This window comes from Eptesicus fuscus, chromosome 12 (assembly GCF_027574615.1).
Source record: "Eptesicus fuscus isolate TK198812 chromosome 12, DD_ASM_mEF_20220401, whole genome shotgun sequence".
In the NCBI taxonomy this organism is placed as follows: domain Eukaryota; kingdom Metazoa; phylum Chordata; class Mammalia; order Chiroptera; family Vespertilionidae; genus Eptesicus; species Eptesicus fuscus.
The window spans coordinates 16978012-17122190 of record NC_072484.1 but is presented as its reverse complement, the minus strand read 5'-3'; the positions used below and the strand labels follow the sequence as shown (position 1 = coordinate 17122190).

Here is a 144179-nt window from a genome sequence, read left to right as displayed (position 1 = left end):
AGCAGCCCTTATAGCCGACCCAAATGAACTCACCTCCATTCATATGTGACCAGAATATAACTGGGCCATCTCGGGGCCAGCCTGAACACAGTTAAATTCAAATGAAACACGGTCCTCTCCCAAAGCCTTAGTTGCTGTTGTTGTTTTTTCCTCTAGAGCCTCTTAAAGATGCAAATGTAAGAAGAGAGGAAGGAATGAAGCTTGGGGGACCTAGTCCAAACCCACGGCCTACTATAAACTCTCTAAAAATCCTTTTACACATCTTTCCCAAGTTCCACACTTCAGGGCAGGTGCCCACCCAAACTTACTTCTCTCACCCACAAACTCTGCAGCCCCTGCTAACTTTCTGTCTCACTCACTTCCCTCTTCCTTCATCCCGCTCTCTTACATGCCCTCTCCAAGAGAGTTTCCTTCTGAGAGTAGCCCTAAGTGTTCTCTTTCAAAAATCAATTTGGCCTCTCTAGCCTCTAGCACCTTCTGGTTGCCTTACTACCCCTTACTTCAATTAACACAGCAAAGGGCTGGGTTAGGAAAGCATGCAAAGTCCCAGGGAAAAGGCTGTGAATAAAAACATATTTGTGACTGTCACTTAGTCTACCAGGTGCAATGGGAAAGATTCTGAGCTACACTAGGGGTACCCAGATACCATCTTAGCTCTGTCATTAAGTGTGAGACCTTGAGTAGGTTATTCAACTCTTGGACCTTGACATAAGAATAAAAACTGGGTTTAATGGCTCCTCCCTGTGCAATGACAGATGCTGTGAACTTTGTACCTACTAGGTCTGAAGATGGAGAGTGATTGGCAAGACCATATTCTTAAATGAAGGCACAATCTGAATATCATCATGAGGAAATGGACAGACCCAAACTTAAGAGCAGTTCCCAAAGCAATTGGTCTGTAGTTCTCAAAAATGACAATATCATAAAGGACTGTTAAAAAAAAAAATAGCAGGTCCAAAATGGAGTCAGTTGTTCTAAGCCCCATGTCATAAACCAAGACTTAATTGCAGTTTCAACCTCTCCTGGGATGTGACAGTCAATCTGAAATTTCCTTATCAACACTAATCTACACTAATAAAAGAGAAAGATGCAAATTGACTGTACCTTCATGACGCCCACCAGCCAATCAGGAGTGAGTGTGTAAATAGTGGGACTAAGATGGCGGCCACAGAGCCAGCCAGAACGAATGGGAGGCTTGGGTCGCCTCTGGCAATGGAGGAAGCCAAGCTTCCGAAGGAGGGGCCTGTGAGCGGAAGACATGGAGCCGGTCTGGGTGCTCGGGAGGCTCAGGTCGCCGTCACCAAGGCCAGCCACCTAGGGAGGGGCCTGCAAAAGGCCCTCAGCCCCTTACCCAGGCTGGCCAGGCACCCCAGCAGGGACCCCCACCACATGGGGGCGTGGCTGGCCTGCAAACTGCCCCAGCCCCTTGCCCAGGCCAGCACTGTCCCCAGTGGGGACCCCCACCCCAATGGGGGCGTGGCCAGCCTGCAAACCACCACAGGCCCCTTGTCAAGGTCGCCCCTCCCTCCAAGGGGACCCCCACCCTGATCCGGGACACCCTTCCAGGTAAACCAGCCAGCCCCCAACCATGCACCAGGCCTCTATCTATACTAATAAAAGGGTAATATGCTAATTAGACTGGGAGACCTTCCAGACGTTCTTCTGGACAAAGTCATGGGGGCGGGGCCGAGGTAGAGGTAGTTAGGGGCCAAGAGGAGTGGGCAGTTGTGAGTGATCAGGACAGGATGGGACGGCAGTTGTGGGTGATCAGGCTGGCTGGGTGGGGGGCGGAGCAGTTGGGAGCGAGCAGGCCAGCAGGCAGAGTGGTTAGGGGCAATCAGGCAGGCAGGCAGGTGAGTGGTTAGGAGCCAGCAGTCCCAGCTTGCCAGAGGGATGTCCCAGATTGGAGAGGGTGCAGACCAGGCTGAGGGACACCCCACACACACACTCATGCATGAATTTCGTGCACCGGGCCACTAGTGAGATAATATGCCTGATAGATCTCCCATTCTTCCCTCAAAGGAAGGCAACCTTGCCTGAACCAAAACTTTTCTTTTTTTTTGCTACTAACTTTCTTGTCCCACCCTCTTCCTGATTATAAAAATCTTCTGTTTTGTACAGCTCCTCAGATCTCCTCTCCATTTGCTAGATGGTATGCTGCCCAATTCATGAATCATTGGATAAAGCCAATTTGACCTTTAAATTTATTCAGTCAAATTGGTGCTATTTAATAGGACAAAGATAGGAGACTGTGGAGGTAAGCCATATAAGAGGCAAGATATAGTTATCATTGTAAGTTTTTCTGATAAAGCTGAGTTGTTGCCATATATATATATATATATATATATATATATATATATAACTTTGATAAGTATAAATATAACTTTGATAAGTATATATATAACTTTGTGTAATAAATATATATATATAACTTTGATAAATATATATATAACTTTGATAAGTATAAATATTTTTAAACCCTTGCTTTATTGAAATCTGCCCTTATCTCAATCCTCCAAGGTCCCAGAAACAGTTCAACCCATGTATCCTTCCAGTAGATTGGCCCACTCCCACCTACAGAGCAGAAATGACCCTGCTATAGCCACCTATTTCTGTGTCACAAAAAACCTTAAATATTGATGACTCAAAATAACAACAATGCATTATTTCTCACAAATCTGTGGGTTGACCAGATGGTTCTTCTGTCTCATGTGGTGTATATCTGGAACCCTGGAATAGCTAGAAAGTACAGAATGGTGTCCACTAGTGTGGATCAGCTGGACTGGTTGCAAGCTCTGTGTGGCTTCTCCGCTTACCTACTTGAGCTTCCTCACAAAATGGCAGTAAGGTTCCAAAAGGCAGCAAGTCAAGAGGCAAAGGCATATACTACAAATCTCTGAAGCCTCAATACTTATATAGCATCACTTGTGCTGCATTCTATTCATTAAAAGAAGTCAAAAACCAACCCAGATTCAAGAGCAGGGAATTAAATCCCATCTCTACAGGAAAGGGAATGGTAAAGAACTGTGGTCATCCCAACAAGCAGGGACAAAAAAGCTTCATGGCAAAGGCTAAAGACCCCGAGTTGCCCAAACAGTGCTCATGCCTGACACATCTTAATTAACTGTCTGTGGGTGACTTCCAACCTGCATTTTTGCTTCTGCATAGATTCCAGCCCTTTCAGGCCTATCCTTTTAGTTCTCTGTGTGCAGTGCAACCCATGGTTCCAGACTGACATAATCACCTGAGCTCTTGATTTTTATTGGTATCTTGGTGTTCAGATTTTAAACTCCCAGATGACACAGCCCAAGTCTTCCAAAATGCTCCACACATTTTAGTGAAAGTCACTTTGCTACCCACCCACCTCCACTGGAGGGTTTCAATTAATAAATGCAATCAATGTTTAAATTACATATCCATGAATATGTAAATTAGCTATCCATATTTGCAATTGGACAATATCCATATTTCCACTTTACACAATTCCAGGGAGGCATCCTTCACACTACACACTGTGTAAATGGTGTCCCCTGGAGTTATGCAGTACACAGCTCATACAACTAAACATGGCCTTCCTGGACATGGATCAATAACAGTATATCTTTCATTCAACCTCTCTAGTACATAACCCTTTTAGGGCACTGGCTCTCAACCTAGCTGTACATTATCATCACCTAGGCAGTCCACAACTCCAATCAATTAAATTAGAATTGCTTTTGGGTTACACCCAGGCATCAGTATTTTTAAAACTCCTATGTGATTCCAATATGCAGTCAAGATTTAGAACCAGTATTCTCAGGGAATGTGTACAGAACCTTTGAAAAGATTTTATTTTTTGTCATTAAAGTATAAAATAGTTGGCATTCATTATAAAAAATTTTGAAAGTGGCAGAAAGAAACCTAAAAAACAACCCAAACCTGCCTTCATGCACTATTACTCTTTTGGAGTTTTTCAGTGAATGTATTTCCCCATGGAGTCATCCAGGGCATTAAAGTATGTTAGCCTCCATCCTGCCTTTCTCTTCAAAAGTGGGAGGGAGAAGGGGGTGCTGTCTGTTAACTTTATTTTTCCCTTTGGTCTCAGGCTGAAAGTGGGAAAGCTCTTTGTCTGCAGAGACTGTTCAGCTCCTCCTTAAAACACACACACACACACACACACACACACACACACACACACACACACACAATAACAAAAAAAAAATTTTATTATTTAGAGTATTACAGATGTCCCCCTTTGCCCTCCCCATTATCCCCCTTCATCAACCCAGGCTTTCACCACCCTATTGTCTGTGTCCATAGGTAATGGATATATGCATATACATTCTTTGGTTCATCTCTTCTGCCCCCCTCCCTTCCCTCTGAGATTCGTCAGTCTATTCTATGTTTCCATGCCTCTGGTTCTATTTTATCCATCAATTTATTTTGTTCACTCAATTCCTTGTTCATTTATTTTGATTTTTAGATTCAATTGTTAGTAGATATGTATTTATTGCCATATTATTGTTCATATTTTCTTCTTCTCCTTGTTCTTCTCCTCCTTCTTCTCCTTCTCCTTCTCCTTCTCCTCCTCCTCCTCCTCCTCCTCCTCCTCCTCCTCTTAAAGAATACCCTTCAGCATTACATGTAATACTGATTTGGTGGTGATGAACTCTTTTAAGTTTTTCTTATCTGTGAAGCTCTTTATCTAACCTTCAAATCTAAATGATAGCTTTGCTGGGTAGAGTAATCTTGGTTGTAGGTACTTGCTATTCATCACTGAATATTTCTTGCCATTCCCTTCTGGCCTGCAAAGTTTCTGTTGAGTATGGGCACTCCTCTTGCTGTTTTTAAGATTCTCTTTTTCTTTAACCCTTGGCATTTTAATAATGATGTGTCTTGGTGTGAGCCTTTTTGAGTTCCTCTTGTTTAAAACTCTCTGCTCTTCCTGGACTTGTAAATCTATTTCCTAAAACTCACCAGGTAGGGGGAGTTTTCTGTCATTATTTTTTCAAATAGGTTTTCAATTTCTTGCTCCCTCTCTTTTCCTTCTGGCACTCCCATGATGTGAATGACGGTACTCTTGAAGTTGTCCCAGAGGCTCCTTACACTATCTTCTCATTTTTGTATTCTTTTTTTCTTTTTGCTCTTCTGATTTGGTGTTTTTTTTTCTTCTTCCAAACTGGTTATTTGACTCTTGGTGTCCTTTACTCTACACACTGTAAATTATTCTTCATTTTAGTTAGTGTATCCTCCATTTCTGACTGGTCCTTTTTTTATGTCATTGATGTTCTTACTAAGTTCCTTGAAGTTATCATTAAGTCCCCTGAGCATCCTTATAACCATTTATTTTGAACTCTGTATTTGGTAGTTTGCTTGCTTCTATTTTATTTAGTTATTTTTCTGGAGATTTATTCTGTTCTTACATTTGTAACATGTTTCTTTGTCTCCACATTTTGGTTGCTTCCCTGTATTTGTTTCAGAGCTGCTATGTCTCCTGGAATTGGTAGAGTGGCCTTTTGTAGTAGGTGTCCTGTAGTGCCCAGTGGCTAAGCCTCCCCACTCACTTGAGTTGGGCACTCTAATTGCACCCCTGTGTGGGCTGTGTGCACTGTCCTGTTGTAGTTGAGCCTTGATTGCTATTGGCCTCACTGGGAGAGATTGACCCCGAGCCCAATTGGCTGTGAGGACCAGCTGCAGCTACAATGGAAGAGCTGCTGTGCAGGAAATGCCCCTATGGAGCAAGACTTGCTTTAGTAGGGCTTTGGTGCTCACCAAGTCCACCCCTTGAGTGTGTTGCTTGTGCATGTGATAGGATTGTAATCTGATGTGGTCTGAAGCTGACCACTGGGTGCACTAGCTCTGGGGCTTCCTGGGAGGTGCAAATTTAGCTATTGCTTGTGCCCTGCCTGCAGCCATCTGGTACAAGCTACTGAGTGATCTGCAGATGGCTGCTACTTGTGTTGGGCTTGAAGTGCTCAGAAGAGGCTGGCCTGTGAATTTTGGCAGGCTGCTGCTAGTGCTAGGCCTGGGGCCACTTATTGAGAGGTATGCAGCAAGCACAGACCAGCTGCTGCTTGCTTGAGAGATTTTAGGAAAGTCTGAAGCCTGAGCCAGGACAAACCATTCATATGAAAAAGCCACTGCAAACAACTTGGGTGAGGTCTCAGGGAATCACCAAGGTGGAGTGAACAGTGTGGGCCAGGAGACTCAGATAAGGCACCTGCATGTTGGCTCTGTGGCAGGGAGGTCTCAACAAAGAAACAATGACCTCTGCCAGCACTTTTGTCTGAGAGAAAGCTGCTCTGCCTGCCCCGCCCCCCACCCACCACACACACACACACACACACACACACACACAGTTCTTACCCTGATGCCAGACAATTTAGTTCCTCTCCATATGTCCCTGGATCCTTTCAAGCTGCTGCCCCAAAGGGAGTGAGTCTGGGTAAGTTTCATTGTTGAGATATACATCTTCTTTATTTTGACCCTGGGTTGCTCCTGGATCAACATGGAGAATCTGAATGCTGGAGCTCAGAGGGAGTGAGTCTGGGTAAGTGTGTGCACTTGCCTTTTATGAGAAACTGCTTGGGAATCTTAGCAGCCCTCCATCTCCCTCAGCCTCAATCCCCGCTGGTTTTTACAGCCCGAAGTTATGAGGATTTCTCTTCTCAGCACTGGAATCCTGGGCAGAGGGGTTTGGTGTGGGGCTCGGACCCCTTGCTCCTCATGGGGGACCTCCACAGCCAAGATATTCCTCTGAATTAAAAAACACCACATGTGGGTGTCGGACCAGCCTGTTCTTGCCTCCACCCCTCCTAACAGTCTCAATATAGCTTTTTCTTTAATTCTCTAGTTGTAGGGCTTCCATTTAGCCACACTTCGGGTGGTTCTGAATGATGGTTGTTCTGTAGTTTAGTTTTAATTTTGATGTGGTTGTGGGAAGAGGTGAATACCACATTTACCTATGCCTCCATCTTGACCCTCCTCCTGATCAGCTCCTCCTTTAACCTTACCTAGCTTAGGGGCCACTGTAGAACTCAGGGGTCAATGGTCACACCCAATGCCTTTCTACTTCAGACATTGGAGGAAGACTTATTACCCTTCATGTTTCCTAAACCTTTACAATCTACTTAATAATCCCTCCAGAACACTCAGCCATTCTCAAGCTCCAGGCTCTCTGGCAGCCTCAGGCCCTCAGGTCTGCCTCCCTATTTTTTGGGTCCCTGGTTGGTTCTCCTAGGAACTTGCTTGTTCCTCTTGGAAACTCTGAGCCTCATTCCTAGTGGAATGGAGCCAGTTACCTGCTTGCACACATCTATTGCTGTTTACTATCCATTGTTGAGATATACATCTTCTTTATCTTGACCCTGGGTTGCTCCTGGATCAACATGGAGAATCTTCTCCAGCCATGGGGGGTAAAGGGGTTCCCTCCACTTCCACCCTCAACCCTAGCTCTGGAGCCTCCTGACTTAGTAATGAAGGATTCTCAGGTACATACAGTCTCAACCCTGTCTTCTAATTCACTGATTCAATCCTCAGCTTCCCCTAATCTGCTGTGTATTACTTCCAATGTGTTCTTTATTTGTGTTATGTCATTCTTTATTTCTGACTGTTCTTTTTTCATAGTTACTTTATAATTTTTTTCATGCTGTTGAGCATCTTTACCATCATTATTCTGAACTCTGTTTCAGATAAATTTCTTTTTTTAATATATTTTATTGATTTTTTTATAGAGAAGAAAGGAGAGGGATAGAGAGTTAGAAACATCGATGAGAGAGAAACATCAATCAGCTGCCTCCTGCACACACCCTACTGGGGATGTGCCCCCACCAAGGTACATGCCTTTGACCGGAAAGGAACCCAGGACCCTTCAGTCTGCAGGTCGACGCTCTATCCACTGAGCCAAACCAGTCAGAGCCAGATAAATTTCTTATCTCTGCTTCATTTATCTCTTCTTCTGGAGAATTCTCTTGTTCTTTCATTTGGGGGTTGTTTCTTTGTCTCCTCATTTTAGCTGTCTGTTTAGGTTTGTGACTGTGTATTAGGTAGATCCTCTACGCCTCTCAATCTCTAGTGCAGGACAGTGTCAAACCCTGTTTCTGACTAATTAAATCAGGCAAAGACTCAAAGCTTCCAGAAATCGCCTCTGCCTACAGACTGATAGGATTCTGACTTGAATGGCCCCAGGCAATCATCCCCAGGAGTGAAGAGAGTTTTATTCAACAGGGTGGGGCAGTTGCTTCTGCCTAGAGCAGTGATGGCGAATCTATGACACGTGTGTCAGCACTGACACGCGTAGCCATTTCTGATGACACAGGGCCGCATGCCGAGGATGAAACATTTGCTGCTCCTGAGGATGAAACATTTGTGACTAGAGTCTTGGAGTTAGTTTTTTCCTCAAAGTGACACACTACCCGAGTTATGCTCAGTTTTTTGGCGAAGTTTGACACACCAAGCTCAAAAGGTTGCCCATCACTGGCCTAGAGGCTAATTGTTATTTTTAGTCTCTTAAGTGGATTCAAAGCAAGTGTTTTCCAATAGGGTGGGTCAACTGTCTTCCTCCCAGGCAAGGCAAATGTCTGTGTGGGAAAGATGTCCTCTGCTGCATGAGGAAATGACTCAGCACAGGAGCTCTAACCCCTAAGTTCCCAATCCTGGCTTCTGCTCACACAGCTCCAGTCCACTCTGCCCTCCCTCTGCTGGAGCACAGCGTGGGTGGCTCCACAGGGAATTTTGTGCTTTGGCCCTTTTAAGAGGGTGCCTGAATTTCCAGCTTTTGCTCCCTGGCAGACAGCAACCCTGCTACTTTTCATAGCCAAATGTTATGTGGGTACTCTTCTAAGTTCTGGTGCTCTCTGCTGGGGGCGGAGGGGGGGGGGGCAGCTTGGGCATTAGATTCCAGAGTTCTCAGTGGTAACCTCCCACAGCTGAGATATCTCTCCAGAACTTCAGTTGCTGTCTGTGGGCACCTGGCCAGCCCTTTCACGCCTCTGCCCCTCCTACCAGTCTCTATGTGGTCTCCACTTTTGGTCCTCAGGTATCAGGGTTCTCTCCTGCAAGTCTTCAGTTGATTATTCCGGAAGTTTTTCTTATTTTAGTTGTAATTCCAGTCTGTTCCTGGGAGTGTGTCTATGCAGCATTCACTTACTCTGCCGCCATTTTTAATCCAACCTCAGGTACGTACAGTCTCCACAAATATTTACTGAAAGCCTATCATTTACCAGGCAGTTCCTTAAAACCAGTTCCTTCCTCCTGGAGCAAGAAGAAGGAGCACGTTGTCCTGAGAGGGCCTGACAAGATATAACTTTGTAATTTTCTTCCTACCATTCTAAGTTCTTGCTGGACTAATAATCAAATTAACATGAGACAGATTAACAGGAGAGAATTTATTATGTATGTACATGCAGGCATTCCATAAGAATATGGGGCCCAAGGACAGATGAGGAAGTTAGGACTTATATGCCATCATGAGCTAAGGAGAAGGGGGTGTGGTTTTTGGACTTCAAAAAGCAGTAAGGTAATTCACTTGGAGAGAGAAAGGCAAATGTTTGGTAAGCAAATGTTTGCTGTGTCATCTTTAACAATGGGACACAGAGAGGACTTTAAACAAAGGTGCCTTGCTAGGTTCCTCCCTGTCAATCAACTAGTTCATATTAAACTATAGTTATCTGTAATGATAGCTTCCTTCCTGGAGAAGGTTCTATCTAAATTCTTTTAGGCAGTTAGGGGGAAGGTCAAAGGTTTTGGCTGAGTCTTTTGTTTCTTAAAAATAAACAGCTGAAAATAATCAATATCCCAAAAGACATATTTTGGGGTGACAAACTCTGCCTCCTCTCATAACCCTGCCTAAGATTTGGGAATGGTTTCCTGAAGGGAGTGGCTCGTAGGTGCTACATGCAGGGAGACAAGAAGCTAGTTAGGTGAAAGGGGAACAGCATGTGGGAGTGTCTGTGGCAGAAAGAAGGCTAGAAGGGAGGCCATTGTGATGGGTCTTCTCCAGGGGACGAGTGGAGTGATTTGGTAAGCTGAGAGGGGGTCAGGCCAGAACACCAGATTCTGTGGCCTTCTAAGGTTTCTAAGCAAGTGAGGAACACAATCAGACAGACTTGTACCCACACAATGAACTACCCAGTTAGAGGCGGCGGGGGGTGGGAGTGGGGGGGACATTATTAGACATTCCCCTTGTGTTATATCTGAAAGAAAGATAATAGTTTGCCTCCCAGTAAGGAAACTGCGTTGCTGTGGACAGGAAGGAGACTGCAGGATGGATGGATAGATAGATAGATTTTATTTCATGTGAGTACGACAGCTATTCAAAAATTAAAATAAATCCTGCTGTCCCCCCCTCCCCTCACGCAAAATATATACTTAAATCTGAATCTCTTCTTGAGAGCAACCAGTCAAATCTAAATTGAGAGACATTTTACCCAACAAATGGCCTGAACACTATCAGTGTTGAAAAAATAGACAGGGACAGAGAGATGGAACCAAGATGGCGGCATAGTTAAACAACTAATCTGCTGCCTCACACAACAATTTCAAAAACACAACTAAAAGACAAAAATGTCTACCACCCAGAACCACGGGAAAGCTGGATGAGTGGAAGATTTACAGCTGAGAAGAGAAAGGAGCACAATCGCTGAAAAGCTGAGGTACGGAGGCACGCGAATCGGGCCGGCGGGCGGCTGGGTGCGCTGCTTTTCTTCAACCCGCAGGGAGACAAGCTCCCGATCACTCTGAAATCCAGTTTCTGGGGACACTCGGGGGACCCAGACACCTACGGGGAGAGGCTGGACTCTCGGCCATCGGGTCAGAAAGTGAGAGTGACTTTTTTGCAGTGGTGCGCCCAGCAATCATTGTTTACTGCGCTGGAGCGTGGGGCGCAGGGACTTGGAAACGTGGAAAGGCAGAGACGGCTGAGGGCAGCCATCGCCGTTGGCCACGCCCCAGCCTAGTGACGCCCTGAGACCCCGCCCCGCCCTGAGGCCCCGCCCCGCACATTCTACAAACCTGCCCAGGCTCCACACAGCGGCTTTTGCATATAAATGGCCTGTTCTGTGGCAGCTTAACCAACTACAGCTCCAGACTGCTCCAAAACCGCCCAAGCAAAGGAGGAGAAAACTAGCCCTTGCTGTAGCTCCTGCTGGGGAACACACAGTACACAAGGGTACACCAAGAGTGTCCACCTCAAGTAACTGGGAGGCTGACCCGGTGAACCAATAGGACACCTAGTACACAAAACTACCCTACCAACTTAGGGAAGCAGAGAATATGAGAAGGCAAGGAAACACATCACAAACCAAAGAAATGGTGGAGAACAAGCGACTGGACATAGAGTTCAAAACCACGGTTATAAGGTTTTTCAAGAATTTCATGGAAAAGGCCGATAAATTCAATGAGACCCTTGAGGATATGAAAAAGGACCAACTAGAAATTAAACATACACTGACTGAGATAAAAAATATTATACAGAGACCCAAAAGCAGACTAGAGGATTGCAAGAATCAACTCAAAGATTTGGAATACAAAGAGGCCAAGGACACTCCTCCAGAGAAGCATGAAGTGAAGAGAATTCAGAAAGTTGAAGATAGTGTAAGAAGCCTCTGGGACAACTTCAAGCGAACCAACATCAGAATTATGGGGGTACCAGAAGAAGAGAGAGAGCAAGATGCTGAAAACCTATTTGAAGAAATAATGAACGAAAACTTCCCCCACCTGATGAAAGAAATAGACTTACGAGTCCAGGAAGCACACAGAACCCCAAACAAAAGGGATCCAAAGAGGACCACACCAAGACACATCATAATTAAAATGCCAAGAGCAAAAGACAAAGAGAGAATCTTACAAGCAGCAAGAGAAAAACAGTTAGTTACCTACAAGGGAGCTCCCATACGATTATCAGCTAATTTCTCAACAGAAACCATGCAGGCCAGACGGGAGTGGCAAGAAATATTCAAAGTGATGAATAGCAGGAACCTACAACCAAGACTACTCTACCCAGCAAAGTTATCATTCAGAATTGAAGGGCAGATAAAGAGCTTCACAGATAAGAAAAAGCTAAAGGAGTTCATCACCACCAAACCAGCATTATATGAAATGCTGAAAGGTATTCTTTAAAAAGAGGAAAAAGAAGAAGAAAGATAAAAATTATGAACAACAATTACATATATATCAACAAGTGAATCTAAAAGTCAAGTGAATTAAAAATCTGAGGAACAGAATAAATTGGTGAACTTAATAGAATCAGAGGCATAGACTGGGAGTGGATTGATAATTCTCAGGGGGAAAGGGGTGTCTGTGTGGGGAGTATGGGAAGAGACTGGACAAAAATCATACACCTTTGGATAAGGACAGCGGTGGGGGGAGGTAAGGGAAGAGGGGGGGTAGGAACTGGGTGGTGGGGAGATATGTGGGGAAAAAGGAGGAACAATTGTAATCTGAACAATAAAGATTCATTAAATAAAAAAAAAAAAAAGAAAAAAGAAAAAATAGACAGGCTGGGTGAAGGTTCCAGGTGAGAGGAACTTGAGGAGACCCAGCAGCAGAAGGTGGTGGGCCATGGTTGGGTCCTGGATGGAAGGGGGAAAGGACATAACTGGGATAATTAGCAAAATTTGAATATGGGTCAGCCACATAAAAAGACAAGATTTGTATCTGCGTTAAATTCATTGGGTGATAGTGGTTTTGTTCTTATGAAGGAGAAGATTCACCATCTTAAAAAATATATGCAGAAATATCTGGGTAAAATATCAGGATGTCTGTAACAAATGTCTCAAATATTTCAGAAAAAAAGGATAAAAGGGGAAGGAAAAAAGGAAGGAGGGGGGAGGAAATATTATTGATATTTTGGATCAATGTATATGTTTCTATGTTGAGAAAGAGTTCAAGTAAATGCTGCAAAATGCTAACTGTTGGTGAACTTAATAGCTATTCTTCCTGTTTTCCTATGCTTTAAAATTTTTCAAATGAAGAGTCAGGGGAAATTAAGCTTAAACTACAATAAAAAATACCTTTTAAAAGTTGCTTGTGAACGGAAAAGAGAATGAGTACTGGCAAATTCCAGAATGCATGTTGTAATATTCAGATTTTAAGCAAAAATGAATCCCTCCCAGTTAGTGTGGGGCCCCTGACCTACCACCATTCCTCTGAATGACACAAACAGAATGCTCCTGCTTCCAGACGCCCTTTAAAAACCCTTAGGTTTGATGCTACAAAATGGGTGAAACACCTTGCTGTGAAGGGCCTAGGGAAGCTACATATTCAGAAAAATCGCAGGTCTTTTCAAGCATGTAAACATTGCCAACCATGTAATGTCCTGACCTTTTCACATGCCAAGCCAAAGTCAGTTTTCTTTGAATAAACTCAGATTTAGAAAAAGAAAACAATTATCCAGGTGGCCTTTAAAGAGTGACTGTTATAATGGGAATTCCCAGCACAGTGCCAGCAGGAGGAGGCAGGGAGACAGCTGGTGACCTGGGTCAAATAGACCCCAGAGATGCCCCTCCCCTCACTGGTCAGTTTCACCAGTGAATCCAGAGCTTGGACTGGCCACTATGTTGCCTGTACTATAAAAACCCATTACCGCCATAGCTGCCCCGCAGTGAATGGGCCCTGATGGCATGGGTCTCTAGAGAAGACAGTTCTTGCTGGCTGGGCCAGGCCTGTAGTGGGGAACCCGAGATGCAACATGGTGTGGAGAACTGGGGATGCTAAAGACAATGCTCTTGAGCTTGACCCCGCTCTCTCAGGGCCACTGGCCCTCCTCTCCCTTGGTGCAGCCGGAGCATCTCTGGGGCCTGCAGGTCGCAGCTTTCTGATGAAGCATCCTAGGTAGTGAAGAGTTGAGGCTCTGGAGTCAGCTGGGTTCAAATCCTGCACTTGCTACCCACAGTGGCTTAATCTCTCCAGGTCTCGTTTTCTTCGACCCTAAAACAGGGTAGGTGGGAATCCACGGCAAAGTGTGTTCTGACGATGACATGAGATGAAACCTCTTAGGCCCCCAGGATAGATGAACACAAAGTGGGCGCCCACAGAGCTCATGTCAGAATGGGGCAACCTGGAGCTTTGGAGAGACAGAGAGAAGCACATTCCCAGGGCCCTTCCAGCGGCTGTGGAGGGAGAGAAGCGTGGGCGACATGGGAAAGGGGCACTGGGTGACACTGTGGAGCAGTGATGGGCATCATGAAGCCGCATGACATGCAGAGAGGCCTCACGAACCGCAGGGCTGCTGCTTCCCTGAGTGGAATTTGCAGGCTTGGATCCTGAACTGAACTATTTGGGAAACCGAGCTGAGATTAAGGCAGCGTCAGCAGCCCACCTCCCCTTAGCCTCCCTGCTAAATTGATGCCAATAGAGTTTTGTAATTTATAGCCGAGGAAGAAAAATGAATTATTCAAAAGATCCCAGTTCCCTGAGATGACGGAGGTCCCTGTCAGGCTGGACTGAGTTAAGGAATTCCAGGGAACAGACACCTCCTCCACCACACCCACCAAACGGACCTTCCACCAGACGTGTGGTCAAGTTGGGCTCAGAAATCGGCACTCGGTAAACTCACCCGTTTCTCTGCGCCCAGGTTTTCTCTTCTGTGTCTCAGTTGTGGTCCTTTTGGAAATTTTCAGTTCTTTTTGGCACAGAAAGGAATTTTTCCAGGACTTAGTCAAAGATGTTGGTCATCTGGGTTGAGAGGGGAATGTGATTTCGAGGAGAAGCACTAAGAGGCTGCTGTGTCTGGGGTGCTGGGGAGGAGGTCAGACCCCAGGAAGTGGGGCTGGGCTCCTCCTGACCTGAGCCATCCTTCGCAGGCCCTGAGTCTGGTTTGCCTGCTGACCAGCTCTCTAGTCTTCACTCCTAACCATCTCACTACCTCTCAAGCCCCCTTTCCCGCCAGTCACATACACATTAAGTGCTCAAATGCCCCTGCAGAACTGAGTGGACAGGTGTTAGGTTCATCTGCTGTGGGCCCTGCTGTCTCCCCTCCATTTCCCCCACCTCGTCTCCACTTCTCTCCAGCTGTACCAGAAAGAAAAAGCATTGGGAAAATAAACTTTGAGGTCCACCCCAGCTAACGTTGTTGAGGGAGACTCTGAGAAGACCCAGAAAATTTCACAGAGGCGATGCCCTGCCCGGACTCTGGGTGTTGCTTGCCTCTTGGGGTCTTCAAAGCCTGGGTTCAGTCTTTGTTCGGAGCCCTCATCACAGACCTCTGCGCAGAATCTGCTTTCTCCACGCTGTCTTTTCCACCCGCTGCCTGTTGGTTTCCTGCCAAACCATTTCCCTCCTGGCTCCAAACTTTTGTCGGGAAAGAAATGAAATCAGCACTTGGAGAACTGGAAGGGGAAAAACAGCTGCTTTTAACAAAATGAGACTGGGGGAGGGGTAGAAGAGCAGCTGGATCTCGGTGGAAAAGCAAGGCTGGCGGGGCACGCACTTCATAGCAGGAGGGGCAAACTCATGCCCAGGGGCCCAGCAGGTACCACGAAGGAGGCTTCCTCATGGTGTCTTGGACTGTATTCTTCTTGTACCCACACTAACCCTCCTTGGACTGTGGATTTTCCTCCACTTTAGAGACATGGGCACAAAAACCATTTCTCTTTCCTCTTAGCTCTCCTACAAGAATAATAGCACAATAGAGAATGATGGGGACTGTGGCATTAGGGCCACCAGATGAAATTGCTTAGATTGGACAGACTCTGTGGCATCCACCAACTGTGGCCCTGTGGAGATGCGGGCCTGTGATAACTAATCTGACCTAGAGATCTGGAATTCTGTGTAAAAATCGTCTGAGATTTTGATGTTGGCAATTAATTCAGATGCTTTAAGGTGCTGGCGAGTCAGAACAATGAGGGCTAAGCAAAATGCATCTGTGGCTGGAGCTGGACCTGCAGGCCAGAATTTGAGGCGTCTGGTTTATGGGTGAGAGACCATGTGGGGGGCCCCCGCTGAATGGGCCCCAGCTGAATGGGCCACGGCAGCGTGGGGTGGGCAATGTCAGTGCTGCACCCCGTCCTCAGATCACTTTTTACCATCTTGTGTCCCTGACCTCTCCTGGCTCTGAAGTGCTTTTGCTTCCCCAAGGGTGCACCTGGTGCTCTTCTTTGGAGAGCTTCCCTCCGGCTATGGAGCCTCCTTGCCTAGAGGCAGAGGTGCCTAAAATTTTGTATTCTTCTGCCATGCCTGCCATGCTTGGTAAATGACTAATGGAAGCAGGACGGTGGAAGTCCAGCCCTCTTGAGTTGGGTCAAAATAACTCTGAGTATCCCTCACACTCAGAGCTCCCCAGAGCGTCAGGCTGAAGCCACCCTCTGTGGAACTTGGCCTGATATTGCCCCTGGCTTGGCCTCCTCCCTACCTTGGCCTGCTTCCTTCATTCTCTTTGAAGTTTCTCCTGGGAGAACTTCCTTAATAAATTGCAGGCACATGAACCCTTGTCCCAGGATCTGTCTTATAGGACCTCCCCTTAGACACAGCCAAGGCCTCCTGCAGTAGAGAAATAATTCCTTTGCCAGGGGTTAGTACAATAGTTGGAGAGCCTCAGGAAACTCAGCTATAAAGGACATTGCTTGTCTAAGAATCAACTGAGGGTGCTTAGGCCTCTCCCTATAGCCTCTCTGCTCTCCCTTCCTTTAGACTTGGGATTGCTCTAAATTATCCTTCCTTCCCCTTCCCCCACCCTACCACCACATGGCAACCATGCAGGTTGTGTGTCTGACTCTGTCCCAAGCCCAGGGTGGGACTTGACTGTTTAGGAAGGCATATAAGAGTTTTAGTAGGTCTTACCCACTTGCATAGTGATTGATACCAAAACCCAGACTGAAGTCATTTAGCAAAAGGAATCCCCATGGAATGCCACAGGGAGTGGTGCAGAGGTCCTCCAGTTACCTTGAAGTTGCAATTTCTGGAACAGAGATATAATCTAGAGAGTGTGCAGGCTTGGAATATGAGGGAAGCCAGCTCAGAGAATAAAGATGATCTACAAAGGAGGGCAGCTGAGAGAACTGAAGGGAAAGGAAGCTAACCCAAACCTGGTTTCTATTGCTTGCAACCAAAGCATCCTGGCACTTCCTGGAAAGTGAAGGAAGCCAATACAGGGGGGTTATGGAGCCAGTTACTGCTGTGGGCAACTGGGCAACCAAGGATAGAGATGGCCAACATGTCTCAAAGTTATCCCAACCAAGGGGAAGAAGCTGGAGTATTTACCCATCAGCTCACATCAGCCATTCACTGCTCTGGTTCCTTGGGTCTCAAACTAGAATCATCTGAGGAGCTGTTTTTTAAATCATAATGCCTGGGCCACACCTCCAGAAATCCTGAGTCAGTGAGCCTGGGCACAGGGTCTGGTACAGCCCCCTAGGGGATGCATGCACACAGCACCATTTGGGAAGCCCTGTTCTAGCTGATTTCTCAGATCCCTTTGAGTTTAGGGCCTCCCTGAACAAGTTCAGCTGAGGATGGAAACCCTGAGAAAGTCGCCAGTGCAGCTGGAGATAAATCACTCACTGACTGGGGCTGCAGTTTGGGGGCGCCTGAGAAATGACTGTTTTGGCCTCAACTACACTGTTTGTGCTCCCATGACCATAAAGGAGCCTTACCCGCAGACTTTCCTTTTAGAAAGAAAAAAGGAATGTCAAGCATGTTTTCCGAGGTTTAATTTCCTTCCAGTGTCCTGAAGAAACCTTCCTAAAAACTCATGCTGCATCAACCCCAGTCTCTGCTAATAACATCAAAGACTTTGAAATTGAGACCCAGTGTGACTTTGCTAAGTAAATAAAACCCAGGGGAGGAGGGATATTAAAAGGAGCACGAATCTAGAAGCCAAACCTCCACCAAGAAGGGGAAAGAAGGAAGCTGATTGGGGGTGGGGTGCAGAATTCTGAGAGTTTAAAATTCAGGAAAATACACTAGGGTTGCCAGATTTAACAAATTAAAACCCAGATTCCTAGTTCAATTTGAATTTCAGATGAACTATGAATATTTTTTTAGTGTATAAACGTGTCCCATGCAATATTCAGGGCATACTTATATTAAATATTGCATGGGCCATGCTTATAAAAAATAGTATTCATTGCCTATCTGAAATTCAAATTGAACTGGGCATCCTGGATTTTATGTAGCAACCCTAAAACATCAGACAAATAGATTGATCTTAACTGGTTAGGACACCTTTATCTAGGTGTTTCTGATCTTACCCGAGCGTCCTTGGCCTCCTATTTGTTCGTGGGGTGAAAATACCAGTGGAAGTAGATGAAAAGGGGAGGAGAGAGCGAAGGAAGGGGGTCCCCGCCTGGAGGGTGATGGGCCCAGCATACCCCACCTGTTTTCCCCCTTCCCCCAACCTTCACCCCCAGAAGCGTTCCATCCTCAGTGCAGGCGAGAAGGTCTTCAGAAATCAGGGGAGCTGCTGAGCTCAACCATTCAGCGATGAGAAAGGGGGCTGAAAGCTGAACCACTCCCAACACCCCGCCCCACCCAGGGCCACCTCTTCCCCCTCTCCCCGCTTCCCTGTGCCCTACATCTTTCTCCCAGTACTGCCGCCATCCACCCTCCTCCCTCCCCACCTCCTGTCCCTCCAAATAAGGAAGCCAGAGGCAGTGGAGTGCTCAGACCAGGAAGCCTGTGGGGCTGCCCCCCTCCCCCAGGCTGAAACCAGCTGCCAGCGAGGCCGCGGGGCGGAGCGGAACGCAGCTGGAAGCAGCCGGCGGAGCGCAGCGGTGCAGGGCGCGCCCCGCGAGCGTCCGCTCAGCTCCTCGGGCTCCGCCTGCACCCGTGCGGGCCAAGGTCAGAGCCGGAGGCCAGCGGCGGGGGCGGTAGAGCGCCACGTCAAGGTGAGAAGAGGCCTGCGGAGCTGCCCAGAGCTGGGTCCACTCCTCCGCGGCCGGCCGCGCTGGGAGGGGGGAGATGACGTGGCAGCCCGAAGAAGCGCCACATCCCGGGGTTCAGACTTTCGGCTCCCAGGAACTGACCCAAAGAAAATAATCCAGACCAAGAAAGAGAGAAGTGTCCGGATATATTCACAGCAGCACAAGGGAAATGATTTCATCAACCTTGGTACATCAGCACAATAGAATGGTGTTTTGGGTTGATGTTTTTTTTGGGTGTTTTATGTTTTTTATTGTTTCTTCTGGCGTTCAGCAAGTGCCCACTTGCTGACGGGCACCCTGAAAGCTACTAGGTAGACAGAGGTGGGTATAAGCCAGTTTCCTTGACTCGGGGAAGGGGAGGTGGGAGTGGGGATCACAAGCAAAAATGATGGCAGTTAAAGCACAGACTGCAGAGCCAGGTAGCCGTCTGTCTCATCTGTGAGATGGAGGCACCTCGGAGGGAAGGGGTGAGGACTCCGCGAGGTAATGCACCTGAGGCACTTGGCAGTGTCTGGCATGTAGGTGAGGCTCCCAACAGTTCCCAGCTGTCATTGTTGCCATTACTATTACTGTAGGGATGTGATAGGGCCATCATAGAAGGATGTACAGATATAACGCAAGCACAGAGGAGGATGTGCAAAGTGCCACGACAGGGGAGTGTACCCGCTCTTGAGGGCGCAGAGAATGATGTGTTCAGTTCTGCCTGGGGATGTCACCAAAGGCCCAAAGGTCATAGCTTAGCTGGGTCTTGAAGGGTGTGTAGAAGCTTCCTGGATAGGAAATGAAATGAAAAGGCATTTCAGGTAGAAGCAAGTATGTTGCCAAGAAAGGAGAAGGGAGGGGCAGGGTGAATTCCAAGAACAACTTCTAAGTGTCTAGTGGAGAAGCAGCACATTAGCCTCCAGCGTTGTCACTTCTGTGCATCTGTCCTCAGTCACACGTGTACCACGCTGGCCCTCCTGCTGTGACCACCTAGACCAGTGGTTCCCAAATTTTTTTTGGCCATGCCCCACCTAAGCATCTCTAAAATCCTGATGCCCCCCTGTGACATACAATTCTTATTATTCAAAAAGTGAATGCCTAGTCACATGGAGAAAGCCTAAAAGGCCATTAACTTGGTCTAAACAAGCTTCTAAAGAACATGGCATCCACGAAAGAGAAAAATAAAAGAACAAAAGGACAATTGAAGTACTGAGGAAGAAATCACTAAGAAATTGTTAAAAAAATAATAATAATATGAAGTAATGAAAAAATAGCAAATAAAGTTTCAAAACAGATAATAGAGAACCGAAATGTATAAATATGTCACAATATATATTTATATACTGTACTTGTGGCCTTGTGCAAGGATTCATGCACATTGAAAGGAAATTAATTAGAAGAAATATTTTAATATCACTATTCGCCCTTTCTCTATAATAGAAATGTCAACCAAATTCACAATCAACAATGAGAGATCAGAACACATGCGTGCGATTAGCACCAGCAAGAGCTTTATATGTATCGTGCATGCATGAGTCAATGTTTATTTTTAAATTGCCAGTGTGTGTCATATGTACTGGCTGGTCGGTTGGACAGACGATGGACGGTTGGTCACTTAGCCTTTTATATATAGAGACTAGTGGCTCGATGCATGGATTTGTGCACATTGAAAGGAAATTAATTAGAAGAAATATTTTAATATCGCTATTCACCCTTTCTCTATAATAGAAGTGTCAGAGATGAAAGAAAATTAGTAAAATGTATATGAAAATAATATATAAATTTATTAGTAAATAAACTAACAACATGATGTAACAACAAAGACATGATATAAAAACAACATTGATTAAAAACAATGACTGATAAATTTATTAAACTTATTCTAATATCTCCCTGTACACCACATTAAGAGTAAAAACACTTTAAGAGTGCTTGACTAATTTCCCTTGTGATGAAGTATTTACAGCTTTAACTTTAATGTCACGTGCTCTTCGAACTTGAGAGAAAGCAACATATAACTTACTATGTCTGAAAACAGGTTCAGGTAGGAATATTCCTACTCTGTTTAGAGTTTGTCCTTGTGATTTATTAAGTCATTGCAAATGCTGGCATCATGGGAAACTGTCTTCGAATTAATTTAAATGGGAGGCCAGTGTCAGACGGGGACAAATCAATTCTTGGAATCAGAACAACCTCTCCTTCCGCGGATCCTATTAATACTTCAGCTTCGATTATGTTAGGTCGCAATCTTGATAATAAATCTAGTACCATTACAAAGACCCCATTTACTATTAAGATTTCTCAGTAGCATGATGATTGCACCCACTTTCAATTTTAATTTATAACATGGTGTTCCCAAAAGAGTAATACTATTAAGAAATTCGATGGGAAAATTTCCCTTTCCATCATCATCCGTTGAATCGATGGAATCATCACTCAAATAGATGTGAAAAATCTCCATTGAGTATATCCATTTAATTTATGAACATGCTCATTTTTTGGACAAAGAATCACATGTTTAGATATATTTTTAATATTATGTATGGATATACTATTTCCAAAGGTAGCTTCAATAATAGATCCATTACAAATCACTTCACGGGGGATTTCAATAATATTCATTCCTACATGAAAACTGCTATCAAGTTTGCCATCTCCAAGTTTTACTAGCCATTCACTATAAGCAGAATCCTCTGATCTCATATTTGTTTTAAGAGACAACTGTCTGAAACATCCCCAAACACTACAGTACTTTAAACTTGTTTGTACTATGGCCAATCGCATAGCATGCGGCACAACACTGTGACATTGTTGAAAATCCCCTCTGAGAAGAACTTTCCCACCAAATGCAAATTCAAATTGGCTTCAGCAAGAGCTTTATATGTATCATGCATGTGCGAATCAACATTTATTTTTAAATTGCCAGTGTGCGTCATATGTACAGGCCAGCCGGCCAGCTGGTCGGACAGTCAGTCAGTTGGATGGACAGACGGTCACTTAGCCTTTTATATATGTAGATGTGAGGCCCCTAGAACCATAAGAAATGCAAAAAATTCACTGTTAATAACTCATTCTCAAATTGCCCCCCTGTGGGAACCACTGGTCTAGACCTTGGCTCTGCACACTCAGACCCCACCAGCACAGCCCTCCATCATGGCAAGGTCCTCCTTCTTGTGATAACCATCTCAACCCATTCAAGATGCTTTGAGACAAACATCAAAAGGGAAGGTTGTGCATCTTTATCCTCTCTTCCCAAAATGATTCTTGGCCCCTGTGCATATTTTCCCATCCCTTTTCCAGCAACCTTTATTTTTTCACATCAAGAAATAGTGGGGGAACAGGGATGAGTCATGTTTAGGTTCATTGACCCAAATCCAAGTGAAAATATCCCAAGTTCTTGAAAGAAAGGACTGTGGTGAAAATAATAGTCATAATAGTTAAACATGATAACTTCCTCTCCATCAAGCATTTTGTTTCAATCAAGCGTTTTACATACACTATCGCCATGAATCACTGTTCGTATCCTCTGGTTGTAGAAAACACATCTGAGTTTAAGTGATGTGCTCAAGGTCACCCAACAAGTGATGGTGAATCTGAGATTCAAACCCAGGGCTGTCTTACTCCAGAGCCCATTCTCTTACCACTGGGCCATCCTATTAAAAACTAAGTGGCCTAGTTAGGGCTTTGATCAAGAGTAGGGTAGAAGTACGGTTCCTGACCTCTTCACTTGAGGGAGGGGTAAACCAGTGAGGTTGTCACAAGCCCATAAGGGGCCACAGTCACAGACCTGAGTGCCACACATTGAGCATTTTCTATACACCGGACACTGCCCTGCATGTCCTGTCTGTATCAGGTGTGTTCCCAGCACGAAACCAAAACCACACAACGTCTTTCATCTGAGGGAATTTAACACAAGGGATTGGTTTTGCAGCTTTCTGAGGAGCCAAAGGGGATAGTGAGGTGACCCGGAGTTTAGTAACAACAGGAAGTCATTGCTGCCATGACTAAGGCCAGGACAAAAAGGGACAAAGGGAGAAGGTGGGGTTACCAGCACCCATGGTTTGGGGCCACCCAACCAGAGCTGGAAGCACAGTAGGGATGCAGCCACTGCCAGGGACACCCCCAGAAGCAGGCGGGAGGGGCAGAGGAGAGATTTCTAACCCTGACAAGTACCGTTCCAGGTAGTTATTTTTATCCCATTTTAGAGATGAGGAAACAGACCTGGATATGTTAAGTGACTGACCCAACCACAAGGAAACAACTTTTAGGCCAAGAAGCTTTGACTTAAACCCAGGACAGCGGGTCTGTCTTCAGGGACTATGTACCATGAAGAATTCAGTAACAACTAAAGAAGGCAATTGGGAAGCCTTGTAGTTCCAAAGATTTGCCCAGTGTGGGGTAACGATGATGCTTGTGTTTTCTTCTTCTTTTTGTCCCCCCAAGTCCCAGTTGTAGCCCAGAATGGAAAATTATAGGCTACAGCCAGGACTCTGGGTGTTGGAACTATTTTGTGCTTTTCTGTCTTTTTCAAATTTTCCTCAAGAAAAATGCACATTGTTATTAATGGGAAAGACAGATAATCTGTCAGCAACACTAAACCAGTAGTAGGCTCCAGGTGAAGCCTTTAGCAGGAAAATTTGTTGGGGCAGAAAGGAGGATTGGCCAGTACAGATGGCTTGTCACCATCCAACAGCCTCCTCCCTGGGAGGGGACAAAACCGGAAGTCAGTAATATACACACACACACACACACACACTTCATATATGCAGCATACATACACTTACACATGCCACACATGAATGCACAAACGCACACGTTATTATTCACATACCCACCCAGAACACACGTGTATGTGTGTACATATATTTGTTCACACATGCACACATGAAATACTAGTACATATGCACGTATTCTTATGCACATACACATGCACATGCGCACACACATAAAAATGTACATGTACACATGCCAAACAGAAGTCTCTCATATCACACACATGTATACACACATCACACCCATATACACATGTATACACACCACACCGGCACATTCTGTTCCACTTTTAAAATGAAAATTGGCAAGTGTTTCTTGGCATAACCATCCTTACAAATGTGTCTCTGGCCTCCTCCAGGCAGCCCCCAGCAATACCTCCAAAGAACGGGAGGATGCCTTCATGTTTCGGCCCCAGAATATGTGCCACAAGTGCCATTATGGGTGAGCTCCAGAGAGCACTTCCCTCTGCGCCCGCAGCTGGAGGTTCAGCCAGTCCCCTTGAGTGCCCAGCAGCCCAGCAGCACCCAGGAGCTCACATTCAGAAGGGCTGTTCAGGAGCTCCCGCAGGGTCCACACCCTCCTAAGCCACCCCACACTCTAAGGAGTGCCTGCAGTTTGCTGAATCCACATTGGCCTGAAGGAAGCCTGTGAGGCCAGACCACCTAGGCCCACAGAAAGGTCCTTGGAGCCAGAACACTTGGGCAAACCACCCCTCCTCCTCTGTGGGAGGGGCCTCTCAGCTCTAAAGACCCAGCACAGCATGTCCCTTGGTTGCTGCATGAAGGGCTTGTAGCTTGTGCTGCAGTCTGAGCCTCCTGACCTGACAGGCAGCTGGAGAGGAATTGAATTCAGAGGAAGAAATGCACCCAAAATCCTCAACCACCATTATTTATCCCTGGTCTCCCACAGCCACTGCCACTCTAAATATATATGTCACTCACTCCAGCAGAGAGCCCTGGTGGCCCAGGGGTGAGGCAAGGCAGGAGAAACCCCAAGCGGTGCATTCAATGCCTTCCTCCCCCAACAGGTTAACCACAGCCCTGTGGTTTACCAAAAACATCTTCCCACATTTCCTGGCTGACCCATTGAGCAGCAAAGGGTGTTGGTTGGGAGGGAACAGGTGGGAGCTGAGGGCCTCTAGGGAGTCTAGAACAGGAAGGGTGTGGCAGGCACAGTACCTGCAGGTGTGAGGACAGGGCCACATGGACAATTCACAGGCCTGTGGCTTTTGAGCACTAAGGCGGGGGATTCACTCAGGGCGGGCTAAGATTCCTCTCTGTGGGAGGTAACCTTCCAAAGGGGATGCCCCAGCAGAGACTGAGTTTAGGGGTTTTGCTTCTTTCAAGAAAGATCTTGTGCATCACATCACAGGATGGGTGAGGACAGGAAATCAGCTTGAAATGACTTGAACTTGGCAGAGGGAAATGGGAGAGGGGAATGAGTTCCCAAAGGTCTAAGGAGTAAGAAGTGTCCCACTGAGAAGGGGGTAACACCCAGAGTGCCCAGCAGTAATGCTGCCCTTTGACCCTGGGTATCAGGCCCTGCAGAGCCCCATTCTGGCTCTTCTGGGCCCTGTTCCTCCCTACTGGACCAGGAGTTGGTTGGACCAAGGGTACACATCTAGCTGAATATAGGTCCAGAGGTGTGGCCCAGGGGCCGAGGCCCCGCCTTCTGCAAGATGTCTACTGCAGCAGTCAGGGTCCCACTAGAAAAACAAAGCCCAGGCCAAGTGTCTCAACAGTGAATTAATATAAGGAGTTACAAAAGTGAGAGAAGAGCTGAAAACCTAATCAGGGGAGGGTGAAGCAAACCAGAGATCAGAAGCAGCAAGAAACTGCTACTTCCCTAGGGCTGGAGGGACAAAGCAATAGAGGGTATTACCAGGAGGTGGAACGATGGAGGAGAAAGAGTCATTGCTGGAAACACCACTTGAAGCAGAGAGGGAGGGATGGAGCATCACCAACTTCTCACTTCTTCCCAGTAGACAATCTCCCACCAGGGCCTCCCATTGGATGAACCTACAGAAAACCAGAGTGCAAGGGAGCCTGGGAAATGTAGTCCACAGGGCCAGGCCCTGGAGCCCAGAGCAGAGTTGGGGAAGGGGGATGGATTGATGAAAAATAGGGAAAGGACAGGCTCCACTGCCTTAGCTGTAGGATGGGGTGAAAAGGTTTCTGAGGGCAGAATGGCCTCAGCTGACATCTTTGAGTCTCTTCTGACCCATATAGCAACAGAGGGGGTGAGCAGTTACTCTGGGGGGGATAGTTTCTCTGTCCCCATCAGGAGGGAGAGTAGAATGGCCTTAGGTGGCACCTCAAGTCACTTAACCTGCAGTCTAGAGAGGCGACATGAATCGATTCTCAGCACTTCACTTGCCCTGCACAGTGGTTCTTGAGGGGCCCTGCCAGCCGGAGCTGGAATCTAACTCCTAGTTAGCAGGAGCAGGTGGCCAGCATTCTGGAGAAATAACAATAAGAGCACCAATGGTTGATGAAGTGCCTACTAGTCTAGGCACTAAACTTCATGCTTGTGATGGACTATTTTATTTCATCTTTTTAGCAAACCTCTAAGATAAGCACTAAAGGTGTCCTGGCCAGGGGGGGGGGGGGGGGGGGGGTAGGAGACACAGAAAAAAATTATTACAGTGAAAAATAAAGTGTGTCCCAGGTGTCCACAAATAACTAAGCAAAGTCAAAGTCATGAAACTGAAAATGAGAACAGCTCAGAAGGTCTGAGTATATAGTGCTTGAGGTGAAATTAGACCTTCGAGTCAGCATAATTTTCTACTAAGTGAATAGGAAAAAAATAACTTCTGTTATGTCCTAAGTAATAAAACATGTATCATCACCACAGATGTTTTCATTCAATATTTATTGACTCCATGTTGTAAAAGTTTCACATGACATTATTTTTCATAGGAAGAAATGGAAGGTTAGAGAGGAGGGATAATCTGCCGAGGGTCGCACAGCTGGTCAATGAGAAGACACTGTGCCACTCAGGATGGAGTGACTGCTAATTACCCTCACACACTATTGACACTTCCCCACCTTCAGTCAGGTTCAAGGCTTCTGGTCCCTGAACCAAAGTGGGCAGGGAATGGGGGTGATGTTGAATGTGTATGTTCCGATAGCATCCCAGGGCCAAATACAAACTGGGGGAGACACCAGAGCGCAGGGCAGCCTCTGCATCATGTCAGCACAATGAGTACAGTGTGTATGCCCCCTCCCCCCCTAGAGTGGACAGTCAACATTCAGTGGTCTCTCTGGCTCCCTCTGGCTTTTCCCTTTGACCAATGAAAAGACCGCATCATAAAGGGACTGTGGAGCTTTCTAGTCTCCTTTTTCGTTTGCAGCCCCAGAGGGGTTGGATGACTTGCCCGAGGTCACACAGCTGTGAGAGGAGAACCACACACAGCCCCACCTGCAGCTGCACATCTGTTTCATGGCCTACTTCCTCTCACATTCTCTAGAATGCCCCTTTGCTACTACAGAGTTTCGACATTTCAAATCTAGAGGGCAGAATGGCCTGGGTTGGGTTTTTCACACACTTCTTCACACAGTAAGGCAAGATTTACTCTTGAACTAAAAGTAGAAATTTATTACGTTTGCTTTAAAACATAGCTCTCTCCCTCTTCCCCACCCTAAATTTGGGACCCTCTATTCCCACATTCACACAAAATTATTCTACAGGGCAGTCAAGAGGAATTTGTGAGTTTTCCCATTCCTAAAGGCTATTAAGTCTTTATTGATCAGTCCCAGGCTTGTGGTTCATGGGACAGTCAAAGTCAAAGGAGGGGAGAGGTCATTTTAGCTCAGGTCTGTGTCCACACAATCCAGGCCTCTTTTCCAACTCTTCTATCAGGGAGACAGTGTGTCCACATCTTCTAGTTCCTATAGACTGGGTTTAGGGGAGAATTCATACTCTGTCACGACTGGTGTGCTGCACGGGTCAGCAGTACTGATTCCTGGAGCTCCTGCTCATGGCTGAGTAGCTGCAAGGAGCAGGAGTCTGTTTCTACCTCCCTCAGAGATTAACAATCCAGTCAAAAGCTAAGCTACCTCTGAATGCAAGGATGTTCTTTTATCAGTCAGCTTTTGCTGCATAACAAACCATCCCAAAACTTAATGGTTTAAAACAACCACCATTTATTTAGCTCATAATTACACAAGTGAGCAGTATGGGCTGGGCGAGTCTTTTGGTCCAAGCTGGGCCCACTCCCACATCTTTGACAAGCTGCTGAGTATGCTGGACCTGGCTGATCAGGGATGGCTCAGCTGAGGTAGTGTGCCTCTGCTCCACGTGACCTCTCATTTTCAGCAGGGTATCCTGGGCTTTACACACCTGGCAGGCCCCCAAGACAAGAGCAGAAATCCTCGAGGCTTCTGGAGGCTCAGGCTTTGAATGGTCATAAAGTCACCTCCACCATAACCCAACAGCTAAGTCAAGTCACAAGGCCAGGCCTGATTCAAGGACTTGGAAATTGGGCCTAGAACTTGATGGGAAAAGCTGCAAAGTCACATTGAAAAAGGGAATGGAGAAAGGGAGGAAAGAAGGACTGTCACCATGTTCACAAATGCTCTTCCCCAGATGACCATTCCAAATTCTTCCGGAAACAAAGTAGGGGCTCCAGAAGAAAAAAGTTGAATTGAATAATCCGTTCAAACAAGGAGTCAGAGTCACCAGCCAAGTGCAAACCTTAAGCACAACCTTAAGCAAACCTTAAGCTTACAGTGGTCAGACCTGTAAGTTGTGGTGAATACTGGTTCACAAGAGGCAACTGTTAAATATTTAAGAAGTTTTTGAGCCTGTTGTTAAGCCACCATAGCTTGAAATTGGTCATAGTGAGTATTTATACCATGGGAATTGGCAAGCGATACATATCAGAGCACTTTGTCTTCCAGAGAGCTGGTTTACAGCATGCCACTGCCCTTAGGACAAAACAAACACATTTTCTTTCCATCTGAAGAGGCGAACAGCCCTAGCCAATGTTTCTCAGTGGTCAGAGCATCGGCCCACATACCAAAGGGTCTCAGGTTCTATTCCAATCAAAGGCATGTATCTGGGTTGCAGATTCGATCCCTAGCCCCGGTTGGGCCATGTGTTTGGGAGGCAACAGTGTGTCTCTCTCACATTGATGTTTCTCTCTCTCTCTCCCTCGCTCTTCCTCCCTTCCATTGTCTCTAAAAATCAATGGAAAAAAATACCCTTGGGTGAGGAATAACAAAACACAAACAAAACCAAAAAAAGAGTAAGGTAAACAGATACAGAGGGAAAGCTATAACCCACCAATGAGAACATGATGAGCACAGTAAAAGATGTACACTGAGACTGGAGACTTAGAAAGAAAGGAACTGATAGTTCCTATGGAGGTGGAGATTGGGTAAGACATCATGGAGAAGGTGGCCTTCTAGCTGGGCCTTGAAGGATAAATAAAGACTGCAATGGCCAGAGGTAAGGCTGCAGCCTGAGCACAGAGGACAGACAAACGCAGAGTGGGGCTGAGGACACAAGTGCATTGTTTGGTATCAGGCTTCCAGAGACCAAAGGAAAAAAAAAACAAACAGCAGAAGTTTAATTCTCTCCTCATCATGATCTTGGGAAGGCACAGGTACCCAGCTCTGCCCTCTCCCTAGCCCTTCACCTCACTCCACAGTCTAAAATCTCAGAGAACAGCTGCAGGACCTTCACCCTCTCTCTCCCCTTCTTGGGAGCAGCAGGTCATCCAATGCTCATTGATTTGACACCCACTCGCTGGCTGTGTGAGCTTGGACAAGTTGCTTAATCTTTCTGAATCCTGGTTTTCAATGCAGTAAAATGGAGCAGGAGTAAATCACAGGGTCACAAGCATTCGGGCGGGGGCAAAGCCTGTACAGAATTTAGCATGATGGAGAAGTGGAGTGTGTGTGTGTATAACAGAGAGAGGCAGAGTTAGTTCTTTCCTTCTTCCCAGGCCTGCCCCAACCCCCCTCTTGGCCGCCTCTCCTTCCTGGGCTCGGTGGGTGGACAGCTGTTAGAGGAGAAGGCCTTGGAGGCCTGGCCTTGTGGAGTTTGGTTTTACGTGGGCAGCTGTGCTGAACCTTGACCACATCAGACTAGTTCCGCTGAGGTAGCCACTTCAAACAAAGAGTCTATGGGAATGCCAGGCCTATCTCCCAGCCTATCCACCTTCACCTGTGGCCCACATCCCCAGCCACACCTGCCTAGAGAGGCCTCTTTGGGAAAGGGTACTGACCTCTTCAGGATCAAGGGTCCGGCTGCCCAGTTGTCGCAGGCCTGGGTACAAGCGTGGAGGGGTGAAGGCAGGAAGTCCGCTGAGTCAGTGATCCAAGCAAATATTTGGCAGATCAGTGTTCAAGGTTGACCTTGACAGTTCATCACCTGGGTCATCATGAAGTGGCTTCCGGTGGCTCTGCCCTGTACCTCCCCACACTGCATCCTTCAGGGATGGTCGTTTCTGGCTGCAGTCAGGAACCCACTCAGCCCCCCAAGCCCCTGTCCTAGAGCTCCTTGCCCTGCCCTCCTAATCCCAGGTGGTCCCAGGACCAATCATTTTCTCCCTCAGAGTGAGTGACTAGAGGAGGCAAGCATCGGCACTGTGCAGTGTCCCTCCTGCTGAAAGGCCAGCTTTATTGCTCTCCCCAAACCTCCCAGGCACACATCCCAGTCCCCTCCAGCTGGCAAGGATGCTCCTCTCCCCAGCCCCTGTGGGAGGGAGCCTCAGAGAGAGGAGAGGCTGGACAAACATCTTGGCTGCTGCTGAAGAGGGAGTCCTGCACTTTCTCAGAAAGCTGCTGAGCATCGCCCTGAGCCAAGAGCCAAGAGCACAGCGCTGCCTCTCAGAGGGCTTTGTTCCACTTACTGAAGGCCTAAAAATACACTGGCACTGCCAAAGGCAGTCTTCGAGAGCCCAGGGGAGCCAGTGGTGGGGAACAGTTATCCTAGCACCTGGCACAATTAAAAGGAGAAACGCAGAATTAGCCAACCTCCACGGCCCCCTACCCCCTTTGTCTCCAGGACGCTCCCTCTGTTTCTTTTTCTTGAATGTGTGGGCTTCTTTGAACCCCTGCTCTGTCCTTGTCTCCTTTCTCTCTCCCCAGCCGGGACCACCTTCATCTCTGGGTGGAGCCTGGGGCTGCCTACATAACTGTGCTTTTACACATGTCCAAATAGCAGCTCTCTTGTAAAATGCCCAGGAAGCCTCAAATCCCTCTAGCAAAGCCACAATTAGCAACAAAGCTTAAAGTGAAAATCCCCTTAGTGGGCAATAACCCAGTAGCTTAAACTCAAAAAACATGTATTGATACCCTGCCTCAATCAATCTTAATCTTTTTAGGATCTCAAGCCTCTTTGAGAATCTGATGAAGGCTAAGGACCCAGAAAAAATTGCTCATAAGCAGTATTCCCTGAATAATTTTGGGGGATTTATGAATAGTATGAGCTGCATCCATGACCCCCAGGCACCCCCTCAATTGAGGAACCCTTGATGCACTGGAAGTTAGGCACTGAGCTAGATCCTGAGACAGACAGATGAATCAGACAGATGAATCAGACAGAGGACCGGCATGCAGGCAAATACCAGCCAGCATATGAGTGTGGAGCTGAGGAGTAGGAGAGGAGCCAACATTTAACCATTGTGGAGGAGAAGAGGATTTGAATGGGGGTTTTGCAGACAAACACCATTTTACCAGAGAGAAAATGTAGGGTTAGAGAACTTATGTACAGAATTTGTGTTCATAGCGGGGCATGAAAAACAAAACTGGTTTGGAGCAGGGACAGCCTGAGGACTTGTACAGCATATGAAGGGTAGGTGTGTTGGTTTTCTATTGCTGTGTGACAAACGACCACCAGCCCGAAGGCTTGAACCAGCAGCACACACTAATTATCTCACAGTTTCTGTGGGTCAGGACTGCACACAGCTCTGCTTGGTTCTCAGCCCACTAGGTGCAAACAGTATTGACTGGGGCTGACATCCTATCTGAGGCTTAACGAGGGGAAACTGTTTCCCAGTTCATTCAGGTGGTTGTTCCTTGTGACTCCAGGACTAAGCCCCAAATTCCTACAGGTGGAAGTTGGAGGCAACCTTGGGCTTCTAGAGGTCCCCGCAGTCCCCCAGGCTGCCTGCCTCGTGGCCCCTCAGCAGGCAGTTCACAGCATGGCTGTTGGCTTTTTTGAGGCCAGCAGGAGAATCTCTCTCAATAAAGTCAGCTAAGACAGATTCTTATGGAATAGAACATTTGCCATATCCCATTGGCTAGTAACCAGTAACCACACTTAAAGGGAGGGATTACACAGGGGGTGGCAATAAAGGGTGAAGACCATGGGTCATCTGCACATTCTGCCCACCATAGTAAGACTTAGCTGGAAGGAGCAATTGTGAAGGCCCTTGTAGGCCATAGTTAGGACTTTTTTCTCTGGGAGACAGGAAGTCACTGAAAGAGGATGGAGAGGGAAGGATGAGAGTGGAAGCAAAGAGGTCATTGCCATTTTGAAGGTGATTGCCATGATTTGGGGGGGGGGGTTGGGGGGGGGATGAGAGGCTTTCCATGGAGATGGAGAAGAAAGACCTGATATCCACACAGTTGACCCCTTCTTGTATCTACTGTCACCAAATCAGTAAGGCTCTCCCAGTTTACCTGACAAAAAACAATCACCTGTCTCCGCTCCCAAACCCTCACCCAGCCTTATTGTCTCACAGCACTTACCACCATTTGTTGTACTCTGTGTTTGCCTAGTTATCTGCTCGTTGTCTTTCTCCCCCTCATAGAGTGTAAAAACTCTGGTTTACTGCTGTGTTTTCAGTGCCTGTGGTATATACCCAATAATATTTGCTAACTAAAAGAGTGAAAAGTGAATGAATGAAGGAGTGAAGGGTTAAAAAGATATTCTGGCAATAGACTTGCTAGAACTGCATACAATTAAAATGTGGCAGTGGGATAAGGATGCACCAGTGATGCTCTAAGGTTTCTGTCTTGGTAGATTGCATGGTGATGCTCAGTGCCATGGGACGGAATAGAGCAAAATGGGAGGTAGAGACTAAGTTTAATTTTACTCTAGTAGAACCAAGATGGTCAGAAATCAGCCATTTTGAGAAATCTAGTGGAAATTTGGAAATGTGAGATTCAGAGCTCATGAAATAAGTAGGAAACAGGGATTAGATTCTGTAGTCAGGGGACAGATGAATTCATGGGGCTCAATGAGAGGAGAGAACCCAGGATGCGTCCTGGAAGAAGAAGGAGCTAGTCTGAGAGGTAGAAGAAGATGTGAGGTGCTAAGGAAAGAGTTCCAGAAGGCAGGCAGATCATAATCAAGGCCACAGAGAGGCCAAGCAAACAAGATGAGAACTGAGAGGGTTTGGTGATAAAGGGTTCCTAGTCACCATGTGAGAGCAATCTCAGAGGAGTGGAGGTTTCCAGGTCAATGAAAAATTAAAAGTCACTCCTTGAAGAAGGAACATGGGATAATGCTGAGAAGAGATTTGATAGTGAGGAAAGAAGGAGGGGAAAAGGGATGAATCCAAGAATAGGTGAAAGGGATTTGGGAATGGACAAAAGTTGCTGGCCTAAAAGCACAGACTTAGCAAATTCACCTGAATATTCCTTCCCTGCTTTGCCCCAACCCTCCCATCAGGGAAACATAATGCAGGCTCAAGAGGACCTGAAGAAAGAAGAGACTTGGGCAGAGAACACATCTGGGTCCCTGGGATCTGTTCCTGATCTTGGCTTACCCTAGCTGTTGAGAGAAGCTTAACAGGGAATAGTCAGTGGAAGCTAGTGGAGCTCTGAGGCTCCTGGATTTTACATGGAGAAACCTGGATCTCACCTTTTTCTCCAGAATTGGATTCCATTACAAGCCTGTGACAGATGGCATTTTCCAAAAATGACCACAACAGTATCTCCTATCCCATGTGCCATGTGCTCTTCTACAATGTGACCTTGACACTCCCATCAAGAGGTCCCTTCACCTTGAACCTACTGGGTCTTTGTGACTACCTCAACTAGTAGTGTGGCATAAACCATTTTGGGTGACCTCATCTTCATAGTTGGACCTCATGGTTGGACAGGACTATGAAACTTCTCCAGGTCCTCTCTCTTGGGACATGTATCTTTGAAGCCCTGAGCCACTGTGTAGTAAGTTTTCCTAAAGTCACCACAAAGAGAGACCCGGAGCCCAGCCTCAGCTGAGTCTTAGCCAATACATCCGGCCACACTGCTCGCCACGATCGGTGACTATAATCTACCTTATTCCCTGGGAGGCTTCATGAGGCCCTGCCCCCCTCGCCCTCACTGTGCACTCCCTATACATTCCTATATACACCCCACCCGGACTCCAGAGTAAGTGATAAGCAAGCTGGCCCTGGTGAAGTGTCTATTCTGAGCAGGTCCTGATGGCCGTGGGCACAGGTCACCTGCCCAGCTCCCAGATCCCCACCCACTCCACTCCCGGAAACATGGAAAATCCACAGACCATCCCAGGCCCAGCTGCAGTCCAGGAAGAAACTGGGCAGGCTTCCCAGAATTACACGAAATGGACTTTGAGTTGATTGCCCAAGCTGGACTAATACCCCCACCTTCTTAGGAAGGGTGCTTTTTTCAGAATCAAGGCCACAGCTTATCACGAAAGCCAGATGTTGGCAGAGCAGGACAGCTGGGATGGGAGAGGCCCCTGGGGGAAGAGGAGGCCCATCCCTGATGCCTCTCCCAGCCTGACAAGAGAGGGGAAGGAGACCCTCTCGTGCAGGGGGGACTGTCATCCTCCTTATTGCAGCCCAGCTGCTTCTGAGGATGGACCCCTGAGACATCTGGAACATGTCCCCTCATCCGAGTCTTTAGCAGTGAGATGAACAGAGCTGGGGAAGCATAAAGAGATGGTATTCCTTAAAGCAAAACTGATAAAGTAAAAATTAGAAAAAAAAATTGTTTCATATCCTGTATTTGCATTAAGATAGATGTAACTTGTACTCCTGGAGCCTTTAAGATAAAATTGTATTGATTGTTTAAATTACTTAATTCTCAGTTATTCATTCTTTCAATATATGTTCATTGAGCATCTACCATGTGCCAAGCACCATAAGAAAAAGACATATTTTCATAAATACAGATATGTGAGCATATACAAAGGATGTCTCTAGAACAGTGGTTCTCAACCAGAGCCCCCAGGGACATTTATCAATGTCTGGAGACATTTTTGGAATCTAGTGTGTGGAGGCCAGGGATGCTGCTAAATACCCTAAAATGCACAGGACAGCCCCATGACATCGAATTATTTGATCTAAAGTGTCATTAGTGCTGAAATTGAGAAATCCTGGTCTAGAAGGATATACAAGAAATGGGTGAATGGTGGTTATCTGTAGGGAAGAGGGAGGAAGACCAGGATACACATATGTGCAAGATGATCAATATGCATTGTGTGCCCTTTTGAACCATTTTGTATTAAACTTCTTAATGAATGCATGTATTACTTTTTTTTTTTTTTTTTTAAAGAATAACTGTGTCACCCAGCCAGCCTGGCTCAGTGGTTGAGCATCAACCTATGAATCAGGAGGTCACAGTTCGATTCCAATTTGATTCCTGGTCAGGGCACATGCCTGGATTGTGGGCTTGATTCTCAGTGGGGAGCATGCAGAAGGCAGCTAATAAATGATTCTCCCTCATCAGTAATGTTTCTATTTCTCTCTTTCTCCCTTCCTCTCTGAAATCAACAAAAATAATAATAAATAATAATAAAGAAAAGAATAATTGTGTCAACATGGCCTGTGTTGCTCAGTTGATTGAGCGAGCATGATCCCATGCACCAGGAGGTCACCAGTTTGATTCCTGGTCAGGGCAAATGCCTGGGTTTCGGGCTCTATCCCCAGTAGGGGACATGCAGGAGGCAACCACTTGATTGATGATGTTTCTCTCTCATTGATGTTTCCTCTCCCTTCCTATCTTTCTAAAAATCAATAAGAACATATATATTTTAAAAAATAACTGTGTCTTGAGCTAGCCATAATTATTTTTTGGTGGTCTGATTGTTGGGAGAAAGGAGTTTGAAGAGGAGGGAAAATCAGGGACTGCACAGTACCTGGTGTCTACTGTGAATCCATCTAGCGTCCTTTAGGCCGGGGTTTCTCAATCATGGCACCACTGACATTGTAGACCAGATCATTTCTTTTGGAGCTGTCCTGTCCGTTGCAGGTGTTTAGCAGCATCCCTAGCTTCTATTCACTTGATTCCAGTAGCACCCTTCCCTGAATCATAAAATATTTCCAGATATTTCAAATGTCCTAAGGGGGCAAGATCGTCCCTGGTTGGGAACCACTGTGCTAGACCTACTCCGTGCAAATCCAAACACAAAGAAGTTCTCATTCACTGGCCTCTCATACTTACAGTCCAGCTGAATCCTCAACTAGACACGTAACCATGCAAATGAGCCCAAGTACGTGGAAAGAGAAGACAGCGCATGGAGCAAGGGGTGGAGGTATCTAAGTCGCCTGCGGGAAGTGTTGTTCATGGATCCCTGAGTGTACAGAGGGACCTTGGGGCTCCTCTGAACAATCCACCCATTTCACAGAGGAGGAAATAGAGCAGAGGGGTGGTGTGGCCAAAGTCACACAGTGAATGATGGCTGGATAGACCTGGGATGACCGTATTCCCTGTATCATCCCTAGATGTCCCTTGGAGATCTTCCTTGTTCTCCATCCACTTCCTGGCTCCCTGGGCACCCCAGAGTCCCCTGGTCTTCCCAGTAGTGCCCTTCGCCCGGAAGTGGATCACCAACGGTGGCACATGACTAGAATCATATGTTTTTCTGCATCACTCTGTCTTCCTAGATAAGCAATCACTGTTCCCTAACACAGCAGTGGGCTCCAGTGAAAACTGGCTTGTGTGTGGACACAGAGGTGTCTCGTGCAAGCTGGAGGACCATGCCAGCAGCTGGGCACAGCACACCCAGAAAATGTCCAAATCACTGTGGCTATGGCCCCTTCTGCAGCTGCAATAACCCAGTTTACAAAACTCTCTGACGCCTCCACAAAAGAGAGCAACAAGGAGAAATGGCATGAAAATCAAACCCACCTTGTTCCCGCTCCTTGGGGAAGGCAAGTCAGGGTGAGCCCAGCCTTAACCAATAAAATCAACCAAGCCAGTCTGTCCCTTCTTTCCTTCTGATGTGAAAAGCAGGTTGCTCTTCCCATGGTTAAAACCCCATGCTTTGAAGCCACATTATCTGGGTTTGTAACCCCATTCTGCTACTTTCTGGTTGTAGGATCTCAGACAAGTTATTTAATCTCTCTGAGCCTGAATCACTGCACCCATAAAATAGAGATAATAACAGTGACCTCTTCATAGTATCATTAGATCAGCTGAGATAAAACATGTGCTGTCCTTAGCACATGGTAACTACAAGTTTCATGATTTGTGTTGTCATTATTTTATTACTAATCATAAATATAACAGCAAATACCTTATGACAAATTTCACAAATGAATTCCAGTTTGGGGACAAAAGGCCTAGAAAATGAATGAGAAATTTCTGGTCATCTGTATAACAGCCCCCTCTAATTCCATATTGGAAAATGAAAGAAGCTTCTAAAAACACATTCGAATGGTGTTTTAGCTCATCTGAACAGCTAAGACACGATTGCCCTGTTCTTGGTTTCGGCTGTTTTCCAGCTGTGGTGTTTTTCTCATTGATCGGAGAGAAATCCCCAAGGCCTGGAAAAGGAAGCTTTTCATTGCTTTGGATGGACCGATTTTTGGCTTAGCTGCTCAAGCATATAATTGAGTGAGAGAGAGAGAGAATGAATCACTTTGAGATTGCTTTGAGATAAATATATAGTCAGACCTCCCGCTTCCTGAGCAGGCCTAAAAGATCTCTGGCTGGGCTCCCACAAGCCCTGGGGAAGGAGAGCACAAAGGTGGAACTGCCTTTTCCTGATCTTTATCAAAATAATAGGAGTGATCATCACAACCGCTATCCTTTATCAGATGTGCTTACTATATAGGTCGGATTTCCCAAAATGCAGACACTGAGACAGACATTCTAGTCAATCTACTTTATGTACAGGGGACCCTTGAGGCACCAAAGTCCAGTGGGAAATTGATACAGAGAACTGAAGTCAGCCAATAAAGGGTGTGCTATTGAGCAGGTTAACCCTGGGGCACCTGGAGCTTAACCCCCCTGGGAACTGTGGAATCCAGTGCAAAACACACTTCAGCATCATCTCCTTTAAGGGATGAGGGATGAGGGAGCCAGAGAATTTATACTCCAAACCCATCAGTCACTGGGTGAGGGTTGTTGCTGAGCTATTAATGCCCTGGCATTTGCAGCCACTCCTCATGCAGGCAGCCAGAGGAAGCCCGGGGTCAGAGTCACAAGAGGTAGCTGTCAGGAGTGGGGCCTTCTGGAAATGGGAAAGGGGGGCACCAACAGCACCCAAATAAAAAAAATCCAAAAATATGAGTCTCCATTACCCCATGCGAAAGATACAAGGATGTGTGACCTAATTGAATATACAGTTTTTGCTAAAGTCGATGACATATTTAAACATCGATTTCTAACGATTAACTTATTACCTACCCTGCATGCTTACAAGCACATATTAGATGGGCTGATGTATCAATGTAGAAAAGTTGCTTTCTTCACCCTCATTCCAGAACTCAATTTCATGCAGCTGCTTCCAACTCATCTTTGCACTCAGGGTCTTTGCCATCATCGAAGCCATCTTTCGAGTCATCAGAGGTTTCTGAGCTCAGCTTCTTCCCTCCCCTACCCCCCCCCCTCACCCCCCAATCTGGGTTCCTGGTGATACAGCACTTTTGGAATCTGAAGGATGCTTTCGGTGGAATTTTTATCCCAAGCCTGGAGCACCTATTTGCATAACATTAGGGCAGCTGGTTGTTCATTCATCCCGGAGGTGTCGATGTGAAGAAGCGTGGTATCCATAATGTAACCACTGACTAGGGTTTTCTTAAGTGTCCTTAAAAGACTTGCTCACACTCACTTTGCAAAGTTATGACACCACACCCTCGGGAATCAGCTCCAAATCTGGCTACACTTCCTAGCCTCCTTTTAGCAATTCCTGCGGATGACCTTAGTGAATGGCCAAAGGACCACCAACGGAGGTCGTTTCAGGTAGCACATCTCATTCACACAAGCACCTGGTCCTTCAAGATAAAGTAACTGAGAGCACCCCAGGACATGAATGACTGTGTGAGGTCTTTCTTGAAAATAAAGAGCCTCTATCCCAGGCATCATCTGGGGAGTGGGAAACATCACCGTGTATTAAAACGTAGCAGTTTTGGTGGTTGCATGCATCTCATCTAATCCTCACAACAACCCCCACGACGTGAGTTCTCTTATCATTCTGTTAATGTAAGAAACCATTGAAACCTGTAAAGAATTTTTTGGGAGTTTATTTGAGCTAAACTGTCGACATGCCGGGAAGCAGAACCTCAATGAATGGAAATAATGCTCCGGAGAATGGAGGGTTACATCTGTATTTATACATTGCAATCAAAACAAAGGGATGTAGGTGGGTTACCTGTAATCCATTGGTGATAGACTAGAGAGGTGGAAGAAAGCAAAGCGGAGAAACCCCTGGGATTGGATAAAAAGTAAAATGATAGACACATACTTAGGTGGGTGCAGGAATAATTAACATGATAATGAAGGAATTTGTGGTATCTGTCCTGGTGCCCAGCACATTAGGTTGTACCCCAAGGGGTCCAGAAAAAGGGAAGTTACAAGTTACCCAGACATTTCAAAGGGTATGTTATCATAGATGCAAAAAGACAGATAGGCTCAGTTAAGGTAAAGGTTGACCTTGTCAGTGAAGATCCCGGCCTAGGGTGTAACCACCCACCATAACTGCTTTTAATTAAAGTTTAATTTCAGACCATCCTTTGTGGTTACTTTAGGTCTCTGAGTTTGCAAAACCGCCATGCAGGCCTTCCCTGAGCTTGTCAGGTTAGCATGTGGCCGCTTTCATCCACAATTCTCATTTTACAGATGGAGAACTGAGACTCAGAGCAGCTCAAGAAGCAGTAAAGGGACAGGAGTGGATGTGACTCCCGGATGTTCACACCCTCCCCCTCACCACACTGCCACCCCTGACTGGCCAGGGCTGTGACGTGGGCATAGCTGGTAAGCTCCCTCACCAATTAGGAGACTCTGGGGGCAGAAAAGCTTCAGGTGACCCAGAAGCGTGGTGGGGTCCTCCTCTCCTCCCCGGCTTTCCTGAGCGAGGGAAGCAAGGCTCAACCTCCACTTTTTTAGCTGAAAACTTTTATGAGGAAATACAAAGAAGGAGTTTTTTGCATGCAAGGATCTGGGGCTCTTTCCAAACAGGAAACCTAAGACTATTTCAGATGGGCAGGCAAATGGCTACAAGGGGTTTAAAAACAAGACAAAACAGGAAAACCTTGATTCACCGTTCTTTTCTCTCCTGCTGCTTTGTCAATCACACTCGGGCTGTTTGCTGACTGATAGAGCAGAAGAACTGGAGAGGACAGTAGGAAGAGGTGGAATTAAACCTGGTATCATAGGAAGACTGTGGGCTTTGGAGCCCAGCGAGGCTGAGTTCACCACCTCCTTGTCCTCTCAGCCTCAGTTTCACCATCTGTAAGATGGGTACTGCTCCCTACCTCTCAGAACCAGATAAACATTAAGTAGATGCAGCAGCAGATACCACTCGGAGCTCTGCAATGTTAACCCCCTTCCCCAGTGTCTCAACCAACAACTCTTTGGACACCTACTGGGTGCCATACATAGTAGGAAATTAAAAGATGAGAGAAAAAGAAAGATATTCATCACCTAATCCAACTGGAGAGAAAGACTGAAACAACAATAAAATAATAGGTCTATGTGCACTTTATATGTACGCACTGTCTTTGGGACAGGTCTTATTGTCATCACCATCCTATACAATAAAAGCCTAATATGCAAATTGTCCCCTCTGTGGTAATTCAACCCGGAGTTCGACCGCTCTCTATGACGTGCGCTGACCACCAGGGGGCAGCGCAGAACATGGCGGGCATAGGCGACACAGCGCTAGCAGCAGTGGAGGCAGGGCAGTGGTGGGATGGTGGAGCAGGTGAGTGGGCAGCGCTAGGTGAAGGCAGGTGCGAGCAGGGGGCCCAATCACCCCGTGGATCACCCACAGATGGGGTCCAGCAGTGGAGGCAGGGGACCCAGCCCTGACCCCTCACCCCACAGGCGGGATGGTAGAGCAGGTGAGGGGGCGGCACCAGGCCAAGGCGGGGTGCCAGGCGAGGCTGCGGGGCTGCGGGGCTGTGAGGCTGGGGGCACAAGCTGGGGCCCAATCTCCGCAGGCCACCCCGAGGGACCCCACCCATGCACGAATTCGTGCACCGGGCCTCTAGTTTTACATATAAGGAAACCAAGTCTCTGAGATGCGAAGGAAACTGCCCAAGGTCTCACAGTAAGAGGCAGTGGGGTGATTTGAACCAGATCAGACTGGAAACAGAGGAGAGAAGGGCTGCCAAGGGGCCACAATGAGCAGACTGGGTCTCTTTGGAACTGGGCAGGGTGCCTGGGTGGAGATAAGAAAGCCACCCCACAGAGATAGAGAGCTGGGCACATAGCTTCCTGCCCTCACCTGGCAGGGCACCTCCGTTAAACCCCAAGGGCCTCCCTCCGGGGGACAGATGACATGCCTGTCTGCCAGAACCCCTTACTCTACTGGGGACTCCCCAGTCCAGGCCTAATGCCCCAGCCGTATGCGGGAACACCCTTGTCTTCCAAGCTCGGTTGTTGAGCAAGCCCAGTGGTCACGCTTGCACCCCTGGGTCTAAGGTGGAGTGTCCTGCCTTCTGGAAATTGGGGTGTGAATGAGAGGAGAGAAGAGGAAGAAGCAGGAGAGGGAGGACAGAGCCTCAGCAAAGAGAAGAAAGCACTAAAGAAGACCACTTTCCCCCAAAGGGCCTGGGAGAGGGGCACGATAAGCCATGGCTGCTGAGTTCCCAGGGTCGGGGGACCCGGGGGCCTGGCTGGAAGGCTGCCCTTGGCCTTTAGCTCACATCTCTTCACAGCTGCGATGTGCAGAGGGTTTCAAGAGCAGGGTTTTATTTTGCAAGCGGATCATCGGAAAAATGTGCCTCCAGCCACGTCAGCAAAACATACCGCGAGGAGAGGTCTGCTGCCAACGAAGCTGGGCAGCGGCCCAGGAGCCAAACGCTCCTCAGGATGCTGGTTTAAATCAGCTGGCGGCTGTTCCCTCCCACTGGTGACAATCACCAGATTTGGGGGTGAGCCGACGTGCCCCATGTCCTGAACATCTGACGGACAATCTCCAAAGCATTCCGTGAGACGGGGCCCATCTTACAGGCCACACAGAACCACAGAGCATGCAGCCCAGTGACCTCAAGAGGAAAATGAGAGGACTTGCTGGAGCTGGCCTCCGGGACCCGCCCAGCGTAGACATTCTCTAATTCCATATTTAACATATTTAACTCATAATGTCTCCACAAGGCCTTGTGGACTGAGCCCTCACAGTCTAAACAAGGAACATGTGTACTTTGTGGTGACAGTACTTACAGAGGCACAAATTGACTCTCAAAAAAGACTGGTAGACAGTTGTCACTTTGGGGCAGCCCTTGCCCTATTTGGGGGAGTGTGCTCCCAGAAGGCCAGGATAAGGGCGTCGGCCTTGGCCCAGACAGTTGGATCACTCTGCCCAGGACTTCAAATATTGAGTGAGAGATGAAAACACTCGGGGACCCGTTAGCATTCAGCGGGCAGTGGCTAGGGCAGTGGCTAGAGGTCACCAGCAGCGATGTCCAGCGGTCGCAGTGTCCAAGGTGGTTTCCAAGTCAGTCCATCCTGTGTCTGTGCCTATAGTCTTGCCACCAGACCACCCACGGCTCTAGTCCATTTTCTGAGCCCTCAACTTCGGGCTCTCTGTAATTCTACAAGCCATGATCTTCCCTTTTTTGCTTAAAATTAGCTACAGTTAATTTCTATTGCTTGCTCCCCAAAACATTGTGCCAAACCATTCTTTTTTTTTTTTTTTCATTCAAAAGTTAAATAATGTCTTTTGGGGGGAAACAGTAAATTTGTGACTCATCAAAATATATAGATTTTATTTAACTCATTCATTAATGAGGGAACCAGTTGAGGTATTCTAAGTGGTTCAAAAGAGAATTCCAAGAACCAAATACATACAGGTGGTCAGAATACTGAAGTGACTTTACACCTGGGTGGGAAGAAGTCTATCTGAAAGTCAATAATCAATTGAATTCAATTGGACACAATCAATTTGTATTTCTATGAACATAAATCATTGGCATTATTATCAGTTTTTTATGACTTACAGAGATGTGAAATAGCTCAAAGACAATGAGAGGCAGAGGTAATGGGGAACGGTACCCTCAACAGGACACTCAGTGATCTTTTTATTTTTCTTGTCCATTTGTGGGTCTTTCACTAATTTTTCCCTGACAATAATATAGGCGATGACCAAATGAAACAATAAAGGCTACACTCAGAGGATCTTGACCACTGCAGGCTGGAATCAAGTAGAAGATTCATGGAGGAGACAGAAATTGAGCTGGATTTTTTAAAAAAACAAAAATCTTATTGATTTTAGAGAGAGGAAAGGAGAGATTGATTGGCTATCTCCTGCATGCCCCTTACTGGGGACTGAGCCGACAACCTGGGCATGTGCCCTGACCAGGAATGGAACCGTGACCTCTTGGTGCATGGGACAATGCACAACCAACTGAGCCACACAGGCCAGGCAAAATTGAGTTGGATTTTAAGGACTGAGTTGGAGAGAAGGACATTCTGGATGACGCAGAAAGTGTGAGCAGAGTTAAGGGGCAGTAAGGAGCCTGGCATGTTCCATTGGCAGAGTGGATCCGTCTGCCTAGAAGAGCAGGCTTGTGAAGGAAATTGGCAGGTGACAAGGTTGGAAATATAAATCGGGACATCCTTGTGGCTTATTACTGTGGCTCTCAGAGCTTATTAACAGTCTTGGGGAAAGAAAGGTAAGATGATAAAATAAAAATAGTGTAGAAATAGACATCTGAAAGGGTGCCTTCTTACTGCCTCTATATTTTCTGGACGTGTCTCCCCTCCTTGCTCAGGATAAAGCAGCAGACAACCAGGTTTGAAATAGATTACCCCATCCTGGTGGGGGTTAGAATTTGAACTCAGAAAGACCCAACCACAGTCAGGTGATGCTGACCCTGAAATAAGATTGGGGTTGTTACATAGTAACCCAGACTCTGTCACACACTGAGTTTGGGGGAGGAGAAGCCCAAAGCCTCAGGGACATAGTCAGTCTGCAGGGAGAGGGGATCAGGCTGGCAGAGAAGTGACCACAGCTCCAGGTTGCCTGGCAACCACTGGTCAATGAAGCTTTGAGGCTCCTCCTACAAGCCAGGTTCCTACAGGGAATCCCTCCTTCCTTGAGTTCACTTAAATGACTCTCTGTTCCTTGCTCCCATACGGGCTTTACGGAATATGACAAACCCAGAGCCATTTTTTCCCTGACACCCACTCTCCCTGCCATTTTGGACAAAGTTTGCAGGAAAATTGTTGAAGATTGAATGACTGACTGAACTATGAATGGTACAAAATTCCACCATTTAAATTCTTTCAGGGAAACCCAGGGCATTCCACTTTACCTCTCAATTGTTTGCTAATTAACCATCAATGGCTACCTCCCGTGCATACTTACCATGTGCCAGGCACCGTACTAAACTCTGCACTTTTTAGAGTGGTGATTAGTTCAGAGCTGAGCCCTGAGCCAACTGCCTGGGCTTAATGCCTGGTTCTGAGTCTTATCAGCTGTGTAACCTTGAGAAAATTACTTAGCCTCTCTGCGTGGCAGTTTCCTCACTCAAAAAATGGGAACAATAACTTATCTGCCTCAGGTTGTTGTGGGGATTCAATAAGTGAGAACAGCCGAAACCAGTTTGGCTCGGTGGATAGAGTGTTGGTCTGCGAACTGAGGGGTCCCAGGTTTGATTCCGGTCAAGGGCATGTACATTGGTTTCGGGCGGGGTGTGCAGGAGGCAGCTGGTCGATGTTTCTCTCTCTCATTGATGTTTCTAGCTCTCTATTCCCTCTCCCTTCCTCTCTGTAAAAAATCAATAAAATATATTTTAAAAAAAATTTTAAGTGAGAACAGGCAAACACTTAAAATGATGCCTGACACAAAGTGCTCAATAAATACTAAATCTAATCTTCAAAACACCCTTCGTAAGGTAAATACTCTTACTATCTCCAGTTCAGAGATAGAAAAACTAACGCTTAGAGAAGTTAAGCACTCTTCCAGACTAGTAAGTAGTCATGGGGCTGAGGTTCAAACCATGGCTGATTTCAGAACCTGTTTGCAGAGGTATTATCTTAGGTAGGTTAAATGTTTGTTATGCATCTACTGGGTACACAGGGCAGGGTGCTGGGGATCCAGCTGTCACCAAGACACGCCCAGACCCCAAGCTAATGGAGCCTGCCAGCCCTGTCCCTAGGCCCTCTCTGGAGGCCAGCCCAGGTGGCCCTACAGCGCAGCCCTTGCTGAAGCCCTCTGCATCCTTGCTCCCTGGGGGGATGCCTCAGTGGACTCGGGCCTATGAGCTGGACATTTCACACGTCCAGGAAGGAAAGGGAGACCCATCACGAAAGGGACGTTCTCTTGAGAGTGGCCAGTGCCTCCATCAGCACCCTCTGCATTAGTCACTGAAGCTGGCAGTGTTCAAATCCATCTTTTAATAAAATACGGTCCGAGCTGAAATAAAACCAGAGGGAGACTGCGGTCCAGCTGTGAAGCCCTGCCCTGCTCTCAGAGGGTTGACAGCAAGCTCAGGGCGAGCTGCAGAACGCCACGTAGCAGAGAGTCAGCCTTCCGGCTTCGGTCTCTAGCCTGTCCCAGTCCTCAATCTGCTTCTCATTAGCGGCACAAGTGAAACCCGGCGGGGTGCCAGACTGGGAGGGAGGGCTTGGCAGGGCACGTTCACCAAGCCCCACCTCCCTAGCCTGGGTCCTGTCGGCTCAGCTCTGTCCATCAGCTCCTCTCTCCACCTCCTCAGGTCCTCCCTCTCCTGTGCAGCAACCTCTTCCCTGCACTTACACACACACACACACACACACACAACACACATAATGCACACGCACCTCTCACTCCACTCATCACCCAGCCCCTCCAAACTTTCTTCCTTATCTCTTTAGAGCCCTCATAACCCTCAGACAGTGTAATTCAGAGGTTCAAGGGCATACACTCTAGCATTAGAGCAGCTTGGGTTCAAATTCCTTATGTACTGCTTGCTAGCTATGTGACTTTCGCAAGTTATTTAATTTCTTTGGGCCTTAGCTTCTCCAGCTGTAAAGTGGAGATGATAGGGTTACTGTGAGAATTAAATAAAATAACACAAATAAAAGGCCTGACTTAAAATCAGTGCAGGTCTCCCATAGGCATAAAAAGGGCCACTCAGAATTCAGAGCGTTCATCTTCCCAAGGAGACTTACAAATGGCCAAAGGAGGGTCCTGTTTTCAGGGACAGAAACTGACTGTTATTTTGGACTAGGCACTGGGGAGTAGGAAGCTGAAGGGGCCTCTCTCTGTGTTCTAGATACCTCAAAGGCAGTCACATGTCACAGTCTATATTTGTTCATTGAGCACTTACTACGCACCATCCGTGTGCCAGGCATTGTGCAGGGAACCACAGCCTCCTGCAGACCAAGGAGCTCAGATGCAGTGGCAAAAAGAAACGTAAAAATAAGTAGTCACCAAGCACAAATTAGTGAAGACAATAATAGTGGTACAGAAACAGGAGAGGAACCAGCTTCAAGTCCATAGGGCCATTAGGAAACCTTCTTGGGTGACTGGGATCTGGTCTCAAAGGGAGACCACACACATGAACAGAAGGCGCTTCCCTGCCTGGAGGCATGGAGACAGATCTTGACCCTTCTAGCTCTCAACTGTGTAGGGGTCTCATTTGCTCTGCAAAGGAAGTAGGCAGAATTCCTTAGCCCCATTTGACTGATGATAACGTGGAGGCACTGAGAGTGAGTAGCATCTCCCTCATTAGCAGACTTTTAGTAAAAGGATGTCCTCCTGGATCCCAAATGGCCAGTTCTTTCTGCTTCCATGCTTGGCAGGAGTTTTCCAGGAAGAAAAGATGAGGGGGAGGAGCAAGGCTGGAAAGATAAGCCAGGGCTGGCTGGCCTCGGGCCTGGTGTAGGGCCTGGACTTTGTCCCTTGTGGGCTCTCGGAGTCTACACAGGAGTGTCCACACCCCCACGTTGCTCCACCAGTTGCAAGGCCAGACTTTGTCCTTGCGATTCCCAGAACTGCCCTTAAACATGACTCCTCACTGCATGGTTTAAGCACAACAATTTCACAAGAAGCCTGCTCAAGGAGAGGGGCATTTCCCTTTGGAGAATCATCTCCTCCCCTTTAAGGCCCCTTGCTGTGTCTACGCAGGGAGCAGGCATGAGGAGGGCCGAAGGAAAACTACCGTTTGTTGGCCACTGAGTGAACCAGGCCCTCCTCTGGGACCCTCATAAATATCAGTCCCCTCCGCCCTAAAATCAGAATCGAGGCAGCTTCACCGGCACCGCGTGCAATGGAAACATCTGTGTCTCAGCGGCCTGGAATGAGAGGACAGAAGCCCAGTTGTGGCTGAGCTGCGCCCACATCTCAGGGGCTTGTGGAGGATCCACATCTCAGGGGCTTGTGGAGGATCCACATCTCAGGGGCTTGTGGAGGATCCACGTCTCAGGGGCTTGCAGGAAGGGAATGCTGGAGGGCAGCCTGGGGAGGCTGGGGCTCTCCTGGTTTACTCTGAGTCTACACGGGCCAGGCAGCCAGGACAGACACCTCCCTGGCAGGGGTGAGGTCAGACTGAGTGGGGACAGACTTACCAAATAAACATACAAGATGCCCATTTACATTTGATTTTAGATAACCCAGAAAAAAATATTTAGTATATATTCCACAGACTAGAGCCATGAATAGCATTTAAAATTTTTTTTTTTACTTTATATTTATTGTTGAAAGTATTACAGGTGTCCCCATTTTTTTCCCCATTGGCCCCCTTCACCCCCCACCCACCATTTTAAGATTTTTTTATTGCTTTTTAGAGAGAGAGGAAGGAAGAGGGAGAGAGAAACAACGACGTCAGAGCATGACATTGATTGGCTGCCTCCTGCATGCCCTCTACTGGGGATTGAGTCCGAAAACCCAAGCATGTGCCCTGATCAGGAATCGAACCAGTGACCTTTTGGTGCATGGGAAGATGCTCAACCAACTGAACCACACTGGCCAGGGCGAAGGGGACAGATTTAAGATTTGATTTGGAGATAGACTCTATGGGGATTGGTGATGAGTTAGATGTAGGAGATGAAGATGTGGGAGAAATCAAGTATGCCCCAGGCTCCAGGCTTGGGGAACTGTGTGATTAGAAAGGGAGATGAAGCAGGATCAGATTAGAGAGGGGAATCATGGGTTCTTTTTCTGCTAATGTTAAACTGGAGTTCTGGGCACAGTCACCTGGGAGTGAGAGCATAGAGAGCAGAGATAACACTCCAGAACCAGGCCTTGAAAACCATCAACACTTGCAAGTCACTCAGAGGAGGCGGGCAGCCAAGGAAATTGAGTCAGAGCAGCTGGGGAGGCAGCAGGAAAATTCACAGGGGTGGGCAAGAGGAGCGAATGTCCAGAAGGCAGGGGGCTGACCATGTTGGAGGCTTCAAGGAGGTCTCATAAGAAACCAAAGCCACCCTGCAGTGGACTGAAGGGAGAATTAGGAAAGGAGATAGCAAAAGTACCACATCCATCAAGAAATCCTGAAGTTTGGGAGGGGCTGAGGGCAGGGGGAGCAGAGGCAGTTTAAGGGCGGTGGAGTAAGGGCAGGAATCCATGGGGCACTTCCCTGCCGGGAGACAAACCTTGACGCTCCTCCAACTGGCAGTGGGGCCTTCGAGAACTCCAGTCAAGTAGAAATTGTAAACGGCCTTTCAAAGTGCATTAAGAGCTATAGAAGAATGTGAGGGTTGAACACACCGTGGTACACACATAATGGAACTGATGATACATGTGGATGGATTTCAAAACCATTATAGGGAGTGAAAGAAGCCAGACTCAAAAGAGCGCCTCCAGTATGAGTCCATTTATTCAAGTTTTCTATATGTTTGAAATTGTTTATAATAAATGTTGAGGAGAAATAAAAAGGATGCGAGAATCTTTTTTCATCCAGTCCTAAAATATATGTCAAGCATGTGCTGTATGTCAGGTGTTGCAAGAAGTTCTAGCACAGGCAAAACTAACCAATGATGAAACAAAAATCAGAACAGTGGCTGTCTCAGGGGTCGGGGTGGTGGTGGATTGACTGAGCAGGGGCATGAGGTGACGGTGATGGGTTTAATTCACACAAGTGTACGCATTTGCCAAAACTCAGCAAATGGTACACTTGAGATGTGAACATTTCATTGCATGCAAATTTTACCTTAAAAATCAATTATAATTATTCAACTCTACTTAATGATATACATGGTGAAGTACTCAGGGGGTGAAGTATGCTGAAATTTGCAACTTCCTTGAAATAATAAAAGCCTAATATGCAAATTGTCCCCTTGGGCGGTCCTTTGACAGGGAGTTTGACCGGGAGACCAGGAGTTCAATCGCTCACTATGATGTGTGCTGACCACTGGGGGCGGCATGGAACATGGCAGGCTGGCAGCGGGTGGCAGTGGAGGCACTGCCAGCCCCGATGGGCCCCAACATGATCAGGACCATGGCAGGATGGTGGAGCAAGTGAGCAGGTAGTGCCAGGCCAAGGTAGGTACAAGCGGGGGCCTGATTGCCCCACTGATCACCCCGCAGATGACAACCAGCAAAGGCGGTGGGTGGTGAGACCGCTGCCCTGCTCCCAGGCACTGAGAGAGCCGGGCGGGGGGGCAGATGGGATTGTGGAGCAAGTGAGGGGGTGGCACCAGGCCAAGGCAGGGTGCCAGGCGGGGCTGCGAGGCTGGGGGCGTGAGCTGGGGCCTGATCTCCACAGGCCACCCCGAGGGATCCCACCCATGCACAAATTTGTGCACTGGGCCTCTAGTAAAAAATAAGATGGATTGATGGGTAGATGGAGAGATGGATAGATATATGATGAAGCAAATAGAGCAAAATGTTATCATCTATGTGGTGGGTATATGGGTATTCATTCAATAATTTATTCAAGTTTTCTATATATTTGAAATTATTTATAATAAATGTTGAGGAGAAATAAAAAGGATGAGAATACTTTCATTCCAATCCTAAAATATATGTCAAACATATGATGCTGTATGTCAGATGTTGCAAGACAGAAAGTGGTGCTGATGGAGATGTTCAATGCTGTGGCATGAGGCACCTTGAGAGAGGACCAACCAACTGGCCCTTAGACAGGGAACTATCACTGTTCCTTCTCACGGAGAACACCCAGGGCCAGAGGTCAAGCGGAAAAAGAAAAGCACACCTGGATCTCTGCCAGGAACTGATTTAAAGAAACAAGTTTCAAGCTGATGGGGAAGGTCAGGACCCAAGAATTGGGATTGAAATAGTCAACACATTCCTGAAGAGTTAAATACCCCAGTGGTTCAAATATGCCCCCATATAACTTGCTCGCTGGGTCTTAAATAATGTTCTAGCTCCTCTCTCTATACAACAGACCTCCCTCTCTCCTCACCCCAGTGTAGCTTTAGGGATTTTCATCACAGTGCTGTTTTAAGAGTGAAAGCTTAGCAACAACTGAAGTGTATGCTGAGAGGGGTGCTGGTTAAGTCATTCATGATGGCTTAAAAATGCAATGAGATTCTATGCAGCTGTTAAAAATGACTGAGGTAAATCTACATGTCCTGGACTTTGAACAGCCCAAAATTTAATGTAAAGTAATATATAATATATATTAAAATATCTATATCTATATATATAATAGGCTAAGTGACCAACTGACCAGCCAACCGGCCAACCAGCCAGTAGCTATGACACACACTGATCACCAGGTGGCAGACGCTCAACACAGGAGCTGCGGAGCAACAGCAACTTTGCAGAGTGCCCTCTCGGGGGATGTCGGACTGCCTGTTTGGGCCCGATCCCCGCAGGCCAGGCCAAGGGACCCCACCAGTGCATGAACTTGGGGCCATGGGAACCTTCTCCGGGTCCTCCCTTACCCAGCCTGCCATCTTCCCACCCTGTCTCTGTGCGGCCCTCACCCCACACACCACAGTGGAGCTGCTCCATGGAAAACGTGTTCCCTTACCTCCAGCAACTGTCCCGCCCCCAGCCAGGGCCTGGGCCCCACAAAGAGAGCCTGTGTTGGGCCCAGCACCGAGCAAGCAGACAGCCCACACAGCCCCTGTGCCCCTCAGCACAAAGGCTGGTCTGTGTGCCCTGCCAGAAGGCCACCACCTCCCTTCCTCTGCCAGGCACTACAACCTAGTCATCGGAATCTCCCCTGAGGCTGCCACTTGGAGTCTGCAGCCCAGGTGGCAGGGGCACCCTCCACTGAAGCACCTCAGATGACTCCAGCACGTCCAGCAAGCAGTGGCCGGTTCCAAGCTCGCTGGCTCAATGTGGGCAGCATCAGTCTCTCTGAGGCCCCTTGTCCCCTCGAGGGTTGGTCCGGCTCCGTGGTCGGCAAACTGCGGCTCGCGAGCCACATGCGGCTCTTTGGCCCCTTGAGTGTGGCTCTTCCACAAAATAGGAGCCACCCTCCACCCACGAGGGTCAGTTGGGGGATAAATGCTGCAGCTTCCCCTTCCTGTGGGCACAATTCAGAGGTGCATCCTACCTGGTTCCTTAGATTGATCCCAGTTAAATGGGTCCCAGGTGCCCACACTGGTAACCACCCACACATGGCCTGGGCGAGTCTATTTTGAAGAAGTGACATTAGAAGAAGTTTAAGTTTTAGTATATGTGCTGCCGAAGCGAGCACAGAAGAAGTTTAAGTTTTAAAAAATTGGCTCTCAAAAGAAATTTCAATCGTTGCACTGTTGATATTTGGCTCTGTTGACTAATGAGTTTGCCGACCACTGGTCCAGCTGATGGCTGAAGAACTCCATCCAGCTCTCCCCTAATCAGGTCCCTGCTTTTGGCCCTCCTACACCCTTCAACTCACCTTGAAAAAGACACAAGAACCCAGCTGGTGTGGGTCAGTGGTTGAGCATCGACCTATGAACCAGGAGGTCACGGTTTGATTCCCAGTCAGGGCACATGTCTGGGATGCAGGCTCAATCCCCAGTGTGGGACATGTAGGAGGCAACCGATCGATGATTCTCTCTCATCATTGATGTTTCTATCTCTTTCTCCCTCTTCCTTCCTCTCTGAAATAAATTTAAAAAATTTTTTTAAAAAAAAGACACCAGTAATGGGCACAAAGACCTGTGGTGGACCACTGTCCACCGCTGTCCACCAGGCCCACTTTCCTGCCCAGGCTCTTCTTGCCTCATCATCTGCCCCTGGGGCACCAGTCCCTTTGCCTTCACGCCCTTGGATGCCTATCCTCCAGCTGAACCAGAGCGCCCTCCCTGGGTCCTCTCCTCCATTCAAACCCATCTCCTTCAGTCTCCTCCATTCCCCTCACTGCAAGGAACATCCCCCCCACAGACCTTTACTGTGAGCCAGGCATGGTCTGTGCATCTCTACTTCAGCACCTCCAGGCCCTGACTAGCTCAGTGACTATCACTGGTGTTGGGGCTCATGCCCCTTGTCCTGTTGGCCTTGGTGCACACAGCAGGTGCTCTGGGCCACATGTGAAGAGACTGTTTCTCCTTCATGGGTCCTCCTCTGAGCTCCTTAGGTGGACAGTTTTCGAGAATGAACACAGCTCCCACCTCAAGCACCCACCTGGCTTTGCTTCTCCAGCTGAATTGAAGGCTTTCTCACTGCTCAGCCTGTGCTCAGAACAGCCCGGAAGTGGTGGGGACTTAATGCCACCAGGAGCCACCCTCCACCCACGAGGGTCAGTTGGGGGATAAATGCTGCAGCTTCCCCTTCCTGTGGGCACAATTCAGAGGTGCATCCTACCTGGTTTCTTAGGTTGATCCCAGTTAAATGGGTCCCAGGTGCCCACACTGGTAACCACCCACACACTACCGGCCTCCCCTTCCTGTCTCCCTCTCCCTACTCCCTCCCTGGTGCTCAACCCCTGCCTCACATCCACAACAAGCATTTGTCACGTGCCTGTCATGTATCAGCCTGTGGGGATATGGGGCAAGGAGAAACTTCCTGTGTGCTCCCTGCCCCCTGCTCCCTGCTTCCTGTGGGCCTTGAGGTGGGGAATGACTCTTTAGAGGAAAACTGGGGGAATTCTTCCCTTGGGTCAGCCCCCACTCTGGCCACTCTCGTGGCTTTTCCAGAAAATCCCTCTGTCCACACTTGGCCCACTGTGGTCCTTCAGGCCCAGGCGATTCAGGACTCAGCTGGACTCTGCATTGCAGATCATCCCTGCCCTGCCTGCACCCTGAAGAGCTGAGTCCAGGGACTGTGTTGCCTGGGCCCCTAGTCCTCCACTTCCATTGGAGTCAGCCAACAGGAGACACTGGCAGGAGAAGAGGGGCCTGGGAGAGAGAGGACAGAGTGTCCTCCCCTCCACTCCTCTCCCCTCAATGTGGTTGGGGGCAGGGCCTCCTGTCATGTGGCCCTCCTCTCACCAGTGACTGGAAACCCTCTTTCTCCCTGTCCCTTCCCCACTACTGCCAGTGGTGCCTCAACCACTTAATGATGGTTCCCTCCACTCTGTCCACCATTAAAAAAATGTCCATAGGCCCAACCGGCATGACTCAGTGGTTGAACATCGACCTATGAACCAGGAGGTCATGGTTCAATTCCCGGTCAGGGCACATGCCTGGGTTTCAGGCTCGATCCTCAGTGTGGGACATGCAGGAAGCAGCCAATTCTCATCATTGATGTTTTTATCTCTCTCTTCCTCTCCCTTCTTCTCTAAAATCAATAAAAATATATATTTTAAAGAAAATGCCCTTAGTAACCCCTGCTGAGTTGCTGCTTGGCTCCTGTTGCCCTGACCCACAGATCTGGACAGCACCCAGCTCCAGCACAGCAGCAAATCTTCAGCATTGGACTCAGATGACCGAGGTTCAAATCTCAATGCCACCATTTACCTTCAAGTTGCTTGGCCTTTCTCAGCCTTCGTTTCCACATCTAGAAAATGGATATGATAACAGCAATGCTAACCATCTTGATATTCCCAACACAGCAAATATTCCCCCTCTTAAGACCAGCTCAGGAGAAGAAAGGGGAATTATGGAAGGACACTGGGAGTCCTGATGAAAATGAGGAACTAGACTTAGGTTTTCATTCCCTTTGTCTCTTCATGTCTGTTTCTCTCCTTCTTCCCCTCTCTCTGCTACACCTCACATGTAGCCAAAATCGTTCTCCTCCAGCTCATTGTATACTCTGAATAAATATAGAATTTATTCCACAGAAATAGGCTCACAGTTGCATTCTGGGCTGCAACCTGCTTTTGCCCACTTATCACCAGGAACTTCCCCTGCATCACTGACTATTCTTCTACACCATAGATGGACAGCACCACGTTCAGCAGTCACCTAACCTTCCACTGGATGTTCTACCAATATTTTATTTCATTGACTTGTCCCTTAGCCTAGGATGTTTTCGTAGAAACTATCACTGGTGTTTGGGACACATGCCCCTTCCTCAGAGCCAGCTCCCAGGACTCCTTTTGAAGCAGGCAACCTACTCACTCTGTCTTGCTTTCTTTCCTCCACCCCAAGCCCTTGATCTGGCTCTCACTGAGGCTCACCACATCGGTGTGGTGGTAGACACAGCATCCTCTCTCTCCAGTCCTGCTTTGATTTGCTCTCAGCTTTCTGGAGATACCCCCTTGGGGATGAAACCATCTTCTGTTTGGTCCGTGCTCCCCAGCAGCCGTGACTTTTAAAAAATAGTTCACTCTTATGCTGAAGAGCACAGAGCAGCTGTTCTCTTTCTCCAAAGGCCTTACTGCTTTTTAAGTTTAAACAATAGCGATTTGGTTGAACACACACATCACATCTCTCCAGAGGCTTTCAAAAGAAGAAGAGGACACTACAGAGCTTTTAAAAATATTGTACAGAATAAAATTGTGAATATCATGTCAGTCACAGTAGCTGGGATACAATGGCACACTCAACTGGACAATTTGAGGTAAGTTTGATAAAAAGACTATTTACAAAGGTGAAGGGAGACTTTAGGAAACCAGTGTAGGGTGATTCAAGATCCTAGGGCCAGCAACATCAGGGGACCGTTCCCAAAGGTGAAGGAGCAAGTACTAGAATCCCGAGACAATGAGAGTGTAGAGAGGGCTCTGGACAAGAGCTGGGGCCTTTAGGAGAATAGATACATCCAACCCGTGGGGATCCAGAAAGGAAGAAGCTGGGGGACAAATACCCAGGCCTCACTTTCCTCCTGCCCTCCAACTATCATCTCATCTAACGACCCCAACTGGAAAACTTGATGTCATGGCTGCCCACTGAAGCAGGCTGAAGGGCCCAACATCCCAAGACACAGGTCAGAGGAGGCAGGGACCAAGGAGGGCTCAGAGAGGAGCAGGGAGGAGGAGCAAAAGGTATACTTTCACCAATGTTCTGAAAATACACAACCCAATTCGAAATTATGAATTTAGTGAACAGAAACTAGGTAGTAATTATTGTAAAATTGATTTACTTATTTGCACAAATGATCTATTGGTTTTACAAACATTTTCAACTAGTTACCTTTAAATAACAAACTTACCCCTGTAATTAAAATGTGGTTTTATTTATGGAAAATTCAGCTTGCTCAGAGCTGTTCAGGACCCCAGACATTCAGGTCAATGCAGGTATGGAGCAAACTTGGGTTGGCTTTGAGTTGAGCACATTTCCTGCAAAGGTCCCCTCTGGGGACCTCCTTGATTATATCCAAAGGGGAGGAAGGCAGATAGTTCCCCAGAAGGAAATCAGAGGGCTGCTAAAAGGGGAAGCAGCTGCTGGAAGGCCACGGCATGTCAGCCATTCATTCCACGAAGGAGCAAATTAACTTGCAAAAGGTCACCCCGTTGGTAAGTGGCTAAACCCCGATCGAAATACCAGCCTGTTCTCCCCAGCAGCTCTGGAAAATAATCCAGGCAGCCTTTCACATTAAACTATGATCTTTAAGCACCTGATCAGCAGGGTCTTTCCCAAAGATGTTCTCTCTTGGTGCTCCCATCAGGAATACGGAGATCTACTACGGGGCCCCCTGCCTTGGGTGACCTGGCAGACGACAAGCATTTTCCAAGGAAAGTCCTCATAAGGGGACCTTTCTGTGCTCTCAGAGTCCCAGGTAGGAGACATCATTGCAAAGTTATGCTTCACCGATAAGTAACGTGACACCAATAAAGATAGACCTTGCATCTAACTGGGGGCTCTGCTCAACTCCAAGCTGCCCACAGACCCCCTGCCAGCAGACATGTGGCTTCGTCCACAGGCCCAGCTCCTGGGACATGTCAGCCAGCGCCCTGCTGGACACGTGATCTCAAAGACAGACGCCGTGGAAACAGAATCTCAGCGTGCCTGCAGGACTGTTTTAAGAAAGCATGCTCAAACCCTTTCCTTCTAGTTCCTAATCTCTTCTCACCTTATGCTAACGGGTAATGGTGACTTTATAAACTGGGAAAACGGATCAGGAAAGCTCCACTTTGAACCAAGTGAGGACAAACTGCACCGAGGTTAGAAGACACTGTGTGTTTAAAAAGCTGTTTCAAACAACTGACCTTTTCAGACAAATCCCAGCAAAATTCCTCCCTTGGCACCTCCTCTGAGACCGCAGAATGGGGAGGGTGTGAAGGGCATGGTGCCGCGTTGCTGGCCCGCTCAGCAACACCTCCTGTGCCCTCTTGAAACGCCTATTGTTTCCTGCCGTGGCGGCCGTGGACTGGCTGGTGTGTTATGTCATATTTCCTCAATGGAGGCCATTGTCTCCTGCCAGCAGCTCCACAGCTCTTGTCTTCACAATGTATCGCCCTCCCACCCAAGCCCTGCCCTGTGGATTCAGTAATGTGATCCTGGCAGGGCTCAAAGGAGGCCTTCACCCCCTCCCCACATGTGCAAAGTCCCACTGACAGGACCGAGGAGTGGAGATCTCCATCCCAAACCAGAGAAGGAACTTGGCCAACCTGAGTTGGAGCAGATTTCATCGCTCCCAACAGCTCCAGTCTGTTTTAGCCACATCACTCCTCCCACCACCACCACCACCCCCCCTCACAGTTCCTGTGGTAGCTGGGCTTCAAGACAGACCCCACCTCCTGGCACTCCGTCCCTGGTGCAGTCCCCTCCCATAATACATACACTGTGTAATGCAGGGGTCCTCAAACTTTTTAAACAGGGGGCCAGTTCACTGTCCCTCAGACCGTTGGAGAGCCGGACTATAGTTTTAAAAAAAACTATGAACAAATTCCTATGCACACTGCACATATCTTATTTTGAAGTAAAAAAACAAAACGGCAAAAACACCCGCATGTGGCCCGCGGGCCGTAGTTTGAGGACGCCTGGTGTAATGGGTCCTGGAAATGGCAGAATGTAACTAGGTCAAAGCAGACATTGTGGCTTCCACCTTCCTCTCTCTGGGATCCCTTCTTCTGGGGAGAGCCAGCTGCTATGTTGTGAGGACACTCAAGCAGCCCTGTGGAGAAATCCAGAGGACAAAGATGGAGGCCTCCTGCCAATGGCCAGCATGAACTGATCATCCATGGGAGTGAGCCCTCTTGGAAACCAGTCCTCCAGCCCCAGTTCAGCCTTCGGATGATGGGCTCAGCTGCTCCTGGATTCTGGACCCACAGAAATTTTGAGACATTACATGGTTATTGTGGCTTTAGACCACTATGTTTTGTTACATAAGGTGATTTAGTTCCATATTCTGGGCACTCAGGTCCAAGAAGGTTAGCCTCCAGGGGATCAGAGCAGAGGGGAAAAAGGCAGAAAATGGACATGGATGGGCAAAAGGTCATTTATTCAGCATACTTGGATTCCTCGTATTTTACCATCCTGCCTCTCTAGAAAGAAAGAAAGAAAGAAAGAAAGAAAGAAAGAAAGAAAGAAAGAAAGAAAGAAAGAAAGAAAGAAAGAAAGGAAGGAAGGAAGGAAGGAAGGAAGGAAGGAAGAAAGAAAGAAAGAAAGAAAGAAAGAAAGAAAGAAAGAAAGAAAGAAAGAAAGAAAGAAGTATTAAAAATAAACAAAGTCCTGGCTGGGTAGCTCAGTTTTTGTTAGAGCATCATCCCAATACACCAAGGTTTTGGGTTCAATTCCCAGTCAGAGCATATACAAGAACCAACCAATGAATGCTTAAATAAGTGGAACAACAAATCTTCTCTCTCTCTCTCTCTCTCTCTCTCTCTCTCTCTCTCTCTCTCTCTCCCTCTTTCTCTCTTTCTCTCTCAAAAGTCAAATAAATAAAATCAATAAATAAAAATGAAAATAAATAAATAAAAATGTAACCAAGTTGTCCAATGCACTCCAACCAGTAGAACCTAGGACTCTCCCCCCTCCATAAGCTGGTACTACCCTCCCACAAAGTGCCCCAAATTATGTTTCTCTATAAAACTACACCACACTATTGACTACTAAAACTCTCTATCAAAATAACTTTCATCTCAATTTGGCTATCTCTTTCCTGCCTCCCTCCAACACTGTGTCACCTGAGCATCTGATGCTGTAGGTTCTTGCCATCCGCATCCGGAAAGTTGATTGAAATTATGACCTGTTCAAAGCTGACCTTAGAACCCTCGGCACTCTTCTAGGGACTTCACCACCACCTGGGTAATGGAATCCCCTTAACCACAAACACTTTGCAGAGAGCTGGGCAACCTGCCATAAATACCCTGGAGCGTTCTCATCATCAGTGAGTTTGCCAAGCTTTTATTAACATGCTAGCTGGACACAAGTTTATTTAATTCATTCATAGCACTGTCTACAGAGAAAGTTATCTTAGCTTGAGTATTAGTTTCCTGCAGCTGCTATAACAAATTACCACAAACTTAGTGGTTTAAAACAATGAAAGGTTACTCTCTCACAGTTCTGGAGGTCAGAAGTCTGAAGTCAATATCACTGGACCATAATCAAAGTGCCTGTAGCACTGTGCTCCCTCTGGAAGCTCCAGGGCAGAATCCACTCCTGCCTCTTCATCTTCTGGGGCTGCTGGCATTCCTAGGTCTACGACCCCATCTTGCCAATTTTCAGGCCTCAAGTCCAGCATCTTTATTTTTTTTTTTATGTATGTATTTTTTATTTTTTTTAGAGAGAGAGGAAGGGAGAGGGATAGATAGATACATCAATGAGAAAGAAACATCATCCATCAGCTGCCTCTTGCACGCCCCCTACTGGGGATCGACCCAGGCATATGCCCTAAAGGGAATCGAACCTATGACCTCTTGGTTCCTAGGTTGATGCTCAACCACTGAGCCACACCGGCTGGGCAAGTCCAGCATCTTTAAATCTTTCTCTGCTCTGTCTTCACATCACTTTCTCATCACTTCACAGAGGGAGGCAGGGGTGTCAGGTCTCCCTCTGCCTCTCTTATTAAGGACACTTGTGATAGTGCTTAGGGTCCACCCACATAATTCAGGGTGATCTGTCTCAAAATCCTTAATCACATTTGCAAAGACCCTTTTTCCTTGTAACATTTACACTGACAGGGATTAGGACCTGATATCTCGGGCTGGGGGCTGGGGGGCGCATTATTCAGCCCACCACAGTTTGGCACAGCTCACACACAACACCCCAAAGCTTTTCTGCCTCGTGGTCATTGCATTCTCTTCTAACGGTTACAAATAAGCCATGTCAGGCTCTATCTTTTTCCAAAAGTCAACATCAAAGTTACTCTTTCTACTTTTTGGAATTCACTTGAGACCTATACTTCCCCAGGCCACATCAGTCTGGACATAAAAATTGGGTCATAATAAACAAAAACAGCATTCCTCACTTGCTATTATTGCCGGTTCTCCAGCCCCCTCCCTAGAAATGTTGGGAATCCCTAAAATGTATCTCTTAAGTGGAGGCAGCCCAGCAGTTGAGACCATGGTTTCTCAACTCAGACTGCCTGGGTTTGAATCTTCAGCCCTTCACTGTGGTCAACTGTGTTTTCCAAAGATACTCACAAAAATATCTCCCATCCCATAGGCTCTTCTGTAATGTGGACCTGACCCCACCCCTATCAAGAGCAGGAGCCCTTGAACCTGGGTGAGCCTGTAAGTGCTTTCTCTCATAGCATACGGTGGAAGTGTCCCTGTGCCACTTCCAGGCCACGCCTTTACCTGGGCTAGCAGCTCCCTATTCCTGCCTGTTGGAATGTTTGTTCTTGGGATGCTCCTCTCTGGAGCCAGCCACATGCTGTGAGGAAGCCCAGGCACACGGAGAGGCCACCTGGGCTGCCAGCCCCAGCTAAGCTGCCAGCCACCGACTGCCAGCACAGTTGAGCCTTCGGGTGCCTCCAGCCCCACCCACATCTGACTGCAATCAGGTTACACCCCACGTGAAAAGCACTCAGTCGAGCTCAGTCACAACACAGAACCATGAGTGATTTGTTGTCTTAAACCATCAAGTTTTAGGTGGTTTATTATCTATAAGAATTAAAGTGTAATATGCTAATTAGACCGGATGTCCTTCTGGACATCCTTCCAGACGACCTTCCAGACAAAGCCAGGGCTGTGAGGGAAGCCTGGGTCCCGGGGGCCAGAGGGAAGCCAGTGCTGGCAGCTGGGGGAAGGAAGGCCTACTCTCACAAATTTCGTGCATCAGGCCTCTAGTACAGCAATAAATGTTCAGACAAACCACTTATTAACTGTGTAACCTGAAGCATGTGACGGGCCTTAGTTGAGGTTCTGGCCAGAAGCAGACCCTGTGACAAAGACATGGTACATGTCAGTTATTTGGAGGGTTATTCCAGGAAACACAGGTAGGAGAGCAGGGAGGTGAGAAAGGGAAGAGAAGGTAGCCAATAGAAAGAAAGCATTTGTGACTATTTTACCATAATAACCAGTCCCCAGAGGGGACTGAAAGAATGAGTAAAATTCAAAATTGTCTCGTCAATAAAATGGTGTGGCCACTGTGGAAAACAGTATGAATATTCCTCAAAAATTTTAAAATAGAATTACCATATGATCCAGCAATCCCATTTCTAGGTATAGATCCAAAATAATTAAAAATTGGATCTCAAAGAGGTATCTGCACACCCATGTTCATAGCATTTTTCACAATAGCCAAAAGGTGGAGGCAACCTTTGCTGGATAAAGATGTAGTATATATGTACAGTGGAAAATATTTTTCAGCCTAAGAAATAAGGAAATTTTGTCATATGCTGCAACCTAGATGCACCTTGAGGACATTATGTTAAGTGAAATAAGCCAGGCATAAGAAGACAAATACTGCATGATTCCACTTAAAGCTGTCAGATTCATAGAAACAGAAAGCAGAATGGTGGTTGCCAGGGCTGGCGGGGGCGGGGGGGGGGGGGGGGGGGGGGGAGTGGTTCAATGGGTATAGGAGTTCAGTTTTTTAAGATGAAAAGGTTCTAGATATCTGTTGTATAACACGGCACATGTAGTTAATACTATATTAACTACAAATTAGAAAACGATTAAGATGGTAAAATCATATGTAATGTATTTTTTAACACAATAAAAATATTTGCCCAGCCGGTATTGCTCAGTGGTTGAGCATCAACCCATGCACCAAGAGGTCTTCCATTGGATTCCCAGTCAGGGCATATGCTGGATTTGTTGCTTGATCCCCCATGAGGGCTGTGCAGGAGGCAGCCAACCAATGTTTTTCTCTCATCGGTGTTTCTATCTCTCTCCCTTCATATCGCTCTAAAAATCAATAAAAACATTTTTTAAAATAATTTGTACCATTAAAGAGCAAACTGAGGGTATTCACCATCAGTTCCCTGGTTGAAAGTGACTCTCTTGGGGTGTTAATTCCCCACATTCCAAAGCCAGAGGTCACCCTTCGGGGAGATGCAGGAAGCCATCAGCGCATACTGGGACTCTGGGGGCGACGGAGGGCACTGGGGAAGGCACTGATGGCACCTGCCGCATCATTTCCCTTTGAGTCTCGGTTTTCTTGTCTGTAAAACAGGAATGAGAAACACCCACCTGGACAGACCGTTGTGAAGGCTATTTTGGGTACCATATGCTCCCTGCCCTGTGGGCCTCCCCAGTCTGAATCAGGAGTGCACACAGCCTAGTCTCAAGGTAGGAGTCCCCCATCACCACACAATCTCCCTCCCACCCCACCCCCCTTTCATTTTTACAAATCAGTGAAATATTTGCCCAGCTCCAGTCTTCCGGAACCAGCCTGAGGGTTGGAAGACCAGGGCAGCGCTCTGGGCTCTGGAATACACGCTCTGCCTCCTCCGGGCTTAGCGGTCCCCTGCCCGGGTTACAGATGCCATCCTCACTGAGTGAGTGGGCACACAGGCCACCCTCTCTCGCCAGCCTCCACCGGCGTGACATCACCTTCCCCTGCAGAGAAGACTTAGTTCTTCCTGCATATGTTTCATGCTCCAGCACCGCTTTCAACGCCCTTTCTGGAAGCTGGGAGGGATTGTGCCAAAATATTAGCCGTGGCTGCTGGTTGTGGGACTTAGGGCGTAGCTATTTTCTTCTTTATCCTTTTTGTATTTTCTACCATAGGCACATTCTATTTTTAATTGACAGAATAACAAATTAGTGTTTTTTAAGTAAGCAATTTAAAAGCACGTGTGGTTGCCTTCAGCATTTTTCATAGCCTCAGCTCACCCTGAGCGTCAGTTCTCAGCTATTCTCCTCTGTTCTCTCCTCTGCCTTCGAATCTTTGCTGCTGTCCTTCAGGGCTCTGAGCTCATTGCCGGTGTTGGTGCAGACCTCGCCAGTCTCCCGAAGGCTTCTTGATGCTCCTTCACACTGGAAGTATTGATCATGCAAATTTATTTTAAAGTCTCCCAAACCAAGAAGTTGGCCTCATGATCTCATGATATGATGCACTGAGTTGAACACAACACGCCTTTCGTAGTCTTCTTGCCAAAAATGCACAACCTGAGTCTAATCATGAAGAAACATCAGACAGACCTGATCTGAGACATTCTACAAAATTCCATGGCCTGTGCTCTTCAAAAATGCCAGTCCTAAAAGACAAAGGAAGCCCAAGGACCAGTTTCAGCCTGGAGGAGCGTAGAGACAGGATCACTAAGTGTAACATATGATCTGAGATGCTGTTTTGCTATAAAGAACATGATGGGGACAGTTGGTGAAAACTGAATCTGAATAAGGTCTGGGGATTAGCTAATTGTATTGAACTGATACAAGTTTCTGGAGTTGCGTAATCGCACTGTGGTTATATAAGAGAACGTCCTTTATATTTTTAGGAATTGTACAACTGAATCTTTGGGGGGTAAAGGGCATCATATCTGCAACTTATTCTCGCTTTATTCAGAAAAAAATACACACACACACACACACACACACACACACACACACACACACAGAGAAATCTGGCAAAGAGTAAAAAAAAAAAAATGTGTTCTATTCTTGCAAACATAAGCCTGAAATTATGTTAAATTAAAAAGTTAAAAGGAACAAATATCCCATAAACCTCAGGCTCCACAGGCATCTCAGCCCTCAGGGGTGCCCTTTCCTCACAGGCACGTTTCACTGTGTGACAAGACATCTTCCTCCCACAACTCCAATTCCTGCTGACCCTTCCAATTCCCATCTGGGGTGATCTAAGAACCCCTTTCTCTAATAAAGACAAAAACACCTCCCAAATCCAGCTCGAAAGCAGGAATTCCCCCACATTTCACACCCCCCCCCCCCCGATCCCCATCATTTAGGCAGTGGTTCTCAACCTCAGGGGACCTTGAAAGCTCCAAAACTTGGAAAACTCCCTAGATCAGAATCCCTGGGGGTGGGACCCAGGCACCAGGGCTTTTTAAAGCTTTCCAGATAATTCTACTCAGTTGCCATGACTAAAAAGTTGATGCGTGGCTCAGTGATTGAGCGTCAACCTATGAACCAGGAGGTCACAGTTTAATTCCAGATCAGCGCACATGCCTGAGTTGTGGGCTTGAACCCCAGTGTGGGGCGTGCAAGAAGCAGCCAATCAACGATTTGCTCTCATTATTGATGTTTCTATCTCTCTCTCTCTCCCTTCCTCTCCCTTCCTCTCTGAAATCAATAATAATATACATATATATACTAGAGGTCCGGTGCATGAAATTCGTACACGAGGGGGTCTCTTTCAGCCCAGCATGCAGCCTCTCCAATCTAGGACCCCTCGAGGGATGTCCGACTGCCCATTTCAGCCCGATCCCAGTCAGACATCCCTCTCACAATCTAGGACTGCTGGCTCCCAACCGCTTGCCTGCCTGCCAGCCTGATCACCCCCTAACCACTCCCCTGCCAGCCTGATCGATGCCTAACTGCTCCCTTGCTGGCCCGATTGCCCCTAACTGCCCTCCCCTGTTGGCCTGGTCACCCCTAACTGCCCTCCCCTGCCAGCCTGGTAGCCCCTAACTGTCCTCCCCTACAGGCCTGGTCGCTCCCAACTGCCCTCTCCTGTAGGCCTGGTTCCCCCCAACTGCCCTCCCCTGGAGGCCTGGTTGCCCCAACTGCCCTCCCTTGCAGCCCTGGTCCCTCCCACTGCCCTCCGCTGCTGGCCATCTTGTAGTGGCTATCTTGTGTCCACATGGGGGTGGCCATCTTGTGTGTTGGATTGATGGTCAATTAGCATATTACCTCTTTATTATATAGGATATATACATATATATATAGTCTCCCATCCAGGGAGACTTAAAAGTATTGATGCCCCAGCTACCTTCCCACCCCATCAAATCTGAAGCTTGGGTTAGAACCCAAGCAACTGAATTTTTTAACTCCCCAGGAAATTACACCTCCATGATTTTGATTTTTAAATATAAAAATAAAAGGAACAATCAAAACCATATTTTAAAAATAAGGAAAAATGATCACCTGGAAACAGATGATTCCAAGGACCAGCCCAAGTCTGAGAACCAGGAACTTAGAACAATTCTCAAGCTTTAGCTGGCATCCGGGTGACAGGTGAGGTTGATAACACACAGGCTGCTGGGTCCCACCGAGTCTCTGACTCAGGAGGTCTGGGATGGGGCCTGAGAGTGTGCACTTCGAACAAGTAGCAGTTAGGGGATGCTGACGCTGCTGGTCTCAGGACCATACTTTGAGAACCGCTGATTGAGACAATCTTGCTACTTAATGTGGTGCTGGGACAGCAACACCAGCGTCACTTGAGAAAATGCAGACTCTCAGCACCGAACCTCCAGGCCTCCTGAGTCAGAATCTGCAGATAACAAGATTTCCAGGTGGTCTGTGCCCACAGGAGTGTTTGGCAGACACTGCTTCAAGGGAAATCTGAATGATCCCACACACATTCACATGCTATGGCCTCAAGTGTTTAGGACTGTGGATGGTGGGATGGGTGCAGGTGAGGAGAACTCCCATTAATATAACGGGGAAAAAAAACTCTAATAAAAGATGGTTAACATAACCCAGACAGGTGGAGGCAGCCAGTCTGCTGGACCCAGAATGGGAGTTCCAGCGGGTCCGTGTTTTACCAGTACCCATCGTGGTCAGAACCTGGAGAGGGAGGCAGAAGCCATGTAGGGGTTAACCATCCAAAGAACACCAGTGGGGGTGAAGACCCCACCTTCCTGGGGCACAGTTCAGTCCCTGGTAAGCCCTTTTGGTTTTGACCTCTGGGTGAATGAAGTTGAAACAGTAGCATGACTCCCAGGTGACTCCTGGCTAATCCATTTGCTTGATGTTCTTGACCTTGGACTGTGTCCTCACCCTGTCTTAGCCCCAGTAGAGACACTGAGCAGGAGACCAGCTCGGCTCTGGGTGTTCTGTGCCTGCAGTGTCATCACCAACAGGGGCAGGGGCGCTGTTTGTTGAGCACTGACTGTGTGCTGGCGCTGCCCCAAGGGCTGTATCTCACTCACTCCTCACCACAGTCTTGAGATGGGTGTTATTGTCCCCAATTTACAGATGAAAAAAAATGAGGCTTAGGGAAGTGAACTCACATGCCCAAGACCACAGCAGCTATTAAGTGGCAAGGCCACAATTGACTCCCAAATCTTCTGGCTCCACAGCCTTACATAAACCAACCTGAAGTGGAATCATCAACCGTACATTGGTGAGGAGGGACTTCCTGGCTGCTGCTGTGTCCTTACATTGCTTTTTTGGTTTTTCCTTTTCTGAAATAATAGAAACAAAAATGATTCTAAAGCTGTGCTGCCTGATACAATGACCACTGGGCACATATGGCTATTTAAATTTAAGTTAATTAAAATTAAATTTAGTTTCTCACTTGCACTAGCCACATATCAAGTGCTCATTGGTGAAACGTGGTTCTTGGTTACTGGCATTGGACAACTCAGATTGTCAAAAGTTCTATTAGATGGCAGTATTGCAAAAAATTTACATATCCTGACTACCCAAGGTCACTCTTCATTCAAACTTAACTTTAAAAAAAAATAATGCCCTAGCCAGTTTGGCTCAGTGGATGATAGAGCATCAGTCTGAGGACCAAAGGGTCCCCGGTTTGAGTCCAGTCAAGGGCACTTACCTTGGTTGTGGGCTCCTCCCTGGCCCAGGGCCTCGTCAGGGCTCATGCAGGAGGCAACAAATTGATGTGTTTCTCTCACATCAATGTTTCCCTCTCTCTTCCCTCTCTCTTCCATTCTCCCTTTAAAAAAAAAATCAATGGAAAAAGGAGGTCCTATGTAATACTTTCAATAGAGATTTTAAAATAAATAAATAAATAAAACGTCAAATTCACAAAATTTACTTTTACACTGTTATTTGTCACATGTAAAACAAAATTTTCAGCCATGGGAGTATCAGGTGTTAAATGGGAGACACCTACTGGCAGCACATGGAATTACAACCTAGCACAATCAGACACTGGAAACTGGCCAGAGACTGGGATCCAACAGAGCCATCAGTAGGATGTCGGAGGATCCACAAGTACAGGAGAAATCACATACCAGGAGAGGATCAGGAATGAAGTGTCAGGAAGAGAAACTAAGTCAGAAAAGTCTTTCACCCCAGACTAAAATCTCCAGTATCATACGCCTCACCCAATGCCTGGCACCAAAGAGATACATAATAAATGTTAGCTACTTAAATGATTGATTGATTCTAGGGATTCCAGAACTGCATAACTGAGCATTTTATTCTCTTAACATGTTTTTACTAATTGAACACATCTTTTATTATGATGTCAATGCAGAAATGGGATTTACTGTTTCAAACAATTTAGTGGCCACAACAATGTTCAATAATCAAGGGATGTTAGGACTTGATAAAGTCATCAAGAACAGGAAGAATCTACATTTCTGAGTCTCTGGAAAAACATGAAAAGGCAGTTTGTTTTTTCCTTTGGCCCAAGGTAGCAGGAATGAAAGATGGCTTGTCTGATTGGGAGCTGAGTCAGACGCTAAATCATTCATTTCTCCATTCAGTTCACAAACACTGATTGCTCTGCTTGGGAGCCAGGTGGCAAAGGAGATGAGGTGGAGGGTGCTTATCAGAGTCCTGCATACAAAATAACACAATGCATCCCACATTAATCCCCAATTTGGAAATCATCGTGGGCAGAGCAAATAGTCAACAAAGACCTGGCTGTGGTCTCAGAGGAACTCTTCTGGGAATCTGGGGTCTAGATGCTAGAAAACCTGTGCCATTGATGCATCTTGACTTTAAAGAAATTGAAGCATAGCCCTGGCCAGTTTGGTTCAGTGGATAGCACGTCGGCCTTCGGACCAAAGGGTCCCAGGGTCGATTCCGGTCAAGGGCACGTACCTCAGTTGCAGGTTCCTCTGCAGCCCCAGGAGGCAACCAATCCATGTTTTTCTCTCACATCGCTGTCTTTCCCTCTCTTTTCAACTCTCTCTAAAAATCAATGGAAAAAATTCCACTCTCTCTAAAAATCAATGAAAAAAATATCCTCGAGTGAGGATTTAAAAAAAAAAAAATTAATCGAAGTATAAACAGTGATGCAATCCCAGGGGATTGTGGAGAACCCCAGTTTCTGGAGAGGGTATTCATGGGACCCAAGCAGGCTAATCAACAAGTCTGAATCAGGGCTGTATTAACTATCTGGGAGTCTAAGGCTGCTTATGAGCCCATGTCCTGCACTGGGAGGGACCCAAGGTCTGGCATAGCTTCAGAGGAATGGAAGAATGCCGAGGTGTTATCCTGCATCTAGAAGGGTTCAGGAATCTGGAGAAGGACTGTGAGTAAATTAATAAAGAAACTAGACATGAAATATAAATTTGGAATACATGGGAGAGCCAGATGGAGCTTAGCTTTAGTAACTAAGTTCTCCTAAATCTCCAGACCTGGGGCTTTTTATTCACACATTTTTGCCCTAAAGCAAAGCAAACACACATATTAAAGGTAAAGTTTGGTAAGCAGTAAAGTATCAGGTTAGGGGAACTGCCTTTGGCTGTTCAGCTGTTTGGCCAGCAGCTGATAATAACATGTAGATTTTCAGGTTTGGGGAAATGCTTTCAGCTATTCCAGCAGGCAATAATATGTATCTTCAGCTCTGCTGAAGCCTCAGGGTCCACCAACCTTTTGATGAACTTTTTGCATTTATGACCTGCTGGAATTAGCCCCAGCAGAAGAGTAAAGAGTGACAGATGTCATTGATTGCAAGGTCCACCACAGCCCACCACCCCTCCCACTAAAAAAATGAAGGATGGTCCCCATATTTGATGAGCTTTTACTGGGTTCCAGTCTTGTGCATGACCCTCTTCTAGGTACTGGGGAGACAGAGATCAGTAAGTTTCAGAGGAACAGGCTCAGTAAGAAGGGCCCTTATCTCGTTCATTCTCCTTTTCACAAACCCACTTGAGACCCTCTCAATCCCTCTCAATAAGTAAGCCACTATTTCATAACACTTTTAATTAGAAGGTCTCAGATACCCACTAGAAAATATGGACAAATAACTCGGACAGGCACTTCACATAAAGGAATGTCCAAATGACCAGGAATCATGAGAAGATGCTGAGTATCAATGGTTACAGAAAAATTAAAATTAAAACTACAATGTACGGTGGCTACATACTCTCTAGAATAGCTAAAGTCAAACTTCTGAAAATAGCAATGTTGAGTGAGGCTGTAGAGCAACCAGAACCCTTATATACTATTAATGGGTGTGCACACTTGTACAAGTACTTCAGAGAACTGTTTGGCAATTTCTTCTAAAGTTAAATGTAAACATATGACTGAGCATTTCCACTCCCAGTATAAGCTCAAAAGAAATGAGTGTTGCCCTGACGGTGTGGTACAGTTCATTGAGCATTGTTCCATGCACCAAGAGATCACCAGTTCAATTCCTAGTGAGGGCACATGCCCAGGTTTCAGGCTTGATCCTCAGTAGGGGACCTGCAGGAGGCAGCCGATTGATGCTTCTCTCTCATTGATGTTTCTCTCTCTTTCTCCTTCTCCCTTACTCTCTCTCTCTTAAAAAAAATCATTAAAAACATTTTTAAAAAGAAATGAATTTTTACACAGCAAAGGGCATATACAAAAATGTACACTGCAACTGAATTAATAATAGCCAAAATCTAAATACAACTCAAATGTCCATCAATAGAAGAATGGGTAAATATACACTGAGTGGCCAGATTACTATGATCTCTGAACGCATAATAACCTGGCCACTCAGTGTATAGCCTATATAATAAAAGGCTAATATGCAAATTGTCCCCTCGATCAGGAGTTCGACCAGCAGGCAGGCCAGCCAATCGCCCATGTCCCCTCCCCCTGGCCAGGCTGGCCAGACCCCACCTATGCACGAATTCATTCACCAGGCCTCTAATATATATATATATGCACTGAGTGGCCAAATTATTATGTGTTCAGAGATCATAATAATATGGCCATTCAGTGTATTGTGTACAGCACAGAAGGAAAATGAATGAACTGCTCTTATACACAATAATATGGATAAATCTCAAAAACAATGCTAAGAAAAAGAAACCAAACACACACACACACACAAAAAAATGCATTCTATGTGACGATATTCATATGAAGTTCAAGAAGAGGCAAAACTCATCTGTGTCAATACAGATCTACAGTGGGAGGTGAGAATTGACTAAAATAGAACTCCAAGGAACTTACTGGATCATGGAAATGTCCTCTATGCTGATCTGAGTGGTGGTGACATGGTGCATACATAGGTAAAAATTCACTGAACTGTCTGCTTAGGATGTGTGCATTTTACTGTATGTAGATTATGCCTCAGTAAAAGAGTACAAAAGTCTGGGTGACCACACTTGATAGAAGCATGGCTGAATAGCAAAGGCTTGCATGTAATACAATGAACACAGTCATCATAGAACAGCCTCAAATACAGTCCCAGTCCTGAGGCCCTTGGCAATAGTTTTGATACTTACTACCCACCAGCAGTAAGTATTAAAAAGGACATGGCTAAATAAATAAATAAATAAAATAAAAAGGACATGGCCCGTTCCAGCCAAGTGAGCTATGGCCCTGCCCAGAGCTCTCAAAGGACTAGCTCCCCTGAGTGGCCCTCTTACTCCTGCAGCAGCACCTGGGGCCAAGTGCCAATAGCCAGGCCAGCACAGTCCTGCTTGGAGGCACGTTCAAGGCTTTGCAGGTCCTTAGTGGAAACCTGTGGGGCCCTGAGCACACTGGAGGTGCAGGGTTGACATGTAAGGACAACTAGACAAGGGAAACAGCCCTTTAGGAAGGTTTTGTATTTAAAACGCTGTTTACTCCCCTGGAATTGTGTAGCTCTAGCCGTGTTGTACCCCAGCCCATGCACCAGGAGCTCTCAAGTCTGGCTGCACATCAGAACCATGAGGAGTTTCTAAAATAATAGGCTGTCCAGGCCTCCCTGACCCCAGACCAACAGAATCAGAACCACTAGTACAGTGGTTCTCAAAGTGTGTCCCTGGAGTAGGAACTGGAAATGCAAATTCTCAGGCCCATCTCAGACCACTGGGTTTTGGTGCTGCCCCAGCAATCTCTGCTCTAATTGTTCTCACAAACCCTCCCAGTGATTTGGATGCACACTCAAGTGTGAGACCCACTGCTGTAGTTAGAAATTTGCATTTCTAACAGCTGCCCAGGTGATACAGACCACACTTTGAGAACCACTACTGTCTATCTAATGGATAGAGCCAAACTCTGGTGCAGGAGGGAAAGAGGCGATAATAAAAGCTACCCAGGCCCAGCCGGCGTGGCTCAGTGGTTGAACGTTGACCTATGAACCTGGAGGTCACAAGTTCGATTCCCGGTCAGGGCATATGCCCGGGTTGTGGGCTCGATCCCCAGTGTGGGGCATGCAGAAGGCAGCCGATCAATGATTCTCTCTCATCGTTGATGTTTCTATCTCTCTCTTCCTATCTAAAAAAATAAAAAGGACATGGCCCTTTCCAGCCAAGTGAGCTACGGCCCTGCCCAGAGCTCTCAAAGGACTAGCTCCCCTGAGTGGCCCTCTTACCCTCCCACTCAGGGGAGCTAGTCCTTTGAGAGCTCTGGGCAGGGCCATAGCTCACTTAGCAACATGGATAAACAAAATTTAGTATAGCCATAGAAAGGGATTATAATAAAGGGATTTTTATAAACTCAATAAAAAATTTAAAAAAATACAGTGGTGAAACTTAGAGTAATTAAATATTTTTTTTTAAAAAGCTACCCAGGTGAGTGACTCTGATGCAGATGAGGAGGGTTAATAAGGGATCTAATCTGGCAGGAGGCGCACACAGGTGAGAATGTTCCAGGAGAAGAAATACAATTTGCTCCTCACATAACCTGTATAAGCCTCTTTTCATCCAATCAAGCTGCAATTTGAGTTGTCACAGGCTTTACTTCGTAGGTGCCCATCCCTGAGAGTTTTTTCTGGCACTATTGGATCTGGAGAAGTTTCAGGTAGAACACTTTGTATGAAAGCCTCAATTTGGGAAAAGGCCTGATTTTACTCTCATTGGTCCAAGATAAGTGAGAAACAGAGCAAATTAAGGAGGAGTACGGGGATGAAAAAGGAAGAAATTATGTGCAGGGCATGGAAGAGGAAGAGAGAGAGCTATGAGAGAGAAGGGTAGAAAGATATTTTTTCCAAGGATGGTTGTCATTCTCTCTCTCTCTCTCTCTCTCTCTCTCTCTCTCTTAATTGAGCACTGAGAAGGATTTTGTAAACAATTGGAGAGAGGAGCTGGACAAGCTGATCTGCAAAGCAAGAAAGAAAGAGATTGAAGTGAGTCAAGGGGGACCTCAGAGGAGTGTGGGGCCTGGAGGTCAGCACGCCATGGGAAAAAGTCAGACTTGGTCAGGATTAAAACTTCCTGCTCTGAAAAGTCAAACCGCAGCCTGAGAGAAACTATTGACAACACATGTATCTGAAAGAGGACTTGCATTCCAAATATATAAAGAGCTTGGATAACTCATTAATAGAAAGGCAAACAACTCAATGGGGGAAAAAAAATGGGCAAAAGACATGAGTAAACACCTCACAACACTGTAGAAATGGCCGACAAGCACATGAAAAGATGATCTGCATTATTAGTCATCAGAGAAATGCAAAATAAAACCACAGCAAGATACCTGCTAGAATGGCTAAAATTAAGAAGATTTCCAATACCAAGTGTCGGCTAGGATGGAGAGAAACTGGAATTCTTATATCTTGCTGGCAGGAATTGAAAATAGTACAACCACTTGGGGTCCTAAAGAATATACCTACCATATGACCCACTAATTCTACTCTTAGGTGTTAATCAAAAAGCGATTTTTTTAAATGCCCACAAAAGGACTTGTACACAAATATCAATGGCCACAGGTGAAAGTAGCTAATGATCACCAACTGTATGTAATCTGGTTGCTCAAATGTTTGTGAATGTCTACATTAAGATGCATAAGTTATCAAAAATGCATGTTACCTGGCTGGTTTAGCTCAGTAGTTGGAGCATCGACCTGCGGACTCAAGGGTCCCGGGTTCAATTCCAGTCAGGGGCACATGCCTGGGTTGCCGGTTCAATCCCCAGTGAGGGGCCTGCAGGAGGTAGCCAATCAATGATTCTCTTTCATCATTGATGTTTCTATCTCTCTCTCCCTCTCCCTTCCTCTCTGAAATCAATAAAAATATATTTTTTAAAAATGCATGTTACCTTAAGAAAAAAAAGATTTGTACACAAATGTGCATAGCACCTTCATTCATAATTTTTTAAAACTGAAAACAATTCAAATATCCATCAACTAGGGCATGGATAAACAAAATTTAGTATAGCCATAGAAAGGGGTTATAATAAAAATGATGAAATTACTGTAAGATGACAGCATGGATGACTCTCAAAGGTTAGAGCATTGCCCAGCTGGCGTGGCTCAATGGTTGAGCGATGACCTATAAACCAGAAGATCATGGTTCGATTCCTGGTCAGGGCACATGCCCAGGTTTCGGGCTCTACCCCCAGTGTGGGGCCTGGAGGAGGCAGCCGATCAATGATGCCCATTATTGATGTTTCTATCTCTCTCTCCCTCTCCCTTCCTCTCTGAAATCAATTTTTTTTAAAAATTAAAGATTAGAGCATCTCGGGACTGCTCCCCGGCCACGTGAAGGCTAGAATGTGCGTCCTCCTCTTTTAGGTGTGGGGAAGTCATGTCTCCTCCTGCAGTTTATAGACAAGCGGTTCCAGCCAGTCCACAACCTCCCCATAGGTGTGGAGTTTGGGGCCTATATGGTCAACATAGATGGGAAACAAATCAAACTGCAAATCTGGGATATGGCTGGGCAAGAATCCTTCCGTTCTATCACCCGTTCCTACTACAGAGGAGCAGCTGGAACACTGCTGGTGTAAGACATTACAAGGCGTGAAACCTTCAACCACCTGACCTCATGGTTAGAGGATGCCCGGCAGCACTCTAGTCCCAACATGGTTATCATGCTGGATGGGAATAAGAGTGGCTGAGAGTCCCACAGGGATGTGAAGAAAGAAGAAGGAGAGGCCTTTGCTCGGGAGCGTGGACTTACATTCATGGAAACTTCAGCCAAAACAGCCTGCAATGTTGAAGGGGCCTTCATTAACAAAGCCAAAGAAAGCCCTAACCGATCTGGTTCAGTGGATAGAGCGTTGGCCTGCAGACTGAAGGGTCCCAGGTTCCATTCCAGCAAGGGCATGTACCTTGGTTGCGGCACATACCCAGTAGGGAGTGTGCCGGAGGCAGCTGATCGGTGTTTCTCTCTCATCGATGTTTCTGACTCTCTATCCCTCTCCCTTCCTCTCTGTAAAAAATCAATAAAATGTTTTGTTTTTTTAAAAGCCAAAGAAATATATAGGCAGATTCAGCAGGGTTTATTTCATGTCCACAATGAGGTAAATGGCATCAAGATCAGTTCTCAACAGTGTATTTCAACATCAGTGGCACCCATCGCCTCCCAGCAGAACTCAGGTGACATGGAGTACAACTCTGGCTGCTGTTGAATATCTGGCCTGGACTCTTTTTTCCTTCCTGGACCAGCTTCAGATCAATAGGCTTAAAGAGGTCTTATTAACTTTGGCTGAGAAAAGCCTCTTTTCAAGGTGTGATGTTTTGCCTTTCCACTTAAAGACCGGGGAAAATTTGGGCCCTTACTGACCTGTCCCTTCTTCAAGGATGTGAGCATTCCTTATAGATTAGGACTCTTCTTATACTCCTATTTTAATTTATAAAATGTTAATATTAAAGTTGATTGTCATGGCAATTAAAAAAAAATTGTTTTAGAAGTATACATAATCTGCTCCCCACCAGGGATCAGTAACAGGGGTCTGGAACATTCTGCTTGAGCACTTGAGATTCCTGGGATCTGGCTAGCCTTTGGATGATAGATTCTTAGTCTTTGAATTTCATTGAGTTTTTCCACCTGTCTCTTCATAAGAATTCTTGCAGAAGGCTGCAAGAGTTCTTGAACTGCTGAAGAATGCTGAATACTTCTCTACCATCTTATTACTAGTCTTAGAAGAACTACAAAACTTTTGAGAGCAGTGGAATTGCTCCTGGACCTCTGGCCACTTGTTACCTAAAGAAAACATCTTCCTTTGTTTGTTTGTTTGTTTGTTTGTTTGTTTCAGGGACCAGACCCAACATTGCAGTATCTCTCACCAAATAGACCCCTACTATTTCATCATACTTCTTAACAAGACCCATTGAGACTTCTTACTCTAATCAAGCTATTCTGCTTACTTACTGGACAAGACATATTTGCTTCCACTTCTATGCCTTGGCATATTCCCTACTCTCCACTAACATTATACTCAAAGTCCAAAACTTTTTCCTTCAGAAAGTCTTCTTTGACTGACCTAGGGACTTGTAAGCAATTATTGACACAGTACCCCTTAGCTTTCATATGCTATTTATTCTATGTATACTTATTTGTATTTCTGTTGCTTTGTAAATATGTTTCATAGTTGTTTTGTGCGTGGAATCTCTCCCCACATAGGGTGTAAGCTCCTTGAGAGCAGGGACCACTTCATCCCTGTACTTTGTGAAGCTCTCCCTCCACCACTCCTTCACAGTGCCTAGTGCTATTTCTGTGATCGTTGAATTTAACTGACATACTTGAAGACTCCGAACAGGTCTATTTTAGAGTTCAGAGGAAACAAAAGGCCTTGGAGTCATCTCTTTGTAACTCTGTCTCAATCTCTTCCATCTGCTTACCCTGGATTCCACATTGCTCTTCTCCCTCTCCTCTCTTTCCCTTCTTAGCTCTTTGCTTCCCTTCCATGCAGCGTACAGTAAGGCTGCCTGCTTCTAAGCAGTCAAATAAGTGGGTATTTCCGCAGCCATTCTCCTTTTCAAGAGCATATAATACTATCCTAGCCAAATTTGCCTTTGCTTCCCTCTTCATTCAGCTTTCTGGGTCAGTTGCTGTATCTTTTTGCCTTGATGTCCCATACTATTCCACAGCACTGAGGTCTCATGAATTTTTCTAATTTTTTTGTTGGTGGTGGTGAATTATTTCATTATTAAATATATGCATGTATCAAAAAAAAAAAAAAGATTAGAGCATCATCCTGATACCCTAAGGATTTGGGATTTGATCCCCAGTCAGGGCACATACAAGAATCAACCAGTGAATGCATAAATAGGTGGAACAACAAATCAACATTTCTCTCTCTGTCTCTCTATCTCCCTTCCTCTCTGTCTAAAATCATTTTTTTTAAATCACTGTAGGGAGTAAAACAAGCTAGATACAAAAGAGTGTCTATCACATGATTCCATTTATATAACATTTTTAAACAAGAGAAGCAAATTTACAGTGACAGAAGGCAGTACAGTGGTTGCCTGAAACTGAGGGGACTGCAAAGAAGGACTAAGGAACTTCCTCCGGTAATGGATGGGTGCTAGCTCTTGTTTAGGTGTATACATTCGTCAAAAGTCATCAAACTGATGCTTAAAATGTATAAATGAAGTTTACTGTATGTAAATTATACCTCAATAAAGTTAATTTTTAAAATAGCCAAAAAAAAATGTTTAAGTATTAAAAAAAGAAAAATAATAACAAACAACAAAAAAGAATAAGAATTTTTTAAAATACAAAGAAGTCCAGCCGGTATGGCTCAGTGGTTGAGTATCAACCCATGAACCAGAAGGAACAGTTCGATTCCCGGTCAGGGTACATGCCTGGGATTTGGGCTTGATCCCCTGTAGGCATGCAGGAGGCAGCTGATCAATGATTCTCTCTCATCATTGATGTTTCTATCTCTCTCCCCCTCTCCCTTCCTCTCTTCTGAAATCTATAAAAACACATTTAAAAAAAAAACAATAATGAGGATGCTCTCTTATGTACAGATATTGGAAGGTTTTCAAGATATATTTTCAAGTGAAAAAAAAAAGCAGGGGTGGGGGCATGCATGGGGAGGGGTGTGGGATGGGAATGGGGGGATGAGGACAAATATGTAATGCCTTAATAAAGAAATTTAAAAAAAATAATAATAAAATAATAATAAATAATAATACAAGAAAAAAAACAAGATGCATAACAATTTTATAGAGTGAAATCATATGTGTTTAAATAAATAAATAAATAAGTGCTGTATGTATAAGTAGGGTGAGAAGAATATATTTGCTTGCATAGTCATATATATATACAAAAAAAAAGTCTTTGCAAGTGTCAGGGAGGAAAAACTTTCCTCTATTCTCTTAGGTTCGGAAGGTGGAGGCTTGCAGACTAAACAAAAGACAGATCAGCAAGAGGGAAGTCAGAACCTATTTAAGCATACACGTGGGAGTGCTCAGTGATGACTAAATTAAAGCAGTCTTTGGAATTTGGGCCTTTTATATTTATACTAGAGGCCCGATGCACAAAATTCGTGCAAGGGGCTCAGCCCTCACAGTGGCATGGCTTGCCTCAGCCCTCACAGCCCTGGCTTCGTCCAGAAGGTTGTCTGAAAGGATGTCCAGAAGGTCGTTTGGCTGTCCGGTCTAATTAGCATATTACACTTTTATTATTATAGATAGTTAGTAGGAGAAAGGGAAAGGAAAAGGGAGGAACAAGGGCTTCTACAAAGATTTCTTTGTAGAAGAACAAAAAGATTTCTTTAGGAAAGACAAATGGGTTTTTAGAAGAACAAACCAGAGATAAGAAAGTTTGTAATAATGTTTGTTCATGCAGGTGCTCTCTCTCTGTCCTGGTAGTAGAAGCTGTCCTGAAGAGGGAATTCATAGCAGTCCTCATTTCTCTGAGGTTTCTGATTTGAGTTGGATAAGGGAAACTCCAAGAAGGCTTCTTTCTGTAACTGTTGAATCTCAAACATCTTTAGCTTAAAATAATCTTTGTTCCAATTCTGAGGTTCCAAGTGGGTCCTCATACAAGATACATAAGAAACTGATGATAGTAGTTATCCATTTGCAGGGCAGGGGATAGAGGAGGACAGGAAATGGGAGGTTAGGGACAGGGGTGAGGGGAAACAATTTTTGCTACACTTTTTTAATGTTCTAAATTTTAGGAAGATATGAATGCATTGCTCACTCAAAAAAAATAAGTTCTAAGTATGTTTCAAATTTATTTAAGGAGTGGTTTCACACACACACACACACACACACACACATGCACACACGCACACACACACACACACACACCTCATTTAGGAAAAGATGGATTTTTGCCTCATTAGCAAAGGCCTAATGGGATCTAGCCCTGAGGGAGGTGGGCTTTTATTATCATTGGCTACAAATCCTACCCAGGAAAGATTATAAAACAGAGTCAAGTCACCTTTTCCACTTTGCTGGGAAAGACACTTACAGCAATGTGTCAACTGTTAGTACCAGGACCCTCTCTCATGGCTCCCCTCCCGTCTCCAGGAATACAGTGGCAGCTACAGAGCGTAAGGGTGGGCTGGGAGGGAGCCATGGAGGATGGAAACCTTCCCCCTTCAAGAAGATTTCAGGATTACTATTTGGGCTTTGCACATGGTGGAGGGTGAAAGGACTGGTGAAACTCTGACCTAACATGCTGACCCTTTGCCAATATAAGAATCAAAGTGCTTTCCATCCCAGACAGAGAGCAGTTCCTAATCTGAAGAAGATTCTAAAATAGGAATTCAAGGTCAAGTGAAGGTATTTCATATAGAGTTAATCAGCATGTGTTAAATTGGTTGCCCTGGAATTCAAAAATATGAATCAGAGAGAGAGGGGATCAAGGTTCTGAGTTCTGGGGATACACCTCAGGTCTGGAGCATGCCAAGCACATTCCCACCTGTGGGCAGCTAAACTAGCCGCCCCCTCTACCACCCCCTCTACCTAGACTCCCTATCTCTAAATCTTCTCTTGTTGGCCCCCACTTCTCATCCTGAGCTCCATTTCATTGTAGAAAAGAGGTCTTCTCTGGTCACCCAAAGAATAGGTATAGATCCACCCAAGCAGTCTCTAACATATCCCCTTTTCAAAAAATGTATTCTCTTTATAGCCTGTATGATCATCAAATTCTTTTATATTTGCTGTCTTTTGCAACTGGAATGGCACAGCCATAACGGGCTTGTTCTCCACGTCCCCAGTGTTTAGGACAGTTGCCTAGTGCATAGTGGACACTCCATATTTGCTCAATTAATGAACAAATAATTAAAAGTTAAACTTGAAATATATGTGAAATATTTAAGGACAGATGTGAAGTCATCAAATGTGGAAAACATCCAGGCTGGAGGTGTACATTTGGACATCATTAGAACAAATTCAGCTTTTAACTCCACAGGAATAGATAAACTCACCTGAGGAGAGCTTTAAAGAAGAAAGGCTGGGACCTGAGGAACCCAAAATTTAGAGGTTGGAGAGAGCAAAGGAGCAAGCAAAGAAGATAAAAAAGAAGAGGCCATTGAGGTAAGGGCAACCAGAAGGTGTCTCTGAGGCTGAGACAGGAGTATCTGGAGAACAGGGAGTGACCAGCTGCGTGGAATGCTGGTCTGGGAGTTGCCAGCATGGAGGCCATCAGGACCCCAACAGGAGCAGTTTCAGGGCCAGAAGCCTGCAGGAATGGATCGAGTGATGAAGGGAAGTGAGGGCGGAAGCATTGTGTGTGAATGGCTCAATCATTGAGCTGAGAATGGCCCATAAACTGGGAATAGCTACAGGCAGATATGAATCAAGGGAAGATTCTTTTTCTTTTCTGATCAACTTTTTCTTTTGAAAAGTTTCAAACCTGCAGAAAGTTGAAAGAGGAATACAATGCACTCCTCTTCACCCTTTACCTTTCTTTAGTCATCCTTTGTTAACACGGCCACACTTACTTCCCCCATTCACACCTATATATATTCATTGTGGGGTGAATCACTGAAAAATAAGTTGTAGATATTCCTAAATACTCATGATGCTTTCCCTAAGAACAAGGCCATTCCCCTACATAACCTCAATGCCATATCCCACCTGAAGAAATGTAATATCAAAGCAATAACATTACCTCATAAACAGACCATATTCACATTTCCCCAACAGTCCAGAAACATCCTCTCTAGCTGCTTTCTTTTTTCCTGGTGCTGGATCCAATTGAGATTCATACATTCCATTTGGTTGTCACGTCTCTGTACTCTCCTTAATCTAAAACAGCCTCTGTATTTTTATTTTTATTTATTTTTGTCTTTCATGGCACTGACAGCTAAAAGAGTTCGGGCCAGTTGTCACGTAGCATGTCCCACATCCTGGATGTGTCTGATTGTTTCCTCATGATTGGATTCAGGTTAAACATTTTTGGCAAGAATACCACATAGATGATGTGAACTTCTTAAAGGAGAGTGTTTTTTGGGGGTTGGTTTTTTACATATATAATTGATGAGCGAGAGAGACTAGTTGTTCCACTTATTTATACATTCACTGGTAGATTCTTGTATGTGCCCTGACTGGCGATGCTCTAACCAACTGAGCTATCTGGCCAGGGCTCAAGGGAGAGTTTTTTTAAAGATAGAAAACACTCAGTCCAGTAAGGGTGATGGGAAAGGAACTGGAAAAATGAATGAGGTGATGAATCCCTGAATTGAGGGTGGGGGTGGAATCAGATGAAGGGATTAGCTGTGACTAGCAGCGGGTATGTCTCTTTGGTTGTAACAAACAGGAAGCAGAATGGGAAGATGGTGAAAATGAAGGAATGTTGTCTGAGGCAAGGAGGATAAGTATGTTTGGATCTGATGGCTTCTACTTTCTCAGTGAAATGAGGCGAAGTCAGCAGCTGAACCTAAAAGTAAAAGTGGGGGAAGAGAGGAGGAAGTTTTGAGAAAGAAAGATATAATATGACATCATCATTGATGGAAGGACCAAAGTAGGCTTTCCAGAGAAATATAAAAAGTTTGGCTGCCCTGTTGGTGAGAGAGTAAAATTGTGGGAAATACTTAAAATACTATGGAAACAGCATAAAGTTTGCTCAAAGAATTAAACAGAGAATTACCATATGATATAGAAATTCCACTTCTGGGTATATACCAAAAAGAAATGAAAGCATGATCTCAAAGTTATTTATACATCCATATTCATAACAATATTATTCACAGTAGTCAAAAGGTATAAGCAACCCAACCAAGTGTCCATCGATGGATGAATGGATAAACAGAATGTGGTATATACATACAATAAAATATTATTCAGTCTTAAAAAGGAAGGAAATTCTGACACATGTTCCACCATGGATGAACCTTGAGGACATTATGCTAAGTGAAATAAGCCAATCACAAAAGGACAAATACAATATAATTTCACTTATATGAGTAGTCAGATTCATAGAAACAGAAGGTAGAATGGTAGTTGCCAAGGGCTGGGGGAAGTGGGGAATGGGGAGTTATTGTTTAATGGGCACAGAATTTCAATTTTGCAAGATGAACAAGTTCTGGAGATTGGTTGCACAACAATGGGAATGTACTTAACGCTACTGAACTGTACACTTAGAAATGGTTAAGGTGATAAGTTTTATATTATGCATATTTTACCACAATAAGATATTAAATAAATAAATAGGGGAAAGTTTAGACATGACATGGTTAGTGTCCGGTGAGGCTTAAGATAATTCATTTGTGGAGAAATCAGTCAGCTCAGTTGCACAATTTTCCTCCAATCAATGTTCTGCTGCTCAGGTATATACAGAAAGAAGACAAATACTTGGGTTCATCCAGGATTGATTCTACAAAGGGAGAGGGGCTAGGGAATTGATTGAAGGAGGTGTGGTCTATTTATTATTGTCAAGCAAATATTTGCATCCCAGGGAATGGAAAACAGTTCCCTGACTCATTGGGCTTGACCATGTGACTTGCTCTGACCAATAGGCAGGCAGAAGTGACAGTGTGCCAGTTCCAAGCTGAGGCCTTAAAAGATATTGCGTGTTTTCACTCCCTTCTGATGCTCCCACTACGTGCCATGGAAAGAACGTTCCTGGACAGCCATTGCTCCTTCACCTAGTCTTAGAACAAGAGACCCTGGAGCCTAAAGCCCAGGTGTGACAAAACCAATCAGTCGAGCTTTTTCACAACAGGTTTGCCACCAGAACACAGGCGTCATGAAAACTACCCCTAAATCTAAGCCAAAGTAGGAAAGAAAAAGACTCAGATCAACATCATCATAGTTGGACACGTAGATTACAGCAAGTCTACCACTACTGGCCATCTGATGTACAAATGTGATGAGACCAACAAAAGGACCATTGAAATGTTTGGCAAGGAGGCTGCAGAGATGGGAAGGGCTTTTTCAAGTACTGTATGCCTGCATCTTGGATAAACCGAAAGCTGAACATGAGGGTGGTAGCTCCATTGATATCTCTCTGTGGAAATTCGAGGCCAGCAAGTATTATGTGATGATCATTGATGCCCAGGACACAGAGACTTCATCAAAAACATGGTTACAGGCACATCTCAGGCTGACTGCTGTCCTGATTGTGGCTGCTGATGCTGGTGAACTTGAAGCAGGCATCTCCAAGAATGGGCAGACCCGTGAGCATGCCCTTCTGGCTTACACACTTGGTGTGAAACAACTGATTGTTGGTGTTAACACAATGGATTCCACGGAGCTGCCCTATAGCCAGAAGAGATGCAAGGAGATTGTTAAAGAAGTCAGCACCTACATTAAGAAAATAAGCCACAACTCTAACACAGCAGCATTTGTGCCAATTTCTGGTTGGAATGGCGACAACAGGCTGGAGCCAAGTGCTGACATGCTTTGGTTCAAGGGGTGGAAGTCCCCCATAAAGATGGCAATGCCAGTGGAACCAGGCTGCTTGGAGCTCTGGATTGCATCCTGCCACTAACTTGTCCAAATGACAAGCCCCTGCGTCTGCCCCTCCAGGATGTCTACAAAATTGGAGCCATTGGTTCTGTCCCTGTGGGCTGAGTGGAGACTGGTGTTCTCAAACCCGGCATGGCGGTCACCTTGGCTCCAGTCAGTGTTACAACTAAGTGAAGTCTGTTAAAATGCACCATGAAGCCTTGAGTGAGGCTCTTCCTGGGGACAATGTGGGCTTCAGTGTCAAGAATGTGTCTGTCGCCCTAGCTCAGTGGTCGGCAAATTCATTAGTCAACAGAGCGGCAAACGGCGGCTCGCGAGCCGCATGTGGCTCGCGAGCCGCATGTGGCTCGCGAGCCGCAGTTTGCCTACCACTGCCCTAGCTGGTTTGGCTCACTGGATAGAGCATCAGCCTGCAGACTGAAGGGTCCCAGGTTCGATTCCGGTCAAGGGCACATGCTCAAGTTGTGGGCTCAATCCCAAGTAGGGGGCATGCAGGAGGCAGCCAATCAATGATTCTCTCTCATCATTGATGTTTCTATCTCGCTCTCCCTTCCTATCTGAAATCAATAAAAATATATTTTTAAAAAAAAAAAAAAGAATGTGTCTGTCAAAGATGTTTGTCATGGCAATGTGGCTGGTGACAGCAAAAATGATCCAGAAATGGAGGCAGCTGGTTTCACAGCTCAGGTGATTACCCTGAACCATCCAGGCCAGATCAGTGCCGGACATGCACCTGTGCTGAACTGTCACACAGCTCACATTGCCCGCAAATTTGCTGCCATCATTGATACGGTTCCTGGCAAGCCCGTGTGTGTCGGGAGCTTCTCTGACTGTCCTCCTCTGGGCTGTTTGGCTGTTTGTGACGTGAGACAGACACACAGGTGCCATCAAAGCAGTGGACAAGAAGGCAGCTGGAGCTGGCAGTCACCAGTCTGCCCAGAAAGCTCAGAGGCCAAATGAATATTATCCCCAATACCTGCCACCCCCGTCTTAGTCAGTGGTGGAAGAACAATCTCAGAACTGTCTCAAGTGGCCATTGAAGTTTAATAATAAATGACTGGTTAATAATTACAATGCGCTGTAAAACCTTCAGAACGAAAGGAGACTGTTCGGTGGACCATCTGGGGTATTCTGTGTGGCAGTTTTTAAGTTAGTTTTTTAAATGAGTACTTTTTAATAAAAACAACTTGACCAAAAGCTGGCACAGAACACTGAAACCCATTAAAACAAAGTTCAATGGGAAACCTGTGTGTTCTTTTGGCCAACACTGTAACTTTCTATTATACTATTTAGGTAAAAGACTTAAGTAAGAGCTGTCCATAACCTATTTCTGGTGTTGCATCTGCTGAAACTTTAGAATTTAATATTTCTGGTTAGCATTCCTCTGGGTGAAAACTTCTTTTTCCCCACCCTGTTTTAAGGGGAGGAGTCATCTGATTACATAGTAAGAAGCTATGGAAGGGGGTCTGTGGGTGCCATACTTCATAGGTTAGGACAGGTGAGCAAAGAGTAGCTTTGTTTATGTGTAAGCTAGTTAATAAAGGCCAAATTCTGTAATATTAAAGTCCATGTGTTGCTTTTTTTTTTTAAGCCAGCAAAACTATTGGTAAGAAATAAGCCATTAAGAGATCAACCAAAGGACTTGTATGCATGCATATATGCATAACTAATGGACACAGATACAAAGGGGGTGAGGGCATGAGCGGGGCGAAGGGGTGAGAGGGCAAGGGGAGGATAGGATACATATGTAATACCTTAATCATTAAAGAAAATTGGGGGGGGGGGGGGGAGAAGTAAGCTTTGTTGTGTAAGCCACTGAGATTTATTACTGCAGCAAAGGCTGACTAATACAGGGATTATAATGATAAACCTACTGAGGGAAGGAAGAAAAGTAATGATAGCGAAAAGCTATTAGAAGTCTTGATGAAGTAATAGGATTCTGGAAATGGGAGAATTTCCAACAAATGAGCTAGGAGGATCAATAGTTGTCAGAGAGGTAAAATGTTTGAAAACAAGATTTCAGCACTGATGTGATTTCTAGTGATGATAATCGTGGGTGGCTGAGATGGACAAAGGAAATTCTGACAGGGTTGAAAAGATTTATCTCTTTAGGGTGGAGTTTAAATTGAAATAAATGGTTGACCACAAGATCTACCCATCAGGGATGAGTCCGTTTTAATTGGTAGGGAGAAAATAGCAGCACTAACTTTCCTGTGAGAGCAATAATGTGTCCAAAGTTAGGACAGATCATCTCATGGTGTTTTTAGAATCATTGGATGCTATACTGCCACCTAATAGTGGCAGATTCTTTGCTGCTGAAAATTCCTTATTTTCCAGAACCCATGATGCAGGCAGTCTCCAGAAACATAACTGAGAAAAGGGAAAGTAAGAGAAGGAAGAGTACATCTCCCCCAAGATAGACAAAAGCCTTCATTATCAATGGAGACTAGCCTTAGGGATTAAGTAAAAAGACTATCTCAAAACAAATCCCACAGGCTACAGCTGCTTTTAAATGTGTTAGAAGAACTTGGAGCCTGGTGGCAAATAGATTCTTACTGAGTAGTCCTGAACAAATTATTCTAGTACTCTGAGTCTCCTTAATTTTCACATCGTAAAATTGAAATAATAATGCTTGATTTACAGGATCGGAGATCAATTATAGAGAGCCAGGCACATGGCAGAAGGTCGAAAGGAAACCATAATTATTGTTGTTGTCATTGTGTCCCTAACATGAAGGAACAAATGTCCCTTCAATGAAAGTACCTAAGGAAGAATAGGCAACTATCAAAACAATCTAGTCAAAGAGATACACTCAAAAATACTATAAATAGATCAAAATATAATATCCTATATAATAAAAGGCTAATATGCAAATTGTCCCATCAACAGGGAGTTCAGGAGTTCAAGCAAGAGTTCTACCAGGGGGCGGGGCCAGCCAGCCAACCATCCTTGGCCCCTCCCCCCAGCCAGCCTGGCCCGATTGACCCCAATCAGGGCGGGCTGGCTAGACCCCACCTGTGAATGAATTTGTGCACCGGGCCTCTAGTCAATAATAATATTAAAGTAAATGGTCTAAATATACCAATTAAAAAACAGAGTTTGGTAGAGTGAATTAAGAAATATGACCCTACTATATGCTGTATACAAGAAAGTCTCTTCAACTACAATATAGGCAGATTGTAAAAGAGTGGAAACAGATATATCATGCATACCCCAATCAAAGCAAAGCAGGAGTGGCTATATTAATATTAGATAAAGTAGATTCCAGGGCAAAGAATATTACCAAAGATAGAAAAGGACATTATATAATGATAAAAGGATCAATTCACCAGGAAGACAGCAATCTTAAATGTGCATGCACCAAACAGCCGAGCTAAAAAATAATGTAAAGCAAAACTGACAGAACTTAAAGAATAAATCCACAATTAGAGTTGGCACATTCAACATCCTTCTCACAACAGTTGAAAAATCAACTAAACAGAAAATCACAGGATATAAAATAACTCAACACCACCATCAAACAACAGAATCTAATTGACATGTATAAAACATTCTACTTGACAACAGCAGAATATACATTCTTTTCAAGCAGACACAGAATATATGCCAAGATAGACCATATACTGAGCCATAAAACAAACCAAACAAATTAAAGGAATTGAAATCACCAAGTGTGTTCTCTGACTACAATGAAATGAAAATGGATTTCAAGATCAGAAAAATAACAGGAAAATCTCCAAATACTTGGAAAATAAATAACACACTTCCAAATAATCCATAAATCAAAGAGGAAGTCCCAAGGGAATCTATATATATAAAAGCCAAGAGACCAGAACTACTGGAATGACTAGAACTACTGGTCACTATGACGTGCACTGCAGCTGGCCAACCAGTCAGCCTGGCTCCCAATCTGTACCCCCATCTGGAGTGAGGCCAGCTGGCCAACCTCCTACAACCCTCCCATGGCCCCTGCCCCTAGCTGGCCCGGCCCTCGATCGGACCGGCCAGCCAACCTCCTGCAGCCCCTTCCCCTGGCCAGCCTGGCCCCCCTCAGCCCCAATTGGGGTGGGCCAGCTGGACCCCACCTGTGCATGAATTTGTGCACCAGGCCTCTAGTTTTAATATATTTGTTGAATTGAATGAAAATAACAAACAATTAATAAACAAAACTAAAGACTATAGACCAATATCCTTCATGAATTCAGATGCAACAACCCTTATAAAAATATCAGTAATGACCAAATAGGGTTTATTTAAATAAAAATATGTTAATGCAAGGCTAGCTAGTGCAATAGTTTTTAAAATCTATCAATAGTAACAGTATTTAAAAGAAAATCACATGATCATATCAATCAAGGCAGAAAAAGCATTTGACAAAATTCAATATCCATTCATGATTTTAAAACTAAACTCTCAGAAAAATAGAAGTAGAGGAAAATTTACTTAACTAGGTAAGTTGTATCTACCAAAAAATCTATCAGTTATGTTACACTTAATGGCAAACACTGAATATTTTCCCCATAAAATTGTTATCGATGGAGAGTTCTTAGTGTCCCCACCTTTGCTAGTGGAACGGGGATCTTTGCGATGTCACAAGAAAAGAAATTTTTTTAGATTTGCACGGGAGGATGAGATATTGTAGAAAGCTTTATTTCTGTGAAATCAAATCCCTTAGTTCCCAAGGTCCCATTTTTCTCCATTCGGCCAAGGAAAAAGGCCCACTGCTTTCAGCAGAGCTAGGATGAAAGCCATTTCCCAGAGTTTCTGCTCCACATTTGCACACTTCAGTCCAGCATCAGGCTAGCTTAGTTTGTGTCCCCAGCTGTCGTTCATCAGTCCATTGCATATGGGGTCCACGTGGCCATGAGCCATGCAGCTTCCACGAACACATAGCTATGGAGGGAACACAGGCAAATATAAGAAAGCAGAAACAAAACCAGAGGAACAGAGAGCCGAAAGCACCAAGAACAAACGCCTTTGTCTGGGGGATTATGTATTTCTAAATTTTTGTGAGTTTGCAATGGTTCTGCTTTCTTTAGCCAATTATCTTTCTTTCAGGCTAGACTGATGGGCGTCTTTTTTACTTTACCCCAACTTCACTGCACATGTGTCCATCTCCCCTTTGTTGGGCCAGTGGCTCCCTGAGGAGGGTAAAGTTGTAGCTTCCTGGTGACGCTGTTCAAATGGCCATGTTTATCATGTCTGGCCTTTTCTTTGCTCCTTTTCTATTAATAAGTAGCTAATTACAACAATAACACAATCAGGAAAAAGACAAGTCAAGGTTCTCATGGCTCTTAATTCAATAAGTTCTAACCAGTGCAGTAAGGCAAAAACAAACAATCAAAAAAGGAATAAGAGCATATGACTGGAAAGGACGAAATACAACTGTCTCTATTTGCAGATGACATAACTGTCTATGTAGAAAATCCCAAGGGGTCTGAAAAATCCAAGAACTAATAAGTGAGTTCAACAAGGTCTCAAGATACAAGTTAAACATATAAAAATCAATTGTATTTCTATAATTAGTAATGAACAGTGGATACTAAAATTAAAAATCAGTAGTTACAATTGAACACAAAAAAATAAAGCAGGCATATGTATATCTAACAAAACTGTACAAGATCTGTATGTTCAAACTACAAAATGCTGATGAAAGACATCAAAGCAGATCTAAACAAATGTAGAGACATAATATGTTCATGGATTATAAGATCCCACATAGTAAAGATGTCAATTCTCCACAAGTTGATATAGAATATCTAAAATAATTTTGAGAAAAAGAAAGAGAGGGAAATCAGCTTATCAGATTTCAAAACTTACTATAACACTAGAATAACCCCAAGGCTGGGTGGTATTGGTGGGGAGATGGATGATTGGTCAATGGAACAGAATAGAGAACTCAAAAATAGGTGCACAAAGACTGATCAGACTAATTTTTTAAAATATGCTTTTATTGATTTTAGAGAAGGAGGAAGGGAGAGATAGAAACATCAATTGGCTGCCTCCTGCACGCCCCCTCCTGGGGATCTAGCCTACACCCCAGGCATGTGCCCTGACTGGGAATCAAACCAGCAACCTCTTGGTACATGGGACAATGCTCAACCAACTAAGCCACACCAGCTGGGCCAGACTGATTTTTTACAATGGTGCCAAGGTGATTTAAGGAAGAAAAGAAAGCCTTTTCAAACAAGTGGTGCTGGAGAAATTGGACATCCATAAGCCAAAAAAAAAAAAAAAAAAATGAACATCAATCTAAACCACACACTTAATATAAAATTTAAATAGATCATGAACTTAAATGTAAAACTATAAAACGTTAAAAAATAAGTGAAGGGAACTGAAGTTTTGCCACCCTGAAGCTGTCTCTTTGGGATATTGATTTTAAGCTGTTTATTAAGAAACAAGACTCAGGAGAACCTTTGACCCTCCCCCCTTTCCTGCCCAAAGGACTCAGACAGAAAAACCTGCTTCAGGAAGGAAATTTTAGGATAGTCTTCACCTAATTTGAATTAAGTATGTAAGTAAGAGGGCTTCAGTCAGAGGTCTGTTAGCTGGATACCCCCATGTCTCATTGTTTCTGAGTTGCCTAGCAAGAATTTTCCTGCCATGTATGTTCCTTTCTTCCTCAACTACCTGTAAATCGCCCATTCTCACTTCTGAAATCTAATGCCCCATTCACCACTTCTCCTTTGTCCACAAATAACAAATATGCCCAATGTTGCTTCACTGTCTTTGGAATTTCATGCTTCTGTGAACTCCCCATGCGCATGAACTAAAACTTTGATTTTCTCCTGTTAATTTGTCTCTGTAAATTTAATTATTAAACCAGCTAGAAAAAATTTAGAAGATAGGAGGAAAAGTATTAATTTTTTAGCCCCCACATAAGCAGAGAAGAAAATCTCTGGGGTCTAGAGTTTATACTTGATACCAAAAGCACTATCCATAAAAGGAGTATCAGTAAACTGTTTTCAGCAAAATTAAAAACTTTTGCTCTGTGGAAGGCCCTGTTAAGTGGATGAAAAGATGAGCTACAGTCTGAGAGAACATATTTGCAAACCATTTATCCAATGAAGAACTAGCATCGAGACTATATAATGAACCCTCAAAGCTCAACAGTAGGGCCCTAGCTGGTTTGGCTCAGTGGATAGAGCATCAGCCTGTGGACTGAAGGGTCCCGGGTTTGATTCTGGTCAAGGGCACATGCCCGGGTTGCAGACTCGACCTCCAGTTGGGGGGGAGGGGGGGCCATGCAGGAGGTAGCTGATCAATGATTCTCTCATTCTCTCTCATCATTGATGTTTCTATCTCCCTCTCCCTTCCTCTCCGAACTCAATAAAAATAAATATATACTAGAGGCCCGGTGCATGGGAATCGTGCACTGGTGGCGGGCGTGGCCTGTGAGGATCAGCCAGCTGTAGGAGTGCCGTTCATCCAGTCAGCTGATCGACTGTGGACCTGCCCTCTGAGTGACTGCTCCCTGGTCCAGCATCTTCTGTGGAGCCAGAGCATTTGCCTCTCCAGGGGACCCAGTCGGGGCCTGGGCCCAGGGACAATAACATTGAGAGGTGGCAAAGTAGGCCTCAGTCCCTCACCGGCCACGAACCACCTCCCAGCCTCCAGGGTCAGCTCTGCAAGCCCAGTGGTGGCACGGAGCAGCATACAGGGAGTGAGGAGGAGGAGCCTGGGGCGAGGAGGCTAGGATTACAGCCCGGGTTCCTGTCCGATGGCCTGGGGTTTACAGCAGGAGCAGCCGCTCATTCCCGTCAGCCGAACAGCGCTCCCACTGTGGTAGCGCACTGACCACCAAGGGGCAGCTCCTGCGTTGAGTGTCTGCCCCCTGGTGGTCAGTGTGTGTCATAGCAACTGGTCATTCCACCATTCACTCACGGCTTTTATTATATAGGATTTAAAAAAAACAACTCAACAGTAGGAAAACAAACAATCCAATTAGAAAATCACAAAAGTCATGAAGAGACATGCCTGAAGAGGATTTACCAATAGTACATAATCATATGAAAGATGCTCAACATTATTGGTCATCAAGGGAATACAAATTGAAACCACTATGAGATGTTTATCAGAATTTCTAAAATACATTACAGTGATAATACCAAATGCTGGCAAGGGTCTGGAGACAATGAATCCCTCATACATTGGTTTGGCAGGGTCTTAAAAAAACTAAATGTGCAACTCCCGTATGACCTAGCAATTGCACTCCTAGGCAATTATCTCAGAACTAGAGGTCTGGTGTATGAAATTTGTGCACTGGGGGGGGGGGGTGTCCCTCAGCCGGGCCTGCACCTCTCCAATCTGGAACCCCTCAGGGGATGTCCGACTGCTGGTTTAGTCCCAATCCTGCATAAACCAGCAGTCGGACATCCCTCTCACAATCCAGGACTGCTGGCTCCTAATCACTCGCCTGCCTGCCTGCCTGATTGCCCCTAACTGCTTCTGCCTGCCAACCTGATCACCCCTTAACCGCTCCCCTGCCAGGCTGATTGACACCTAACTGCTCCCCTGCCGGCCCAATCACCCCCAACTGCCCTCCCCTGCCAGCCCGATTGCCCCTAACTGCCCTCCCCTGCAGGCCTGGTTGCCCCCAACTGCCCTCCCCTGCCGGCCATCTTGTGACAACGTGGGGGCGGCCATCTTGTGATGATATGGGGGTGTCCATCTTGTGGCAGCCATCTTGTGATGACATGGGGGCGGCCATATTGTGGTGGCCATTTTGTGATGACATGGGAGCAGCCATTTTGTGGCAGCCATCTTGTGACAACGTGGGGGTGGCCATCTTGTGACACAAGGGCATGAGGGTCAATTTGCATATTACCTCCTATTATATAGGAGGATATGAGAACTTACATTCAAACTTGTACATGAATGTTTATAGCAGCTTTATTTGTAATAGCCAAAAAACTGGAAACAAACTAAATTTCTCTAAGTGGCAAATAGTTAAAGAAATGGTAGTACATCAGTAACATGGAATATACTACTCAGCAATAAACAGGAACGAACTATTAATATAAGCAAAAACCTGGATGAATCTCGAAGAATTATGCTGAGTGAAAAAAAGCTAATCACAAAAGGTCACATACTGTGTGATTCCATTTCTGAGTCCATTGTTAAAATGACAACATCATAGAAATAAGTGAGAGGGAACAGCTCAGAAAGCAAGCAAGTGTGGCTATGATAGGGCACCATGAAAGATCCCTGTGGTGACCAATGTGTCTGTACCTTAACTGCATCCATGTCAATATCCTGACTGTAATATTATCCTATAGTTTTGCAAGATGTTACAACTAGGAGGAGGGTAAAGGGTAAATAGGATCTCCCTGTATTGTTTCTTACATGTGCATCTACAAAATTAGAAGTTTCATTTTAAGAAATCCAATAGAAGCATTCAGAAGATAAAGACAATGACATTGTTCAAAAATAGATCAGCAACAAAAAATGATAACATGAAAACTAGGGGGAAAAAATACACTATGAATCCAGGTGGTCTAACATCCAGCTAGAAAGAGTTCCAGAAAATGAACAGAGGAAATGATCAAGGCAATTATACAATAAACCTACCAGAACCAAAAGAAGTAACTTTCCATCTTGGAAGATTCATATCGAGGTAAATCAGCATGAATGTCAGAACTGTAGGGTCAAAGAACCCAGAGAGGAGAGAACAAAGGGGCTTTGGGGGCTCTGTGGTGAAAGTCCTGCAGCTTCCCTTCCCGCTGCCCACTGAGGATGCCAGTGTTTCTTCTGCTAAGTTCCTTAACATCCCTTCACCTGTCTTCCAGCCTCGTTCTCTTCATCTTTGTAGGGTTCTGTCTCCCTTGACCATCATTTGAGCTAGGATTCAGGAAGGAGCCAAGACTAAATACCTGTGTTCAATCTACCTTCAACTCAGAACTCAGGTCCTAGAATTTTACTCTGCGGTTGAATCTAAAATCCAAATTCTTTATTCTGCCTCTGGCCACCTCACAGGGGGCTCATATGCTATCAACAACCAGCCTCCTCCCAGCCTCTCAGGCCACAACTGGGGCCAGAGTGTCTTCTTTTTCCCCGTGAGTTTGTCCTTGATCCGGATTGTTCGCCTAGTCCATATTTCACCTGCATGGCAGTGTGTGGTGTGTCCTTTAGTTGGGAGGCAGCAAAAAGTCTGGAAAATTTGGTTTCCAATGAAATTTGAGAACTAGGGAGAGGCTTTACCTGCCTTAGATCAACCTTGCTCAGATGTTAGTATGGGTTTGTTTGTTTTTTCATTTTGCAAGTATTATTTGAATGCTGTCTTTCCATAAAAATGAAACTATTGCCATTCTCAATAGCATTTCCAGTACCTTTTCTATATGTTTATACATATTTATACACACACCACTAGCAGTCTGGTGCATGAAAATTCATGCACTGGAGTGGGGGTCCCTCAGCCCAGCCTGCCCCCTCTCACAGTCCTGGAGCCCTCAGGGGCTGGAGGCGACCCGCAATCAAGGCAAGACAACACCTCTGTTGCTGCCACTGCCAGCAGTGCAAGCCTCAGCCCGGCCCTGGTTACCTGTGCCTCAGGCTGGCCCTGGGCAGCTGGGCAACCACCATCTGAGGCTTGCCTGCCCCTCAGGCCGGCCTTGGGCGGCTGCGGGGCGGAGGGGACTGGGGGACTCCAGAGGCAGGTGCATGGAGCAGCCGGACCCACCTAGGGGTGGACCTAGCCGTGCCATGTGCCTGCTGCCCCAGCGGGACTGAGGGCACTGGGAGCCGCCATCTTGTGGCTGTGGGCGCCACCATCTTTGAGGGCGGGGCAGTCAATTAGCATATTCCCTCCTTATTGGCTGTGTGCGCCGCCATCTCTTGTGAGGGCGTGATGGTCAATTAGCATATTACCTCTTTATTAGATAGGCTAGGAAATATATAATGTTTTGTTGTGGATTTTTTTTTCACCTTTAACACACGATAAAACTGTATCCTTTAGCAACTTGTATGTTTTTGTTTTTTTCTCCCACTCAATGTCTCTCAGCCACCCTTCCAGGTCAGGATTTACAAACCTCCCATTTGATTCTTCACTAGTACACAGATTTTATAGTATGGACATAATATGTTTATGTGCACATTCTCCGACTGATAAATATTTAGGTTCTTTCCAGTGTTTTGTTTTGTTTTGCAAGCAACACAGCACAGTAGTGGTTGCACGCCTGGTGCGGCCGTGAGCTGTTAGCAGTCCATGATGAGAAGAGAACAGACAGTGGGGTGAGCACTGAGGACCCTTTACAGCAACTGCCCAGAGTGATGTTTTGTCAGTTTTCACAATAAAAATCGGGGGCTTGTGCTTTGAAAGTCTTCGGTTTTAAAATTTTCACTTCTCTAGTAATTAATTTTGTAAAAACGTACAGGTTTGCAACAGATTGGAAATCAAGACCGAGCCTGCCGTGGTGTAGAGAAGCGCTGCTCTGGTGAACAGCCTCACGCAGACCTGCATCCTTGTGCATCTGTGCCAGGCACTCTCTGCTACAGATTTAAAGAAGTGATTCTCACCCAGCCGGTGTGGCTCAGAGGATGAGCGCTGCCCTGTGAACCAGGAGGTTACGGCTCGATTCCTGGTCAGGGCTCAATACCCCGGAGGGGCTGTGCAGGAGGCAGCCTCTCTCATCATTGATGTTTCTATCTCTTTCCCTCTCCCTTCCTCTCTGAAATCAATGAAAATATATATTTTAAAAAGAAGAAAAAGAAGAAGTGATTCTCTGGGGTATAGGATATGGGCTTTTTTGTTGTGACAGATAGTGTCAACTTGCCCCCACAGGGGCTAGACACTCCCCCGCCCCCACCCCCACTAGTATCTTGTTTGAATTCACATGTTCCTAAACACCGGTGAAGTGGAATTTCTTTTTTATATGCTTGTGAACTGTTTTAATGTTTCTTGGAGCCCAGGAAGTCAGCCAGGCCCTGGGATGTGACAATTCTTTGGTAATTTCATCTGCTTTGGCATTCCAGGCTGTCTGGGGAGATAACCAGGCAAAGGTAATTTCCTCTTTAAATATTCCATTCCTTCTGTGGGAAACTGAGGCTGGGCCAGTACATCTGTCCCACACACCCAGTTATTTGTTGGCAGAGACCAGGTCTCCTGGCCCAAAATTTCCTCTCCAGACTCCTAAGGATAGCCCAGGTCCAAAGGCTAACCAGGAAACAGGCTGGGAATGTGTGAGGGGTTGTGGGGAGGGAATAGTCAGAAAAAGAACCAAGAAGTAGGTCTGGAAGTTCAGGAGAGGACAGGACTCAGTGAGACACTGGGACACACCAAGTGCAGCCCAGAGGAACCTGGTGTCAGAGATAAACAAATTCTCTGTCAGCCCAACAGTCTAAGCAAACAAGAAGCCAGGAGTTTCTTCCACCTATTTGCCTGATCTTTCAACACTGCTTATTGGTGGGGTTGACATAACTCAAGCCTCCTGAAATAATACAGGGGCTTGGCCCCATCCAACTCAAACAATGAACTTGCAACTACAAGACATTAGACCAAACCATCACTCATTTTGCTGGGGTGTGTCTTGTGCAAATACACTCCCTGCCAAGCCTGGAGGTCATCTTCAGGCCAGCGAGCAGGCAACGGAGGAAGAACCTGCCATAAGATGCAGAGGCAAAGGGAGATTTCAGAGAACCATCTAACACAGCCCTTACTCAAATTCATCGCCTCAAGGACCAGCCCTCAGTACCACTTCTAGACCACAGGAGAGTCACTTAGCTTCTCTGCACCTCAGTTTCTTCATCTGTAAAATGCGGATATGCCTTTACCTATATCCTGTAGACCTTCCTATTTCCGAGCCCCTTGCTCTAGCAGCAGGAGCCCACCCTGCCTGTGTACTTAGAAGAGCTAGAGAATTAACATGCCCGGGAGCAGCCCTCAACCACAAACTAATGGGAGTTGGTACATAAACACCCCAGCTCATAAGGGGCAGAACTCTTAGGCACATGTTCCACACTATCGCCCAGGGTTCTCCAGCAGGACCAGGCTCCAACTGTACAAAGGAATGATGTGCTTGATAGTATAATAACGCAATCATGGCTGCCCTCCATCCTCTGTCCCACTTCTCCACTCCCCACTGAGATCACTTGCACTTGTAGACTTATAATAAGGTCAGCTTCTGGGGGAACCCAAATTAAGATATGTCCCAACTTTCTCAGCTTTTGGTAAAATCTGGTAAAGCTTGGGCAAAGGTCAAGGTTATCATCATGAAATATTGGCACCCTTCTGAGTGCCAAGCAAAGGGAGCTACAGGTCAATAGGAAGTGGGTATTCTGGAGCTTTTGAACTCCAGGTGTTCACTGTGGAGACGTTCAGGTAGAAGGAACATAAGCTGTAAAAGACAGTAGTGTTGGAGCCCTACTTGGGTTCTACCTGGTTTTACCAGCTCCCAGCACAACAATCACAACTTCCAACCTCCAAATAGTGGGAATTTCTCCCAAAGAACCAGCTCTGCCAATACACCAATCAACTAAGGAATATGTTTGGGGCATAATCTGGCATACAGAAGACGTGATCTGTGGCCTCAGTAACTCATAATCTATGCAGAACTCAAAAAGGACATCTAACAATTAGCTGAGTGAGGCCAGCGGCAAATTCTGGAATTTGTGCGAAACCAGAAAAAGATGGGGGCTTGTTGAAAGAACACAGGAGCCCACTGGTGGGGCTCAGCAGTTAGAACATTGGCCCGTGCACTGAAGGGTCACCAGTTCTATTCCTGGTCAAGAGCACATACCTGAGTTGCAGGTTCGATCCTCAGCCCCATTTGGGGTGCATGCAGGAGGCAACAATAGATGTGTCTCTCTCACACCAATGTTTCCCTCCCTCTCCCTCCCTCTCCCCTTCTCACTTTATCTAAAAAAAAAAAAAAAGTATGGAAAAAATATCCTCAGGTGAGGATTAACAAACAAAAAAGAAACAATGAACACAGCACCTCCTAAGGACCTCCAAATGACCAGGGTTAAAATAATTTGAACAGTAAAATAAATCCTATATAATAAAAGGCTAATATGCAAATTGACTGAACGGTGGAATGACTGGTCGCTATGACGTACACTGACCACTAGGGGGCAGACGCTCAATGCAGGAGCTGCCCCCTGGTGGTCAGTGTGTTCCCATGGGGGAGCGCCACTCAGCCAGAAGCCCTGAGTCAGGCTCATGGCTGGCAAGCGCAGCAGTAGTGGCAGGAGCCTCTCCTGCCTCCGCAGCAGTCAGACATCCCCCGAGGGCTCCTGGACTGGGAGAGGGCACAGGCTGGGCTGAGCAACTCCCTCCCCTCACCCCCCGAGTGCATGAATTTCATGCACCGGGCCTCTAGTTAATAATAGTATTAGATTATAACCCATAGAATAAAATATACATGAGTTCATATTGATAGAACTACTTGATTAAATAAATTAATGGAGCAGAAGTGACAGCTCTTTCTTGCGATGGGAATCCAGTCAATAAATATGGAAGGAAGGAGGGAAGGGAAAATCAGCTTTAGGCAAACAGCACAGAGGTGACTGTTGCAGACAAGATCTGCTGACAGATGCTAGAATCCATGGAAGGTTTGAGGAGAAAAGGGATTTGCTTAGCCTTAAGTTATCTCTCCTAAAATGTTTGTGTGGAGGGTAGATATCCACATCGGTAATGTCCTTGCCTGGAATGCATGACCTCCACCTGGTCATGAGGAGACCCAGACAGGCCTGAACTGGGAAATGTTCAGCAAAGTCACTGATCCACACTCTTCGTGTGTATGCAGGTCCTAAAAGGCTAGGAATACCCAGGAACTATTGCAGACAGCTGGACATCAGAGAGAGAAAAACAAGTAAATGAGAATGTGGGATCCTGAATGCCTTCCTGGAGCAGAAGGACATTCCTGGGGAAGCACGTGAGGTTTTCACGGCGCCTTCAGTTGGCTTACGTGTGTTGTATTGAGGTTAATGCCCTGGCTTTGATCATGGTGCTATGGTTTTGTGAGGTTGGGAAGGTAGGGGAGGGATATAGGGAAACTCTGTACTATTCTTCCAACTTTCCTACTACGCTTACTAATTCTTTTTGCCACTACTTTTCTAACTGTAGTTCAAAATAAAAAGTTAAAGAAACAGCAGCGAACGTCCAACTTCGTTAGCCGCGTCTTTATTAGGAAAGGAGCACTCACCACACTTGCACTGACGTGAGCAATGCTCAAAACTCAGACAACTGATCTCAAAATACTTTGAAATGTGGGAGTGGGGAAGTCAGGGCTGAGGCATTCCCTCTCTCTCTCTCTGAAAAGTGCCGCTGAGGTTCGAAGGAGGCAAAAATTACAAGATCCCATCTGAATAGATTTGGCAGAAAAAATGTCCAGTAACCTGTCTGAGGCTGATCTCATTTACCAACAGCATCAACAGCTCCCTGTCTGAGTTCGCGTTTCCCAGGCCCATTCTGGTGCATCAGCCAACGCCAGGGTCTGACTTCATAGAGAACGATGTGCAGAGGCCATAGAAGGGATAAATGGTGATAGAAAAAGTAAAATAATTTTTTTTAAAAAACAGATGGTGCACATCTGTTTCAAACAACACGACCTTTCACCACAACCTCTTGGTGGCTTATTCAAAATTGGATCAGGAGCCAGTGCTGCAGCCAGGAGTATCTTTGGAACATTTAGAATGTTCTGAGTACCTCAGTTCTAGGCCTGTAGGCCAGATACACTGTGTGCGGAGCCAGAGGACAGGTTCAAGGTGCCTCCGAGGGAAAGTGGAGTCAAGAGTGACACGAGAAAGCTCTCAGGCCTTGGGCTCTGCGCTGGAGCCGGGCAGAGGCAGGGCTGCAGGGCGAGCCCACTTGCAGAAAACAAGGCAGCCTGCGCAGAAATGCCAGGAAGCAGAGTGCAAAACAAGGAGGCAAGGTCTGCCACGTCTGTTCCTGCCCTTTCAAGCAAATACCAGACTGAGGCCAGGCAAGAAGTAAATATTGACAAAGGTGAGGAGTAGCACAAGGCCAGGTGGCGGAGGCCACAGAGGGAGCACAGCCTAGAAGCAGTTCCAGGGAATCCCCTCTTCAAGGGCCTTGGAGAGGCCGCTCTCACGGACCCTGGGGTACTTGGAGTCAAGCCACCAGGATGGTGAGCAGCGCCAGGGGCTCAGCACCTTGTGTTTGGCAAAGGTGTGGCCCAAAGGCAGCACCCTCAGTCTGACCAGTGCCAGTTGGGAGGTCCTGGGTTAACTCCTGCTTCAGCAGGTACCTGGTGGATCTCCTGGTTAGACGGCCTGCTGGCATTCTCGGGGAGAGCTTCTCATCAGAGGGCCCTGACGTGCTGGGTAAACATGTACATTTCTGGGCCACACGCATCACATATCCCACTTGAGACAATCAGGAAGGAGCCCCAAAATGTGCATTTTTAGCACCTTCCAGTGATTCTGATGCCTGTCCAGGTGTGAGGCCCATTAGACAAAGGAGAATAAGCTGGGGCCCAGGGAGGGGTGTGCTTTTCTTTGGCTACACAGGGAGTGAGGAGAGCTCCAGTGTCCTGGCTTCCACTCCGCCTCTCCAGTCTCGCAGAATGCTGCCGGCAGACCTGCCTCCGTGCCTTGGCTGGGAACGCTCTTCCCTCCAGATCACCCCTCTGGGCCACACATGGAGTCTCAATTCCTTCCTACAGGAAGGCTTCCCTGGCGCCCACCTTCAGTCCGGCCCCTGGGCCTCTCTCTCTCCTGGGACTGGCCACACTAGATTGTGACTACCCACCGGCCCTTGGGTGCCCCACAGCAGCATGGTGCCTGGCACGTGGACACAGGTGCTGGAGCAATGCCATCTGGGTTCTCGGCAGCACCACGCTTACCCCCTGGCAGCTCTAACAGCCTGGAGCGTGTTCCCAAACCAATGGCCCCAGCAGAAGTCCCTGACGGAGCCATGTTCCTGCTGCAGGCCTAAGGCCTGGGCGGGAGAAGGCTTTCCTGGGCCAGACCTCAGAGTTCTGGCCACCCACTCCTGAAAGCAGAGGCTGGGGTCAGCAACCCCAGAAGGGCAGGGCTGAGAATGGAAGAGAGGCGCCCACAGAAATATCAGGGGTTCTACCCAAGAGGGAGAGTAGCTGAGTCAGCAAAACCTAGCACATGTCCAACCAGCCCACTCCACCTCACAAGGGGCTCACCCATCCCGAGGGCTGTCAATCCTGTCTCCCTGTCTCTCCTACCCATCACACCCCCACCCTTTGTTCGCCTGAGGGCCCTTAAAGGGTTTGCAGACGGCATTCATATCCCCCACGAACCACTCAAGCTCCATTCCCCTCACGTCGGCACATCCCTGGCCCAGGACTCCCACTCCCTTTGCCCAGAATTTCAGACCCCTGTTAGACAAAATGCTTTCTAGTGCTTGGCGGGACCAACACCATCTTAAGAAGCAGGCTTCTCGCCCTAGCTGGTTTGGCTCAGTGGATAGAGTGCCAGCCTGTGGACTGAAGGGTCTCAGGTTCGATTCCAGTCAAGGGCACATGCCCGGGTTGCAGGCTCGATCTCCAGTAGGGGGCAAGCAGGAGGCAGCTGATCAATGATTCTCTCTCATCATTGATGTTTCTATCTTTCTATCCCTCTCCCTTCCTCTCTGAAATCAATAAAAATATATTTTAAAAGAAGAAGAAGAAGAAGAAGAAGAAGAAGAAGAAGAAGAAGAAGAAGAAGAAGAAGAAGAAGAAGAAGAAGAAGAAGAAGAAGGAAGGAGGAGGAGGAGGAGGAGAAGGATGAGGTGGAGAAGGAGATGGAGAAGAAGGAGGAGGAGGAGGAGACGAGGAGGAGGAGGAGGATGGAGGAGGAGGAGGAGACTGCTCTCAGTGTCCACCAGTTTACCTGGGAAGGGTGGGTCCATATCACCTGAAAGGAATGTTCTGGCATAGAGAAGTAGGCCCATTACATTGTTTACCACATGGGACATATAGTTCTTAACAAGCGAGTACCGCATGGCTGCAAGCCGCCCATGTTCCTGGAGGCTGTATATATCAAGCCTCCTCCACTTTGTGTTCAGGGATTCACTGTCTTGCTGCCGCCCAAGACTCAGCTTCTGTCCAAAAGTTCCCCTTTGAACAGAATCAATTCTAATCCTGGAGTTGTCAGCCTCTTCTTTCGGTCTCTTGACCCTTTGGATGTTGGTTCTGGTACACCTCAGGTAATTTCCCCAACTTCTCCCTTGCCAGCCTCCTGCCAGCCGTGGATACCTGTTATCTATCACACGTGGACCACTCCCCTGTTCAAACCCTCAATAGTTCCCCATTACCTGCCTCAGAATCCTCACTCTGGCCCAGTCAGCATAGCTCAGTGGTTGAGCGTCGACTTATGAACCAGAAGGTCACAGTTCGGTTCCCAGTCAAGGCACATGCCCAGGTTGCAGGCTCAATCCCCAGTGTGGGGTGCGCAGGAGGCAGCCAATCAGTGATCCTCTCTCATCATTCATGTTTCTATTTCTCTCCTTCTCCCTTCCTCTCTGAAATCAATAAAAATAGAATTTTAAAAAATAATCCTCACTCTGGTGTTTAGGTCCATCTAAATCTGACCCCTGGAAGAGATTAACCAAAGAACTTGTATGCATATATGCATAATCCATGGACACAGACAGCAGTGCAGTGAAGGCCTGGGGAGGGGTGGGTGTGGGGTGGAGGAGGTCAATGGGGGAAAATGTAATACTTTAAACAATAAACCGTGACCTCCTGGTTCATAGGTCGACACTCAACCACTGAGGCACACCAGCCAGGAAGGTCCTGACCTACTTATGAACAATTCATTCTTCTACATTATTCACATGGGGAATAAAGAAGATATCATTAACTGTACCTTCCCCTTACATTTGCTGTGAACCTAAAACTACTCTTAAAAAATAATGTCTTAAAGAAAGATGATACCACCTGAAAAAAGTATTTGAGAAATAGAGATGTGGGGTGGGAGGTGGAGGGTCAGTTAATGTGCAGGAAAAAAAGCTGGAAGGAAATTTCAGCATATCACCTCTGGGTCCTGTCTTTTGGTTTGGTTTGGTTTTAAATATATTTTTATTGATTTTAGAGAGGAAGGGAAAGGGAGAGAGAGATAGAAGCATCAATGATGAGAGAGATTCATCTATCAGCTGCCTCCTGCATGCCCCACCCTGGGGAGTGAGCCCACAACCCGGCATGTGCCCTGACCGGGAATCGAACCGTGACCTCCTGGTTCATAGGTCGACACTCAACCACTGAGGCACACCAGCCGGACAGGTCATGTCGTTTCTGTATTTTCTACCTTACCATGTCATTAGGAAAAACTAATAAATAAATTTAAGAAACCTGATGGACAAGAGACAATTTATATTAGAAAAGGCAACAACCCTGAAATTAAACAGGCAGGAGTTTGAATCTCAGGGGTTGTGTGGCCTTTATCTCTCTGAGCTCTGGTTTCTCACCTGCAACATGGGAGATTATAGAAAGTGGCAAAAGTGGCTGCAGTCTTTGTAGCTCCTCCCATCAAAAGATGGAGTCGGGCCCTAGCTGGTTTAGCTCAGTGGATAGAATATCAGCCTGCGGACAGAAGTGTCCTGGGTTCGATTCCGATCCAGGGCATGTACCTCTGTTGCAGGCTCCTCCCTGGCCCAGGCCCTGGTCAAGGCTTGTGCAGGAGGCAATCAACCGATGTGTTTCTCTCACATTGGTATTTCTCGCTGTCTTTCCCTCTCTCTTCCACTCTCTCTAAAAATCAATGGAAAAATATCCTCAGGTGAGGATTAAAAAATAAAATAAAATATAAAATAAAAATAGGGTTTATTAGCTTAAAAAAAAAAAAAAAGATGGAACCTAGGCCGGCCTTGTAAGGTGTTTTGGCTAATAGACTGTGGCAGATGTGATGGTGTGCCAGTGCCCAGCGTGGACCTGCAGATTCCCTTGCTCCCTTGGATGCTGGCCCAGCCACCATAAGCATCATCCTGGCCTAGCCTGCTGGGGGATGAGTGATCACAATCCCAGTTGAGGTCATTCTAAGCCACCAGCCCCAGACAACGTGGCAGCTGACCTCAGACAATTGAGAGAGCCCAGCTACCAGAACTGCTCAGCTGGTCCAGCCATTAAAAATAAACAGCTGGCCCGGCTGGCGTGGCTTAGTGGTTGAGCATCAACCTATAAACCTGGAGGTCACAGTTCGATTCCCCGTCAGGGCACGTCAGCATTTTGGGGTCCATCCCCAGTGTGGGCCGTGCAGGAGGCATCCAATCAATGATTTTCTCTCTCATCATTTGTGTTTCTATCTCTCTCTCCCTTCCTCTCTGAAATCAATACAAAAATAATTTTTTTAAAAAAAAAAATAAATAAATAGTTGATGACTCGTTGGCATGGCTCAGTGGTTGAACGTTGACCTATGAAACAGGAGGAGGTCATGGTTCAATTCCTGGTCACAGGGCACATGCCCAGGTTCCGGGCTCGATCCCCAGTGTAGGGGCGTGCAGGAGGCAGCCGATCATCATTGATGTTTCCATCTCACTCTCACTCTCCCTTCCTCTCCGAAATCAATTAAAAAATATTTTTTAAATAAACAACTGATATTTAACCTACTAAATGTTGGGGTAGTTTGTTATGTAACTAATACACACACTAAACTGTCCCTACCTCATGAACTTTGTCCTCGCTCTTTCCTCTGCCTGGAACCCTCTTCCCCCAAAGATCCATATGCCTTTCTCCCTCACTGCCACCAGGTCTCTGCCCAGTCAGGCCATCCCTGATGATCTATATCAGTGATGGGCAACCTTTTGAGCTTGGTGTGTCAAACTTCGCCAAAAAACTGAGCATAATTTGGGTAGTGTGTCACTTTGAGGAAAAAACATTATTTCGCAAATGTTTCATCCTCAGGAGCAGCAAATGTTTCATCCTCGGCATGCGGCCGCCTCAGGGGCCGCGTGTCATCAGAAATGGCTACGCGTGTCAGTGCTGACACGCGTGTCATAGGTTCGCCATCACTGGTCTAAATAAAAATAACAGCTCCACTCTCATTTTCTCTTGTGATATACATCTCACCAAAGCATTCTTCACCTTACCTCTTTATGTATCTACTAACTTGTTTATTGTCTCTCTTGTCCCACAGAATAAACTCCACGAGGGCAAGGATTGCCTATTCTGTTTACTGCTTTCACCGGTGCCTGGCACCTAGAGGGGTTCAGCTGTTTGTGGAGTGAATAAATGAGCTCATCTCACACCCTAGTGATCCCTAGCCAGCTGCTCAGGCACCACCACTTGGTAGATTCATTCCAGGCATCCATCTGCCTGCCTTGCTCTGGGCCCTCACTCCCCTGAATCCTGGTGGTCCTTACATTTGAATAATCCCTTTAAAGCAGGCGTCCTCAAACTACGGCCCGAGGGCCACATGCGGGTGTTTTTGCCGTTTTTTTACTTCAAAATATATGTGCAGTGTGCATAGGAATTTGTTCATAATTTTTTTTAAACTATAGTCCGGCCCTCCAACGGTCTGAGGGAGTGAACTGGCCCCCTGTTTTAAAAGTTTGAGGACCCCTGCTTTAAAGTGCAAAAGAGACTTTCACACTTACATATTTAATCCTCCTTTCCCTGGATCCACCAGTGGGGATACTCCCACCACTATTTTTCAGATGAGAAGTCAGAGGCTGAGTGACTTGCACAGGGAATCGGGAGATGCAGGGTGTGGGCACAAAGGAGCTCCCAGCTGCACCTCAGCCTCCCTGCTGCCCTCCCTTGGAGGGACCTCGGAGAAATTTTTGATAATTTGGGAGGAAAAGCACAGAGTGCAAGTCTCTGGAGTCCACTGCTGACTGCTCAATGTTTGCCTTAGTTTAGGCTCCTCCAAGAGCGAGCCAATTTGAGGATTTGGGCATAAGGGTTTCATTTGGGAGGTGGCACCAGGAAGCCAGAGCAGTGGGTGTGGAAGTGAGATGGGGTCATTAAACAGGGACTGTGTGGAACCCACCTCCATTCATCCCACCAGCTCCTGTCCCTTGCTGGGCAATACCTGAGAGTATTCCTGGGCTGGCAGTGGCCCCTGCAGGCAGGCATGCTCTGGGCCGGAGAGGCAGGTCCTGGGGTAGGGTCAGTGTGTGTTTGGGAAGGAGCTGCAGGTGGCCTTAGTGGCCAGGACCCTAGGGACAACTGATAAAGCATTGTGTAAACCAAGGAATCTACAAGGGACAGAGATCAAAGAGTTGCTCCAGTGAGAGGACTTGTGTTGTTGACTCACTTTTAGGCTGGCACTGAATTTCCCGAGCCCACCCGGCTAAGGGCTGCGGCAAAGGCACCTGTGCAAATGCGGTCTTTTGGAGGACAGCTCCAGGTTCAAGAGGAGCAAGGTCCAGGCTGCTGCAGGACTTGCCTGCCTGCCATACAAAGCCACAACCTATCACCTCCAGTCACGCTGTAGACACCTGAGATATGAACTCTTTGGCAGAGATGGAACTCCTAGAATTAGCCCTTAGGTAAATGGCTCCAAACCGATGGAACAAACATTTAAGTCTACGGTGTGCACAGCCCAGAGAGAGGCAGGGACCAATGACATGACACTTTATTGAGGACTTACTCTGTGGTGAGCATGAAGCCCCAACCAGCAGTCTGAACTGTTCTCATCTTAGGTGGGACCGCTATTCCAAATGCCTCTTAGGTGCAGGCAGGCAAAAAGTCACCAACTGCACCCTCCTTCTGTATTCAGGGTACCTCAACTCTACAAATGTGGAAATGCGTGAGCTTCAGGAATCTGTCCATGGACTGTGATAGGAACCAGCACCTGCAAGGCCTGGATGATGCCAAAACATGGCCTTTCCTACAGGAGCCACAGTCCCTGGGGAAACAAGGCCGGAGGAACTTGAAGAGACATTAACCCCACACAAGGCAGTGACACCGGAGAGGCTACCACCTCGAGCTGGTCGTTGGGCACCCAGGTGTCCTGCCCACTCCTCCTCTTGTGGTCTGTCCTCTGCCTCTTTACTGTGAAGTTTCTAAAAGTGTCTGAAAAAGTACCTAGAGTGGCACTTGGTGAAAAGGGTTTGCCTCCTTCTCTAAAACATTTGCCAACAGATTTTCCCTCCCCTTGTAGGGCTCTGCAAAGAAGCTGTTCTCCCTCCCCACCCCCAGGAGAGCTGGCTAGCTGCAGGAAAGCAGCCCCTTTCATTAACCCAGGGAGGGGCCTTCCACTGAAAATGAGCCCCAAGATCTTGGGAAACTGCTGAGGTGGCAATAAAATTAGAGGGGGAAAGGCAGTGAGCAAATTACAGAGGTGGAGTGGGCCAGAGCTCTCATTAGCCTGACGAGCTATGTATGGTAAGAGGCCCTGGGGAACGGACTCCTGGGAGACAGAGGGCCCCTCCCAAAATCCAGGGGGCTCAGGCCCAGGCCTCTGCCTTCCCATCAGACCGTTTCCCTCTACCTTGGTCGGCAAACTCAACAGAGCCAAATATCAACAGTACAACGATTGAAATTTCTTTTGAGAGCCAATTTTTTTTTAAACTTAAACTTCTTCTAACGCCACTTCTTCAAAATAGACTCGCCCAGGCCGTGGTATTTTGTGGAAGAGCCACACTCAAGGGGCCAAAGAGCCGCATGTGGCTCTCGAGCCGGTTTGCTGACCACGGTCTTAGGTTGATCTCTGAGGCATGAATAGTCCCCTCCTATGCTTTGCAGTTTGGAGGCAACATGGCAAAGAACAGACACATGATCTCCAATCTACACCAAAATGACATGAAAGGATCTACAACGTGGCAGTTAAAAAAAAGGTAAGTATCACACGACCTCACTCATTTGTGAAATGTAATGAACATAAACTGATGAGCAAACATAGAGCCGGAGGGGAAAAGCATTTTAAAAGTAATCCTGTTATTTGCAGATTTTTAATATTTCCTACAACTTTTGTGATTATACTGTTAGTAGTGTTTTGGTAATATATTTAAAATCTTTTTTTCCTTGAAATACTATTGCATGTAAATGGCTATTTTGTATCTACAATCTGGTGATAGATTCAATTTGTATATTGTAAATAAATAAATTTAAAAGCCTCCTGAGCCGAAACCGGTTTGGCTCAGTGGACAGAGCGTCGGCCTGCGGACTGAAAGGTCCCAGGTTCGATTCCGGTCAAGGGCATGTACCTTGGTTGCGGGCACATCCCCAGTAAAGGGGGGGTGTGCAAGAGGCAGCTGATCGATGTTTCTCTCTCATCGAAGTTTCTCTCTATCCCTCTCTCTTCCTCTCTGAAAAAAATCAATAAAACATATTTTAAAAAAAAAAATAAATATATAATTTTTTAAAAGAAGCCTCCTGAAAGAACTATGTAAGTCATTCAAACTAATGAAGCCTTTGCAGGTGGCCAGATTTGCTGAAGGGAAGACGAGGCTGGGAGGGCCTCCTGCCTCCTCGTCTTCTGCCCTTTCCAGTGGGATGGGCAGCAGAACAAGATGCAGAAGTGTTCGAGACCATTCCAGGAGCAGAGACACTCAAGAAGAGCTAAGAACCTCCAGAAATTGATACCACCCCCAACTCTGGCATCCTGAATGGTTTTCTGTAAAATACACTACACATAATGATAGGAAAAATAAACATTTAATAACTGATTTTATTTTTTCCCTTTAAAAATTAATTTTTCTAATAACTGATTTTTATGGAATGTGGTAAGACTTTTACTTCATAGTTTATAAATCGGCATTGTTTCAATTCTTTAAATGTACTGCTTTTATAGTCAGAAATAAAGATTTTTTAAAAAATGTCCTTGAATGACAACCAAATGACAATGAGGAATCTTTGCCCACCCAGGCAGGGGCGGGAAGAACCTCCCCACATTCCTTCCAGGCATGCTGCATGGCCCTGGTCTGAACCCCCAGTACTTTGCAGCTATTTAAGTGCCAGAAAAAGTTAAGTTCCCAGAACAGAAGGTGCAGCCACAGCAACACAGGTTATCTTGGGTCACCAGGCATCAGAGGCCCTCATGAATCCTGGAGAGAGCTGCTGGAATGGGAAGACACCACCCAGAAAAAAAAACTTGTAATCTTAGATCCCAGGACACTTCTGTTACGGGATGATTGTTTGAGCAACTCTGCAAGAATGTTCCTGGAGAGGCCCCACAAACGAGTGCCTGTAGCTGCCCTTGGTGCTTCTGCCACCTATAGGTGGAAGACTGATGGTGCAAGGCACTTGTCTGCTGGAAATAGCTCCCAAATGGAAATCACAACTCAGTGTCTAGGCATTATCTCAAACCTCACAACCTCAAAGGCAAGGCAAATGCTGGCTCACTGCGTGACTGCCACCACTAACTTTTACTTTCCACCAAAGCTTTACAGATCAGGAGTGGTCTTCCTTTGCTGATCTGCATCCCCTTATCTTCCTTTAGGTGAAATGCCTTAACTAAGAACTGTGGTTCTGTGCTACCATGCACCTCTCCTGAGAGGCTCGAGCTGTCAAGTTTCTCAAAGCAATCCACTTAAGCCACATGAGATTTCATGAATGACCTTCAGACCTACTTAAAATAACTTGAAGGACACCTGAAGTATTGAGGCAGCTTATAGGAGATGCAATTGACTCAGAGGGGGTGCCAGTTTAGACCACACAGTAAGCAGAGCCAGGACTCCGAACATAGCATTCCTATTTGATACCCAGCAACACATCTAGAATAAAGTGCAAAAAAGCCTGTCAGGCTTTGAGGCAAGGTGGTCCAATAGTAAGAACTACTTGGACCAGTTGCAACCCACCTAGTTACCCAGCCCAACCACACATTTGTGCTACTATAGACATTATGGGGGGGTGACAGGTAAGCAGGAGTAAATGTTAGGAACCCAGACCACGATTTAAATCCACTCATTTCCAGCATCATGCTTCCAAAAATATGTAAATTAAGTAGGACAGTCCAGTTCATTCAGTAAATTTCAGCTACCTGTACCTGGCTGGGGAGGTTAAGACTTCAAAGCAGTTTGTTAGGGGGGAAAAAATGCTACCTGTGGTATTCAAATAGCAATGTTTTGGAACCCTACAAACCAGTTACAACTGATTAAAGAGAGGCTAAAAGTGGTGGGTGGGTATTTTTTACACTGTCTCAAAGTATCTTTCCAATAGTTAGATAGGTAAGAGGTAAAACTCCAGGAGCCCTAGCCCATTTGGCTCAGTGGATAGATTCCAGTCAAGGGCACATACCTCAGTTGCAGGCTCTATCCCTACCTCTGGTCTGGGCACATGTAGGAGGCAACTAATTGTCTTTCTCACATGGATGTTTCTCTCTCCCTCTTCCACCCACTCTCTTTAAAAATCAATTGGAAAATGTCCTAGGGTGAGGATTAACCAACAAAAAAAACTTCAGAGAAAATCTGGAAAGCACCATCTTTAGGGCTCAGTCACCACCAATGAGACGGGCATATCCTTTCTGAGGACACAGCATCATATAAAGCCTGTCAAAACTGCAAACCAAAAGCAGGCAAACCCAGATCTGGGAACCTTCTGACACGTTAAGTCTTCAAAAAACTGTTGACATTATTAGAATGGAGCCCATGAGGACTAGACAGACACTGAAGCCCCTCGCCACTGCCAAACTGAGCTGCAACTGCAATCTTGGGCTTTATTTTCCACAAAAACACTCCATATATCATAGTTTATTATTTTATTATACACTTTATAAAATGTCCAAACATAAACATCCACCTGCCCAATTAGGAGGGCGTTCAGATCTTTCGTAACAAGATGATCTGGCCATTTTCTAAAGTAAACCAAATTGATTTTTGTACCAAGATACTTCTCTCTCAAATAGTTATATCCCAACTACAAAAATGGTGCTGCAAAGGGTATAGAAAGATAAATGAGGCATTCTTGCTCATTATAGCACAAACACTTAAGATGACTACTAAAGAACTGAGTAAAGGGGAAAGTTACCTAATTAAGAAATGGAATGTTTGTTACCTATAACAAGTAGCTGAATTATTTAATTGGCACCTACTCTAAAATAACTGGTTTGCAGGGACATGGGCACATGAAATAGTGAGATTACATGTGCCAGGCAATTGCTTATACTTGTTTCCAGAAGGCACATATTTCCTGCACCCTTTAATAACTAAAGACAAATTACAGAGAACCCATTTTTAGATTCTGCCCATTCTGAGTTATTAACTGCGTAAAGAAAAGATCAGTTATGTTGAAGAAGCATGTAATAGAAATATTTTTAAACCAACATGGTTAAGTGTTAAGATTTTTAGAAATCAAAATATTTATTAACATAATTTTAAAGTAAGTCAAAGGTAATAAATCTTCTGTGGTAATGATTTAAGTGCAAGTGATGCTGGCTTTCACATTCATATCCTTCATTCAGAGAAAAGGCAGATCAGTTGTTCTTGAACAAGTCAATGCAGCTCTGCAAGAGGGAGACATTGTTCTGGAAGAAAAACAAGTCAAGGTACACCAATGAGCCAATCGAATCCAAGACTTCCTACATTTCTGTAAGAATTAAACTAAACCCACCGACCTAGCTTTTCACAAGATTTTAAGCCAGTCAAACTTGGTGTTTTTCTTCATTAAATCACAACTTAATCAGCCCTGGCTGGTTTGGCTCAGTTGGTTGGAGCATTGTCCTATACACTAAAAGGTGCTGGGCTCAATTCCCAGTTGGGGTGTGTGCATGTGGGAGGCAACTAACTGATCAATACTTTTCTCACATAAATTTTTCTGTGTCCCTTTCTCCTCTAAAATCAATTTTTTTAAAAATTAAAAATCACAACGGAATTACAGTCTACAACCCTCCTCACCCTGATTTCATGTTGGTAAGTTTCTCTTCCTCAGTGGGTCTGGGATTGCTCATAGCTAAACAGCTAGTGGTTGTAGTTCCAGCCATCTCCACTATCCCAGCCCCAAGTTTGCACCAACACAGTAATGCTAATTCTGCTTAAGTGAATTAACATAACTACTACATAAATAAGTTGTTCTTTGAAGATAAAGGCCTTGAGAAGGCTAAATAAAAAGTTGCAGCCCTAGCTGGTTTGGCTCAGTGGATAGAGCATATAGGCCTGTGGACTAAAAAGGGTTTGATTTTGGCCAAGGGCACATGCCTGGGTTGCGGGCTCGATCCCCACTGGGGGGCATGCAGGAGGCAGCCGATCAATGATTCTCTCATCATTGATGCTTCTATCTCTCCCTCTCCCTTGCACTCTGAAATCAATAAAAGTATTTCTTAAATAAAAAAATGTAGTTTTTTAATTGCTAAAAATTAGTTATGGGTGGAATTTTAAATGAGATAACAAATGATAAATATTTATATAAGGACTTTGCACAACTTGTCTCTTAGTTCTCACTTTAAAGAATTCAGAAAACTTAAAATACCCAGAACATTATGGTATAATTTATGTATGATACTACTTTAAAATTCCAATTTAAAAGGACTGGACTTAATAGACAAGTGAATAAAAACATCTACGTTGTAGTGACAATAAAGGCATTCAAAACACACAAATGCTGTAAGTCGTCTTGCTTTAACCAATGCTGATGGCTAGTGACAGTTCCCTCTCCTCCAATTCCCTACTAACCCAAGGGCTGACCCAGGTGCCCTGGACCATACAGCACTTTTGGGGGGCCAATCTCAGCTGTACCCCAGAACCACCCAAGAAAACCATACCCAGAAGTTCTGAGTGAATGGGCCTGAGCAGCAAAAAGTCTTAAAAATCCCCTAATAAAGTCTAATGTGCACCCACCATTGAAAAACTTTGTTCTCCAACTTCTCTGTGCAAATTAAGCTAGACATCAATATATATTTTTCTTCCTTTCAAAACCAAAAAGGAATATCAGAAGACATTTAGCAAAACTAGATGACTATTTTAAAAATTGTTTTCCATGAAAACTCCAGATAATTAAGAGCTGTAAAATGGTATGATAGATGTGTTCACAAATTATTAAACAGATTCTTCCAAGTGTGGTCCACAGAACTTTGAGAAGGAGGCAGGGCAGCCACCATCAAGAATGCTCTTTTCAAATGCAGTATTTCACCAAAACGTTATAAATTTGTTTTGCAGTAGAATAAACATACTTTAACAACTGGCTCCCACCTACACTACAAGGGATTAAAGCCACAAAGCAAATACCACTTGCTTAATGATATTGGGATAACTGGAAAATAACTTTAAAAAAAAGAAACAACCCTAAAAAGTTGTTGGCTTAATCTGAATACTTACCCTAGCATGCTTTATTTCCAGTTCAGACATTTCAATTAAATTCTTCCTAAATGCTGCCACTCTCTTTCGTTTGAAATTGCTTAGTTCTACAAAAGAGAAAGTTTAAAAAAAAAAAGTTAACAATTTTCATCTTTAACTTCCAAATATTCTTACAAATAAATGATCTCCAAAGCTTTTAAGCACTGCCAAATTTTCTCACATTTCTATTATCTCTGCAATTGGTACACATCCCATTCTATGGACACTGTAATATGCTTGCCATTACCTTTAAATAAGCAACACCATCCAATCACTGAGAATCAAAATTTGGAGAAGGGCTATTGACTTGGAGAATCTCTGAGATGAGCAGCTTTGTCCTTAACCAAGTTTTTAGACAGAGGGTTAGGGAGGTGGTGAGCCACACATACTTGAACCAATAACATTGTTAAGGATATTTTTTTTAAATTCTGAAAACCCTTCCTAGCTCAAGTTGGTGCTGTAGGGTACTTAGGAGCAAACTTATCCTCCCGTATCATGTCTATACAGCACTGTTCAACAGAAATATAATGCAAACAGCCACATTAAAAACTAAAAACTCACAAAATTTTTATACTGATGTGTTAATAGCCACAACTTGGAATTTACTAGGCTAAATGGGTCTTCCCAGATGTCAAGAAAAGCTCCCTCCTTCCTCTACGGCCTCCACACAGGACCAAGACTCTATACCCTAACCCTTCTGTGTCCCCCATACCATTGTTTCACTATGCTCATTCAACTGACTCAAATCCATTCAACCACAAATCTTACAAAGAACTGGGACCAAAGTTAAGACCCGTTAATCTCTGAATGGTCTGGAATATTGTACTTTTAAATATCATACACCCAGGCGTATCTATATATATAAAAGCCTAAACGACCATCACAACCAAAGGGACAACCGAACAGGCTGTGTGGGGCGACCAGGCCAGCAGGGGGGGTTAGTGAGGAGCGACCAAATGACCGAGCAGCAGGCTGCATGGAGTGACCAGGCCGGCAGGGGTGGCAGTTGGGGGCAACCAGGCTGGCAAGGGGGTAGGGGGAAAATAAGGGGCGACCAGGCTGGCGGGGGCACAATCAGGGTTGACCTGGCCAGTGGGGGGTGAGGATGGGGGCAAACACACCAGGAGGGAGTGCAGTTGGGGGCGACTAGGCCAGCAGACAGGTGAGCAGTTAGGAGCCAGTGGTCCCGGATTGTGAGAGGGACGTCCAACTGCTGGTTTAGGCCCGATCCCTCCCCCCAACCCCGTGCACAAATTTCGTGCACCGGGCCTCTAGTAATTTGAATTAAAATCTGTAACACAGGAACAACCTTAAGCAATAAGGACAGGCCTAAATTGGCACCATTTAAACTTTTTGTTTTTTCTTTAATCCCCTTCTCTAAAACTCTCAGAGCCACTGAACTTTTGCCTATATAATAACCTAAGATTTCGACTCAGTCATTTTAAAGTGTGTTCCTTATAAATTTAAATTAGCTGCTAAAAAGGGCAAGAAGAGCCCTAGCTGGTTTGGCTCAGCAGAGAGAGCCTCGGCCTGCGAACTGAAGGGTCCCAGGTTCGATTCCAGTCAAGGGCACATGCCCAGGTTGTTGTGGGCTCGATCCCCAGTGGGAGACTTGCAGGAGACAGCCGGTCCATGATTCTCTCTCATCATGGATGTTTCTATCTCTCTCTCCCTCTTCCTTCCTCTCTGAAATCAATAAAAATCTATTTTTAAAAAGGGGGGAGCCAAAACCGGTTTGGCTCAGTGGATAGAGCGCCGGTCTGTGGACTAAAAGGTCCCAGGTTCGATTCCGGTCAAGGGCATGTACCTTGGTTGCGGGCACATCCCCAGTAGGGGGTGTGCAGGAGGCAGCTGATCGATGTTTCTCTCTCATCGATGTTTCTAACTCTCTATCCCTCTCCCTTCCTCTCTGTAAAAAAATCAATAAAATATTTTTTAAAAAAGGGGGGGGGGGAGGAGAAGAATAGGGCAATAAGTGGGAGGTTTGAGGATTCTCTCTCTAAAATCAATAAAACTTTTTCAAAGGAGGTTCCTTTGAAAGAATCTAAAAGACAGCCACCTGTATGTGTCTGCATGCGATCTGCGGAGTTTTTGTACAGAGAAGTTCTGCTCCTTATAGTAAAGACATTAATGTATGAGCAAAGACAAAGGAGAACTGTACTATTCACAGATAGCTATTATCAGGACGTTTCCAAATATGCCTAGATTTTTGAAATCTAGGGAAGGAAAAAAGTTTTGGGGAAACAAAGTCTTGAGTTTTGAGGGAGGGTAGGAAGGTGTTTTGAGGTTGTGTCAAATATAGACTCACTATAACTAAGTTTGTTCTAAAAGACACATTCTTTACTTTTTGGTTTGGCATGTTCCATGAACTCGAAGAACTATAGGGCAGTGAGATCCCTTAAGGAAAAGACTACATGGTGCACCATCTCCCCCCAAAGTGAAAATGGGGGAAGGCAAGAAAAGCCCTGTGGACATGGACTGGAACTCTATCATCATCATGGATTCATGAATTTTGAGGGGAGAGAGAAGCCAAATGCATGTGCACATGTGTGCACACATCCCTATTATTTCTTCACTGTCAATACAAGGGCCCAGAAGCAGAGATTCTCCAGAATCAATAAGCATATTTAGCACCAAATCTTGTTACTAGTTCCTTAAGTAACAAGAGCTTGGGCTTCTGAAAGAAATGGCAGTGTCCAGGCCTGGAGACGAAAATATGTAAGATTAACATAGAACATCTAACTGTTCAAAAGAATGGGCGGGGGGGGGGGGGGAGGGGGGGCGCCAGTCAGTGTGGCTCAGTGGTAGAGTGTCGACCTATGAACCAGGAAGTGACAGTTTGATTCCTGGTCAGGGCACAAGCTCGGGTTGCAGGCTCGATTCCCAAGAGAGGACATGTAGAAGGCAGCCAATCAATGATTGTCTCTCATCATTGATGTTTCTCTCTCTCCCTTCCTCTGTGAAATCAATTAAAAAAAAAAAAGAATGGGGGTATGTCATAAGAACATGTCAGCTTAAAAGCACTTTCTCACTGGCTGACTTAACAATGAGTACCAAAATAGATAGTATAATAAAATTCAAAATTATTTTAGAATATAGGAGTCCATGACTCTAATGAAGAAATAGGGGGAAAGGGCAGGCTTGTGCTTAAAAAATTGATGTCAAGTGCTAATTTGGAAAGGGAATGCTAGAACTGGAGGGAGGGGGAAATTGCCTTTCTGCAACCACGAGTGTAAAGGTTAGTTCAGGCAAGAACCAACATAAGCTACATTTAGGGGAAAAGTCTGATGAATAGGATATATGCATGGTCTTAAATTGTCTCCCCGTGAATTAGTAATTAATGGCATGGAAAAAAAAATAACAACTACAACAGTGGAGAAATATAACAACACATGTCTGGGTAATCAAAATTAATACCACAAAATTTTGAAATGGACACAACACACCCTCAGATACCATACCCTAAGAAGTAAATTATTTATATAGTTTTCTGTTGGAAATGGAAATAGACCAACCAAAAATAAGCATTCTATTTTTAATAAGAGACTATGGTCTTCAAAAAGGCAAGTATCTTTTTAAAATATGCACTTTTTTTTTTTTTTTAGGAAAAAAAGACCATAATACATAAAACCTCAAACTCAAATGGTTGAAAAAGACAAAAGCACCAATGCAGTTATAAAAACACCCACAAGGGAGCAAGTGTGCCAAGTGACAAAGCAGAAAGAACGAACTGTGGACAGGTAGGTGTCTGCAACTAAAGGATGTATGTATGGTGTTCTTTGCAGTATTTGTGCAACTTCTCTCAGTGAGTTTGAAACCATTTACAAATAAAACGTAAAAGTTAGTGGCCCTGCTCTACCTTCTTTTGCAGATTCAGAAAGCTGTTCAAATTTCTGGCAGCATTCCTGCTGGTGTGCCTCAGCCAACTTGACATCTTTGCTTTTTAACCGGGCCTTATCCAACGCTTTGTTTGAGTTCTCATAGTCAATGAGGGCTTTGGTACGCCTGTATAAGAGATCCTGAGAAGAAAATTAACAGATAAAAACATGGTAAAATATCCCAAGTACTCTAGTGTCAATGCACTAACCTGAAATGTTAGATGGCAAAAATCTAGTCTACCTCTGACCACTCCCCCTCCCCATTATTTTTTTAATCCCAAGATTAGTCTGGGAAGAATTCTTATGGCATTACTGAGAACTTTTTTCAGAACTATTCACGTGGGTCAAAAAACAACCAACAATCAAAACTGAAGGATTTCTTTTTTCTAGGAAAGTAATTTCAGAAAATTAATCACTGTGTATTGAAACGTGCAGTTACTGCAAGGTGAGTCAAATGATGCGGATAGAATGCAAGTGAGCAATGAGGTAGTTAGAACATTCTTATAACCCTATCCAGAGAACCCTGCCTTGGAAGTCTACCCTGAGGATCTAATCTGAAATATTCTTTGCAACGTTGCAGCAAAGTAAAAGTTACCTTAGTATCTAAAATAGAAAGTTATGCCCTAGCTGGTTTGGCTCAGTGGACAAAGCATCAGCCTGCAGACTGAAGGGTCCCAGGTTCAATTCTAGTCAAGGGCACATGCCTGGGTTTCGGGCTCAATTCCCAGTAGGGGGCATGCAGGAGGCAGCCAATCAATGATTCTCATCATTGATCTTTCTATCTCTCTCTCCCTCTCCCTTCCTCTCTAAATTCAATAAAAATATATTAAAAAATAATTATAATAAAATGGAAAGATATGCATGTATGACATTCATCTGAGGTTCAATTATGTCCACCTTTGTGTATATGCAAAAGAAAAAACTTGTTTATCATCAGCACTTAAACCCATATATAGTCAAGAATGTGTAAAAAATAATAATCCAAATAGTATAAGACTAAAGAAGCATGCCAAAAAACTCTAGAACTAAATTTTCTATATTAACTAAAATAAAACTAAACTAAGGGGAAAATAATGAATGTCTACATCCTGACAGCATTTTCCGGTTATATATTTCCCCTATCTAATCTTATGTTGCCCGATTCAATATTTCACATAAAAATGACTTAAACATTTTTGTTCAGGACTGTGTATACAGTGGAGAATGCATGTTTCATTCTAAAAGGTCATTCTGCTCCCAATTAGTCTTGCTTTTAATAAGTAATGCTTTATGACAACTGCAAGTCAATAAAACTCACAAATCCCAAAACATTTTTTGCCTCAGAAATAGCCCCTTCGGAAAGTCTTCAGTTATGTCCTGCATCAAATAACTCGTAACTCCCAAACTATTTATCTGTCTTCTCAGTACAACCCGTATTGATCTCAAGTAATACAAGGTGAGGATACAATGCCACAAAAAGGTACACCACTGTGGAAAAATTTCAATTTAAAATGAACACTGAAAGACATGAAATGAAGAACCTCACGCATGTGCCCGCAAAGAACAGAACTTAAGAACAGGTTAATTTCCTGTAAATGCCTGATTTACAGAAGAATCTCCTGACCAACAAACATCTACCCATGAACTTACTGTTTGAACTCTGGACGGACTTCACTTTTTGTACCCTCCTTGCCCATAAATCTGTTCCAAACCCTTATCAGACTCACATGTAGCTTGCTACTATTGCATGCCTTTTCCAAATTGCCATTCTTCAATAAACTCAATTTCTGATAACTCAAACTTGCCCCAATTTACATCTCTATTTAGGTTCTCATCACTTACAAAAACAATCCTGACAAATTCCTATCTTCCTTCATTTTTAACAAAAAGAATACATCTCTAACATCACACCTCTTAGAGGTCATGGCAAGGCAGACATAAAGAACTTACCTTAGCAGCCTCTATGTTGAGCATATAGTATCGAAGGAGCTCTGTCAGCTTTAAATCTTCATCTGAGGAGACTCGACTCTCTACTTTCTTTTAGAATAAAAAAAGATCATCATCAAAGTAGGTATCAACAGATTTTAAAATATATAATTAAGACCAAAATAAAAATCCTTACCCTAAGTTTTTCAAACAGCTCAGCAACCTTCAACAGGTACCTGAAATATATACAGGAATGGGTCAATTCAGGAGTCTCAGCCTTTGGTGCTTTAGAATTAACGTATCAAAGTATTGCTTTCATCACTAGATTTGGCCCAATCTAGTAGAGAAGATGACAATAAAATTTAACACATTTATAGTGCCGCAGTCATGGGTTTCAACCTGTTGGTACACTACCCCCCTTCAGCCATATTGCCATGAAGAACCTGTGCTCCAATTTTAATTATTGATATTTTTTTATTGATATTGTGCGTGTGCGTGCGAGAGATAGATTTGAGAAACATCAAATCAGTTGTTTCCCAGAGGAGCCCCAACCAGGGATCAAACCCACAATCTAGCTATGTGATCAGGAATTGAAGCCACCACCTTTGGTGTACATGATGACACCCCAACCATCTGAGTCACACTGGCCAGGGTATGTCCCCACTTCTTATCCAATGCCAAATCTGTGTTAACCAAGGTCAGGTTCTAATGAACCACCACGTGTGCCCCAAAGCCATTAAGTGTAAACTATTTCATCTTGGTTCTGCCATTAGCTGACTTCCACTTTCAAATCAGAAATACTGCCGCCTGTTATACCAAGCCCAGGTATTAAATAGAATACTGTATCACACCAAAAATGGCTGGCATAGAGAAACTGAAAAATATAAATTAAAAAAAAAAAAAAAAAAGCTCAATATCAGACTGGGTCATTACATTATCCTTATGACCACTTCCATCAAATCTCTTCAAACCAGTCCAAGATATTGCCAAGTAAAGTGGCAAGAACTATGTGGAATAGAACATACAAGGCAAACTTCAAAAAAAAAAAAAAATAGTAGAGACATGTAATATAGGCTCAATAATCACGTTTGGTACAAAGTGCCCTCTGAGTCCACTACAAAGTGTCTGTGTGTTCAGAGGGTAAGATTTTAGTTTCTAGAAACTATCTTATCTACCTTTGATAAACTTGTACTGAAGAGCAGAACTGAAATTTCTATGTAGTCATTACTCATTATACTTCCAATCATACCACCTACTAGTTTTGGATTAGAGAATTTAGAGAAAAGCATTTACAACAAAAACTTACTTTTTGATGACTGTGGGTTCCTCTAAAGCCAGGCTATGCAGGCAGGCTGCAGTGTGGATATAGTCATCTGCAACATCTGCAGAAACAAGGACAGCCTTGTTTATGTGAACAAAGCTGGCACATTAGCAAAGGTAGGTAGGTGGCTAGTGGGTGAATGATATTTACTTTTATGAGATCTGGTCATTTTGTCAGCTTTTGCACATGAATCCTTGATCCTATTATAATAGTTAATGAGGAAATTCTTCTCTTGCTCAAAGAAGTCATCTACCTCCTAAAAGGAGAGGGGGGAAAAAATTTAAGAAGCAAAACTTTAAATATGAGTATGTGTTTTGAATTAGAACATTAAGGAAATAAGCTCATGCATAAGCTTAACCTCTACAGACCAGGGAAATACAAATTGACAAAATACCATTTCACACTTAAGACCAGCAAAAGTCAAGTGTTCGCAGGCAATGACAACAGAGAACCATTTTGAAGAACCATTTAACAAAGCTCAGTAACACTCTGGTATCCTAAGATCTAGCAATTCTGCGAGAGCAATAGTTCTGCTTAGTGGATTGCTACCTAGCCTTCATAGGTACTCTATGTGTATGTAGAGGCCTGAATTTGGTCGCTTTCAGACTGAGAGGCAAATACTGGAATCCGGTGGGCACCAGCCAGGGACACTAAACACCCTGCAATATGTGGGTACAGATTAAGTCCCACACACCTTAAACTGTGTCAATGAGATCAAAGAGCTTCCAAATTTCTAACAAGGCCCCTGGAACTCAGCACCTATATTCTAGGCTACTTAAGCCCTCAAGTGACAAACTTAGATATCAAATAGTAGCTATTAAGGTAACACAGTTAAAAGGGGGGATGAGGAATAAAGGAGTAAATCACACCTATGAGGTTAATGAGAGACTTGTATATTAATTTTTCTAGAATAGTACTTAACAATAGAAATGTGTAAGCCATTATGTGCCATTAAAATTTTTCTAGCCACAGGTGAAATTAGCTTTAAATATTTTACTTAACTCAGTATTATCTACAAAAAAATCAGTGACATATATTACATTCTTTTCTTCATATCAAGTCCTTGGAATACAGCATGTAAATAAAATTAAAAATGTCAAAAGTATTCTGGAGCTACCAAAATGGGCTGTGTAGTTCTAGAGACCATCATGAATGACTGCCCTTGTGGTAATTTTCTTTTTTTAAATAATTTCACTTCTCTCCTTACAAAAAAGGAGAAAATAAAGACTTAAGTGTGAGAAGGTTCTTATCCCCTTCTCCAGGGAGAGAACAGGGTATTTTAGAAAAACTCATTTCACAAATATCTTTTCTAAAGAAATAAAAGGTCACCTTCCATGCAAAGTCAGGAACAGCTAAAAGCCACTTACCTTAACTCCAGAAAAAAGGACTTCATCAGCACTTTTCACCACACTTTTAAAAAAGCCACCAAACATCTCTTTGGTATTTTTCCGCCTAACACTTAGCTGAAGAAAGAGAATGTCAAAAGAAGTTTATGGTAAATACATTTTTCTGGGTAAGTCCTAAATACTTTCCAAATAACACTGTTTACCAGTATTGCCACACACATAAGATAAAGACAGACAAATTCCATCTTAACCATCAGATCTAAGATATCGAATATATAGCTAAACCTAAATCCAGGTCACAATTCTAAAAGTATGATGTAATAGATATTTTGAAAACTATCTGGGCAACAAGATGGATTTTTTTCCCTTACCTTTTTTATTGATTTTTAGAGAGAGGGAGACAGAAACATCAATCGGTGGCCTCCCACATGCACCCTGACCTGGGATAGAACCCTCAACTGGATATGTGTCCTGACTGGGAGTTGAACTGTGATCCTTTAGTGCAGCAGTCACCAACCTTTCAGACCTCTCGGACCACTGGTTGGCGACCGCTGCTTTAATGTACAGGATGACACTCCAACCGAGCCACATTAGCTAGGCACCCACTGGCCAGGCACCAAATCCCAGTGGCTTTTAAATTTTTGGTAAAACTTGTTCTGTTCTATGTTTATTAAACTTCACTGGTTAGAAGACACTGAGGAAACTTTTAAGTTGGGATTTGCTTCATACATATTAACAGAAACATTAAAAAAAAAACACCAAGTATACAAGTCTTTTGTCAACAAAAAGATAGCCAATAACAAATTTGGATCCATTTAGTTTTCTTCTAACAATCCCAAACTTAACTGAGAAAACTATTCTTCAGAAGGGGAAAAAGGTCAAAATCTTTAAGTAGCCTTTTATAAAAATGTCTTACATAATTGATCTGCCAGGGAGAGGAAGTGGCATATACTGAAGGTTTCCACTTGTTGGTAAGAAATTCAGAACTTAGCCCTAACTGGTTTGGCTCAGTAAATAGAACGTTGGCCTGCGGACTGAACGGTCCCAGGTTCGATTCCGGTCAAGGGCATGTACCTTGGTTGCGGGTACATCCCCAGTAGGGGTGTGCTGGAGGCAACTGATCGATGTTTCTCTCTCATCGATGTTTTTAACTCTCTATCCCTCTCCCTTCCTCTCTGTAAAAAATCAATAAAATATATATTATAAAAAAAAAGAAATTCATAAATTTAAAAGTCAATTTTGGAGATTATGTATCAAGTATTTTTATTTTTAACAAGTCTATAGTTTGTTTTAAATATGTCTTTATTGATTTTAGAGAGGGAGAGTAGAGAGATAGAAACATCAATGAGAGAGAAACATCAATCAGGTGGCTCCTGCACACCCCCTACTGGAGATAGAGCTTGCAATCCGGGCATGTGCCCTAACTGGGAATCCAACTGGTGACCTCTTGGTTCATGGGTAGACACTCAACCATAGAGCCACACCAGCCGGGCATCAGGTATATCTTTAAAGAATAGTCTTGTAAATTTTACATTTTACTGGATCATGGAAATGGAATCTTAGGGGGGGAAAAAAAATGCCTACATCCTGATCGTATTCCAGGAAAACATGAAAGTTGCGATCTTTATTGAGAACAGGGTGAGAAGAAAGCCGCTGAAGAAAGACTTCATGGGAAGATACAGTCTTCTTAAAGACAGCAAGATATTCACTAAAAGAGAAGCATACAAGACATTTAGTTGGCACCATTCAACTGGCAACTACTACCCAACCCAGTTATTACTGCTCGTGCCACTCAGTAAAATATCTGAATAAGACCTAAACATTTTGGTACAACTTTATATCTAATTCAGTAATAAGATAGTTGCCATTTTGAAATCTATGGAATGAACAAACAAAAGAGGGAAAGTGAAATTATAACTGGGGTTGATGGACCAAGTCTACAAAGACTGAAATCTACATGCAAACACTGCTGGTATTTAGCAGCCAACAGAGCATTGATTTCTTTAAAATCACAAAAAACCTTTAATTTGGCAGCTATATAGACAGCACAGAGACTAAAAAAGCTCAGAATCATAAGAAATTATACGGCACCTAAGGACAGATGAAGTTAAGGGAATAAATCTCATTTTGGTGCATTAGCATAATACAGCTGATAAATATACTATTGAGATCCTCCCCTAACTCCCAGCCTTTGAAAGCCCTCAAGATAAAAAACCCAGCACTCTCCGCCATTTCCACACACCCCCACCCCTTTCTTCCCCCTCAGGCATGCATCTATCTAAAGGTCCCAGAGAGCCCTAGCTTGTGTTGCTCAATGGTTAGAGCATAAGCCCACACACGGAAGGGTTGCAGGTTCGATCACTAGCCATGGGTAGGCACCTGTGGGAGGCAACCAATTGATGTCTCTTTTCCCTGCCCCTCCCTTTCCACCCTCTAAAAAATAAACTAAAATAAAGGTTTCCATGAGACTTGCAACCAGGAGATCAACTAGCAATAGCAGCTTGTCCAAGGCTGACCCCTTGAACCTGTCTCCAAAGTCCCCTTCTCTCTGACTTTTCAGTGAGCCAATAGCAGCCCACCTTGACTCACTTCTGTCACTGACTTTTATTTCTCAGTGAGCCAAAGAAGCCCTGCTAGGCTTATTTCTTTCCCGTAACATTTCTAGAGCCAGATCAGCCCCACCTAGGCTCTGGCTCTCCTGTTGTTTCTTCTAAGCCCTTCCTTGTTTCACTGCCCCCAGCTTTTTAAAAAAAAAAAATCCTCACTCAAGGGTATTGTTTGTTTGTTTGTTGTTTTTTGGGGGGAGGAGAGGTATGTGTCCTGACTGGAAATTGAACCCATGACCTTTTAGTGTACAGAACAATGCTCCTACCCACTGAACCACACTTGCTAGAGCACTGTCCCCCAGCTTTAATAAACGTACTCTCAAAATCACATACACAAAAAATTACCAAGCGGATATCAATCTAGACATTAAAGATCACTCTAAACTTTCCAACTGTGGGAACTTGAGTCTGTGTTCAGTGCTTTACCCTCATCAATGGTCATGACAGTCACTGGAATGCATGAATAATTCAGGACCTGGCGGTTTAGCAACACTGGCCCTAGACAATATGGACTTGGTGCAGAGCATTAATGGGAAGTGCTGCAATGAGCACCTGAATTCCAACTGGTAGAAGAGGGGAGGAAGTCAAAATAAAGTGCAAGGATGGTTTCACAAGAAACTTGAATGCAAACCTCCAACTATGATACAGAATAAAAACATTTTTCTTTGAATTAAATTACAAACTAAAATAAACTTCCTGTGGACTTCTTCCAAACCTGCAATGTGGTCGTCATTCAGAATGCTTCTTTGTAATAGCACTCACTGCATCTAGTTTCAACTATGTTTCCAGTAATTAAACTTCAGAGAAGCACTGCACACTATCAGCAGTTTAAAAAAATTATATATGAAAACTAGAGGCCCTGTGCATGAAATTCGTGCTGGGGGGGATGTCCCTCAGCCCAGCCTGCATGCACCCTCTACAATCTGGGATCCCTCTCACAATCCAGGACTGCTGGCTCCCAACTGCTCGCCTGCCTGCCTTCCTGATTGCCCCTAACCGTTCTGCCTGCCAGCCTCATAACCCCGTAACCACTCCCCTGCCAGCCTGATTGCCCCTAACTGCCCTCCGCTGCAGGCCTGGTCCCTCCCAACTGCTCTCCCCTGCTGGCCATCTTGTGACGGCCATCTTGTGTCCACGTGGGGGCAGCCGTGTGTTGGAGTGATGGGCAATTTGCATATTACTCTTTTATTAGATAGGATACAAAGGTTTACTTCACCACGCCAGATCAGCATTCCCTAACAAGTATGGTCTACATAGGGGAAAACTACTCTATCCAGTGCTGGTAGCCCAAGGAAGTCAAGGTCTAAAGCTCAAGACTGCCCCACACTCTGAAAAATGCAGTTTTAGAGGAGAGCACTAGTAACTACTATACTCATCCCATCAAGATCCACTTACGCTTCCAATTCTTGCTTCATCTTGGCAAATTCTTCTTTGGTCATAGACCCTTCGCCCTCCCCCAGTTTCTGCATCTTCTCTCGAGGGCCATCAAAGTCAGGCTTTGTAGGAGCAGGTGGAATCTGCAGCAGAGGCAGGTAACTCGTGAGCATTCTTGTCCCAGCAGTGACATTCTAGTTAGGGCCTGTGCACAGGCTACCAGTCCTGTGGTCAACCTGTTTTTCTCTTAACCTTATTCGTTTTGGTCATTTAAAAGTGTCCTCCCCAAAACTGGGCACTCACTTATTCAGTTTATCTATTATGAACAATTGGTAGGGTACAATAGTGTTTGTTTAAAATTTATATATTACAATCAGTACTAAAATAGAGCTGATGAGGAAACATCAAGATAATAGTCTATAGCAGTGATGGCGAACCTATGACACGCGTGTCAGCACTGACATGCGTAGCCATTTCTGATGATACGCGGCCGCCTCGGCGGCCGCATGCCGAGGATAAAACATTTGCTGCTCCTGAGGATGAAACATTTGCGAAATAATGTTTTTTCCTCAAAGTGACATACTACCCGAGTTATGCTCAGTTTTTTGGCGAAGTTTGACACACCAAGCTCAAAAGGTTGCCCATCACTGGTCTATAGACTTCAAAAAGAATTCCAGAGGACAATCAAATTTGACAGTAATGATTAGCACATACTCTAGTTGGCAGGTGAAATCAGACTTTTCACAATCCATGATGGGTAAAAGTCTCTTTAAACAGAATGAACAGCAACGTAGAAAAAACATGCTTTGATAATTACTTCATTTTCCAAAAGGCACTTACAATAAGTCCAGCATAGTCTGCAGTTTCAGAAAGAGTGTCATGTAGCCATACAAAGTCTTCATGTTGCCTTATAACAGAAAACTCTGGGCTCTGAAACGTGGGCAGTGTGGTCTGTAAATAAAAGAGAAGTTAACTGGTAACTACCATTTATTTTAGATAAAGTGGCTTGAGTTTCCTGAGCTGCACTAAGAGAAAATCCTGAATAAAATATCACAATGAGATCCACTAAAGAACAAAATGCAGCAACACACAATCTCTCCACCACTATAAAAAGCCATAGCCACCGAGGCCGGTTTGGCTCAGTGGATAGAGTGTCGGCCTGCGGACTGAAAGGTCCCAGGTTCGATTCCGGTCAAGGGCATGTGCCTTGGTTGCGGGCACATCCTCAGTGGGGGGTGTGCAGGAGGCAGCTGATCGATGTTTCTGGCTCTCTATCCCTCTCTCTTCCTCTCTGTAAAAAAATCAATAAAATAAAATAAAAAAATTTTTAAAAGAGCCATCGCCAAGATTAAACATGTTCTTTAAGGAATTCTTTTCACAAACTTCCACCTTGTAGGTCAACTCATATATAATTATGTAGTCTTCACACTGCCTTTTGAATAACTGAGGTATGCCAATCAAGCCACCAAAGTATTAAAAAGAAAAAAAAGGCGGGAAAGGACCTTATAGATATTTATTTGCTTTAAATCAGTTCCTGTTTCCTCCCCTGTAAAATGGAGATAAAACACCACCATAAGGTTGTTATAAAAAGACAAATCCATGTAAACCCTTTACAACAGCGCCTGGGATAGGACAAGCATTCAATACATTTTAACTACTATGAAAGGAAAAAAGGAGGCTGGAAGTGTTCCTGAAAGAACTGATACTGCTTTTGTCAAATTAAAAATTTGGAAATAAGCCCGGCCGGACGACTCAGTTGGAGTCTTTTCCCTTATACCAAAAAGGTGGTGGTTTTGATTCCTGGTCAGGGTACATACGTTAGGTTTTGGGTTCAATCCCCAGTTGGGGCATGTATGGGAGGCTACCAATTGTATTTCTCCCTCATTCTCTGCTCCTCTCTCTCTCTAAAATAAATAAAACATATATCCTTGGGTGAGGATTTAAAAAAAAAATTGGAGACAGGCCTGGCCTGGTAGTCAGCTGGTTGTCCTATATGCCAAAAGCTGTGAGTTTTATCTCTGTTCAGGGCACATAGAAGAAGCAACCAATGAATGCATAAATAAGTGGAACAAATTGATGTTTCTCTTTCTCTCTCCCTTCCCTTTCTCTAAGATCAATTTAAAAAATTAAAACTTATAAAAGTTTGGCAGCAAGCCCTAGCTCGTTTGGCTCAGTGGATAGAGCGTCAGCCTGTGGACTGAGGAGTCCCGGGTTCAATTCTGGTCAAGGGCACATGCCCGGGTTGTGGGCTTGATTCCCAGTAGGGGGCGGGCAGGAGGCAGCTGATCAATGATTCTCTCTCATCATTGATGTTTGCATCTCTCTCTCCCTCTCCCTTCCTCTCTGAAATCAATAAGAAAATATTTTTTAAAAAATTTGGTGCCAAAAAAAAAAAAAAGGTTATTCTGAATCACAAGAAATGAGTGGGGCAAGGGCCAAGAACTTGGTAAACATGGGAAAGCACTTTCCACACATGCAAATTAAAAACAAAGGTGGCCTTAGTTGGTTTGGCTCAGTGGATAGAGCGTCGGCCTGCGGACTGAAGTGTCCCAAGCTCGATTCCGATCAAGGGCATATGCCCGGGTTGCGGGCTCGATCCCCAGTAGGAGGTGTGCAGGAGGCACCCGATCAGTGATTCTCACTCATCACTGATGTTTCTATCTATCTCTCCCTCTTCCTTCCTCTTTGAAATCAATAAAAAATCAAATTAAAAAACAAAGGTGGAAGATTATAGCTGTGCAGCTAGATGGTTCTGCCTACTTCACTTTGCCTGATTTACTTTCCTCATAGAGCAGTATACAAGCCACGTTTAATATCAGCAATGCCCTAGGGTTCCACCATAGTGGAAAACACTGCAGCAAGAACACTTTAGAGGCTCACTACAAGATGAGGGAGGTGCCCACTTAGCAGTGGTGCTACATTGCAAACAAATGGCAACCATTTCAGTTCAGGAAGTCTCTTCTCTCAGCCACTGTAAATAAAAAGGCTGCAACCCAGCACTGCTTGTATTATTGAAGCCATTCCACCACTTACCTTGGTGTGTACTGTAAACTTGACCTTATCTCTTTCACTGAGTGCATCAGGTATGTCAATCTGAAGCGAGGGATCAACATTCAAGTCCACAGATACAGATCTCAGCTGAAATACATTTTTTGGTTATTAGTTTCAAATTCATTTTAGTCCTAAAAAGCATCCTTTCAAAAATGGGAGCTAGTAATTAAAAAGCAGCTTGTACGAAATCATTTAGAGCAAAGTCAGCTGAGATAAATCTAAGTTTATTTGACACTGTAGGGAAATCTTCTCTTAAAATATATGGATGGGTACAAAGTATTCCTGTGATCTGAAAAAGCAACTATAATTTTAATATGTGCACTACTTATTTTATATCAGCATGAAAAATTCCTTTAATCAAACACCTAAAGAACTGTTATTAAGAAAGCTTGAACTAGACTGGATGAAATCATGAACTTCTCACATAAACGCCTAAATTACAAGGAATCCTAAAGTGGCATTCACCAGACCATTCATATGAAAGAAGACTAGGAAAACAGAACAGTTATGTGGTATGGGATCCTAGGTCAAAAGATAAGAAAAATCTGGCTCAAGAGTAGAGTTATTTAACAGGAATTGTTTCATCTAGGCACCAAGAAATGAACGGAAAAACTAACGAAGACGCTACTTAGCAGAATCTCATTGTAGCTACATGTAAGAGACAAGTGTGAGCAATGCCCTGGAAGCCAAGGCAACAGATTTTGTGAGTTAGGAATTCAGAGGAAAATAACACCCAACTCCATGTTTGTCGGTTTAAAAAGAATTTTTGGAAGAAATGGACTGTTAGAAAAAAAAAAAAAAGTGGTTAAAATGGTGTTTGTCCTGAATTTAAAGTATGATAAATTCCCTAATTCTTAAAGCAGACAAGGTGATTAATGGCCAATGTAAAGGCCTGACACAAAGGCATTAAACTGCATGAAATAAGCATCTCATGTCTTCCCACCTCCTCCCCCCAGAGATAAAGTAAAGCTGTCATAACACTCGATTATTGTACACAAGGAGAATGCCAAGTGAAGCCTGGAGTTAAGAGAATGAGGGAACAGGGAATACTGAGATATTTCCCCCTAAATTTCATTTTGAATTCTTTTCTTCAAAATAAAGTTCAAGACCTAAGACTGATAAACTTTTGAAAGTAGAAAAACGGGTTCAATCGGGTATCAAAAGACTAAATATATCCACTAAAAAAATGCATGACTTTTATTTCTATATCTTAGAAACTGTCAGTTACCTCCCTTTTCCCCTTAAGCACTAAGAAAAAATTTAAATTGCAAAAACCAGAGTTAGTCCTCTAACAATGGCTTTCTAATAAGAAACAAGCTTATTAGAAAGGTATTAGTAAGATCACAATATATTTAAGTCCTACATTTCAACCTAAGTCAGTGATGGCGAACCTATGACACACGTGTCAGCACTGACATGTGTAGCCATTTCTGATGACACGCGGCCGCATGCCGAGGATGAAACATTTGCTGCTCCTGAGGATGAAACATTTGCGAAATAATGTTTTTTCCTCAAAGTGACATACTACCCGAGTTATGCTCAGTTTTTTTGGCCAAGTTTGACACACCAAGCTCAAAAGGTTGCCCATCACTGACCTAAGTACTTCTCCCAAATTAATTCCTGATGACTCCTATGAAATATTTGCTTATTTTGACTTAATTTTTCTATGTCCATTTATGAGATCTCTACAAAACAAAGATAAGACTCAAGGTCAGGGGATTCTAACTGTGACTCTCCTGACATATTTCTGATAAAAGCTTCCTTCCTTCCGATAACTTACCACTGGGCAAATGCAGAATTCAAAAGACCTCAAATATACACTAAAATTTGACTGCAGAGAATACTGAACACCCACCTAATCTTATGTTTGTATCTGTCAATCAGAACAGGAACAAAGTGGGCAGGTGGTAAAAGGGCCAACAGACATTGGTAGAAAGATGGGGCAGGTTTAAGGTACATTTCCCTGAGCTCAGCAACAACTGTGATGCTTCCTGAGATTCCATTTCCTAAAGAAGTCTCAAATCCTGGTTTCTAGGCATCTCTCAATTTCTAAACATGCTGACAATTCCATTTTAACTCACTATAAGACAAACAAACTTAATGAGCCTGTGATCTCCACATGGACTAGCTTTGGAATTAGGAATTGAAAGACCCAAGGTGAATGTGATAGAGAAATAGTTTAAGCATCACAGTCAAAGCTAAAATGAACTTCACCAGCTGCTTTTATCCCACTGAACAATTATCTTCAGGTTTCACCTCTTCCCATAACTCTAACCATATAGTTAATAGCCTAGATTATTTACTATATTACTACCTTCCTTTCTTGTTACCATAGGAATATGGTTTTTGGTTTGTTTTTTGGAATGAGTGCGATGAAGACACACATAGCCTATAGTACAGCATACAACCCGCCAGAAAATGAAGCAAATAAATCAATAAAAAAATAAAAAGTTGTGAAATGCTTAAAACTTCTAAGTCAGCACAGAATCCTTACTCCGGAAGCATCAAGTATGATTAAAAGTTCAGCATTCTTTCTCCTGCTTAGTCAACAAAAACCAAACCCCATAGCCTTCCGCCACAGTACTTGCTAAATAAATCAGCAGGATGTAGAGTATAAGAACTGGGTTGTACCCCATTCACCCAGCTCTATCCCCTATCCTAAATAAGCATCCAGAGTACTGCTCTGCACTGGTGGCCAATACCAAGTTGGGCTACTGATGTCAAAATGCCAAGAATGGCTGTTTAAATCAATGGAGAAAGGCAGGCTTTAGAACCAAGTCAGGTTACTTTTTCAATTTCCCAGTTCCCTTAGGTCACTTGAGAATCAAATTTAAAACACATATTCTCAAACAATGGAATGTAAGTTTTAAAAGTGACTTTCTTTTGTATATTTCTATAGAAACCATTGCATGATATACCCAAAAGTTTTAGATGCAGTTTCAGCCCCCAATGTACTTTCCTACCAGATTAATCCTTATAGTAAGGATTACAATGATCTTGTGACAAGAAAAAGCGGGGGGTGGGGGGGAGAGGGGCGGGGGTGGAAGGGGAGGGGGAGATAAACAACACTGCTTTATTTAGAAAGCAAAATTTTAACTGTTTTAAAAACTCTAAATGCTTGGTAAGAGCCTGAAAAGGAGAAAAACTGATACAGAATCCATATGCACTTCCTCACCCATTCATCAGCCAACCCAGCTGGGGAACATGATACTGGCTGCAGGACAACTCTGCAGACTTTTGAGCTAAAGACCACTTTTGGTCCAAATCTCACTTTCATGACTCTCTTCGGTGCAAGACTTACCACCATCTACAAAGCTCCCTCTTCAAAAGATTTAATGGCTCACAGATGGCAAAGGGCAGCTATGTGATTGGACAACATGGAAGGCTAGATTCTGAAATTCAGAACCTACAAGGGAGAACAGAGAAGATATATACAGCAGATACATATATTACTGTTAGTGTTTCAACTCACAGGAAAGAAGTGCTCTATAAGAAATTCTAATGCCATATCCTTCTACAAATCCCTCTTTATGGTTCAAAGTACTGTTACTCCAACTTTTTGTTACCACTTTCTTCCAAAACCTGTTTATCTGTTCTATCCCAGCTTTTCCTTATGGCACTGGTGCATGAAAACTGAACTGACTATAAGCAATGAGCTCTGCTTTTAAACCTATTTGTTTTTCATTTCCTGCCCCTTCTCCCCAACCTACAATTGGTTCTTCCCTTCATGTAACTTGGGTCTACCAGTATCAATCATAACAGAACCAGTCTTCTAGATCTCAGTATACTAATATAGATAAAAGTTATGGAAGTTAGCCATAAGCTTAAAAAAAAACTAGATAAAGGGCCACAGCAAGTGATCAGATTTCCACCACTCATCTTGGTGAGATGGGCCCGAGAGGGACCCATCCCTGCTGACACCAACCATTCTTACGGGTAGTCCACCAACACACAAGCTGTCCGTGGTAGAACACCACAGACTGCAGGGCATTTGGAGGCTACTGAACCCTGAGTTCCTAGAACAGGAACCAAGGCTTGGAAGAAGGTCAGTGCAGCGTACTCAGCGAATGGATAAACTCAATCATCATTTCACAAGGCTGCAAAGCCCATGAACTAGTCAAATCCCAACATGGAACCAGAAAGATTAAGTTGAATTATTTACTTAAATAACATTCATTTTGAGAAATCTATCTTACTACTAGATACCTGGATTATATTTCAAATGAGCTCACAAAATGAAAGGGTTAAACTATATGATCTAAGGATCTCTAGCACAGAAATTCTACTGGAAATCAACCCAGTTGTGCTACGGAGGAAGCAGCTGAACAAATAAAAAATTAATTTTCTTCCATTCAAAGCTAAAGCCCTTTACCTACTACCCAATTCTATCAAGGCTCCCTCCCCAGAGTTCCTTGGTATATCAAGTCCACAGCCCTCTGCTACAAACCTGACATACACACTACACATGCCGATGAGAGTATTTTTAAGAACATCCATTGCCTGACCTTTATGATCAAACCAAGATGAATGGAAATAGGTTTAACACACAAATTTACCTTCATCACCACCAAGATTATTCAGCAACACAAGAGAGCTATCTGAGCTTAAGCTTTTATAAGTTTGAGGCACAAATGGCAGCAAGGGGAGCAGAGAAGGCTGCCTGCTTCCTGAGGAGATTCCCTCTGCTTTGAGTCAAAGGTACCACACATTTCCCAAGTCATTTAGACGTAAATATTCCAATGCCTCATTTCATCACTCACCAGAGGCTTTGTACTGCTCTTCAAGAAATATAAAGTGAAAGCCCAAGAAGTTGGCTTCTGCATTTGTACTCACCATTAACAATGACTAAAGTGAAGTTAGAGACCTGCCCCTCAAAAACAAGTAAACTATACTCTTCGAGCAGAAAATGCATACCACAAGCAGCTATTCTGAGAAAATTACACTTTTCTCTCCAGACCACATAGTAGTGCCTGAAAAAGTTACAACAAATTTGTAAAAGGGAAGGAAGGAGGGGGAGTCAAGCCAATGATCCCCTATCTGAACTGAGGAAGTGCAGTCCTTCCTCCGCGCCTCCAACTGCACTTACTACACTCACCTCCCTCTTAGCTTTTGCCTTTGGGTTTGAAAGTTGATGAATTTCATGTCCCTTTTAGAAGGGCTCTCTCTTAAGAGTAACTCAGTGGCCAATTAGAATATAAACAGATGTTTGAGGTGAAGCTTTTTAGAAAGCTCTATCATGCAGAAAAACTTCCCATTTATACTTGTAAAAAGTTTGCCACACGCATGAGACAAGATGTCCTCCGGCAGCCATCTTCCTGCGCTGCTTCTAAAAGGCAGAACTTACGATGCTGAGCTGTCCTCAAATTGGGTTCGGTAAAGGGTTGTTTCCCTAACTACCACCTAACTTCACTGCATGCACTTTCACCAATGGCTATGGCTATCTCAAGGGTACTAACCTACAGAAATATTTTTGCCTCATTTCCTCAAACAACCAGGCCCTGACAATAGAGAGCAAAATGTTTTTAAGATTTTAAACTAAGTTCTACCCTGCAGCGTATTTGTTAGTGAACTTCAATTCTAGTCCACATGTTTTGAGTGCTGTAGCATCAGAGCTTCAGGTTTCCACTATACAAAGTAGGCACTAAATTTCAACATAAACACACAGCTGCCTCTTTGCAATCCTAAATTGCCCCCAGAACCCACCGAAGAAAACCTTCTACCAACTTTTGATAAGGTTTCTCAATATTGGGGTGGGAGAAGCTAATTCCCCCAAAGTCAACGATATAGCATATATTTTCTTATAATTTATCAATCATAGATCTGCAAAAAAAATGTAAAAACTCGGCCTCTGTAACACAACCTTCACCCACTCATATACATCATTTTTGAAAGCAAAGTTTAAACCAGTGATTCCCACCCAAGGAACATTTAACAATGGCTGCATATATTTTCGACTATCACTATGGAGGAAAGGGTGCTACTGTCACCCAGAAGCCTGGTATACTGCTAAACACCCTACAATACACAAGACAATTCCCCACGACAAAAGATTATCAAGCCCAAAATGTCAGTAATGCTCAGGCTATAAAACCCTGATTTAAACTCAAGCTCTACATCAGATGTTGGTTATTTACCAGGTCTCACACCAAATGAGAATGTAGATCCCAGGACCTAGAAAACTGTGTAATAGTCTCCCCCTTGGCCATTTCTTCCTACAGCCCAAAAAATGTGAGATCATAGGCATCTTAAGACACTGTGTACAAGTTACTGATCCAGAACTAAGATTTAGGCAGTTTGGTAAGTCCTACACTTCCAGAGTTTAGAAAAGAAAAACGAAGTAAAGCCATTAAATGTAAGAAAGTCCACAAAAATTAATAATTTTGAAACTCGTAGTAGTTGTCAAAGTTTAGTACTGTTCCTACACTAACTAACTTTAGGACATTTTTCCACTCAAGCTGGGAGCCAAGTGTCCCTAGAGACAATTTCCACACCAGTTAACAAAAAACTGCAAACCAGAGCAGCATAAACATTATCGTGGCTCTGAGGAGACACATCCACCAGGCTGGGAATGGCTACCATCTAGTCCTTGCAAAATTTTTCCTACATGCTAAACTTACTTCAGTCTATTAGCAATTTAAGAATCATTTAAAAAAAAAATGTCTTGGTAGGCAATCAGGATCCATACTCGATTTGCGGTGGGTTTACTGGAATATTGAAGAGATTCATCACCACAGATGGATACACACTGAATCTGGGAGTGGGCACCTAACCATGATGCCAGCTATTTAAGTGGCTTTTTGGCAAACAGAAGGCCTAGAGAACCTATAAGGTGCAAAATGACTAGAGACTAGGGTACCTTATTTTATGGGATCGAAGTTCTGTGTAATTTCCCCCCTACCCACTAAAAACTCCAGACACCCCAGAACGTCCATGTAGCAGGGACGGTTGCACAGTACTAGTTAACTATAAAGGTGGAGCCCACTGGTGTTAATGCTTTAACTTTTTCAGGGGTGACACTTGGTAAAAATCCTATTTTTCTGAATTTAAAGATCAAAATACAATCTTTTCCATCAGTAGAGAAAACCATGCACTCTTCCCTTAAACTGCTTTTTGGGAGACAAATCTCAACACCTTCACCAAATGAAAGTGTCAGGCTACCAGATACAGAACAATATTCCTTTCAGTTTTGCTAAAGTAGCGAAGAGTTCCTTTAAGAGCATTCAAAATCCTCAAGAATCACCCAGCCAGTGTGCTCAGTGGTTGAGCATCCATGGACCTATGAACCAGGTCCTATTTGATTCCCAGTCAGGGATGTCCGTGAACGGCTTGCCGGGGCCCTGGCTATGGGTTGAGCAGTCTCCCCATGGACCAAAAGGTCGCTGGTTCCATTCACCAAAGGGGGCGCGCAGAAGGCAGCTGATAAAGTTTCTCCCTTCCTCTCTATGAGTATAAAAAACATCCTTTAAGTTAACAGTAAAAACCATCTATAGATACACAGCACAGGACGAAAATTAGATCAGGAAGCAAAATGAAGCCACGTGTTAGGGCAATAATTGTAGTAAGTTTTATTATTTCCTTATTTCTTAATAAAAAGATAGAAGGAAAATAATTCTACATAATCCTTTTCCTGTAGCCACTACGGGGGGCGGAGGGCGGGGGTGAGCTATGGGCATTTTAAATTCCAGCTACCATATACCATACTAACAAATAGGAAGGCCTGTTGAAGCAGGAGAGCACTTTTAAACAGCTGTCTATAATGTTTTAGACTCTAAAACACTCTGGGTCAAGAAAGAAGTGTGCGTATATCAAATTGCTACCAAAATTCCTATTCAGCATCTAAACTTCTAGAAAGAAATCTACCTTTGGAATGTTCTAGTAAGAATTGTAGTCTCAAGTTCCCACTTTCAGTTTTAGTAAAAAGAACAAGTTACTTCTTTCAACTTTCAAGTAAAAATACTCCAACGAAGACTTTACTACCCTCATCACCAAGTTGCACTTCAGTAACTAATACAGCAGTGATACCCTCGTGGGAACAATTTGGTACTTACTGAATGATAGTCTCTCCAAAGAGGGCTAATATAGACGTCACATTTTAAGATGCCTTCCAGGTTAAATCTAAGAGTGCTTTATATTCCCCCCCCCTCCCCATTTCTGTCAGAAAAACTTTTGTTAACGATTCTGCACATAACGTTGTGGTTCATACTAATCCAAATGTAAAGGGACAAGAAAAGAGTAGAGGCTTGTTTCTAAATCTTTAATTAGCTATGGCAAACTAATTTTACTGCACCCGTTACCTACTAGACCTCAAGATTTAAGTGGCAAGGAGGTAATTTACATAAACACCCAAGTTTAAAAAAAAAAAACCCGAGTTCAACGACTACTTGAGCACCTACTAAAAACCACAGAACTCCCGCAGCGAAGCCTTTAACGTTCATAAAGTTATAAGGTACAGGCTTCAGATTCCTGCTTGATGAAATTTCCTCAGTATTTAGGCCAAAAAAGAGTTTTACCAAGAGGGAAGGGGAGCAGTTTGAAGGCAACTAAACCAAACTGTCGTTTGTTGCATGTTAAGTGGATTTCACGTTCCCCCTCCAGTCTCCGTGAAGCCAAGATCAGTTTTAAAACTCTTTTCACGTAAAAACACATCCTCGGGTCTCCAGAAGCTCGCCGCGCCCGCTCGGCACCGGACACCGGGCCGCTGGGAACAGTACCCCGTCTGTTCTCAGCCGCGGGAAGAACAAAGGGCGCTCGGGGCCCGGCAGGTGCGTCCCTCGTGGGCACACGAGCAGCCCCAAAGTCCCCCTGCGACGAGGAAAGAAATGTGGGGCCCCGAGAGGCCGGCGGGCCTCCCCCGCCTGGCGCCTGAACGTGTAAGGCCTCACCTTGCTTCGGTCCTCGTCCTGCTGCTGCAGCACCTCGGGAACCGCGGCCATGGCGACGCGGGTCTCGAGCGCGGGCTGCCGGGCTGTGCGAGGAAAGAAGAGGCTGGGCCGCCGCCGCCGCCGCCGGGGCGCCTAGAGGGGCGGCCGCGGCCCCGCCTCCGCTAGCCTCCCTGCCCCACGGCGGCAGGAGGCCTCGAGACTCCGCCACCATCCCAGAAGCCCCAGGAAAGGCGAGCGGCACGCCACGTGCTCCCCCACAGCTGCCTCCCCCGTCCATCTTGGAGCCGGGCAAAGAAGCTACGCGGGGCCTACCCTCGCTCCGGGCCACGCGGGAGCCGCAGACCACAGGGCAGCGAGAGGGACGCGAAGCCAGAAACACTCCCCGCTAGGCGCGTCTTAAGAAAGAGCGTGCTGTCGTGCGGCGAAATTTATTACTTAGCCAGGGTCCAAGATGGCCACGAGCTGTGACGTAAGCGAGATCTCGTGAGAGCGAAAGGGCGAGATTTGGAGGCGCCCGCGCATCTGCCAGCGCCCGCGCATCAGCCGGCGGGGAGGGACCCTCCGAGAATCGCGTGAGTGTCTATGGAGGTGAACCAAGGGCTAGGGGCGGGGCGTGCGCGCCGCAGTGCGCAGTGCATGCTGGGACCGCCTTGGCTGGGCGGAAGCCTAATTCGAGACCAAAGCGCGGGAACGAGGAGAATACGCGTCGGAAGAGGTTGTTAGCTACGTGGGAGTTAAGCGAAGGGTGGTGGCCGCTGAGGTACCTACCCTTGCCCTGGGCTAGGCTTCTACTTAAGCCGTCTCTTCCGTAGTCCTGACTCTCACCGTAAGGGCCACTGCATTCTGACCGCCAACATGGTTCTGTTGTAGGCGGCTGTTACGGCACCAGGAGTCTGACCCCTGGGGTCAGACCGACCGTCCCTCAGCAACCTGGGTACTTGGATTCTGTTCAGAAAGAATTCGGAGCCAAGACCCAAACTGGAAGAGAATATTTATTTGGTAAATCACAGAGGTCGGAAAAGTAGTTGGTAGAAGAGATGGTCTGAGGGAATTTGTTACGGAGGAAAAGGAAGGGCCTTTGTCCCTAGCCGGTTTTGCTCAGCGGATAGAGCATTGGCCTGCGGTCGTCCCGGTTGGATTCCGGTCAAGGGCAGTACCTCCATTGCAGGCTCCTCCCGGACCGAGCCCTGATCGGGGCTTAGGCAGGAGTCCACCAACCTCACATCGTCTTTCCCTCTCTTCCACTCTCCCTAAAAATCAAAGGAAAAATATCCTTGGGTGAGGATTAACGAAACAAAACCAAAAAAAAAAAAGGAAGGGCCCTTGGAGCTTGGAAGTGAGGGAATTAATGGCAAGGTGCCTGGGGGGAGGGGAGGAATAAGGGCTTCCGGGAGGGGGAGCACATTGGGTCCTCCTGCTAAAGGTTTTAAGGTGGAGATTTTAGGGGAAGACCTCAATAGAATATTCATCAGTTTTCTAGGTGTGTCCTTTCAGGGTTGTGGTCTTCACTGGTTGATTGGCCAGCCCCACGGTAGGGGTCATGCAGTGCAGCTGGTCCTGAGGACAGAGGGCGGGAGGGAGTCGCTGGTCTGGTTTTGCTGCTTCTCTGGACCTGGAGCTGAAATACAATTGAGGCATAGATGTTATCTCTAGGGAGGAAAGGTCAGAGAGGTCAAAACCACTTGACCAGCTTTTTGCTAGGGGAAGGAAAGTCACCCTGGGGGCGAGTGACTATCTCTTACTGTAGGTACCTGGGGTTTTCCACCCTGGTGACCTGTACCTGACCAATCGTCCTTGCTCTGTTCATGTCTGTCTTAACTGCCTACTACCGGGGAGGCTGACTTATGGGGATCACAGTGGTGCTGACTGCTGAGCTTACCAGCTGGGACCTCACTTGACCTTCAGAAGCTTGATTTCTACTTCTGTAAAAAGGTGGAAGTAGTACCCACCTTACAGGGTGTGAGGTTTGATGAGAAATCTCCACACAGAATACTTAGCAAAGAATCTGGTATTTAAGGATCCGTGGTTAATTGTTAACTGTGACTCCTGGCTATTACTGGATGGATTCTAGAGTTGTTTTTTCTTCTAGTCTCACACTCCTCCCTCAGTTCCTAGGCATCACATTTCTTCAGATAGCATATTGGGGACGTCTTGCCCAAGCTGCTATTTCGAATTTAGTAGGTGCTGGTCCTTCGGGTATTGATAAGGGCCTTTCTTTGGAAATAGCTGTGTCCGAGCCTGTTGCAAAAGCTTATTGAATAGGCTTTTAAATGTGCAATATCATACTGATGCCGCTTTCACATTGATAATTAAAATAATTTAACACATTTGGCACCTAACACCACTTTTCTCTTTAATAGGAATGCAAAAACTAAAAAGACCCTCCACATTGCAAGGAGACTAGAGAAAAGTGAAAAGTCTAAAGATGAAGGCATTTCAGACCATCTGCAGGCAGCTTAAAAGTTCAAAGGGATTTTCTGTAGAACTATCCCCACATATGGGTTTCTCCACTTCCTCTTATTCATGTGGCCGGAAGAAAAAAGTGAACCCTTATGAAGAGGTGAACCAAGAAAAGTACTCTGATTTAGTACAGTCTGTCTTGTCATTCAGAGGCCCTGCTCAGACTCCAGAATCATTGTTCGAGGAAGATTCTTTACTCTATGGACCTGTGAGTAAGTGTAAGCCCCCAAAGCAAGATGAGGAAGCAAGAGTTCCAGGAAACTGGTTTCCTCTCTTCAATCCACAGAGAAGCTTAAAGCCAAATGCAACAGGTGGTGCGACAATTCCTTTGAAAATCCCTTTGCAAAGGAATAAGATACCAAGTGTGACCCGGGTCCTTCAGCAGACCATGACATCAGAACAGATTTTCTATTTGGAGAGGTGGAAACAGCGGATGATTCTGGAACTGGGAGAGGATGGCTTTGCAGAATATACTTCAAGTAATTTTCTTAATCCTGGTTCTATATTGTTACTATGTTTTCTAGAATATACAGCACTGGTGTCATTCTTTTAAGTTTTTTTTTAATCTTAACTAGTGATGAATTATTTTCAGATAATTAGCTTTAAATAGCACTGTGTGTTTAACTCACTTAATCCTCATGACAACTCTATAAAGCATAGATACTATTGTCCCCATTTCACAAATGAAACAAGTGTAGAGATCAAGTATTTTGACTAAATGATGTATAAGATTTATTTTATAAGCTACAAACTTAAGTATTAGAATTGCCTGTTTTCTTTGATTATGGAAGAAAATCACCTAATAATGGAATTCTAGTTGTTTGCTAGGCATTCTGTTCAGAATCTAGTAAATACCCCTTGTTCTACTTATCAAGGTAGACTGACAAGCCAGACTAATGAAATTAAAACAGTAAGCCAGAACACATCATCTGTATTTAGATCTTGGTAAATTGAGATAATCAGATGCTCTTGATTAGGAACTGAGAATAAATAAACTTTAGCCTTCAACTCCTAACTTATTAGACAAGCGAAAAGAATAACTTCCTTTAAACAAGATTCCATTCAAAAGCAAGATAAAAAGGAAAGACCATTGCACAGGTGACTTAACTGGTCTTATCAGGACGGGGTAGTTGTCTTTTCTTAAAGCTAGGTTTTACATTGATCATTCCTTAGACCAGCAGTCACCAACCTTTCGGACCTCACTGACCACCAGTGGTCTGCGGACCTCCGGTTGCCAACCACTGCCTTAGACTATGCTTCTGAGAGAGCAATATATCTACCCCAGGTGATGGTACACAAGCACTTTTTTAAGAGTAATGCAGTTATTTTGAAGCATCTTAGAAAAAAACATGCATGTGTGCACACATGTTAAACAAGTAGTTACATGTGTTTTAAAGAAAATTAAGTAAATCTTGTGTAATTTTTAATTTAATACAGAGTTTTTTAGAGTACTTGTTTTTTAGTACTAGTTTGGTCTCTGTTTTGTTTTTCCTTTTCCCTTGATTTTTTTTTTTTTTTTTTAGACTTATTTTTACAAGGGAAACAGTTCCATGAAGCCTTGGAAAGCATACTTTCACCCCAGGGGAACTTAAAACAGGGATATGAAAACCGTGAGTCTGGCTACATCGAAAGCATCCAGCATATTCTGAAAGATGTCAGTGGAGTTCAAGCTCTTGAAAGTGCTGTTCAACATGAGACCTTAAAGTATGTAGGTCTGCTGGACTGTGTGGCTGAGTATCAGTAAGTATTAGATTGTTTTTATGAAAGTATGTAGGTGAATTAATGCAGGGTGGGACAGATGCTGCCTACTCCTACTTCAAGGTACAGCCTCTGTTAAGTTAAAACCTGGGTGCTAGGTAAAAGAATTGGGTAAGGATGGATACAGAGGGAAGAGCCACATAATCCTTGTAAATCTGTTTTCCAAAATCAAAATGTTTGGTGGAGAAAAGATAACATTTTTTTTCTCTTTATTTTTTTTGAAGATAACTTTTTAATATCCCTAGGATGGCCTGTTTTCCAGCATGTTCTCCTACCCTCCCCCCAAGCCAGGTAACAGCCATGAGATCAAATTTGATTCCTGGATTTTCTTTCCTGTTCCCCTAAAAATAGCATCTTGATCTGTTAGCAATGCCAGCCGGGCTAAAAAAAAAAGTGGCAGGATTTTTTTTTTTAATATATTTTTATTGATTTCAGAGAGGAAGGGAGTGGGAAAGAGAGATAAAAACATCAATGATGAGCCGAAACCCGTTTGGCTCAGTGGATAGAGCGTCAGCCTTCGGACTGAAAGGTCCTCGATTCAGGTCAAGGGCATATACCTTGGTTACAGGCACATCCCCAGTAGGGGGTGTGCAGGAGGCAGCTGATCGATGTTTCTCTCTCATCCATGTTTTAGCTCTCTATCCCTCTCCCTTTCTCTCTGTAAAAAATCAATAAAATATATTTTAAAAAAAAACAACAAAACATCAGTGATGAGAGAGAATCATTTATCAGCTGCCTCCTGCACTCCCCTACTGGGGATGGAGCCCGAAACCCAGGCCTGTGCCCTTGACTGAATCGAACCCAGGACCCTTCAATCCGCAGGCTGACGCTCTATCCACTGAGCCAAATCGACTAGGACAGGACTTTTTTTTTTTTTTAATTGATTTCAGAGAGGAAGGGAAAGAGATAGAAACATCTATGATGATGAGAACCATTGATTGGCTGCCTCCTGCAGGCCCCCTGGCCGGGGGCCGGGGGGGGGGGGGCGGGTATTGAGTCCCTAACCCAGGCATGTGCCCTTGGTCTGAATTGAACCTGGGACTCTTTAGTCTGCAGGTCGATGCTCTATCCACTGAACCAAACCGGCTAGGGCCAGGTTTGTTTTTTTTAAGTGTTAATGGATTTGAACCCCAGCCTTGGTTTTTGAGCAAGAGAATTTCTAAAGCTCCAGGATGTTTAGTCTTTTATGATGAGGACTTTGCTACTGGTCTGTGGTGGTTCATTCTGATAGACATTTGAAGCAAAATCAACTAAGGTAATAATAGGTGTAGCTTCAATTCCCCTGTCACTTGTTAAAGGAAAGGAGGCCTTGGAGGTTCCAAGGCATTTCGAGAGTGTATAGAAACTTGAACTGTGAAAAAGTTGTTTCCCAGCACTCCCACGTGGGCCTGCACCTATAGATCTCACCGGTGCAATTTAGGAAACATTTTCATCAAACTCCTGACAGGCTCATGTACTGAATAAAGGGCTCAAAGCAAAGAGAATGTCAGATCTTTCTAATCCTAAGAGGTAAAGCTCAGTTTTTTGGCAAGTGGAGAATAGAAGCAACAATCATTGGTTGACAAGTAGTAAATTATACGTAAGAGGGTTAACTTAATAAAGTTTTTTAGTTTTAACTATTACGTACAAAGACTTTTCTTTGGTTTCTCTTTAGAGGCAACCTGTGTGTGATTGATTGGAAAACATCGGAAAAGCCAAAACCTCTTATCCGAAATACATTTGACAATCCGCTGCAGGTTGTGGCGTACATGGGTGCCATAAACCATGATGCCAACTATAGCTTTCAGGTCAGGACACTGAGCCTCTGCTTAAAGCAACACTTGTTTAAAGCTATTTAACTCATTATGGTTCTTATTCTGTTTGTAGCCCGATACTTGCTTTGTTCCTTGTCTATCTGCCACTTTAAAAAGCACTTTTCCCCTTCTGTGGCTTTTTTCTGTTGTTGTTAATAGTTCTTTAATGATGACAGTCCATTCTTCAATGTGTTATCTGTCATCTTTGTGTTCTTGTGTATCCTGGTGCAGTCTTTCATCAGCCCATCTTAGAAGTTGAGTTAGCAGATGTTACTGTAGATTGTTTTGTTCTGAGTTTGCCCTGGAGTAAGAAGGAAACTAACCTAAGAACTCTCATCCTACTGTGTTTCTTCTAGGTTCAGTGTGGTTTAATTGTGGTGGCCTACAAAGATGGATCCCCTGCCCACCCACATTTCATGGACACAGAGCTGTGTTCCCAATACTGGGCAAAGTGGCTTCTTCGACTAGAAGAATATACAAAAAAGGAAAAGAACCAGAATATTCAAAAACCAGATTAGGGGCAGGATGCTATTTGGAAACATTCAGCACTTTCTCACAGTTTGGGAAAATATATTGCTGTTTACTGTGACCTAAGATGGAGGTCCCACAGGATGTGAGAGCTGCGTTAACACAAAGCAGAAGTATTAATTTGTTAAAATTTATTGCAATAAAAAAGAAAAAGACTGAAAAGCCAGAAAAGTTTAGATATAAAAAACTGGACTTTAGCATACAAAAGATCAGCCATGCTACCTCTGACTATGATTTACTTGAAAAAAGGTCAAACAGGATTGGCACAGTGTTGGTGGCTCTTGGACCCCATGGGACTTCTCTGTGTCCTGGGCAGGCTGCCCAATCTTTAAACTAAAATTGGAGGGCAATGAGGCTTGGTGTGCCAAGCATTTCCCCAGGGTTACACGAGAAGGGAAGGGGCCATATCAGTCCCAGGGTGTGTGGAGGAGGAACTCACATCAGCCAACTACTACTGCCAACACAGTTTCCTAGAACTTGTTTTATATATTGGGGTTCTCTATATATTTCTTTGGGAAAGAAAATTTCCACTTAACATTTTTGAAAAAAATATGTGACTCCTTAGCCTTGAATAAATATTGCGCTGGGGAAAGATGGAGCATATTCACCATATCATTGGCATACCACCAAATAACCCCGAGAAGTAATTGTAGATATTTTAGTTATATTCTGCTTTGAGTAATTGAATCATGTCCATAGAGAAAATGTATCATTTGTGGAATTTTTTTAGCTATGGGAAACAATATATTTTTGGGGGGTGTTTGATAAGTAATAAAAACTATTAGTTGTCACTGGGTTTGGGAAACAAGTAAATCCCCACTATAGCCTTGGGGGATGGGTCCCTATTTTATGAAGTGGGTTTAAGTTACAGTTACTGTTTTAAAATCATAGAATGCTACAATTTGTTTCTTTCATTAGCCATAATTATAAATAAAATACAAGATGTGAGTAAAATAATGAAGTTTTTGGGTTTTTTTTTTAGTTTCTGTGTTTATAGATTAATTTCACAAACCTGGAAAATGTTTAGACTTTGTTTTTATATTCAGAATTATACCACTGGCCCAGTAGCTTTGGTATATGTTTTATGTAAATGAATACAAGGAGGTGTCCCGAATCAGTCACCTGTCAAGGAAAGTAAGGTTCAGTTGGGAGAGAGGAGGCTTGTGGGTGACCATTATTGACTCTATACACATCAACATTTGTTTTTAATATTAATTTTTTACAGAGAGGAAGGGAGAGGGATAGAGTTAGAAACATCAATGAGAGAGAAACATCGATCAGCTGCCTCCTGCACACCCCCCACTGGGGATGTGCCCGCAACCAAGGCACACGCCCCTGACCGGAATCGAACCTGGAACCCTTGAGTCCGCAGGCCAACGCTCTATCCACTGAGCCAAACCGGCTTCGGCTAAAATATTTTTTAAAGTATTCTTTTCTGAAGGAATTACCTCACAGAAGTACAAAAGGTAACCTTATAGACTGAGCTTTGAGATAGTCCATTAGATTTATTTATTTTTATTTTTTTTATTAAGGTATTATATGTGTACATATCTTACCATTGCCCCCTCCCATCCCACTCCCATACATGCCCTCACCCCCCAATGTTTTGCTAGTCCATTAGATTTAAAGCTGCATTTCGCCCTAGCCGGTTTGGCTCAGTGGATAGAGCATCGGCCTTCGGACTGAAGGGTCCCAGGTTCGATTCTGGTCAAGGGCATGTACCTTGGTTGCGGGCACATCCCCAGTAGAGGGTGTGCAGGAGGCAGCTGATCAATGTTTCTCTCTCATTGATGTTTCTAACTCTCTATCCCTCTCTCTTCCACTCTGTAAAAAACGCAATA

At 44.8% G+C, this 144179-nt stretch overlaps 2 protein-coding genes, 1 non-coding gene and 2 pseudogenes across 5 annotated transcripts; 3 read left to right on the top strand and 2 right to left on the bottom strand.

Moving 5' to 3' along the window:
- The first annotated feature begins 73307 nt into the window (after nucleotides 1–73307).
- On the top strand, nucleotides 73308–74066 carry LOC103285866 (ras-related protein Rab-2B-like; annotated as a pseudogene).
- A 7002-nt stretch (nucleotides 74067–81068) lies between these two features.
- Nucleotides 81069–83305, top strand: LOC114226696 (elongation factor 1-alpha 1-like; annotated as a pseudogene).
- A 3633-nt stretch (nucleotides 83306–86938) lies between these two features.
- SNX5 (sorting nexin 5) lies at nucleotides 86939–136215 on the bottom strand. Of its 3 annotated transcripts, none has more exons than XM_054723835.1 (14): nucleotides 136112–136215; nucleotides 135800–135882; nucleotides 126900–127004; nucleotides 124707–124817; nucleotides 123888–124009; nucleotides 121471–121594; nucleotides 119908–120003; nucleotides 118691–118796; nucleotides 118526–118601; nucleotides 117416–117455; nucleotides 117244–117330; nucleotides 115296–115455; nucleotides 111419–111504; nucleotides 86939–87204 (listed from the first exon to the last, which is right to left on the bottom strand). In XM_054723835.1, the coding sequence occupies exons 2-14, from the start codon at nucleotides 135848–135850 to the stop codon at nucleotides 87112–87114; spliced, it is 1257 nt and encodes a 418-aa protein (XP_054579810.1). In that variant the 5' UTR covers nucleotides 135851–135882; nucleotides 136112–136215; the 3' UTR covers nucleotides 86939–87111. The 3 variants fall into 3 exon arrangements, with proteins under 3 accessions (XP_054579810.1, XP_054579811.1, XP_008139339.1); XM_008141117.3 differs by lacking the exon at nucleotides 86939–87204 and adding an exon at nucleotides 109437–109632 and having other exon boundaries at nucleotides 136112–136196; XM_054723836.1 differs by lacking the exons at nucleotides 135800–135882; nucleotides 136112–136215 and adding an exon at nucleotides 130219–130277.
- Nucleotides 130774–131010, bottom strand: LOC114231467 (small nucleolar RNA SNORD17). The gene has a single exon (XR_003617423.1). It is a non-coding gene; the product is annotated as a small nucleolar RNA SNORD17 (small nucleolar RNA).
- Nucleotides 136216–136488: 273 nt separating the features above from the next.
- Nucleotides 136489–142393, top strand: MGME1 (mitochondrial genome maintenance exonuclease 1). Its single transcript, XM_008141118.3, has 5 exons — nucleotides 136489–136559; nucleotides 138160–138738; nucleotides 139783–139999; nucleotides 141672–141804; nucleotides 142167–142393. Exons 2-5 carry the CDS (start codon nucleotides 138225–138227, stop codon nucleotides 142326–142328), a joined length of 1026 nt encoding a protein of 341 aa, XP_008139340.3. The 5' UTR covers nucleotides 136489–136559; nucleotides 138160–138224; the 3' UTR covers nucleotides 142329–142393.
- Nucleotides 142394–144179: the final 1786 nt, after the last annotated feature.

What these genes read in the sequence shown, in the direction of transcription:
- MGME1 (XM_008141118.3), top strand. Translation starts at nt 138,225, where the DNA reads ATGAAGGCATTTCAGACCATCTGCAGGCAGCTTAAAAGTTCAAAGGGA. An exon ending in GACTGTGTGGCTGAGTATCA is followed by an intron (nt 140,000 to 141,671) that starts GTAAGTATTAGA and finishes GTTTCTCTTTAG; the next exon opens with AGGCAACCTGTGTGTGATTG. An exon ending in ATGCCAACTATAGCTTTCAG is followed by an intron (nt 141,805 to 142,166) that starts GTCAGGACACTG and finishes TGTTTCTTCTAG; the next exon opens with GTTCAGTGTGGTTTAATTGT.
- SNX5 (XM_054723835.1), bottom strand. Translation starts at nt 135,850, where the DNA reads ATGGCCGCGGTTCCCGAGGTGCTGCAGCAGCAGGACGAGGACCGAAGC. An exon ending in TCCTGGAATACGATCAGGAT is followed by an intron (nt 120,004 to 121,470) that starts GTAGGCATTTTT and finishes CTCTTTCTTCAG; the next exon opens with CTAAGTGTTAGGCGGAAAAA. An exon ending in TCAACATAGAGGCTGCTAAG is followed by an intron (nt 115,456 to 117,243) that starts GTAAGTTCTTTA and finishes TTTTCTTCTCAG; the next exon opens with GATCTCTTATACAGGCGTAC.